General features: G+C 34.0%; 4 protein-coding genes, 1 long non-coding RNA gene and 1 other non-coding gene across 10 annotated transcripts; all 6 read left to right on the top strand.

Moving 5' to 3' along the window:
* Positions 1–74,062: 74,062 nt before the first annotated feature.
* LOC114175194 (uncharacterized) lies at positions 74,063–77,170 on the top strand. Its single transcript, XM_028059957.2, has 3 exons — positions 74,063–74,185; positions 75,226–75,296; positions 76,858–77,170. Exons 1-3 carry the CDS (start codon positions 74,063–74,065, stop codon positions 77,168–77,170), a joined length of 507 nt encoding a protein of 168 aa, XP_027915758.1.
* A 3,828-nt stretch (positions 77,171–80,998) lies between these two features.
* Positions 80,999–86,083, top strand: LOC114175320 (uncharacterized). 2 transcript variants are annotated; one of them, XM_028060101.2, is made up of 6 exons: positions 80,999–81,327; positions 81,648–81,883; positions 81,981–82,239; positions 85,067–85,234; positions 85,400–85,555; positions 85,651–86,083. In XM_028060101.2, exons 1-6 carry the CDS (start codon positions 81,298–81,300, stop codon positions 85,822–85,824), a joined length of 1,023 nt encoding a protein of 340 aa, XP_027915902.1. In that variant the 5' UTR covers positions 80,999–81,297; the 3' UTR covers positions 85,825–86,083. The 2 variants fall into 2 exon arrangements, with proteins under 2 accessions (XP_027915902.1, XP_027915901.1); XM_028060100.2 differs by having other exon boundaries at positions 85,055–85,234.
* A 2,558-nt stretch (positions 86,084–88,641) lies between these two features.
* RBP47B (RNA-binding protein 47B) lies at positions 88,642–93,354 on the top strand. Its single transcript, XM_028063289.2, has 6 exons — positions 88,642–89,173; positions 89,805–90,288; positions 91,939–92,021; positions 92,101–92,231; positions 92,750–92,846; positions 92,961–93,354. The coding sequence occupies exons 1-6, from the start codon at positions 88,817–88,819 to the stop codon at positions 93,084–93,086; spliced, it is 1,278 nt and encodes a 425-aa protein (XP_027919090.1). The 5' UTR covers positions 88,642–88,816; the 3' UTR covers positions 93,087–93,354.
* A 13,182-nt stretch (positions 93,355–106,536) lies between these two features.
* On the top strand, positions 106,537–122,220 carry LOC114175896 (uncharacterized). Of its 4 annotated transcripts, none has more exons than XR_014993972.1 (4): positions 106,537–106,746; positions 107,446–107,602; positions 121,574–121,667; positions 121,847–122,220. It is a non-coding gene; the product is annotated as an uncharacterized LOC114175896 (long non-coding RNA). The 4 variants fall into 4 exon arrangements; XR_014993971.1 differs by having other exon boundaries at positions 107,446–107,616; XR_003602939.2 differs by lacking the exon at positions 121,574–121,667.
* Positions 110,669–110,770, top strand: LOC114180008 (small nucleolar RNA snoR127). The gene has a single exon (XR_003603586.1). It is a non-coding gene; the product is annotated as a small nucleolar RNA snoR127 (small nucleolar RNA).
* A 19,626-nt stretch (positions 122,221–141,846) lies between the features above and the next one.
* Positions 141,847–143,122, top strand: LOC114175635 (uncharacterized). Its single transcript, XM_028060403.2, has one exon. The coding sequence runs from the start codon at positions 142,067–142,069 to the stop codon at positions 142,988–142,990; it is 924 nt and encodes a 307-aa protein (XP_027916204.1). The 5' UTR covers positions 141,847–142,066; the 3' UTR covers positions 142,991–143,122.
* The last annotated feature ends 1,057 nt before the right edge of the window (positions 143,123–144,179 follow it).

Below are 144,179 nucleotides of genomic sequence, written 5' to 3'. Positions count from 1 at the left end.
ACTTCAACTTAAAGAACTTGTCTTTGAAGTTCTTGAAGGACTAGGAATACATGGTGAACAAAGAACCGTGTGTGACGCCATTCAACAAAATCCAGTCGATCTTAGCCTTGTGTTTCATCAGATAGAAATACATGAACATATTGGGTGTGAGGATCAGGTAGAGATGCTCACAAACGATCTCAAAAGCCTTTACAAAACTCCAACCGTTAGGATGAAGTTGACTCTGCGTAACAGACATAATTGATAAAAGATCACTTTCAAACTCAGACAGAGAAAAAGAAATATCGAAATCACGGAAATACTCATATACATATGTCAAAACCTTGTCCTCCTCGGCAGAACGAGGGAATACCCTATCACCTAGGGAACAAGGAAGGCCGATAAGCCCTCGGGTAGAAGGTGAAGGTAGACATCAACTCGAACAATTTTACCTCAATAAGGTACTCAAGGATGAAGAAGGCCACCTTGTCCAGAATCAAATATACCTAGGGTTCCTAATAAGAGGAGATTGCTCATTCCCCCGAGCCGTAGGAACAGATGACTTAGCCTGAGTCATGGGAAGAACAATCTTCTTACCCTTTGCTAGTTTCTTCTTCTTTTTTGGAGCCGTGATGGCAGCCTAAAGAAGGCCACCACAGAAGGTGCGACGGAGAGGGGCTCTATGAAGACCCTCTCCTCATAAACAAGATAGTTATCTAGGGAGGAATCCTCACTCATAGGGGTGACCTCCCACACCATCATCGGTCATTGAAAGAGGCGCCTAAAGACAAGGCCAAAAGATGAACATGAAGATGAAGACATACCTATGAGTGACAAATGTAGAAGTAAGTGTAAAACCCGTAGAATTTAATTAATTAAATAATTAATTAATTAATAAATGTGGGTAGTAGAAGTCTTTATGACATTAAACTCTAAATTTCATGATATGGAAAAGTTCTAGCTCAAGTAGTTGAGAGTACTTAAATGTGTGAGAGGACTTGAGTTTGAGTCCTATGTATGCCATTTATGTGTTATTTATTTATTATTGTTTTGTTATATATGTTATCATGTTGTGGAAGGATATAATACTTGAATTATATTAGTTATCACGAAACATGAATTGACATGATGGTTTGGCATTGACTTGACATTGGCATGATTATAGGTTCAAGCCTTGGAAAATCCAAATTAAACTTTATTTTTGCTATTGTTAGTTTTGGCTTGAATATGAAAGGGTAGATGAAATCCTAGCAGCCAAGGGGGCTGGGAAAACAGTCACTTAAGGGTGCTTGAATGACAATTAACACCATCAATAGGAAAATTTTCGTTTTGGGATTTTAATGCACTTTTAAGACACCATTAAAAAGAAAATTGAGAGAGAGAAGAAAGGTTTTCTGCATTTGACATTCAGCCTAGAGAGAGAAGTGTGAAAATTGAGTGTTGTGAGGATTGAGAGTGTTAAGGGGAGTTTTGGGGCTGAATTGAGAAGAACCAAGGAGGGCCATTGGTGATCAAGGGAGAATTTTCAAAGTTCTAAGCAAAAGAGATCAGGTTAAGGGAGCTAGACTCTGATTTCTTTATTTGTCTCAATAATTACATGAAAAGTATGATAACTTGAATGCATGATCCCTATTATATATGTGAATTTCTGATTTCTGAAAATTTTCCAGAAATAGCCTGGCGGGCTATACATAGCCGCCAGGCGGCTCATACCCTTTTGTGTGTTTTCTGAGTTTCCTGGAGGCATCGCCTAGTGATGAAGCCCTGTACCGTCAGGCGACGCAAGCTTGTAACCCATTTCTGGGTTTCTCTGATGAACTGTTTGGCGGTGATGAATTTCCGCTAGGCGACGCGAGTCTGTTAGGCTCGATTTTGTGATTTTGTGCGTTCTGGAATGAGTTTGATCGGGGAAAAGCCAAGTGGTAGTTAAGGGATGATATAACGTGTATTTCATTGATTTTTAGTGTAATTGATGGTGTAATATGATGGAACAATATAATTGAAGTCTTAGGGTTTTTATATTAGAGGTTTGGTAGAATTAAGCTCGATAGTGTTAATTATACTAAAACAACTTCTGTTGGAATTAGGCAAAGTGATTATTGGTGTCACTAGTATCATGTTCTTGGAAGGAATCGATTGAGATAGAAATAGGAGAGCATCCAAATGGTGTGGGAGATTCTTCGCGGGTGCTGTAAAGTCTGGGAAATTGCCCAGAAACACATGCGCCGCCTGGCGGCACGGGGCTTGCCGCTAAGCGTCATCGCAACAACATTGATTCTGCATGGCTACAAGAGACAGTGTTGATGTTGGGTAATTTTGGTGTTCAGATAGGGAAACGAATGGACTTGGGAAATGTAATTTGGGAATTAGGCATATGTGAAACGAGGGATTGAGTTGAGATAGGAAGAATTTGGGAATTTAGCACATTACAAAGTTCTGCCTAAACCAGTACTAATAAGTGAGTTTGGGGGGGGGGGGGGGGCAGAAAAGGAAGAGATTGAGGCATTGGAAGTGATATTAGGCGCCAAATCCACCCAGAACGTAAACAACATTTCTAGGAGTTGAGTAATGAGTTGGGAGTGATAACTGAGTAGTAGCAAAGACCCAAGTGTGTTAAGAGTTAGGAATGGTATGAAAAATGCATAGTGAAAAGTGACAAACCTGAGGGAATATATTGGAATACATGGAGGAAATTCCATACTATGGACATGTTAGTGATTCAATTGATAGGGAGTAAATTAACTTGGGGATATAATGAGAATAGGGTGTCGTAGAGGATAGATAGTGGCATTAATACAACTACTAAGAGCAATTGACTTTTTGGAAGTGTGCAAGGACTCGATGGAGGGCTAGCATTTGAATAATAGTGCAAAAAAACCAGAATAGGGGCTGTTCTGGTATAGCGCTTGACGACGTAGTTCAAACCGCCAGGCGAGAATTACAATTCCAGAGAGACAATTGACGCGTGGCGCCTGACGGATAGGAGGGTTCCACCAGGCAGTATATGGAACCAATGAGTGTTCTAAGGCGCTTGGCGCCTAGCGGTACGTGTCTCCCGCCAAGTGATTTTGATGCTGCAGCCTTGAGTTGTTGGGTTTTAGATGTGTGATCTATAAGGCTTTTGGTGATGCTTCAAAGGTGGGATTGCTGGTGTTCCTTGAGTTGAGCTCGAAACGTATCCCTTAAGTTGAGCTCAGGATAGGAGTTAAGCACGTTGCATTCCTCGAGTTGAGCTCGGGTTAGTGAGTGTTGTCGGTGTGAGTGTGCTGATTGTGGCTAGTACGAATGGGTCCAGATAGATTGCCTTCCTTAGTAAATAGCTGATGAGTTTGGTAGTCTTGGGATGTTGCGAACTATGTTCATATTTGGGAACTCCACCTAGCGTTACGGTGTATGATTCGTAGCAATGGTTTCCCATACGTGTTCTATCGGTTGTGGCCAATATGTATGGCAGTAGGTCATCTTGAAGTACTCACTAGGAGATGTAGAACGCGAATATCATGATTATGGCCATGCGAGATGGAATCAAATGAGGGAATTTCTAGGCTGTGATTGGGTGATATATATATATATATATATATATATATATATATATATATATATATGAGTATATATGTGATTAATATATGTACATGTGTTTTATATGATAATCTGTTAAGCTCACCCTATCTGCTTGTGTTTGGCGATGATCGTGTACGCGGTACACGTGAGCAGATGATGTCGATGTGGGTGGTTCTGGTGGAGCTTAGCCATAGAGAGGGGATAGCTCGAGAGTTTTATGTTTTTATTATTTTATGGTTTTGGAAATACATTGTAAAGCTTATCGCATGTTTGTTAAAACTCTAGTTTTGTAATTATGGATTTCAGAGTACTTTATTTATGTAATAAAATTTTAAATTTCCCACGTTTTGGGAAATGAGGTATTATTAAATGCAGCATGTTTATTTATTTTCTTTATTTTATTAAAAAATCTATAATATCCGGTCTGGATGTTACAGCAAGGAAACGAAAGATGAGAGGCAAAGCGAACAATAAACAAAGAGATCGAGACAAGAGTAGAGCAAGTGCGAAAATGGACAAAGTGAATAAGGAACTAAAACGCCAATGCCAACGTATATGTGCAATTTCAAAATAGCGATACGACTTCATCAAATGTCGTTTCGGGCCTAGAACAATGTCAACCCATGACGCTTTGTTCCCCGAATCCAAAACGCTATGATGTTGCCATGTGACACACAATTAAAAGTGCATAAACAATCTAATCATTATGGAGCTTCAAAAGAAAACCCCCCATTAATGCTCCACAATTCCCAATAAAGCCAGCCTAATATGACAACACCTTAACAAGCTTGTCCAGCACGACAACACCTCATCAAGCTTGCTAATAATTGGCATTATCATGTTTTTATTTTATTTATTTTTACATTTAATTATTATTTTATTTTTGGATTTTATTTGACATTTCAGGTTTTATTCAATAAAAGTAGAAAAGAAAAATGATAGGGATATATTTTACAAATAAGTGGAAATCACAGAGATTTGGGAAGATCATCAACAAAATAAGGGGAATATTGATTAATCAAGAATTATCAACAATATCAATTATTTACAAAGTTGGTTACTCAATAATTGAAGAATAATTCAACGATATGGAATCTCCAAAGATTAAAATATATATCAAGGATTATCTCTTACAATTTATTCAAGTACCAAATCAAGTCCAAATTCAATTATAAAAGTCTATAAATTGAGGGCCTGACGTAGGTCAAAAGCACACACTTGGAGAAAAAGAAACTTGATATCTCTACACTTGAAGGTAGAAAGATATTCCGAAGGTTAGAGACATTCAATTTCAACATCAGTCTTATGTTCAATATGTCTAGGAGTAGCTCACTCCCCCATTCACGAGGTTTTGTTGTAATGTATTCTTAATTCCTTGTGAATTCTTCATTCAATATATTCCTTTTCCATAATCTCTCATGTTTTATTCTTGTTTTAACTGCATAGTTTATGAATTTTGCACATGCAGGAGTCCATACTAATCCGAAAGATAGTTTGGAAACCCAGATTATGATTTTTAATTACATGTTCTAGATATGGTGCATATTTGGGAGCATCGACTGATCTGAAAGATAGTTTAGGAAACCTAAGTAGAATAAAACAACTATGAATTTCACATGCTAGATATAGATGTGATTAGTAGTCATTGTTAAGCATCATCATATTGACCATTAATGCAAACATAATAGTAAAAATTGCTAGACATAGTTTTTATTATTTTAGTTTAAGCTTTTCTACGACGAAATTGAGGCATGTTACAAATGATGTGAGTGTGAGAGACAAAAATATGAATATATTGTTTGTTTTTTATTACTTTGAATGGAATCGTGAAACCCAATCCCGGTGAAGATTTTATCTTATATTTTCTCAATCAAGTTATTTGTTTCCATTATGCCAATATATGTTATTCGTTACATTTAAATTCTAAATCTATTTTTAATCTCAAACGAAAATGTTTTGTTCTTTATACCTTTATTAGTAAACAACCCATTAAATTTAAATCTCATTAGTGCTTGTGGGAGACGATATCTGGACTTGTCCACTATATTACTTGTACTATTTGGTATATTTGCCAACATGTAACACCTACCGAACACAACAATACCTCATAAAGCCTGCCAAACTCAGAAGCACTTAACAAAGCCTAGTCAATCCAACAATGCATATTGTGCGCACCAAGCTCACCTAGAGAAGTCGGGCTCCATAAAAACATCATAACTCTAGGACATCAAGACAATGTCTCAAGTCTTGCCCACCATTGGCAAGACAAACCGGCTCACCCGCCTACAAGGTCAAAGATGACCCACACATTTTGGCCAAATGGCCTATCCACCTACAACATTATGAAGTCGGCCACAGCTAGGCCACGTGGTCGAATATCATCACGATAAGCACGCCTTACACGTTAATCATACTCTTGATACTAATGGGGCTTACGTGCCTACCCGGCCTAATATATGATTGATGAATGGATATTTTTGCCTTCATTTAATGTTTAATTCTGAATTTTTAATTGAATTTGGCTCTAAAAAGATTGATTTAATTGAGATTTCTTATAAATGGGTTTATTGAGCATGAGATACAAAAATTTGTTTAAAATAGTTTTTTAGTTGCATAAATATTCTACAACTAAGTTGAGCTCATGGAGGTGTGAAAAAAATGGATTAAAGCTTCATAACACCTTAAAGATAAATCCATAAAAGAAAATTATCAAAATCACAAAAATTCAAGCCAAGCATTGTATGAAGAAGACAAGAAAATCTTGAAAAAGTGAAGAAGTTTGACTCAGCCAAAAAGAAAGAACGGGCAAAAAAAATTGGACCTCACGATTTTCTCTATCTTTTCTCTAGAAAAGGGCTACTAGTTCATGCTAACACTTAGATAATTTCAAATATTGTTTAGAAATCGTAAAGGGTTCTACTAATCAAGTGATGATTACAAGTATTCTTTATGCATCTTTTGACTTATATTTGGTGCACGAAGTCACTCTTCGATATTTCCTTTATGTTTTCTTGAGATAAAGAACATAAGTATTCTTTTTCACTAAGTCACTTTTGATTTTTCTGTGTATTCTAATATGTCACTCCTAGCTACAACAAATAAGTTCTTTTAGGTACAATGGTTAATAGAAAGGAAAGTCGAGTTCAAGACTCCAATTTAATTGACCTACCACTGATTAAAAAGCACTTATAGAATGAAAACTTCATTAGACTAACTAGTGAAATTAAGATATTCTATCGTTTAATCTTTTCAAATAATACATTGATGAAGTTTAAGCACAAGACAAGAAAGATAAAGATAAACAATGATGTGTAAAAATAATTAATTTAAGCTAAGAAAAGATTAAAATGAATTGTACCAAAGATTTTATACTGATTTTTCTCAGAGTTACATTTAATTGTCAAGTCACACTAGTCAAGCTTCCATTATATATATATATATATATATATATATATATATATATATATAACCACACAACATTTACAAATTGTCCAAGAACACAAATGTTGCACCCTACAAGATGAATTTTGACACCAATAACACCTTGTTAGTAAATTATTTGTAAAACTTTATCTAGAAACAAGATAACCGAAAAAGAAAATTACAAAGGATTTGGTTATCTAGGTATCTTAAATATTGATGGTGCTTCATTTTCTTACAGAGGATTTGGGTGGAGATTATAAGGCTTCATTTTCTTAAATCCAAGTATCTTAAACATGTATCCTACAACTCGTTTTCCATTTTGCATGGTGTTAAAGATGCATATGATATTGTTTTGGAAAATACTTTTTGGACTCTAGGTAAGGGTGACAATATTAATTTTTTGAATGATTAATGGTTTCAGATGTTTGTATTCCTAAATTAGTTAAGGTACCTCATCTTGAAAGGATCATTTTACTATATGTTGTTAATTTTGCTTGGACAGGTACAAGTTAGAATTTTTCCTTCCTTTGTTACTCATTTATGTGATTTTTCTTCCTTGATTGTTAATGATGATGATGTACCCAATTGTGTTAGTTTGAAATGGTGATTTAAGCCAAGAATCGGGGGTTGAATTGGTTGTTTAGAAATTTTTTGAAAGCTTAAGACCCATCTTGATTGAATAAAATAGACTGTGAAATTCGAATTCAATAGTTGTAGAACAATACACTTTCAATTAGTCAAAAAATAAAACAACAGACTAATTTGTTCCTGAGCCTATGAAATAGTTTATTAAAATTTCAAATCAATCGGCTAAAATCCCGGGAATTTATTCAAAATGCAGAACTCGCAAATTTAACTCAAACAACAAACTTTTACACAAAAGACTTGTTCCAATCAATATTTCTAACAGGTATGCAACATCAGATTACACATGAATGCATTAAACACAACAAATAATGAATTACTTGGTTTTCTTGAGTTTTAAAGTGATTTAAAGTGAGAGAGATGAAGAGAAGAGAATGGCACAATTATTTTTATACTGGTTCACTCAATCACAAAGCTACATCAAGTTTCCACTATATTCAAAAATTTTACAAATAACACACCAAGTTTACACTTTTGAACAAAGAAACACACAAGATTTTTGACTGACATAAAAATCTAGCCTAACACCCTGTAGGAATCACACGCACAGACTTGAAATCACATCAGGTAAACAAACAGAGGCATAAGAACTACAAAACCTGATGTTGGCTCTCCCTAGCCAACTACACATGAGTTCTTCAAGCTAATCCCAAGCCAAAATGCCTCCAAGATTAACCAAGATCTTCAATCAACACGTTAAACTATGTAATGTAGAGAGAGAAAGAGTTTTTCCAATGATGAATGACATGTTTTTGCGCTCAAAAACTCAAAAATGTATATTTGCTCTAAAAAACACAACGTATATAGTCTGGTTTAAGTGAAATCAGTCGGTTAAATTTTCCTTACAATCTGTTGATTTCACTTGACTTAAGTGAAATTAGTCGATTGAAAAATAATTCAACTGATTGAATACATTCATACCAGAAACTATAAATAGCAAGCTTTTTAACCTGTTAAAACCCATTTTAACATATTAAAAAGGACACACTAAGACAAACAAGACATCTAACCTATATCATATAGCCTACCAACATGATATAACATGTAATCATTACTTTTAACACCTCAATTACAAATTATACTATTGAAACTTAATCTTCAAGTGGATCTTCATAAGTCTTCATCAAACACATGTGATCTTCATGCATTTGGCTTTATCAAATCTTTGCATCAATCTTGGTTATGCCAACAAATTGGGCTTTGGATGCTTTAGGTGTGCTTTCTCTAAAGGTTGTCAAACAATTTTATTCTTCTAATATGGAATCTTTTGGTTTGGGAAAAGTTATTTGGTTGGATCTACTATCACCATAAAAAACTTTGAGTTTTTGGAAGCCTTTATATGGTTGATTATCTATTGATTTTGAGGTGAAAAAAAAAGGAGTTTCTCTATGTTTTATGTTTTCTTTATGTGGACATGATGTTGAATCTCTTTCTCATTTACTCTTTAGCTGTTATACTATTGCGCGAGCTTTTTTAGGACCTAAGTTTTTAATCTCTTGATTTAATTGTTCAAGTTTTTAGGACTCTTTTTGGTCCTTTAGCTATTATGTAAAGGGCTGCAATTATGACAATTATCTAGAGGATTTCGAGGATGTATAATTATAGTCGCTTTGAGGTCCCCATTTCATTTACCTAAACCATTTTTTAGATGAAGGATTTGGTGTGCATGGTTGGGAATAAATCAAAGAAGCATGAGTAACTCTGCTTGTGATATTTTGGTATTGAATTTTATTGATATTTATACTCGGGAGAGTAAAGTGATTTCCTATAGGGAAATCATCTGTTGAATACTAATGGTGTAGCTCATGGTTGTCCTAGTTTGACTTCATGTGCTAAAATCTTTAGAGGACATCAAGGAGTAGCCTTTTTTTTTTTTTGCCTTTTTAAGGGTGCATTTGTCTCTTTAGGTTGAGTTTATGAGAGTTATTAATAATGCCTTAGAGAATGCCTAAATTGAGGACTTTAGGCATCTTTGTTGGAGGTTGACCCTCCTTTGGTTTGTCAAGATTTTATGGATCACAAATTGTTACCTTGGGCTCTTAAAGGAAGATGGCACATGTGTTTTTAATTCATTTAGTATATGAAGTTTTTAAGGTTTCTCATGTTTTTCGTGAGGGTAATCATTGTGCTGATAAGTTAGCTCTTTAGGCTTTTATACACAGGGAGATGTATAAGTGGCTTAGTATCTTGCAATCATTTATTTCTTTAGATTTATTTTTCATAATAATTATAGTTTTTCTATGTTTTGTGCAATCTAATTTCTTATAATGGGTTTGATTCGATCCCCCCATGTTTTTTTTTTAATTATATTTTTTATGTGATGGCAAATGATATGTCGACTTTGGAGGTGTCAAAATAATTGAGATGTCAAAGTTCATAGCAATGCCTAACATGAAAAAATCAATTGATCAGTGAATACAAACACAATCATCATATAGGTAAACATAACTTGAGTTAGCTTTTTCATATCTAAGTGCTTTTCAAAATGTCACAAAGATTTCTCCAAGAACTTTATTTCTACTCAAGTATATCTCTCTCAAAAGTGAAAAATGACTTTTAAAAATACACTAAAAAATTATGTTGATAGTATGAGAATGAGAGTTATATAGATTTTAAATTATTTATTTTAATATATTAAAAATTCATTTTAATATATTAATCTCATTTACTCGCAAAATTAATGGATTAAAACTAATTTTTAACAAATTCAGGTAACTTCAAAGATTATAAAAGAATAGAAAAGTTTAATCTATTAAAAACTTATTTTAATAGTTTAAAAAATTTTCTCAAAACTAATCATGATTTCATGTAATCCTAATCAATTAAAATGAATAGCTAATCGTTTAAAATGTTCTTTGTAAACATATTTGAACATTTTAACATAAATCACTTTTAGTTAATTAAAATCATTTTAATTGATTTTAACAAATTAAAACATCTCTAGGTACACGAGTACAAACCTCTCTAGGCTATAATGAGTACATATTTTTCTGAATCTCCCTTAACATAAAAAACTCTCGATTACAATGAATAATTAAAAATCACTCTCACAATAGGAGTGCACAATTAAGCTCACAGGTTAGAACTTCACTCAATGAAGGGTATAAAATATGTAAGATCTCAACTCAACTCATTAATCATTGATCATTCAGCACTTTGATCTTTTGTAATTCTTTCATTCTTTCGATTTTGTTCTCATATGACCTTGCATCCTTTATATAGTTGTTGCACTTGATAGTCATTCAAAATTCAAATTATAGTTCTTCATCATAATCTTCTTGATATGGAATGACTTGATCAATTCTTTAATTTAATTCTTCATTTTGAATCTTTAATGTTATCCTTCAAGACTTCAATTTTAAATCTGAAAATTGGCATTAACTTATTTTTTTATGTTTATTTTTATATTTTATTAGTATTTTTATTATTATCTTTTTAAATAATTAAGAGTTATCCACTTTATTACTTGTACGATTTGGTACATTTGGTAATATCTTAACAAAATCTTTCGATGTTATTCAAGGTATCTTCTTTCCTTCTATGAATGAGCTCATACTTCATTTGAATTTTGCTTCTTCTTCAGTACTCCCAATTGTCCTATTAAGGAAACTTTGTGCAATATGCTTTTGTATTTGAATTGTTAGAGCAATAATATTTGACATTCAATCAAACAGTTTATTCGTCAATCATTTCCTAATATTCATTTGATTTGAATGTTTGATTTAAATACTTTCTTCTTCCATAATGTAATTATCAAAAGTTAATTTTCTTTAAACGTTATAGGTCATGTCATTAATTCTCTATTTCAAATACTTAGATTAATATATCAATTCTCATGATCAATCATAGATTAAAACAGTCAGTAGAACATCAAAGTGTGTTGTAATTCATTCTACTATTTAGGTCGTCTAATGCCCTAGTCCTATAATGCTTTGTATTACTTAACTCATCTAACACCTCATATTATCCAAAAACTGATGGGTCGTTTAATGACTTAGGTCGTCTAATGCTTTAAACCTATTGATTATTATTCATATACTCGTCTAACTCATTGACTTGTTTGTTGCTTAGACTCATCTAATGCTAAGACTAGGCCCTTGAATTTTTCATGCTTCCTATTTATATACTAACATTCATGACATTTGAATATGAACCATTAAGCATATGAAACCATAAGTATAAATTGTTTATTTTGATCTTCAAACCACATTGATCAATTACTCAATCTCATTATATCTATTAGATGTTCTCTCTTGATGGTCTAACACAAATTCACTTCTAACCAAAGACTTACTCGTATGGTAAAATGACTGTTTTGTTATCATAAAAAATCTTATTAGTTAACGAACTTTATCTACTTCAACAACATAGTTCAAAAGCAACACAAATGTAAACAAAAAAAAAAAAAGCTTGGGAATTCTCCTAGTTTTCTTCTCCCTCATACTACAAATCAACCATTTTTATCAATTGCTACATAGATCCCATGTGTAAGACCCGAGAAATTTAAATAATTAAATAAATAATTATTTAATAAATATGGGTAGTGGAAGCCTTTATGGCATTAAATGCTAACTTACATGACGTGGAGAAATACTAGCTCAAATGGTTAAGAGTACTTTGATTGTGTGAGAGGACTTGGGGACTTGGGTTTAAGTCCTATGTATGGCATGAATAGTTTTTTTTTTGAGTAAAATTGATTTATGGCATGAATGTGAAGAGCCTGAAAACCATAGTTAATTAGAAGGCAGATAGGAAAGCTGGAAACCATGAGTTAATGGTGAATCAATAGCCTTAAACCTCTTTTAAATGAATTTTCGTTTTGCTACCATTAACCCTAATTAAGGCATGATTAAGAGACCAAATAAGGAGAGAGAGGGGGCTTGGAGAGTCTAGGGTTGATACTGTGAGGAGAGGAAAATTTAGGCTAAACAACTGAGGGATGAGTGAGAGGAGGAGTGAAATTGGAGAAGATTAACAAAGGCTAGTGGTGATCAAGTAGTAACTAGAAGAACTATCAAACTAAGAAAGGAATCCAGGTTAGGTGAGTTCCATCTTGTGATTTAATTGTAATTGCATGTATTCGCAATATGCCTAATGATGTTAGAATGCATCTCTTTCCTTTTCCTCTGCATTTCGTTAGGGTTTTTGGAATTTTCCAGAAACCACCTGCCGGTCATGCGCAAAATAGTTTTCTTTTTGAGAAAAATTGATTTATGGCATGAATGTGAAGAGTCTGAAAACCCTAGTTAATTAGGAGGCAGATAGGAAGGCTAGAAACCATGAGTCAATGGTGAATCAATAGCCTTAAACCTCTTTTAAATGAATTTTCGTTTTGCTACCATTAACCCTAATTAAGGCATGATTAAGAGACCAAATAAGGAGAGAGAAAGGGCTTGGAGAGTCTAGTGTTGATACTGTGAGGAGAGGAAAATTTAGGCTAAACAAATGAGGGGTGAGTGAGAGGAGGAGTGGAATTGGAGAAGATTAACGAAGACTAGTGGTGATCAAGTAGTAACTAGAAGAACTATCAAACTAAGAAAGGAATCCAGGTTAGGGGAGTTCCATCTTGTGCTTTAATTGTAATTGCATGTATTTGTGATATGCCTAATGATGTTAGAATCCATCTCTTTCCTTTGCCCCTGCATTTCGTTTGGCTTTCTGGAATTTTCCAGAAATCGCCTAGCGGTCATGCGCAAAATAGTTTTCTTTTTGAGAAAAAATGATTTATGGCATGAATGTGAAGAGCCTGAAAACCATAGTTAATTAGGAGGAAGATAGGAAGGCTGGAAACCATGACTTAATGGTGAATCAATAGCCTTAAACCTCTTTTAAATGAAATTTCATTTTTCTACCATTAACCGTAATTAAGGCATGATTAAGAGACCAAATAAGGAGAGTGGATGGGCTTGGAGAGTCTAAGGTTGATTCGCCAGACGACATGAATTGTGGTGTCCAATTTTGGTTGCTCTGGAATTTTTTGTGTGTTATTAGTGATGTTGCAATGATGTTTCATATGCGTAAATGCAAATTTTGATGAGTTTAATTGACTATAGATAATATGTTTATGTTGAATGTATGAATACTGCATGAAATATGGATTGGGGGTTCGTAAGGAAGAAGGGTAAGGAAGTAATGCGATGTTCTGGTATGATTCAAGGTATACTACAGCAAATAAATGTTATAATTGAACATAAAAGATCGTTGTATGTAATTGGACCCTAAATTCATGTTAAAATGTGTGCTAGTTTGAGCATGTTAAAGTTTGGGGTGCGTACAGATATGGGGAAATCTGCGCAGAACCCAGTTTTGGATGCAACGCCTGGTGGCGTAGCATCTGCCGCCAGGCGACAACTCAGCACAGGGCCGAATTGATGTTTTGTTCTGTAATTACGCATTTGGGATGTTTTTGAATAATTTCCTATGAAAACGAAATTAGAATGTAGAAAGAATTGACAATTAAACATGTGTGTAATATGGATAAAGTTTAGGTATAACCTTGTAATGATTAGGATTGCATGTACATAAAAGCAGTAGGCTGGACTAATTTAGGTAGTTTCTGTACCTAATTGGAATTTGTACTTGAGCTTAGATTAGAGTGGTTTAAATTTCAATTGATATGTGGTATTTTTCCAACTGTTTGAAGAAAGATATGTGTTTAATAGGGAAAGTATGTTAACTAAAGTGTGTGAGAGTGCAATTCAGCTCTATAACTATGCCTAAATGTATGACATTTATTGGATGTGTTGTGGGCTAGATTGTATGCGTCATTTATCATTGGCAGGTATGGTGATGGTGTTGTTTCAAAGTGTATGGGAGATATTGACAATTTTGGTGGCATGATTACATGTGTGTATTGTAATTTAGTTATAATATTATAATTGGATCGTTGTAATTGTACTAAGATTTCTGTGTATGGTGCGATTGAGGTCCCTTAGGACTTGCTTAATGTGCAAAAGCCAGTAGCATTGCGCTACTGGTATGGCGCCTGGTGGTGCGTAGCGATAGAGTTCCAAAATAGTGGTAGTGGCCATTGTCTATGCGAGGCGCGTGGCGACAGGGTTGGGTCCGCTAGGCGGTGACGGTGTAACTGGACTACTAGAAGGCGCGTGGTGGTTGGTGGTGTGAGATTCCCACCAGGCGGTCTGGAACCAAGTTCCGCCTTGCGACATGAGAGGCGCACCAAGCGATTTTGGGTGCAGAGATGATTCGTGAGGAGGATTTCTACACTGCTTTGGATGAGTTTCATTATGCGATTCTTTGCCTGGGGGCCCAATTATGAGTGTAACTTGTATTGGGGTAACACGTGGCCACTCTAGGTTGTAACCTGGTGGTTTAGGAAGTACAGTGGAGTGTACGAGATCGTGGCTCATACGACGATGTTTTGGATGATTGCCCTCTTCAGCGCATCTGATTGATTTGGTAGTCTGGGGACAACTACGGACTTTGGTTCGTTTTGGGGAACTCCACTTGGTGTCGCGAGTTGTGGCCTTGGCATTTTATTCCTGCGTGTGGACTATTGGGTGGTGGCCTGTAGTTGGAGGGGCGAGTAGACACTCATGCAGCAAAGATCGATCAATGTACTTACCAAAGGGTGTAGAATCAAGAGGAGTCTAACGTAAGGGTGGAAAGGCGAGGAATCGAGTGTTGTGAAATGCTAACATGAATTATATATTGCGATGTTTTAATTATGTCATGTTGTATCTGTTTATTTTTTATTTTGAGCTCACCCTATCTGTGTGTGTGTGGCGATGATCATGTAATTTGTTACATGGGAGCAGATGGTGATACAGGTTAGCATATGGACGCCTAGTGTCGGAGTGGGGATCAACGATGAGAGTTTTTATTGTAGTTTTCTTAATGGAAGTTTATGGACTATTTTGTAATGATTTTATAAATCGTTTATATTTGTAATAATTGAACGTCGTGGACTTTTGTTATATTTGGCGCGTTGAACTAAATGTTTTAAATTTTTCCTGCGTTTTAAGAAAAAGAAATTATTAATAATGAAGTTATTCATATATTATCTAAATTTTTGTTTTAAATAAGTAATTTTCGGCTAGGACGTTACACCATGCTCTATGATCAATGGTAAATGTATCAATTTGGTAAGCATAATTTGTTCAAACTATGAAAGAGGAACTCAATGATCCAAAAGAGGAATGTGTGGTCTTATGACAATGATCATTGGAACCTCAACAATGGCATTGCTTGGTCTACCTTCATCGGATGCAATGGGAGAAACTTCATTATCATCAAGATCCAATTTTCATTTGCCTTAGCAAGTCCCATCTTCTAAAGAGTAAAATTTGTAATTTCATTACTACTTTTTATCACCTCTTTTAGTTCACCTTCAAGGCTAACTACATAATGTTGTAAAAATTTAGAAATTAAATCAACATAAAGGAAACAATAATTTGATAGACATTTAAACTTCAACATGTGATTCGTGATCACATAAATCAGTTAACTTTGATCTTGTTTTGAATGCAATACACCATAACCATATTTTCTTCATTTAGTAGAGATTAACTGTTTCGCCTAAGTGTGATATACCATGCAACAATGAAGGCAAGAAGACCTTCCTCTAGCATGAGGTCACCAATATCAAATCCTTTAACAACTACTCCAAATATTTCTTTAGACAATTAATAACAACATGCCAACTCGCTGGCAATGGCACCATTTTGTTAAACTCACCTCTAGTCGTATTAAAGGCCAACAAAAACCAAGTTTCCCTCTAATGTAGTATAAGAAGGAAGACTCAAGTCAAATCCAAGGAAATGGAACTTATTAGTTTATATAATTTAATCTTGCTAAAGATAAAATATAAAAATTGTAAAGGGGTCAATGAAATAAAAGAGAAAAAAACATGTGTAATTGTCTAAACAAAAACTACTCTAAATGCATGACATAAACTGAACTTTAATTATGAATAAATGCAATGTAAACTACCTTTATGGACACCCTATCCAAAGCAAAAATGACTTATGAAATTGGAATATGAAGCTCAATTATAAAAGAGAAGTGCAAAATTCAAAATTAGATTTGATAACACAAGGTATTGTTTTTACTGCACCTATTTCAATTTTATACAATGCATGATAGGAAATTCACTATGTTGTTCAATGTAACGAATTGCACTTAAAATTGGCAGCAATCAAAAGAGTATGCATAATCACCTAAGTCTAAATGTGCAAATCAAATTTCATGTATTGCAGTAAAAATGTATAGAGGCAATGTCTCTTCTCAATGTGAACAAGTGTTAAATGATGCATTTGAGTAATATATGCAGGTTGAATATGAATGCTTTGCACATAATTATGATTCATATTATAAGAAAAACCTAACCAAGACAACAATAATATAATAAGATTATGATTTATGGGTTAAAAGCAGCTTTAATACAGATGTGAAAATCTCTCCTGAATGTTGTCTAGATCATCATGCAAGATAGAGAGCAATATGACATGAATGGAGATGCACAATTCCAACAAGTCTAAGATGATATGAAAGAATGAACAATGTCCTCTAACCATGCAAGAGAAGGATAAAACCTAAAATTACAGTTTGCTCCTCATAATGTGACGACAATAAATTTAATAGCAAACCAGATTGTGAGGATAACTATATGTATGCATGTAAGTCAGATTTAGTGAAGCTAAAGTGAGGTGCAATTAAAATGCATTGAAGATTATCTATGCAAACTATGTGCAGAATTAAAACACTACAAAGAAAGCCCTAAAGACTATAAGATATGCATTTTTTTAAAAGAATTTCTAACTTCCAAATATTAAGATGAAAGCAAAAAAAAAAACAGTTATGTACAAAATTAGGAAATTCAACTTCAACAACATAAATGAATTAACTAACTGATAATGGAGAGAATAGACTAAGCAAGAATCAACACATTTCGAAAACTGATTCAATTATTGAACAAGGATTATTTGGCACTCGAGAGGACATTTCGTGAAGTTGTGCCAACTTTAGGGTCACATGGTGTTCAAAAGGAACCAAAGTTGTGTGCAAATTATGAACCATGCTCAAAACATCATCAAAACTCACATTACTATACCACAAACATAAAAAATAATATCACATAAACATAATTGAATCAAAAACCTGAAAGTAGTAAATGAAATTTAAAGGAAGTATAATGTAAAGGGTGAAAAACATAAAATGCAATCAAAACTTAAACAAGCAAAATTTAGAAGTTGGAAATCAAACATGAAATTGAACTTCAAAGTGTCTTTCATTATGAATCAAACAAATACACGAGACAAAGTGAATTCTAAAATTAAAAATGGTGCAACGAATTTCACTCAGCATGCCAACCACTTTGTGCTCGTGGTTGGACCAAGTATAGCTTCCAATCCCGCTGGCCACTTTGTGCTCGTCGAACGTTACAAATGACTCTTTCTTTCGTGCACTAGAACTCTCAAAAATCTCAGCATCCCCCTTTTGAAAACCCTAATTTTAGCCTTATATAGAAAGGGAAAACCTAGAATAGCTATTTGACCTAACCCCTTTTCCTTTTCAACCCAAATCTAAACATGAAGCCACACATCCATATGCCCTTTGTCTAGCTAGATCTTCTCCTTTGTTTGTCGATCATGTCGCGCCTCAATATGATGACTACACTCTCCAAATGGTCCTCTTCCATCACGCATCATGTAAGACCCGAGAAAATTATATAATTAAATAAATAATTATTTAATAAATGCAGGTAATGGGAACCTTTATGGCATTTAATGCGGGAAATTTTGACAAGGAATCGTACTAGCTCAACTGGTCATGAGGATTTAGGTTCAAATCCTGCGTATGCCATTTGTGTGTTATTTTAATTGTGGGATTATTTTTAATAATATGCTTGATTAAGGTGCATGATAATATAATTCTAGATGTGTAGGAATTATTATAAAACATGAATTGGTTGGTTGGTTATGCATATGCTTGGTAATTGTGTTGTTGATGGTTCGAACCTTGGCTAGCGCAAAATAGTACTTTGTTTTACATTGGATTATTTTGGCCAAGAGGGTTTGAACCAATTTTGTTTTCTCTCATAAGTGCAGCTTTAATATCACGTTCAATGTTTCGTAGTTACGCGACGACGAACTAAAACTAAAATTTGTAAAAAAATAGTTTTGGAGTCGCCACCATAGTTTATTCTAGAAAACTACGGAAAAATCAAAATGATAAGACAAAGTCTGCAAAAAAAGACAAGGTATTAGCACCCTACAACACCCATCCTAAGACGGTACCTATCATTAAATGTGCAAAAATTATGTGGTTTTTTCAAAATATTTGTTTTCCCAAAAATAATAATAAATGAATTTACAGAAGAAACAAAAATATTTTTTTTTGGTTTTTTGGGTCCGACAAATATTAATCCTCGCTCCTATGTATCTTCATTAATAACAAAATGGGTTCTTCCTTCTTTTCCTTTTTTTTCTTTTGTCCATCTCACTTTTTTTTTTCTAAAATTAAAGTTTGAAAAATCTTTGAAGAAAATTTTGTTTCACATTATTTTTATTTTTATTTTTATTTTTTTGAAAATAAATTTATTAACCTGGACGAAATTAGGTGTTGACAGTTGCCCCTCTTTCCTTAGCTTTTACTAGATAATATGAAAATTTGACTTTTTCATATTATCGTAATAAAAGATAAGTAAAGATAATAACAGTAATTTCATTCGGGTTTCAAAAGAAGACAAACTTGACCATTCCAGAGGAGATGGTCTGTATCTGAAAGAAGAGAACTAGGTGACCATTATCAAGTAAAGGGTCCCAATTCGACACAACATTTTGTTTTACTTTTTTGAGAAAAAAATAGACCAATCCTGAGGAAAGGGTCTATATGTAAAGGATTCAACGACCATTACCATATATAGGGTTCCGATTTGAAAAACCATATTCATTTTATAGTTTGACTTTTTGAAAAATAGATTAAACCAATCCTGAGGAAAGGGTCTATATCTAAAGGATTCAATGACCATTACCATGTAGAGGGTCCCAATCCGAAAAACCATATTCTTTTTGTTTTTTTGACTTTTTGAAAAAGAGATTAGACCATTCCTAAGGAAAGGGTCTATATCTAAAGGATTCAATGACCATTACCATGTAGAGGGTCTCAATCCGAAAAACCATATTCTTTTTGTACTTTGAATTTTTGAAAAAGAGATTAGACCAATCCCAAGGAGAATGTCTATATTTGAAACATTCAGTGACTATTACCATGTAAAGGGTCTCGATCTGACAAAGAAATCAATGACCATTGTCTTGCAGAGGGACTTGATGTAAAGAAATCAATGTATAAACGGAGAACCTGGATCTTGCTCTTGAAGTGTCGACAAACACCGCGTGAATGTCTAACATTTGTGAGACTTACACAAAAAAATTATCATTGCTGACTTTCGTTTTTGGAAATGATTTTCAATGATTTTTGTGGAGTATGATGGATGACATGATTGCTAGTTTTGAAATGGTGAGTTTAGCCAAGAAGGGGGGTTGAATTGGCTTTATAAAAGTTTTTCGAAAGCTTAAAACCTTTTTCAATTGAATCTAATAGACTGGAATGTTTGGATGTAAATGCAGCAGACCAGTACACTTTCAGTCGATTAAAATATAAAAACAGCAGACTAAATTGTTCTTGATGTTATGAAATAGTCGATTAAAAAGACAAATCAGTCGGCTAAAATACTGGAGAATTATGCAGAATGCAGAATTCGCAAATCCAACTCAAACAACAATCTTTTACATACAAGACATGTTCCAATCAGTATTTATAACAAGTACAAAGCCTCATATTACACAAGCACACATTAAATCACACCAAAGATCAAATTACTTGGTTTTCTTGAGTTTTTAAAGAGTTTAAAAGAGAGGGAGATGAGGGAAAGAAGAATGCACAGCTGATTTTATATTGGTTTACTCAATCACAGAGCTACATCTAGTTTTCCAGGACAACCTAAGCCTGGTTTCCACTATATTCTAAAGTTTGACAAATCAAACACCAAGATTTCACTTTTGAACACAAAGCACATAAGATTTTTGACTCACACAAAAATTTAGAACCACAACCTACAAGAATCACACTTGCAGACCTGAAATCACATTAGGCAAACCATCAAAAGGCACAAGAATGTCCAAACTTGATGGTGGTTGTCCCTAGCACACCATACATGTGTTCTTCAAGCTATTCACAAGACAAAATGCCTCTAAGATCAACCAAGATCTTCAAACACGAGTTGCAGCTGTGTATTGGAGAGAGAGAACGCTTCCCAGAGTGAATGACACGATTTCATTCAGAAAAACTCATATTTTCACCTCTGCTCGCGAAAACACAGCTTATATAGTCTGGTTTAAGTGAAAACAGTCGATTGAATTTTCCGTACAGTCAGCTGATTTCACCTGACTTAAGTGAAATCAATCGATTGAAAAATAATTCAACTTACTGAATGCATTCATACCAGAAACTATATGCCGCAAGCCTTTTAACCATTTAAAACACATTTTAACAGATTAAAAGAGGCACATTAAGGCATACAAGACATCTAACCTATGTCATATAGCCTATTAACAATGTATAACACTAACACATTACATTTAACATGTTATATACAGATTTAACACACTAAAACTAAATCTTCAAGTGGATCTTCATCAATCTTCATCAAAACCATAAGATCTTCATACACATGGCTTTATCAATTCTTTGTTTCAAGCTTGCTTGTGCCAACAATCTCCCCCTGAATTGATGAAGCCAACACCCTCGAGTTGAATTGATGAGCTAAGATCCATGGAGAAACCTGAAAGAGCTTTTCCATACAAGATACAAATATTCCAAATATACAACCAAGCAAAAGCACACAAGCATACATACATATCACATATGCATATGCGCCCCCTATCATTAATAATATGATTTAACAACATATTTTAGATTAAGTTTGCAGGATTATATGATTCCAACAGATTTATTTCAGATTTTCCAATTTTAACACAAATTTACTCATTTTAACTCATTTTTCTCCCCCTTTGGATTCATCAAATGAAAGTAAATGCATAGATCAATTTGGAAAGATGAAAATTTTCATTAAAGCATTAACATAGGGGTGTACTAGGGCACCTGGCACGAATACAAACACAACAAACTAGAAACAGAAATGCAGATACATCATGAAGCTAAAAACTGATATGATTAGTCGACTAAAATGAGAAAATAGCCAATTAAAATACTGGAACAAACAGTAGACACACAAAATGCAGCACGAAAATGCAATGCATGACCTATGAGCCATCCCCTTCACTCATTCCTAGGGTTGTCTCTGTTGTAGACATTGGAGAGGAGGTCATGAACGTTATGGAGTTGGTCATCCAAGTCTTGGAACCTTGTTGTGCAATATGCATGATGTGCATTTTGAGCCATGTTGAGGTCTTGAAGCTGGTTGAGAACCATTCTCTCAAATTGGGAGTATGCAGGTCCAGTATTCTTAGGAGGGTTGTACAACTCAATTGCCATTGGTTGAGGTTCATCTTCCTCTTGGTTTCCTCCACTAGTTCCTGTTTCATGATCATTTGCTCCAACTTCAATGTTTGCACCTTGATCTCCTACAACTAGCCAAGTGTTGCCTACCTTAGTGAATCCCATCTTGTGCATATTCAATGTTAAAACATGATTGAGAAGGCCAATAGACTCCTCAAGCTCTCCTTCCATATCCACACCAAAATGCTCAATGAACTTAGAGATGAGAACCACATATGGAAGCTTGAAATTTGTGAGCCTCTTTGCTTTCATCATATGGTCACGAATTGTGTATGTCCAGTCCATCATCACCCCATTTTGAATGCAGTACATCACCACTAGATCACCTTCATTCAAGGTAGCATGGTTGCTCCCCCTAGGCATGATGATTTTGGTCACCACCATGGCTAGCAACCTTTCCTCCACACGAAGCCTTCCCACATGGAAATTTCTAGCTTGCTCACCTTGATTTCTTACATATTGGTTGAAGTATTGCACCTTGTAGAACTCATCCACTGCACTAGTTTCACCTTTGCAGACTTGCACACCTCTTTGCCTTAGGCCAGCCACATCCTTCCATGTTTGCCTAGTGATTTCCATTTCCACACCTTTGACACTTGATTTCAGAATGTCATTGCTGAACTTGAGGTTGCCATAGAACACCTTCACCAAATCCGGATACACCTTACCCGAAAGCTCAAGGAAAGTCTTCAATTTTTGAGCTTTGAGATGTTGCTCAAGGTTGCCAAAGTTTTCTACCCTTAGCCATGACATATGAATCACCTTAGGAAGAATGATTTACATCCTATTGATCTCAATCAAGAAGGTTTGAATTCTGTCCTCATGACTTTCAAACCATATCTCAAGTCTTCCTTGATTCATAGCATTTGGAAAGGATGGAGTAGGTGGAATGGAGCTTTCATCATCTGAGGGGGCAGCTCGTGATCTTCTAGACATGGTGAAAAGTAGGTTTGGCTCTTACTAGCAAATGAGAATGCCAATGCATGATGCTTATGCAAGTATTTATAGAATTAGCAAGTTGATTTTCAAAATCAGTCAATTAAATCATGCAGATTTTCTGGTTTCAATGCAGTACAGGAAATCACAGCAATTAAATGTGAGGGAAATCTGAATTAAAGATGCAATGATGTGTTTCCCATGCGTTTTATGATCCATACACTTACAAACAGTTCACATCTAATGCATGCACATTGTAAATCATGTAATTAAAGCACTTTATGGTCAATGCAATCTGAAAAGTTCATTTTAGCTTATGTAATAGTTGTTACAGCTGCTACTACAGTCCAAAAACAATCATGTGATGCATACTTTGACTGGGTCAATCAATTAAAATCAATTCAAGCAATTCCACATTAGCATAAGTGATTTTAACACATAAAAATACAAAGTTAGTTGACTAAAACTATACCAGTAAACTGATTTTTGGTGCAGTGGCAGTTTTAAGTGAAATCTATGTGTTAAATTTGCAGTTTTAGATGACTAAAAATTTCAGATTTCACGAAATTCACACCAGACCAATTTGAATCAAATATTTGTGATATTTTGTGAGATTTAGCATATTGAAACAGTTCTAGAACACAAATTATGCAGATTTTGACATTTTAAATGAAATCTATGTGTTGAAATTACAGATTTAGCTGACTGAAATTCTGGCAGTTTTCAAATTATGCAAATTTTTGCATTTTAAATGCAGCACACACATGATCTAATAAGATTAACAAGCCAAACATATATCAACATACATTCTTCATGTCAAGAATACCTAATTCAGTTCTAAGCTTATTAAATCTATCACATGCAATTGGTTTAGTGAATAAATCCGCCAATTGATTTTTAGTTTTCACAAACATGATTTCAATATCACTTTTTTGAAATGATCTCTTATGAAATGATGCCTGATTTCAATGTGTTTAGTTTTAGAATGTTGAATTGGATTCTTGGTTAGGTTGATTGCACTTGTATTATCGCAATAAAGAGGTACCTTCTCTAGCTTTACACCATAATCCATAAATTGATGCTTCAACCATATGCTTTAAGCACATGCATGTCCAACTGCTATGTACTCAGCCTTAGCTGTAGAGAGTGCTACACAAGCTTGCTTCGTGCTATTCCATGAGATTAGGCTTGATCCAAGTAGATGGCATGTACCACTTGTGCTTTTCCTATCCAATTTGCACCCTGCATAGTCAAAATCTGAAAAACCACTAAGAACAATGTTAGATTCATTAGGATACCATAATCCAACATTAGTTGTCCCTTTCAGACACTTGAGAATCCGTTTTGCAGCTTTAAAGTGTGATTCCTTTGGATTAGATTGAAACCTAGCACGCAAGAAAACACCAAATTGTATATTCGGCCTACTAGCAGTTAGATATAGCAAGGAACCAATTAACCCTCTATATTTGGTTGAATCAACTTGGTTTCCAGCCTCATCTGCATCTATAAGGCAGTTTGTAGCAATTGGAGTAGCAGCCTCTTTGCAATCCTCCATTTTGAACTTTTTTAGTAAATTAAAACAGTATTTTGACTAGCTTAAAAATGTTTCATGCTTTAGTTGCTTCACTTGCAGCCCTAGGAAGTAGGTTAGCTCAACCATCATAGACATCTCAAATTCTCCCTGCATAGCTGCAACAAACTCTTCACGCATGGAGTTATTATTTGATCCAAAGATTATATCATCTACATATACTTGAACAAGTATTACATCACTTGCATGCTTTCTAATGAAAAGTGTTTTATCAACAACACCTCTAGCATATCCTTTAGATAAAAGAAAGTTGCTTAACCTCTCATACCACTGTCGTGGTGCTTGCTTCAAACCATATAAAGCCTTTTTCAATTTGAAAACATGATTAGGATAGAGGTGATCTTCAAAACCAGGAGGTTGTGATACATACACTTCTTCATTAAAGAAACCATTCAAGAATGCACTTTTCACATCCATTTGAGAAAGTTTGAAATTACACATGCATGCATATGCTAACAATAACCTCACAGCTTCTAGCCTAGCCACAAGTGCATATGTTTTATCAAAATCAATGCCTTCCTCTTGATTATAACCTTTAGCAACTAGCCTAGCCTTATTTGTAACTATATTACCATTTTCATCCATTTTATTCCTAAACACCCATTTTGTACCAATCACATTCATTGCATTAGTTTTAGGAACAAGAGACCACACATCATTCCTAGTGAATTGATTAAGTTCATCTTGCATAGCAACAACCCAATTACTATCACACAATGCATCATTCAATTTCTTAGGTTCAATTTGAGAAACAAATGCAACATGTTGAAAGAATGCAAGCTTGCGTCTAATGGATACTCCCTGTTCTATATCATCAATTATGTTGCCCTTTGATAATCCCATGGGTTCAATCCACTCCTTGGGTAAGTTGTTGTCTGCAACTTTTTCAGTCGACTGAATTTCCTTTTCAGTTGATTGATTTCCTGCAGTAGATTCCAATTCTGCAGCAGAATTCTTTTCCAGTGCTGTTTCATCTTCATATGCAATCTTAGGCACATGATCTTGCAATTTTGGGTTAGTTTCATCAAATACAACATGCATAGACTCTTCCACAGTCATCAATCTCTTATTATAGGCTCTATATGCATGACTTTGTGTAGCATAGCCTAGAAAAACACCTTCATCCGCTTTTGCATCAAACTTGACAAGACTTTCTTTGCCATTGTTTAAAATGAAACACTTACATCCAAATACTTTTAGGTGACTTAAAACAGGCCTCATCCCTTTGAAAAGTTCATAGGGTGATTTCTTCAAAATTGGCCTAATCAACACTCTATTTAAAACATAGCAAGCAGTGTTGACTGCATCAGCCCAAAAGTACTTAGGTAGTGAATTCTCATTTAACATAGTTCTAGCTAGTTCCTCAAGTGATCTGTTTTTCCTTTCAACAACACCATTTTGTTGTGGGGTTCTTGCTGCAGAAAAATTATGTTTAATGTCATGCTTTTCACAAAAGTGTTCAAACCTTTCATTTTGAAATTCCCCACCATGATCACTTCGAATAGACACTATCTTAGAACTCTTTTCATTTTCTAGCATCTTGGCAAGTCTTTTAAAACATGAAAAAAATGTCATTTTTGGCAGCTAAGAACAAAGTCCATGTGTACCTAGAGAAGTCATCAACTATGACTAATGCATAAAGATTGCCACCAAGGCTCATGGTTCGAGATAGACCAAATAGATCCATGTGAAGCATCTCTAAAGGTCTTTCAGTTGAAACAACATGTTTGGGTTTGAAAGAGACCTTGGTCTATTTTCCTTTTTGACATGCTTCACACACTTTATCCTTTTCAAACTTGAGTTTTGGTAGTCCTTCAACCAACTGTTTTCTGTTTAGCCGATTAAAATGCTGCATGTGTATGTGACAAAGTCTCATATACCATAACCAAGTGTCATCCTCTTTTGTAAGCAAACAATGGATGCTAAATGATACATGATGCAGATCAAGTAGATATATATTGTTGACTCTCTTTCCTTTCATAACAATACTACCATGTGCATCATATATCAAGCAATTGTTTGGTTCAAACATCACTTTAAAGCCTTTGTCACATAATTGACTTATACTTATCAAATTATGTTTGAGCCCTTCTACCAGCAGCACATTCTTGATGTTGAAAAAGGATTCATTGCCTATGATTCCATTTCCAAGGATTCTTCCTTTGTTGTTGTCTCCATAGGTTACAAATCATTCTTCTTTCAATTCCAACTTTGCAAATTTGGTCTTATCTCCTGTCATATGCCTTGAGCAGCCACTATCTAGGTACCATAGATCCTTCTTTTCCTGTTTTATGACCTGCAAAACAACATAGTATTACATGGTACCCTTTGATAGTTTGGGTCCAACATGGTTATGCCTTTCTAGATCCTTTTAGGATCCATTTCATAATTCCCTTAAGTACATCATACTTTCTAACATGACAATTCTTAAGAATATGACCTTTCTTCATACAGTAGTTGCAAGAAATGAAGGGCATAACATTTGCCTCACTCTTGGAAAAGAAACTAGAGAACTTCTTGGCTTTCTTTTCATGAATAGGTGTATAACCAAGTCCAACCTTTCCAAAAACACAATTTTGAGAGCCAGGAACAGCTTCCAAGTTTGCTTTTCCTCTTGTGAACTTTGCACATGTTTTCAGAAGATATTTCACTTTATTTTTCAAAGTAGTGTAGTTTTCACAAGGTTTTATAGCCAGCTATTTTTCAGAACAATCGACTGAATTACTGTAAATTATTTTCAAATGTTCGAAATCAGTTTTTAAGTCGACTATTTCTGATTCTAGTTAGCCTCACTATGCAACTCTTCAAAGTCATGCAACAATTGGTAATAGTCATTCTTATCTTTGGATGACAAGGAACTTACATGGCTTGATGAAGATGATTCATATCCGGCCATGAGGCATAGGTTTGCTTCCTCACTTCCTTCTTAAGATGAAGTACTTGTTGAATAATCATTGTCCTCCCAAGTTATGTAGGCATGTCTTTCCTTGCCCTTTTTCTCCTTTTTCCTATCATCAACCTTCTCCTTCTCTTTGTTAACATTAGGACATTCAATCTTGATATGTCCTTGCTTTCCACAATTATAACATGAGAATTTAGAAGAATTACTTGAATCATTTTGTTTAGAATTGTACCTCCTTTGATTACCTTTGTTGCCTTTCCTCTTGAGATACTTCCCAAACTTCTTGACTAGTAGATTCAAGTTCTCATTGTCACTAGATTCAGTAACATCTTCCTCGGTTTCATCACTCTTCTTAGAACTAGCCTTCAAGGCTATGGGTTTTACCTTTTTCTCACTTGTTTCAAGCTCACTTAGCCTTTACATTTCAATCTCATACTCTCTAAGCTTACCAAATAGTGCAGCTGTTGTGATGATGGATAAATCCTTGGATTCAGATATGGCAGTCACCTTTGGTTGCCAATTTCTATCAAGACACTTAAGCACTTTGATGTTTAGCTCCTCTTTGTCAAATTCTTTGCCTAGACCCATGAGATGGTTGACTATGTGAGTGAACCTTTTTTGCACTTCAGCTATGGACTCTTCTTTTTGCATCTTGAAAAGCTCATACTCTTGAATCAAGGCATGCTTCCTTGTTGTGATGCTTCTAATCTCTAGGACATCCCACATTTCCATACTTTAGGATTATATATATATATATATATATATATATATATATTACAAGGTAGTGTACAATTTAAGTTTTATATTTTAAAGCTACCAATATTTTGCTTTGGTGATTATGTAGTGGTTTTATGTCAGAGGGAATTGTAGCATATATAGTTTAAATTTTATATATAAAATCTAACGATATTTTATTTTTGTGATTGTAGTTGTGTTAGTGTCAGAGGGAATTGTAGCATATTGTTTTATGAGTGAAATTGGTTTTAGCTTTTAATGTTAGAAATAAAGAAGGGTGTTAAGTGTTGAATTATTATGTTTGGAACAAGGATTGAAGTTACGGTGATTGGCACAAGCTGCATGAATTTATTTTGGTGTAGTGGAAAAGTTTATGCAAAAATTTTGTATTCAGTTCGTGTGTGGATGTAAATGTCGGGGAGATGTAGTTGAGTAAAGTAGATTTATTTTTGGCATTACGATATTGATGGTTCTTGTTTCCAATTTATATTGTTGTTACGGGTTAAAAATTAAATTATTGGTACTGTTTTGGAGGTATGTTGAAATGTAAAAATACGTATTTGGTGTTATGGATGTGTGCCTCTGATGACTTGGTGTGTTAGAATTAGGTCTGCAACACCATTTCACATGGCGTCGCTTAGGTTGCGTCAAGCGATAGTGCAAGGGTCGGGGGCTTTTGTGGTGTGTTTTGCATGTTTGGTGGTATGGCCTTAGTTTGGGGTATGCTAGGATCCTTTTACGAGCAAGAGGTTCATAATCACAGACGGAAGGTCTGTGATGATGGGATCTTGTTTGAGAATACGAGCGGGAGGTTTGTATTGAATGACTCCACTTGATTGTTACGAGCGGAAGGTTCATAACGGAATGGTTCCACATGTGTTGGACCACGAACGACAGGTTTGTGGAAGCATTGGAATCCCCAAGACCAAGGTTGAGTGTGTGCTCGTCTCATATAGGTTATGAGACCGCGGTAGCATGGTATAGAGGTTTTGTTTTAAGTGATAAAATGATTAAGTTATTTTGGGTGATGGGTGCTTACCGTCTTGTATGCATGTTTAATTTCATTGAACTCGCCCTTTTTGTTTGTGTTTAGCGATGATCGTGTGACCTGTCACACGGGAGCAAATGTTGTTTCAGGTGATGCAGGTGACGCATAGATCCGGAGTGGGGGCTCGGTCGGGATTTATTTTTAAGAATTTTTTAAATACCTTGTATTTCATTTAAATATGGTCTAGACTTTGGAACTTGTAATAGTTTAAGTTTTGAATTATGCATTTTTGGTTTAACTGCGTTTAATAAATTTTAATTTTTCTGTGCTTTTGGGAATAATTATTAACTGTTGAGTAATTTCAAGTATTATTTTATATTATTAAGTAATATCCACCTAGGATGTTACACATCAACCTCTGCTTGTCATCCTTAGATCAGTTCACGTGTATTAGGTATCCGCTTTCCTCTTCGTGATGATCAGAAACTGGATCAATCATGTTTTAGTTAAACGTTCGTTTTAAGGAAGGTTAGGTCAAAGCCTTCCATTGAACAACCAAGGACTGATCTACAATAAGAAATAAGTGGATTCAATGTCAAAAATGCAATTCTGCAAAATAGGAAGGGCTTGTTTTATTAAAAAGGGGAGTTTTAAAGAGAACAAATCTAATGGTGACAAAAGACTACTAAAAACAACCTTTTTATCGTTTTTTTAAAAAACTATATTTTCCTAAACAACCAACAACAACTAATTAATTAAGGATAAACACAAATTTATTTAAACTAAAAAGACATTTTTATAAAATAAAAACTAGCAAAGATAAGAGGTTATCATACCCCCACACTTAGAAGACTTCCCTCCTAGGAAGGGGAAAACAAAACAATACAAAACAAAAATAATAATTTAAATCAAAAAGCTAAACACACTAAAAATGTTTACGATAAAGTTGAGACTGTCAAATCTGAAAAACTGCTAACGCACACAAGGGTGACTCAAAACCTTGCTAAGAGTTGCTAAAGAATGGGATATACAAAAGAGAATGAATGAATGAACCCACCTAGACTCAATCGTGTCCTCAGAGGTAACTTTTTTCACTCCAACCCTTATGTGTTTAGGCAAAATTTTCTCTCTCAACATCCTAAGACAAATAACATTATCATAGGCTTGTGCAAAATCTAATGTCAACCACTGAGCAACAAGAACGCTTAAGATAATCAGGACTTTTCAAGGTTAAAATGGGGATAGGGTGACGATAGGCTAAATGAGTGGAAAGCAAGGCTAAAATTAGAGAAATGTGAGAAAATTTATGGGAAACAATTATATGAATAGAAGTGCAAGGTGCAAGGCATTTTAAAACCAAACTGTATGTTTCTTGATTTTTCCAAACTTTCACATTTTTCTTTCTTTTTCAGATTTTCATCTTCCAACCTCAAACCAAGAATTTCTTTTTTTTTCTATTTCAGACTTTCTTTTCATTTTTCTAACTATTTTCAAACTAAGCCACTAATATAGCCACCCTTCCCCCACACTTAAGTTCCAAAACAACTTTTCCAATCCTTTCACAACCCCTCACAAGTCTCTAATTAGGTATTTCCTTTTTTCTTAGGATTTTATGGCTTGTAATGGGCTGAAAAACAAGAAAAGGCTTAAGGCTCAAAACAAAAGTCAAATGGGAGATGTATGGTTCAATAGGCTATTTTGCTGGGAGGTTGTAAAAGAAGGAGGCTTGAATCATATCAAAATGTATCCAAATGTTCCGCTTTGTTAAAAAGAAAATGCACAAGTTCTGAAATGTCATTAGCTTAGGTGAAATCACACAACAAAGAATTGAAAGCTCAAGACTCATTATGCTAAAATTTGACATGAATGATTCTAGTATTAATTCATAAAAAATCTAAGCCTACAAGAATATTTGCAGTTCATTTGGATGAATTATGGTGTGGTTATGGTAAAATTCAAAAACTACACTTACCATGCTCATATATGCTTGTTGCATGCAAATATGCACAACACGATCGTCAAAGGTACACCACACCTATGTAAAGATTGGACCAAGTCTATCAAGTATATTAAAGCCTATCTGGTGAACTCAGGAATGAAGATTATTGACCTCCTTACACTGGCCAAATACTATACCCAAACCCATAAATGAAAAGAACATCAAAGGGCATGCTTAAGTCAAGTTAGATAAGGACAAAGATGGACTTAAGGGAACAATATGATCGATCCATAAAATGTTCCTATTGTCAAACACTAAGACACACCAAAAGAACATGTCCAAGCATTGTCGGGGCATCTACTTCTCCCCATTGATTATTTTTTATTTAATAAAGTGTATTTCACATGCCATTAGTTTATGTATTCAATTCATGCATTTTTTTTTGTATTCTTCTTAAACGTATAGTTTATCATTTTTGTTATTAACAATAACTTTAGACTAATAAATAACAAACCTCTAAAAACAATCAATAATGGCCTAAATCATGTACAAACTATACATATCTCCATACTTTTCACATCAATCAAATCCAAACACTATAAGAAAATCTCTTATAAGTGACAAATTTTAGAGATAAAAATAATTAGTCACTATAGTGAACAATTTAAATAATAATTTATAAACTAAAAGTTATTGGTAACTAAAATAGTTTTTAAATTGGTCTATAAATTGGTCACTAACATTAGTTACCAAAGGTTTGAGCTACCAAGAAAATAGTTTCTAAATTTGCCCCATTAGTGACCAATTTAGATACAAATTTAGAGACCAATTGTTTTGGTAGCTTATGTTAGTGACCAATTTAGAGACTAATTCACTATAGTAACCATTTTAGATACCAATTTAGAAACTATTTTAATTACCAATAATTTTTCGTTTATAAATTGGTATATAAATTTGTCACTATATTGACTAATTATTTTTTGTCACTAAAGTTAATCAGTAATAAAAAAAATTTATGGTAGTGAATTATCAATAATTTCTTAGTTTAAGTTTTATAATTTATAATCTATACATGTCAATTTTAGTTTAAGCATCCATTATTTAAAAATAAATATATTTTTTTAGTAATCATTAGCAAACATAACAACCGCAATATGTTCATAATGATTTTTCTAAAATCTCAACAATAATTTTATTTCAATTTTCTCTTATTCATTTTGTTATTTTTAAATAAATTACAAGAATTTATTTCCATTTAATAATCAACAATACATATTTTTAAATTAATTTTTTCGTTCAATTAAAAAATAATTTATTCTTCACACGTTCAAATAGTTTTTAATTGTATTCTTAAAAAGAAATATTTTATTTTATTTTATTATATTTTATTTTATTTTATTTTATTGACTTCAATTTAAGTGAAAATATAACGATATTCATTTCAAATATGTTATCCGAAGAGGAGGAAAACAAATATATTCCCAACTACTTTTTCTTACGAAATTGAATTTGTAAGTATATTTTTTCTATTAATATTTTCAAAATTCGGTTAACAGGATATAAAAATTGGTCCAAAGTTTATAAAAAGACTAATTTCAATTTTTATTTAAAATTAATGTATCAAAAACATATTTAACCTTTGTTTTAAAATATATCACTAATGTATTTATATTGTCATTAGTTGAGTCTAAAAATATAGCAACAAAATAGATAAGGTTAACAATATACATTTTAGACAAGTTTGTACATACATTGGTTAGACGAGTACAACAAAAATCATTAGACAAGTCTAGCAATATACAATAAACGAGTTTGTCTATACATTAATTAGATAAGTATAACAAAAAACATTAGATGAATCATTTCGTACATTGATTAGACTTGTCTAATAATACTCTAATTATACGAGTATAACAAAAAATATTAAACAAGTTTGTCGATGCACTAATTACACAAGTTCAACAATATACATTGGATGAGTTTGACCATACAATTACTAGACAAATATATCAAAAAAAATAGACGAATCATTCCATACATTGATTAAACAAGCGTAGGAATGCTCATTAGATAAGTTTATCGATACACTAATTAGAAAAGTCTAGCAACAAACACTAGACGGGTATGTCCATACACTCATAAGAAAAGCATGACAATACATTGCACAAGTTTATCCATATGCAAATTATACAAGTCTATTAATACACATTAGACAAGTTTGTTCATTCATTAATTAAATGAGTCTTACAATACACATTAAATGGGTCTGCACATAACGAGTTAAGCAATGACACTAGACGAGTATGTATATACACTAATTAAACAAGTCTAACAATATACATTAGTCTAGCAATATATATTTTAGACGAGTTTGTACATACATTAATTAGACAAGTATAACAAAAATCATTAGACGAGTCTAGTAATATACAATAAACGAGTTTGTTCATTCATTAATTAGATGAGTATAAAAAAAACATTAGATGAGTCATTCTATACATTGATTAGACGAGTCTAAGAATACACTGATTAGATGAATATAACAAAAAATATTAAATGAGTTTGTCTATGCATTGATTAGACAAGTTCTACAATACACAAGGGATGAGTTTGATCATACAATCATATACAAGTATAGCAAAAACCATTAGAAAAATAATTCCACATATTGATTAGACGAGTATAAGAATACTCATTAGATGAGTCTATCCATACACTAATTTAACAAATCTACAACAAACACTAGATGAGTATGTCCATACACTGATAAGACAGGCCTAACAATAAACATTGCATAAGTCTATCCATACACAAATGATGCCAGTCTATTAATACACATTAGACAAATTTGTTCATTCACTCATTAAATGTGTCTTACAATACACATTAAACGGGCCTACGCATACATTGATTAGATGACTATGTTTATGTACTAATTAAACGAGTATAGCAACAAACACTAGACGAGTATGTATATACACTGATCAGACAACTCTAACAATATACATTAGACAACTCTATCTATACACAAATTAGACAAGTCCATTAATACACATTAGACAAGTTTGTCCACTCACTAACTAGATAAGTCTTTCGATACGCATTACATAAGACTGAATATACATTGATTAGACGAGCCTAGCAATACACATTATACGAGTGTATCTTTTACTAATTAGACAAGTTTAGCAATGCATATTAAATGAGTTTGTCGATGTATTGATTAGATGACTCTAGCAATACACATTAGACAAGTCTTTTCATACACTAATTAGAAGAATATAACATAAAAATTACATAAGTTTAACAATACACACTAGACGAGACTATCCATACAATAGTTAGACAAATATAACAAAATATATTAGACTAGTCATTTCATATGTTGATTAGATGAGTATAACAAAATTTAATAGACAAACCAAGGAATATATTGATTGTATTAGTAAAGCCAAAAAAAGATATGGATGTATGATGATGTATTGATTAGACAAGTCTAACAATAAATATTAGATGAGTCATTCATATATTCATTAGATGACTCTAGCAATATACATTAGACAAGTCTTTCCAAACACAAATTAGATGAGTTTATTAATACACATTAGACAAGTTTATTCATTCACTAATTAGATGAATCTTGCAATACACATTATACAAGTATGTTCAGACATTGATTTGATGAGTATAATTGTGCTTGCCCAGCTCAACAGATAATATAGCTCACTAGGGCCCCGTATCACAGGATATCTCTGTTGGGTGAAATATTTGCGTAGTGGCAAGTCTTGGCAACATGATCGCGTTTGAAATGCTAAATACTCGCGGGATATTTAGTGTATCTGGTAAGATATCACATTATAACGGTAAGTAACTACCAAAGTTGGTTAGTATCTTCTTATTTGAGTTATCGTTAAGGTCCAAGGCCCGAAGGGTATTATAAATAAAGCCATAACATACATGCATTTGGATACTGACATATTTTCTCTTAAAAAAATGATCTTAATTCTCTTACTAACTTGAGCATCATAGAGAATTTTGCAGGTGGATCTCCCTATTCCCCCTTCTAAGCCACAAGAGATTCAATCGCCCATCAAAAGCAACCAAATTCCTTAACTAGATCTCGCATTCACAAAAAGGCCCACGCTCCCAATTTTTGTAAGAACATTTGACTCCTACCGCGGGGCTCGGTAAAACTTTGCCCTAACCTAACACACCCATGGTCACTACTAGAAACCGGGCTAAACCCTCGTATGAGATTGAATCCAATCCAGACAACAACCTTGTTGCAACTCTACAAGGACAACTCTAACACCTAATCCCAAAAAATGAACAACAGTGCAACAAGATTGTCGCCCTACACACCCAGCCTCCATATAGTGAACCAAAAGTTGGCCGACTAGGAAAAAGGAAAGGTTCCTCCCAAACCCCAAAGGTAACTTTCGCCTGTCGTACACTCTTGGATTTCTATCAATGAGTCCCCTCCTCGTCGGCAATCTAGGAGAGGCTACTCCCGATCCCTTTGGAGCCCTCAGGCCGACAACCTAGGCTGGTCCCAAGCTACTAGAAGCCTGAAACCCAGGAACAGGTCCACCAGGACTAGAAGTGGATCCTCTAGCGCCGAAGTAGGACAAGCCAATCCTTTGGACAATTGACTCGGGGAAATAGTAGGGCCACCAACCACAAGGAGGAAGGTTATTGAGGCTAGCCTCATCGATCCCAAAGAGATCGCAATCTGGTAGGTCACGTAGCCCACACGAGGGAGAGGCATCGGCTTAGTCCCAAAACTTCATTGGCCACACCACCATCGTTACGTTGATAAAGGATTGATCCTTACCAAGGATGATGGCCCATGGCACATACTTAGAAGAAAATGAGTTCATTGATCCCTTCCTTTGCTTTTATTTTCTTTAGTTTAAAATTCCATTAAGTTGGCTTGGTTGACTATTTTTAAATTGACTTGTTGACCTTGACTTTGGGTTGACTTGTTGACTCAAAGAATTAGCTTAACCTAAACCCAACATGCTAAATCAAAATTAACCTCTTTTGTAGGTTTATTAAGAGGTGGGACAAGGAAGGACAAGTGGCCCATTTATATGGCTTTTGGAGAGCACATGTGGAGGAAAGAGAATGAGCAAAGCTTTCTAGAAACATCTAGAAAGGATGACCACATCCCTTGGCAAATGATGTAGGATTGTCTTGTTCCTTTTAGAAGATTAATGATAGATTAAGAAAACCAAGGAAATCCTCACTGGACATTAAGATAGCAAGCTATCTAGAGATGAAGGTTCCTTTCCAAGGTTCTTGAGAAGAGAATAATAGATTGATTCAAAACAAATAAGAGTGGACAACACAAAAAAAGAGAGTAAAACCCAAGTCACACAAACAAAGGAAGAAGAAAGCATAAAATGGAAAGGAAAGGAATGATAAAAATGTGAAAAGCACGCCATTACAAGGTTAGGCTAGAAGAAGTCATGGCAACCTTGAAGTTGAGTAGATGTGTGTCGCCACTTGAATCAAGATTCAAGATAAGGCTTAAAAGAACTCCATTCCTTGAGGAGGAAGACTATCACAATGGTTGATACACAAAGGTGTTTAATTTCTCCTAAATGTTCAACCCTTGTACAAGTGTTAGAGGTCCCCTTAAATAGAAGTGTCTAGGGACCTCTTAGCAAAAACAAATAAGCTAAAAAGGATTACAATGAAAATAACAAAACCTAGAGTCTAGAAAGTAGGCCAACAAAGGAGCACATGGACACATTCTAGAAGCCTTCTTGGCCAAGGCAACGTGGATGCTCCTTCTAGATGTTTCTAGACTTCTTGGAGGCTAAAGCATGTGGTCATCCTTTCTAGATGTTTTTGAGAAAGTTTTGCTCCTTCTCTTTCCTCCACATGTGCTCTCCAAAAGTAATCTAAATGGGCCACTTGTTCTTCCTTGTCCCACCTCTTAATGAACCTACAAAACAAGTTAATTTTGAATTAGCATGTTGGCTTTAGGTTAAACTAATCTTGTGAGTCAACAAGTCAACCCAAAGTCAAGTCAACAAGTCAACTTTAAAATAGTCAACCAAGCCAACTTAATTGAATATTAAACTAAAGAAAATAAAAGCAAAGGAAGGGATCAAGGAACTCCCTTTCTTCTAAGCATGTGCCATGGGCCATCATCCTTGGTAGGGATCAATCATTTATCAAACGTGGATAGGGATAACTTCTTGTACCACCGAAAGTGGAGAAATTCCACTCATTCATTGAAAAGGTAGCACGAGCCAGTATTTCGTATGGAGTCACCATCAACATCTGCAAGTACGATAGGACTACAAACCCAATTTTTCAGACCCAGCCCAACCTAGCTCAGGCCAGTGGTAGCGTCCACACCATATTAGGAGGTTTCGCAGGTGGTGGCCATTTGTGAGCTACTTAGAAACGTTACTTACGAAGCATAAACTCAGTCGGCTAGTACCCCTCCCTCCCCTAGTGTATGCCTCTCATCACTTTTTCGGATGATGACTTTTGTGTCAATGACCCAAATAGATGACTATGTCATCATAATCGCAACCATAGCCAATTGAAGGGTCCACAAGATTCTCATCAACCAAGGAAGTTCCACCGATGTCCTATTTTGGCACTCTTTCAAGAAGCTTGACATCCCGGCTAACCTCATCCAGTCGTACCTAGAGTCTTTGCTCGGTTCACAAGTGAAAGAGTCCATACCAAAGGCTATATGGACCTACTGACAACTTTCAGAACCCTAGAGGCACACCGCACCATCACGATTTGGTATCTCATTGTTGAAGACGGGAGGTCTTATAACATTTTGATTGGACGAAAAGCTCTCAACGTACTCGGAGTTGTAGTGTCCACACCCCACACCCATATGTACCTCCCACGAGCCAAGAAGATACCAGCGCCACCCAGATAATAGTTACTGAATAAAAATCTCTCTTGGAACCATCCACGCAGAAACTAGATCAAGGCATCAAGTAGTGCTTCCACATCTCGAAAACAATCCCCAAGGACAACACTATAGACCTTGACCTAAGGGTCGAGTTCCTAGGGGATGCCAAGCTCTCCTTTAATGAACCTATATAAGATTGCCCCTTGAAACCCCTTCTAGAGCAAGTCACAAAGGTTAGCAACAACACGAACAAGCACACTCGGGCCCAGATTACCTGGGTGCTGACAATTAACGTTGATCTCTTTGCATGGTGCCCGACCGACATGCCTGGCATCGACCCTGGTTTCCTGTGCCACCATTTGACCATCTTTCCACAAGCAAAACCCGTTGCAAAGCCAAAGAGGAAACTCGAAGATAAATGGCGCGCCGTCGTACATAAGGAGGTTATAACCCTCTTTGATTCCAAGTTCATCAAGGAGATTATGTATACCACTTGGTTGGCTAACTTAGTCATGGTCAAGAAAGCCAACGGAAAGTGGCATGTGTGTCAATTACACTAACCTAAACAAAGTCTGCCATAAGGAAACCTACCCACTCCCCAACATAGTTTAGTTGGTGGACAACACATCAGGTTACGAGTTATTGAGCTTCTTAGACACCTATTCTGGATACATTCAGATTCGGATGTATCCACCTAATGAAGAAAAGATGTCTTTCATGACCGAAAGATCAAACTTTTGCTTCAAAGTCATGGCTTTGGGCCTCAAGAACACAGGGTCAATCTATCAACAACGGATGAAAAAGTTCTTTTTTGACCTCATTGGTGGTATCATGGAGGTCTTTGTGGACGACATGGTAATCAAATACCCTAAGGCCGAAGACCACCTAACACACCTCCAAGTCATCTTTGATAAAGTCCCAATAAGATGCACCTCAGTCCCAATAATTGCTTCTTTGGCATAAAGGGAGGCAAATTTCTAGATTCATGATAACCCGACGCGACATTAAGGCCAACCCAGACAAATGCGAGGCCATCCTTCCAAAGTAAGTCGCCAAGATTGACAACAACACGGACAAGCACACTCGCGTGTTGATTACCCGGGTGCTGGCAAGTAATGTCGATCTCTTTGCTTGGTGCTCGACCAACATGCCCAATGTCGGTTTCTTGTGCCACCATTTGGTCATCTTACCACAAGTGAAACTCATTGCAAATTGAAAGAGGAAACTCGGAGATGAACGTCGAGCCGCCATCCATAAGGAGGTTACAACCCTCCTTGGTGCCAAGTTCATCAGGGAGATCACGTACACCACTTGGCTGGTTAACGTAGTCATGGTAAAGAAAGCCAACGGAAAGTGGCGTATGTGTTTCAATTACATTGACTTCAAAAAATTCTGCCCCAAGGACACTTACCCACTCCCCAACATAGATCATCTCGTAAACAACACATCAAGTTACGAGTTGTTGAGTTTCCTGGACTCCAATTCCAGGTATAATTAGATCCGGATCCATCTGATGAAGAAAAGACAAATTTATTGACTGAATGATCCAACTTTTGCTTCAAAGTCATGCGTTTCGGCCTCAAGAACGCAGAAGCAACTTATCCACGATCGATGGACAAGGTCTTTTCCGACCTCATTGGTGGTATCATGGAGGTCTATGTGGAAAAGTATGTTCATACATTGATTTGATGAATATAAATGTGCTTGCCCGGCCCAACAGACAATATGATCCACTAGGGCCAGTATCCTAAGATGCCTCTGTTGGGTGAAATATCCACGTCGTGGCAAGTCTTGGCAACATGATCGCGCTCTAAACGCTAAATACTCACGAGATATTTAGTGTATCTAGTAAGATATCACATTATAATTGTAAGGTATCCACCAGAGTTGGTTAATATCTTCTTATCTAATTTATCGTTGAGGTCCAAGGCCCGAAAGGTATTATAAATAAGCCATATCATACGTGTATTAGGATACTTGTGGCATATTTACTCTTAAGTAAAAAGATCATAATTCTCTTACTCACTTGAGTGTTGGAAGGTCTTTTGCACGTGGATCTCCCCTCCTTCTAAGCCACAAGAGATTCAATCCGGCCATCAAGAGCGGCCAAATCCCTCAATTGGATCTCGCCATTTACAAAAAGTCTCACACTCCCAATTTCGGTAAGAACAATAACGAAAATATTATATTGATCTAGCAATACACATTAGACGAGTCTGTCGATATACTGATTAGATGACTATAGCAAAAAACATTAGATGAGTCATTGCATACATTGATTAGATGAGTCTAAGAATACACATTACACAAGTATGTTCATACACTGATCAGACGAGTCTTACAACACATGTTAGACGAGTTTGTCTATACTATGATTAGTCGGGTCTAGCAATATACATTAGACGAGTATGTGCATCCACATATTAAATGAGTTTATTAATACACATTAGACAATATACATTAGACAAATTTGTTCATATATTGATTATACAAGTCTAACAATACACATTATTACATATCTTTTATATTTTAAGATCTCTATTTTTGCATATATTTTACCCTTCATATTTTTACAAAGTCTATTATTAATATTTTTATAGACACATGAACTTCCTAAGCCTATAAATCATTTTCATGTTGATTATATTCAAAATTTAATTATAAACTTAAAAATATTTATTATTTCTTTACTTAATTTCTAAGTGTCTTTTAATAATCACAGAAATAAACAATCAACCCATAGACACGAGTTTAAAAGTGATTCGTAAAAAAACAATTATAGATATTCGTGTTTAAGAATTTTCCTCTTCCAAATTGAAAAAAAAAAATTATACTCTCTGGTACAAGAAAACATTCTCACAACTTACTCACAAAGCAAGTAATTCGCGAGTTAAGTATTACACTTATAAATAAAAATAAATTATATTATGTATAATTTTATTTTTATTGATGTAATTTACTTTTTAGTAATTATTTTATGTCTTATTATTAAAATTAATTATGGAATTAATATTATACTTTAAATATTAAATAAATTTCATTGTATGGATAATTTTTCCATAATATTTCCTACTTCTTTACTCTCTTTTTTCGTTTCTCTTATATTCGACTATTTCAAAACAAATAATTTTATCTTCATTTTAAGTCTATGAATCCAAACTATATAAAATTGCATACAAAAGTCACTTTCTTCCTAAAGTGGTCCTATGATAATTAATTTTAAATAATGTTTTGAAACGTAAAATATTTGTCGAAAGACATAAATAATGTTTTAAATATTTTTATTATTAACTTTTAAAGTTCATCTTAAAGCTGTATTTGATCCATTAAGGATAATTAATATTAAATGTTTAAAACTAGGTAGGCTTTCAAAGAATCTTTAAAATTTTCATAAATGATTTGTTTTTACAGAGTAAATTAATTTAAATAACTTTCGATATAAGTTTGAAGTGATAGTTACAAAAATTTACAACCTAATAAGATGTTATAATCTATAATTGAGTAATAATGTCAATACATTTTAAATAAATTTATGAGAGTACAAAAATAATATATATATATATATATATATATATATATATATATATATATATATATAATGAATATTAACCATGAGATAATAATTAGGGATAATAATGAGATTGGGTGAGGGGAGTTTTATTATCTTATAGTAAAAATTTATTTCTATCATTATTCCCATATTTAACTAGTATAAAACTTTTATCTTATTTTTATCTCTATAAATAATGGATATACCAATCCTCATGTCTTGATATTTTTTTTACTGTTTTAATAATTTTAGTATTAACTAATTAATTTTTATAAAATAAATAAAATTAGAAAAAAAATATTCTATAATAAAATGATGTATTCTAGGTTTTTCGGTCCAAATATTTATAAATAGATTACAATTATATAAATTTTAAATCAAGAGTTCTAAATAACAATTGTATAAAAGTTAAAGAATTATATAAAAGTACACATAAATAAAATTTCATAAAATTTCATGACAACAAAAATATTTATTAATTTTGGGAGTTGATAATGAAACAAAATTGGTAATATTAAAATATATTTTTAAAAAATATAAAAAGAAAACAAATATTTAAGTTTAACAATATTTCAAATATTTTTTTACTTTCTTTAACTAAATTATAATGAAATAGTTTGTTGTATAAACTAATAGAGATTATAATAATACACTCGTCAAATGAAATCGTATAAAAATAATAATAATTCAAAATTTAGACATAAATTTTTAATCTTTTGAACTTTAATTATATTGAATGGTGATAAACAAGATTAATGACAACGATATTAAATTATCATATTATAATAAATAAAATGTCGTTATGTAATTTTTATAGTAAAATTACACTTATGAAAATGAGTTGAAAAATATAAATAATTAGGTAAAATATAAACAAATAAAAGTAACATTAAAAAGAAGTAATGATTAAATGTGTATCCTAAAAATAATTTGATAAATCATGACCGAAATCGTACAAAGGTGTATAGTTAAGAGTATGATAAAATGGAAAGTACCTTAGATATCTAAGAAAACTTTCTAAAGATCAAAGAGAATAAAGAAGATAATGTTTTATATTGCTTGGTGTTTCTGCTAAAGCTAGAAGACTAAAGCTTGGGAACACTTGAGTATTTTCTCTCGTTTATTTGTCTCTTGTTGTCTTTGATCGATAGAAAGTCCCCTATCTCCTTCAGGCATAACTCTTATATTTATCCTATTGGCTCCTTATCATAATTGTCTAAATTTTCTAGGACATCGGGACTTTATCTACAAGGTTGTAATTGTGCCCCCTATTTTCCTTGATAGTTGAGTGGGTGTGATTTTCGCGACAATAATTTACGAAGAAATTATTGAAACTACGGGCATAACGATATAGGTAGGTTAAAACTTACTAGTCCCCAACCGAGATAGATTGTACGATCTTGTCCATAGCCCTTGGGCTCTAGCTATAGAAAGTGTAGAGCCTAAAAGATATTCCTTGTAGAAGTATACAAACACCTAGTTTTGATATCGACACCTATAGTGTTCAGTCCCTAGCCGAGATTGATTTTAGGAGATAGTCCACATCCCATCAAGCTCTAGTTGTAGGAAGTGTAGAGCCTAAAAGATATTCATTGTATAATTATGAAAACCCCTAGTTTTGACATTGATATGTAAATTATTTTGTATTTTCTATGCAATAATACTTCATATAAAAAACTACTATAGGATCTTAAGATTTATGATTCTCACATGTTCACGTAGATAATCACACATTCATGCTCATAAATCATAATAGAATACTAATCTTTATCCATGAGAGATCCGATAATAATGTATTATTTAATCTATGTTCTTCAATCTCCTTTTCCCATTCTATCTCTTTGCCTTCGTTACTCCTCTCACACTCTCTTTCTTGATGGCTTATTATGAAAGAATCTTATGACTAGAGACAAAACCCTAATATCCTTTTATAAGCCAACATCCATCAAGTTGGGTTGAGCTTTATTTTATTTTATTACGACTTCCCAAATAACCAATAGGTTCTTATATTTCATTAAATCACAATTGGACCCATCATAATATTTCAAATGAGTCACATAATAGAATTAATTCGTCAATTAATTCTAACATTCTCCCACTTGACTCATATGATGTCATAACATTATGTGATTTAATACATAAACATGATGTGCATTAAAGGACCTTACATGAATTGGTTCAATCATTATTCATGATCAAAGATACATAAATAATAAGAGTCATGGCGGTCACACATCATTCACTCGACATGATTCCTTCCATGTACTATTGTATCATCCCTTTCTCCTTAATATGACTTTAGGGTGAGAAATCCTTAACGAGTTCAAACATAATGTCATTTTTTTTCAAATAATAATAACATTAGATAATTTGTTTTCTTCATCATAATTTGCATGCATAAACATAAAGAAGAAAACACAACTTTCAGAAACTTATACATTAAAGAGCTCAGAGTGTCACATAAACATTAATAACTTTAACATTCAACATTTAACATTCATTAGTACACATAATGCCCATATTCTTTACATGGCCAGCATACAATTTGGGTGAGCATACAATTTGGGTGGTAACCCTTTTGTCAAAGGGTCAGTAATCATAAGATTTGTGCTAATATGTTCTATTGACACTCTACGTTTCTGAACTTCTTTTTCAACGACAAAGTATTTCAATTCCATAAGCTTAGCACCTTTGGAATACCTGTCATTCTTATAAAAGAAGACTGTTGCGGAATTCTCACAATAAATTTTCAATGACTTGGCAATATTGTCGACTACTCCAAGTCCTAAAATAAAGTTCTGCAACCAATAAGCCTGAATTGTGACCTTAAAGCATGCACAAATTCAGCTTCCATGGTGGATGCAGCAATGACAGACTACTTCACACTTTCCATGAAATCGTTCCCCCGGCTAAAAGATACACACAACCAAATGTAGACTTTTTGTATCCATACAACCGACAAAGTCTGAATCTGTATAACCTATTACCTCAAGATGATCGTATTTTCTATAAGTAAGCATGTGATTCTTAGTTCCTTGTAGGTATATTAAAACTTTCTTTGTAGCTTTCCAATGCTCCAGTTCTGGATTACTCTAGTATCTACCAAGCATACCAATTGCAACACTAATATCTGGCCTCGTACATGTTTGAGCATACATCAAACTCCCAACAACAGATGCATAAGGGATATCTTCCATTTGTTTTCGTTCCAAATCATTCTTTGCACATTGCATGAGACTAAACTGGTCTCCTTTCTGTATTGGAACGGGAGATGCTGAACTTTTATCCATTCTGAATCTCTCTAAAACTTTATTAATATATACATTTTGAGACAAACCTAACAGTCCTTGTGATCTATCACGAAATATTTATATTCCTATCACATAGTATGTCTCACCCATATCTTTCATTTCAAGGTTATTAGAGAGAAACCTCTTAGTGTCACTTAATAGACCAAGATCATTAGTCGCAAGCAATATATCATCAACATACAGAATCAAAAATATAAACTTGCTCCCTTTAACCTTCAGATATATATACACCAATCAATAGTGTTTTCCTTAAATCCAAAAGACACAATAGTACCATTGAACTTAAGATACCATTGTCGAGAAACTTACTTAAGTCCGTATATTGAACTCTTAAGTTTACATATCAAGTTTCCTTTCCTTCTCTAGTGAACCCCACTAGTTGGCCCATATAAACATCCTCTTCTAAATCCTCATTCAGAAAGACAATTTTAACATTTATTTGATGCAACTCAAGATCATAATGAGCTACTAATACCATGATAATTCTAAAAGAATATTTCCTAGAAATAGGAGAAAATGTTTCCTTATAATCAATGTCATCTTTTTGAGTAAAACCTTTGGGACCAAGTCAGGCCTTGTAATGTTCGATATTACCTTGAGAGTCATACTTAGTCTTACACCCAACTCTCTTGCATCCTTCAAGCACCACAAGGTCATATACGTCATTATGTGGCATTGATTTAACCTCATCTTTCATGGCATCTAACCACTTATCAGAATTATCACCATTAATGGCTTCTGAAAATGCAACTGGATCATTATCAATACTTCATTTTCGAACTCTTATAGATAAACCACATAATCATTCGAAATAACAGATTTTCTATCTCTGTGAGATCTTCTTAATACTACATCTTGTGGTTGTTCTATTACTAGCTCATTGTTAACATCAGGATCATTAATTTGTTGTTCATCTTGATTGTTGTAAGTTTCTACAACATAGGGAACAATAGTTACAAGAACTTGTACTCTAACTTCCTTAATCTTCACACTTTGTGAAGCTTCACTCCCATTGGTTTCACCATTCTCAATGAACCAAACATTTTCAGTTTCAACGATTCTTGTATTATGGGTAGGACAATAAAACATATATCTTTTTTTATTTTTTTGGATAACTAATGAAATATCCATTGATTGTTCTTTCATCCAGTTTCTTTTCTTGCAGATTGTATATTCTTACTTCTGCCTAACAACCCCAAACATGCAGGTGTCTCAAACTAGGTTTCCTACTTTCATCATATCTTCCATAATACTCACCACCTCTATCTGACTTTATGATTTTCACCTTTCTGTTTAATTGCCTTTCCACTTCATTTATATAAACTTCCAAGGCATTCACTAATTGAGATTTCTCATGCAGTAGATAGACGTGTCCATAACGCGAAAAATCATAAATAAAGGTGATGAAATACTTCTCTTTATTGAAGGAATTTACATCAAACCGACCACATATATTAGTGTGTATGATTTTAAGAAGCTAAGTGCTTCTTGTGGCTTCTTTCTTTGTGTGTTTTGTTTGTTTGCCTTTAATACAATCCACACACACATTCAGATCAGTAAAATCTAAATCTGGAAGAATTTCATTCTTTAATAATCTTTGCATTCTTTCTTTGGAAATAGGTCCCAAACGCTTATGCCACAAGTAAGTAGATCGTCCATCCATTAAACTACGTTTAGTGCCAACATTGTGATGTAATGTCATAAGAGTTTCAGCATATAAATTATTCAAATTCAATTTATATAAACCATCATAAAGTGTACTAGATCCAATCACACAAGTACACTTATACAAACTAAAACAACCATTCCCAAACATAAAATAGTATCCAGCAACATCAAGCTTAGACAAAGAAATTAAATTTCTAATGATACTAGGTACAAAAAAGGTATCCATAAGGTCTAAGTGATATCCAGTGTCGAGAATTAGACGATAAGTCCTGACAGCTTCCACTGAAACTTTCTCTTTATTGTCCATGAAGATGAACTTCTCATTTGGGTTTATGGTTCGGGTTGAAAGAAATACCTACATCACATTACAAACATGAATTGTACATCCAGAATTAATCCCCTAAGCATTATGGGGAACTTCAATTAAGTTTGATTCAAAACATACGTGAGCATTATGCTCACCTTTCTTTTCGAACCAAGCTCTACGCTTTATGCAATTCATCTGGAAATGTCCAGGCTTTTCTTAGAAATGAAATTTGTCATTTTTCTTCTAGATTTTGGTTGAGGACTCGTCAATCTTTAGTGGTCCTTTACCATTTCCATGTTTCTTTACAACTTTCTCTTAAGCTCCTTGATTCTTCACATAATGAATAGCCGAGAAAATTTTCATCCACTTCTATTCTTAGAGACTTAAGTCTTGCTGCGATACATGTCATCTCGATCACATGCTCGTGCATAGTACGCGAATCGTCAAACTTCATGGTGGTCAATGTACTCATCAATGTCCCAGCAAGGGACTTATCAGCAGTTTGGGAGCGCTCTTCCACATATTTCTTATCAATTTTGGGAAGAGCAACCGTAATGTGCTTACTATGCTCATTCGCATAAACATTTACATAAAATCTAGTCAGGAAAATTCGACTCATTGAAGACTAGAACAAACATATAAAGATACCGGAACAGAGACTTCAATTATCACATGCCTAACATTAATGCTTTGAGTCATAAAACTAAACTAAATACAGATTCATACATAAATAACCATTCTATGCATACTAATATTCTCTTTTGGGAGATCCACTAATACACAAACATAAACATAATGATGTTGGTCATATTATATAACATTCTTGATAATTAAAATATGCATCAACTAGAATCACCTACTACCTTTGGGTATATAAATAAAACTAGTGACGCATACAAAATTATCTACCATCATGCTCATTAATTATAAGAACAATTAATCAACCTTTGGACGATCCTGAAATGCCTTATAATAATGAATCTTCAATTAACCCATAAATCAATTATCCATAATTTAGCATCCATATTACGTGTAATTGAAATAAAAATCATTAATAATTTGAAACCAAAAACTTTAAAATTTTGGCCACTTTGGTGACTAACAAAATTGATCATGCTTGATTTCAAATAGATAAATTACATTTAATGGCTATAAACCATACATAGAATTCTCATTAATTTTAATTTAACAATAACAAAACATACACATTATTGTAGATTAAAATTACATTATTCATATATTAAAATATTGTCATTAATTGGTGACGCAATTCAATAATATCACCACACTTATCCATGAAAAATAAAACAATTAATTCAACAATAATTGATTCATGGAATTTGCAATTCAAACATTCAATTTCTTTAATTCAAGATTTTCTCATAATAATTCAAGAATTTTATTTTTTTCAATTAAAGCACAGCGAAAACAAACAATACAATTGCACATTAAATATTTGCTTGATTCATCATTAGACTTGATGCCCATGGACGACACGTAACCAACAAAAACTTTCATCATCAGGCCATTGAATTCAATTAAAGCATAAAAGAAAAAACATTATACAAACATAACAGTGCAATTCTTCAATTAACAATATATCCTTAAAACTTATAATTAGGGTTTATAACATTAGGAAAGAAAATATAAATTTCAAAATCCCTTAATCCATAATTAGGGCTTATCTTAATTTCAAAAATTCCTAAAAATATAATTAGGGTTTATAATATCATAAAATCCCTAAATCATAATTAGGATTTATTATAGCATAAAATTCCTAAATTCATAATTAGGATTAATACTTTCATAAAATCCCTAAATTCATAATTAGTGTATAATAATTTTAGGAGAACACAATTTGGGAAAAAACATCATAACTTGATAATCATAAATCTAATAACACTTGCTCTAATACCACATGTAAATTATTTTATAGTTTCTTCATCATAAAAAAACTACTATAGGATCTTAAGATTCATGATTCTCACATGTTCACGCAGATAATCACACATTCATGCTCATAAATCATAATAGAATACTAACCTTGATCCATGAGAGATCCGATAATAATATGTTCTTCAATCTTTGTTCTTCAACCTCATTTTCCCAATCTATATCTTTGCCTTCGTTACGCCTCTCACACTCTCTTTCTTGATGGCTTATTGTGAGAAAACCTTATGACTAGAGACAGAACCCTAATATCCTTTTATAAGTCAATGTCCATCAAGTGGGGCTGAGCTTTATTTTATTTTGTTACGACTTCCCATAATAACCAATAGGTTCTTATATTTCATTGAATCGAATCATAATATTTCAAATGAGTCACATAATAGAATTAATTCGTCAATTAATTCTAACATGATACCTATAGTCTTTGGTTCCCAACTAAAACCAATTATATGAGACAATCCACTTAGTAAATGAAAGGTTTGCTCAATTGAACACTTGAAATTGAGAATCAAACATTCTCATGGGAAAAAAATAAAAAATATTAAAAACGAGTCAAAATATTTAAATGTAAGACCTAGAAACTTATTGAATCATTGAAATTAATAATACACAATTTGAACATAACCACACAAAGGAAAAAATGTGTAATCAAGGTTATGATCAGAGAGAGAATACCTTAGAGATGTGAGTTAATTTTGTGAGTATAGAACAAGTCAAACAATTATAAGAGAGTGGCAAAAAAATGTTCCTCATTGTAAGTGTGTTCACTTTAGAAATTTAAATGCTAATAGAAATGAAGGCGATGATGGATATTGCAACGGGTATGAAGACTGGATGTGACGAAGATGTACATGCACATCCTTATCCCCATACCCTATTTACAAATTTAGGTGTTATCCATATCCATATTCGTATCCAATCAATATAGAGATTCTCTATCAAAACAAAAATATATTCGAACAATATCTACGAAAATAAATATATTTGTGATCCCTAATCATAATTTATATTTTAAAAAAGAGAAAGAAAATCAAATTCAAGTATATCTTAAATAAATGAGAATACAATTTAGTGTGAATATTTATTTTTATCAAACTTTTAGTGGGTGTCTTAAGACATTGGTTAATCATACCGAAATTTGATTATCTCATTTTTTTTGTTTTTCTACAGCTTGTATTTTAAATGTTTGAGTGAACAGATCAAAGTTGGAAGGCTTAACCTCCACTTTTAATACAAACTTCACTGAGTCCAATTATAATTAACGAGTTTCTAAATTCAATACCGTGACTATAAGAATCGAACAAATTGAAACTCGTGTGAACACAAATCCTGAAATCTGAGAGAGGGAAAAAGGTAACCTAAAGAAAATTTGGCATGCAAAGAAAGTGAGAGTGAAAAGAAAAGAAAATGCATATCGAACATAATGAATTGTCATCATCAAAAACTGATAAAGCAATTAATGGCATGAAAAAGCAGCTAAAGCATATAGTTGGTTGGTTTGATTGAATACAAGAGACTTCACTTCTATCTCACTCATAAAAAAGTGCCCACAAGTCAATAAATCATGACAATAATAATTCATCTTCAGCTTTCTTGCTTACATTCATATCGATGATAGACAATGGGATAAGCTTTACTTATACTTTCCATTTAACATTTAGAATATCTAACTATGATGATTTTGAAAGGACAAATATTCCTTTATCTTCTATTTTTATTCACTTTACATAGGTGAAAGTAATAAAGAGTGTAAGAGATCGTAAATAATTTAAAATTTTTTAATCAGTCAAAAATCATAAAGTTAGTATAAATTTTATTATTTTATTACATAAATATTTTACATTAGCTTGGCTGACATTATTTCTTAAAAAAAAAAAAAAAACCTTTTAGTGGGTTTAGTCAAATCTTAGCACTAAAAGAACGTGAAAATTTAACTACTAAGTAGTAGTATTTTGTTCTAGGTTAAACACTAATAAGTAAAATATTTATTAGAAGAATTGACATTATAATTTTAAAAAAAAATTTGATTTATATAAACAAATTATAATAGATGTTATATTTTAAAACATTTTTTGTAAATATAAAAATATTAGTGTAAATTAACATTAGTTATACTAAAATAAATATTAAAATGAATAAAAATAATAATGGTTAAGATGATACTAATTATATTAATTAATCCACTGTACATGACCGAATGAGCCTCGGCCATGTCAATATACAACCTATATTTTTGTCTGAATACATCTTAGCCATGTCAGTATACATCTTATATTTGTCCGAGTACATCTTGACCATCTGAACCAGCATGTATTTGACCCAAATGTATATGTCCATATTGTTGATATGGGAAAATCGTGATTAAGTTAAAGAAGAAAATGTTAAAACAAAATTAACGAGGTAATTAGGCCACGTGCTTCAGGCTCATCCAAGTAAGGGTCCACAAACAATAATATAAAAAAGCATAGTCTATGACCTACATTAATGATGCTCATTAATTACAGTATTCATTACCTTCTGATGCACTTGGGTGACTTGAGTGTCTTCTACGAGCACAACCCTTATTCAACTTTGATAGCAAACACCTAGTCAAGGGACCAATCATAAGAAGCATGGTCAAGCACATTCAATAAGAGCTAGAGTCATCCATGAAAGTTAAAGTCAAGCTCTTATTCTCTTGGGTCATCTTGGAGCACATCTAGTAGAGTATAAATAGTTTGGAACTTGTATTATGGGTCAAGTAGTATAGGATTTCCTTTTTGCACCTTGTATCATGGGCCAAGTAGTGTAGGGTGTTGGTAAACATGGGTAAACATAAGTCAACTCCCTGAGTTGACATATAGGTTGCACCTTTTGTGGTTGACTTTGGTCAGCACTCACCTATACCACCTTGGGAAGCAAGGCAAGGGCGTGATTGGCTCTCCTTTGTTGGAGAGTAATGGCCAAGTGTCCTCCTCCTAATGGAGATGATTCCTTGCTAGTAGTGGTCATGTGTCCTTTAACTAATGGAGACGATTTTCCCATAGTAGTGGCCACATATCCTCCTTCTAATTGAGAGAATTTTTAGCCTTGTTACCCGGTTAGCAAAGTTGAGGTTTTAGGGTTTTGCTTCTACTTTTGTGAGACACCTCTAGGGTTATTCGATTATAAATAGAGGTGATCACCTAATTTAAAAACTACTTTGAGAGCCAAAATATTGTGCCATACTTGTCTCCAAAGTCAAGGCTAAAGTATCTCATGTAGTCTTCTCTAGCTACTTTCCTCTAGAGTTTGCCTAACATATCTTGAGAGCACCCAAACACCATCATATCACCATCCAAACACCCAACCTTGGACTCATCCTTATGTTTGGAAAGGATGAATACCCATAGAGAGGATGAGTACCTTTATTTTGGAGCTAGGATTGCTTGTAGATATTGAAGTTAAAGTCTTTGCAAGATATATTTGGCTGTCTAAGAAAAATTGGTGCCCACCATGGGGCCGACTTATATTCTATGAAGAAAAAAGTTATGGTGTCTACAAGAAGCAAGATTGTTGGATCGAAAGAAGCAAGACCTGATGACAATAACACTGATCTTGATGACCATGTTGTCATGTATATCACCAAGTTTGTCTTTACTCGACTAACGATGTTTTCATGTGCAAGGCCTTTCCTACGACCTTGAAAGGACCCACTCTAGAGTAGTTCACACTTAGCTCTATACTCCGTCAACTACTTTGATACCTTGACTTCGTCTTTTATGACGTAGTTTGCCACTACCCGACACCACCATCTCACTTCCCTAACACTTCTTAATGTTAGGCAGGAGAAAGGGGAATCTCTACGCACCTTTATCAATAGGTTCGACAAGGTTTCTATAAAGATCAAGAACCAAAATCCTAAGGTTGTTTTACACTATATGATCACGATACTAAGGCCAAGACCCTTCACGAATGATGTAAGACCCTGAAAAATTATTTCATTTGAGAAATTAAATAAAATGGATGAGGATATGTATTTAATTATTATTTTGATAAAAATCACAAGGAGATGATATAGATCAATGGGTTCGAGTTAGTAAAAGGAGTTAGGAGTTTGACTCTCTTTCTAATACACTTATTAGAATTATTTTAATAATGATAGAATAATGTTAAAGAGTAGACTTATATTTATATTATTAAGCTAGACTTATGATTAATTGATGTTGTAGTTTAGTTGGTCAAAGTGCTTGTTTTAGAGATAAAGATCACTAGTTCAATTCCCCCCTACACCATTATTTTATTTTTTTTGTAATTAAAAACGTGAATTGGGAGGATGAATCATAGTCGGCTTTATGTTGGCAAAGGAGATTAAAAGTATAATAATATGTGTTTCATATGAAAGGAGATTATTAAGTAAAGGACGCACTACTACTTTAGTACTACCACCTGGTCCAGAACATGATCGACAACTTTGCCGAGGTGAAGCTTGAGCATATCTATAGAGGAGATAATATAGGGGCCATAGTGAAGCAACCTAGATGATACGATTTACTCGATATCTCAAGATTGGAAACATCTTAGAGGGTGAAGACATAGGATATATATAAAAAAATTTGCCTAATACATGCTAGTAGGTGATGAGCTATTTAGAAGAGGCTATAGTCGACCTTTACTGAATTGTATTAACTTACACCAAGTGGACTACATAATACGCAACTTGCACGAAGGTATTTGCGAGTATCATTCTGAATCAAGCACCATTATAGCACGAGTACTGAGAGTCTATTACTTTTGGCCGACTATAGAAGCAAACTGCACCAAGTACATTAAAAAATGTGTTCCTTGTCAAAAACACGACAACATGATCCACAAAAAGTAAGAGGAACTACACCATGTCTTCTTCTTGTGGCCCTTTGCCAAGTAGGGGATGAACTTCCTTAGCCCTTTTTCCCTAGGCAAAGGCCAAGTCAAATTCTTGTTAGTCGCATTAACTATTTCACCAAATGCAACGAGGTGAAGCCCCTAACGACAATAAATCTACAGTAGATGCATAAGTTTCTTTGGAAGAATATAGTACCCCAGTATGGGGTGCCGCATATCATAATCACCAAGAATATAGAAGGCAGTTCATATATAAAATCTTTATCGAGTTCTATGTCAACCTCAACATCAAACACATTACAAGCTTAGTGGAGCATTCCCAAATCTAATGGGCAAGTTGAGGCTACCAACAAGGTCATACTATTGTAGCTGAAGAAGAGACTTAACTAGACAAAAGACAGGTGGCTAAAGGACTTGTTGGAATTTTTGTGGGCTTATAGGTACACTCCTCAGTCTTCCACCAAGGAAACACCTTTCAGCTTGACATACGACACTAACATCATTATTTATGTAAAATCGAACAATCATCTCCTAGCATATCATAATTCGATGAGGAGCACAACGAAAATTGTCTCAATATTGGCTTGGACTTGTTGGTCGAAAAGTAATAGAAAACCCATCTCTATGAGACGACTACCAAGCAGAGAGCGACCATGAAGTATAACTCCAAATTGTAGCCAAAAGCCTTCAGAAGGGCAAGTTAATGTGGTGTATGGCTAGCAATGCCCCATATCCGTGCGGATATCCGTTATGCAAGTCCTCCAATATTTTTTTTAATATCCAAGGATATCCACGGGTATCTACGGATATTTTTAAAATTTATTTTATAATATATAACAAGATATTTTAATCATAAATTAAAGTAAATACAATGCATAACATTCACAAATTTCAAACAAAGTCAAAATAATACATTTAAATGGTGTTTACAAAGAAAGAGAGATTGTATTTTAAAACAAATTAATAAAAAATATTCCATTCAAAATCAATGTGTTAATATTTTAATAATGTTTTTATTTTGTTTATTGAAATCAAAGTATAGTGGGTACGGGTATCCACGGGTATAGATACTATGATACCCGTACCAGTCTCGTTAACATGCGGCTATAAAAAACACCCATACCTATTACCCGCAGGTATCCATTTATAATATCAATTTTCTACTTGTTACAGGTTTTATCTGCGGGTACCCGCAGGTACTAATTTTTTTGACATCTTTATCTTCAAGCATTGCGGCTTATCTATAAATCTTTAGGACTACATCCAACATCACATTGTTTTTTATATTTTTATAGTACTCACCCTCAACATTCAGTTACCTAACTCTCTTTGGTCAGTCAGACGAAGACATGTCTACTGGGTTCTTGTTCTTAGTCCTTCAAAAAATTTAAGAATAGGTTTTTTAGGGTAGTGGCAACTAACAAGGGGCATTCTTATTTTTATGATAAGATTGACAGCCCTAAGTTCCCTCTCTATTGGATAGATAACCTAAGTAGGTATCAAGATTAGTCGAAGGATAACATGACTGATAAGGATAAGAGAATATTAAATATCCCGGAGCAACTTCCATGTCATCTGCCAACTAGGGAACTTGTTAAGATATACCTATCTCTCCTACCCCTTGAGTGACATGAATGGTGAGTATGTTACATGAAGTTGATTATGAATCAACTTCTAGCTAATCTGAATATGTTTTGATTCTTGTAGGTGTGATGGCACATCATACTAAGAAGACATTTACAAAAGACGTATTTGAAGCTTAAGGAATAAATTATTGACAATTGTGAAGCAAGGGGAGAGGATATGGGCTCCAACCATGAAAGGGTCGATAATAGACAAGAAGAAGGGAAATGACGAGGTTGGGGTTGTTGAATGCTTTATTGGCCCTGGAGAAAAGCGTTAAAGAAAGCACCGAGGCAAGTCCCTGAAATATCAAAGACTCATGCTAGTTAAGCATAATAATGGTTTCTTGAAAGCTCTAAGGTTGGTTGAGTTCCTCTTTCAATTATTGGCGAATGATGAGAGGTTTTACATGAACAAGGATGTCTTCATAGGTGCTTTGATGGAGTGGGATGAAATTACTGAAGCAAGAGCTAACGATACCCCCAAGGATATTGAAAACGATACTAATGAGGATAACCTAGTGCCTTCTCCTACCACTATTGAGGTTCAAGAACCTTCTCCCCATGTCGAGCACCAAGCTACTGACCATGAAGTTGTCGTCCATGAGGAAGAAGATACAAAGATAATAGGATATAAGTGTTTTCATTGTCATTTTTTTTGTGAGCAGAATATATTAAGGCCAAGGCTTGTACCAGTTTGTCCATCATGGACCAACTTTAATGAAAATCACTTTCTTCTGGTAATTGCTTCTTTTTACTTATCTTACGTAACTTGCAATTTCCTCTCAATTGTGAATATGTAGGACGATGTGCATTAAGTTGAGTATGGTATATCTTGTTCTTACAAAATTATCACTTCGAATGAGATAGATAATTAGTATAGAATGACAAGGTAAGCAACTGGTAACTTTGTAGTGAGTTCAACTAAGAGCGGCTAGATAGCTCTAAAGGAACTTTATTGATAGGTTTAACCAGAACCAACTAGGCAGCTGACAAGGAACTGCTTGACTGATTCAACCAGGGCCAACCAAATAGCCGACATCAAACTGCTTAACACAATCAACCAAGACCAACTAGGTAACAAGCAGGAAACTGCTTGATAAGTTCAACCATGACCGACTAGGCAGCCAACAAGGAAATGCTTGATAAGTTAAACTATGACAAAATAGGTAGCCAGCATAGAACCACTTGATAAGTTCAACCAAGATCAGCTAGGTAGCCGATAGAGAACTGCTTGCCAAGTTCAACCAGGGCCGAATAGGCCGCCGATAGTTGATAAGGTCAACCAGGATCGGCTAGGCAGCCGATATGGAAATCGTTAAGTTGCTACAAAATTTTATAGATTAAGGAAATATAAAATATCTTATGCACATAGGAGAAACCCCTCGTTTGATTGATCAAGTGCCACGTTAAAACCTTCTTGGCCAAAAATCGTCCATAGAGAAAAAAGACCAAGTAAGGAAAGAATACATTATAGATTACAAGCGTTCAGCAGTTTATAAGCATTTAGCTGAAATAAAATTTTAAATGGGTCACATTCCAAATTGACTATGGCTTGCCCTGACAAATACTTTAGCCGGTAAGTTTAACATTGGTGCAGACTATGTCATATTTTTCTTTTCTCTTTTTGGCTTAGTTTTCACGTGAATGAAGGGTATATAATCCTTAGTCTTCCTTTTATTTTCATGCGTAAAAGAAATTGGGACAGCGGGTTAAATGGCATGTATTTTCACGTGAATGAAGGGTATATAATCCTTAGACTTTGTTTTTTTTAATTATTATTATTTCAAATTAACATTTGGATTACTTATTTACATTTAAATTTTAAATTTTATTATTATTATTAAGTGTCTTTTCGTGATACAATCATTTTACTTTTAATTAAATGAACCATAACATCTTCTCGTGACATCCTAAATTTGGAGTGTTACAGTAAGCTCCCTTGCCAACATCTTCAAATACTCAAAAAGGTCTTTTCCAATTGGCATTGAACTTGTCATCACTTTTCTTGACTCAGACTTGAATTCCCAACACATTGAGCTACTAACACGTGTATCTGTTACCTATTAATAGATTTGAAGTTATATATATAAACTTTACTGATGTGATAAACATACTTATCTTTAACATTTAATTAATAGTTTAATTTTCTATTATAATGATGTAAGTATATTTTTAACGATAAATATTAGGAAAGCTCGATATCTTGTCCTACAAAATAATTATATATATATATATATATATATATATATATATATATATATATATATATATATATATATATATATTAGAAGTCATTTATATTTTTATATCAAACTAAGTGCAAGATTGAACCAAGGCTAGAAGACTTGAACTATGCAACCTATTCATTCACGTGTTGTTTCAGGTCACATGCCAATAAATCATTCACGTTCACGTTCTACCTATTGGGTGCACTTACAGTAATTGAAAGGAACACTTGCAGTTTTATTTACATAGGTACTTACATACAAGAGGAATAGTGGTGAGAAGATACTCCTTAATTGCATGGTTTGTCAAAAGAATGGCACATGGGAACAATGTATAAGTATGACTTGAGAGAACAATATTAGTGAGATCGTTGCAACATTCCACCCCTATCATCACATGCCAGTAGTTTGACAGGTCAGAAATTGAGTTAATAAAGTTATGATTTGAAACACTACTCTCTTTTTTTTTAATTTATTCTAAATAGTAAAAGTTGATTCTAATGAGTATTTACATTGCATGTGTAACAAACTCTAAATCTATGAATTTCAATTTACTTGCATCAACTTATGATTTTTACTTAGAGTAGTTTAGCATCATTTAAGCCAATATTCATATCTTTTTTATTTTAAAATTTATTTAATTTTTTTTATATGGTTGACACTAATGATAATAATTCTTTTAAAAATATTATTTCTTATAAGTGTCTTATAATGTTAATCAAAAATAAACATTCAAATAAAGTAGACGAAATAAAATAAATATATGGATTGGAAGAGTTTCATGTAGAAAGGATGGTGAGACCAAATTTCTTTCATGGTGATAAACACTTTCTTTGTCTGGATTTATATTGTAGTAGACATTGAGTGCTTAGTGATTAGGAATCGAGAGAAGAGATAGTAGATTAATAGAAAGAAGAATTTTGTATGGACGAAGAATATATGAGTGTAAAAATATTTATATAAAAAAGTGAGATATGCAAATTTTATTGTTTACTTTGTTAAAATGAAGGTCACGTACAATAGTTATGTTCTCGTTAAATATGGACTTTTTGAATTAAGAATGTCTTTCTTATCTTATTATTATATATTAAGACTGACTCTCTTATCTTATTATTATATAAAACAAAGACAATCAAATTTATAACATAAATAAAATTAAAATTATTTTATACAAATTTTTAAATAAGAATTAAAAATATATTATGTTAACGTGAAACTAATGTATATTAATTTAAAAAATTATTAAAATTGTTCTTACAGGACCAAATATATTATACAAAGAATTTAACTCCAATGTCTACAACTCATAGCTCCAAACTCAAGATACTCATCATCTCCAAGGGTACTTGTCCTCTTCAAGCCAAACCAGGGTTCTGCCTATAGAAGATACTTTGACACTCAAGTGAGTCAGGTGCTCCAGAAGGTAATGGATATTGTAATTAATGAACATCATTAATGTACCTTATAAAATGTGCTATTTATACTATTGTTTATGGGCTCTTACTTGGATGGGCGTGGGCCATAATTACCTGCTTAAATTGGTTTTAAGATTTCCTTCTTTAATTTAATCATGATTTTCCAATATCAGTGGTCTGGCTGTATATGTTTTAGCCAAATACATGTTGGTTCAGATCGTTGAGATGTATTCGAACATATATAAGGTGTATACTGACATGGTCGAGGTGTATACAGACAAACATAGGGTGTATACTAACATGGTCGAGGTGTATGCAGACAAACATAGGGTGTATACTGACATGGTTGAGGTATATTCGATCATGTACAGTACACTAGTCCCCCAAACTTAACATGTTCGATGTTGAAGTCTTGTAGAATGTCGTCATGATGTCAACCTTCGATCTTCGTCTTGGTGGTCATGTGTAAAGAAAATTTGTGTTTCTTTGGTTACGTAAGCCTATAGGTATAGTAGCCTTTGAGCCTCGAGAAGTGTAACGATAAAGAGGGTTGATTTGATGGATGTCAAACCTAGAAGAATCCAATAGTCGTGACCCTTGGCCATTAGATTTGAGGGGATGCAATAATTGAGTTTAAAGAGGTGGGAGATGAATAGTCGCAAAGAAAATCTATAAATAAAAGATGTCTTTGTCTAATTTGATGATTTATAGCATTACTGCCTCAGTTGCCGATATCAAGTATGTCTTTTAATCGTTTTGATACATTTGTTAGGGTTTATCTAGATCTGAGTAGTAGCAGGTCATCATGTGGTCCTTCTCGACTATTTTCCTCTGTAACCATGGAGATGTTTAGAGAAACAAGAGAACAGTTGGACACATCCAAGTTTAGGTGGTACTCCATGTTGAGGTAATGCCTGAATAGTATATACACGATTGAGGGTGTCGAGGTCAAAGACATTGTAACCTATGAAAGGGTAGGCACTATAGATAATATTTGCTATGGCTGAGAGGGTTACCCTAAGGAGTTCTTTTATGTGTACATGGTCTTCTTTATTCAACTACACATTTGGTTACCTTCCGATGAGTTTACAAGGTATGCCAAAAATTTTGAACGTGACACCTACTCAATTGGATAATAATTTTTCTGAGCCTATTCTGGTTTGTTAGTGCAGTAGATAATAGTGCAGGATACTACAGTGCAGCATTTTTATAATGGATGTAAAATGAATTTCCAATTAGAAGAAACAAAGTGATGGTGGCCTTCATGAAACTGGCAGCATTGGCAGATTCAAACTGCTGCAGTACCTCACTTGGTGCCTTTAGTGTAAAAAATGTGTTTTGAAGTGTGAGCAAGGTGGTTAAATATAGCACATAAAGTGGTCATGTTTTTCTAGAAATTGTAGTGGCAACCCCCAAAATTCCACGTTGTAGTAACCATTTGGTGCAGCAACAACACAGTTTTATCTTGGGTCAGTGGTTTTTGTTGGTTGCAGTCAATTAGCATGCTATTTTAGTGCCAAACGTTGTTGCGTAACAGGATTTGGCCTCAGGCAATGGCAGCTCATCGTTTGTGCTTCATTTAGTGCACACAAACTACAATTGTTAATTGGTCAAATACCACTGAATAACATCAACTTTGTTTGGGGAAATTAGCATTAGCCAATTTGGTTCTAGCAGTACCAATCATTGCTACTTTCTGGTGTTAATTGGATCAAAAATCTTATTGTGGTGCAGAATTTGGTTGAACCAAATTGGTTTATTCAATAGTGGACCACCCAAGACACTTAAAATTGGTTTCTTGGTGCAAAATTTGTTGTAGAAAATTGGAAGCTTGCGGTGTGGTCCTTTCTAGCATGTTCCAACAGTCAAGATTGAGTTTTGCAATTTGAAAGCAAGCTACTTCTGATTTGGTTATTGGTTCACTCGTGTTGCCATTTGGTGTAGCGTATAGATTTACTGTAGTAGCTACTTTTTGCGGTGCAGGCGTGACCTTTCATATGTTGGCAGTGGTGACTTTGATTGGCTCGTTGCTTACTTAATCAGTGCAAGTTAGAAAGAGTCCAAATGGTGCAAGTGGCAGCCTTCTCGTTAATTAATTGGTGATGTCTTGGGAGATATTAAAGGTGGTTTGATGATTGTTTTTGGGTCGCGATTTTGGTTTTCTGGGCATAATTTTTTGGATTGTTTTGGATGTTGTTATGATTTTATATACATGGTGCCTATTGTGCGTATTTCTGAGTCAATATTCTTGTCAGTATAAGTCTATTTTCTTGAATTTCTAGCTTTGATTGAGTCCATTTTCTATCACTTTTATTTTTGAATTTGATATTCCTTGGATTCTTGTGTTGTGGGACAATGTACCTTGAGTTAAATTGTTGGAAGTATTGCTTGTGGGAGTTTGAATTAATCATCATAGTTTAGCTTAAGTATTTTGTTTCACATTTCCAGTAGTAATTCTAAATACTTTTTTTAGATTACTCTTGTCTTTTAAAATGCTTTTCTCGTTGTTATAGTCTTATTTTTGTCACCTATTTTACTCTCTTTGGTTTGACCATTTCTTAATTTTGGTGCTTTTTAGTTTGTGTTCAAATTTTCTTCGTTTTGTCTTGGAGTTTTCCTTTCCTTGGCCTCCTAATTTGAGCTTGGATTCGTTACATCTTTCACTTTGATGTTGCATTCTTGATGGGTTGATTGGAAGTTCTTTAAAGAACTGAACAGGAACTTGAGAGCAAGTGAATATACTTTAAGAGTGAAACACGAGTGGAATTGAGTGTAAACATGTAAGGAGTGGTGAGGCCTATTTTCTAATTTTATCCACATTACTTGTGCTAACCACTTACTATATTTTATGTTAGTTCTTGTTTCCTCTCTTTCATTGTAGAAATTAACAATTTTGAACACTCCACAATGTTCTATACACGTTCAACCTTGATAGAGGATATCAACTTCATCGTGTCAAGAATTATCAGGTTGAATAGCAAACTTGGGGAACTTAGAAGAGAGCACAAACATGATAGAAGATCATTGCCAAACGACAAAATAAGTGCTATTAGGTGCACCAAGTGTGAAGGATATGGATACAAAAATTATCAATGTCCTAATTGGAACACAAAGTACATGACTCTTCAAGAACTCCAAGATTACATTGTATACTTGAAAGAGGTGAAGAGGAGTGTTGAGCAAAAGCTCGAAGTCAGACGAGAGCAACAAGAAAAAAGGGAGCGTGAAAAGGTGAAAAGAACACTAAAGGAAATATGGGAGAAAACAAGACAAGAGAGAGAGAGAAAATGCGGAAAGAGCACTAAAGGAAATGTGGGAGAAAGCAAGACAAGAGATAGAGCTAAAAGAGAGAAAAGAGCAAGACCTAAGAGAGTAAGAGAAGAAGAAGCAAAGAGAAAGAAAAGAGCTAGAGATGAGAGAAAGAGAACAAAAGAAGAAAGAGCTTAGAGAAATAATAGAGATAGAGCAAAAAGGGCGAGAAGAGAAAGAGTGGCGAGAAAATGAAGAAGAAGAACAAAGAGAGAAACACGAGAAGGAGTCTCTCCTCACACCCGTGACTTGCATTGTTGAGATGGAATCCTTAAAAGGGGATAATGATGCGTTAAATTATTGTTCCCATTCACATCATGATTTTGCATTTACATTGGGAACACTTACTAACCCATCTATTTTTGTCTTAGTGCCTAGGGAAGACTTATACATTAAGGAGCAATGACATAAGCAATGGGGTGAAGAAAAGCTGATAGAGAAAGAGGAAACAAAATTGGAAACACATGAACATATTTTTGATACTGGTCTTGTTTGTTTGTCATGCAATGAACCTAAGCAGAGACTCTCTTTTTCTTCTGTGATTTATATGAGTATTCTTCTTTGTTGTTTCAATGTTCAAAAAACAAATGTGTTGAAACTATTTTATGTGTTTTGCAGGCTGGTCTTTAACCCTGGAGAACAATCTCCAAGCACATTGATAATAAGATATTGGCCTCTCCCAAGATTCGTATCTCATTTTAGATAGAATTTTATTTCTATCCTTAGACTATTTAGGTTTTGTGTGCTTTCAACACTTATATTTGTGTGTTTGTTTGTAGGTAATAAAGCGCTAAAATTTGAGGTCGAATTTTCTCCAACTTGGAGGCATGGTTAGGGCTGTCACAAGAATTTCAGAACAGTTCATGGAATCATGCTTAGGACCTTCAAAAAGATCTCGGATTAGCTTTGGATCATAGAATAGCAAATCTTTTTGTAATTTTTGTAATGTTTTTGTTTGGGCCTTATCAGACCTTTTAGTCGTGTTGGATTTTTTGGTGTTTTGGCCCATAGTATATAAGCCCTTATGAAACACTTTGCATTCAGATTTGAGTTTTATGAAACATTAAGTTTTCTCTCAAGTCTCGAGGTTCTCCTTAGAACCAGGATCCTTATCTTTGAATGTCTGATTCAAAGTGGCAGGTCTTCCTAACTTATCTTGGAAGCTCCTCCAAGTGGCGTGCATTCCTCTCGTTCCGCAAACCCCCAATTCGATGTCCTCCAATTTTCTCCCATTCGTTCTAGGGTTCATACCCATTTTTGTTCGAGGCAAAATTCGCCCCGAAAACTGAGACGACCCTTCATCAGTTGTTGATCTAGCTTGAGGTCTGTTGAATATGGAATTAACATGAATATCACAAAGATTGAAGATTGGATTCATTATGTTATCCTCTCTCCCTTATCTTGTTCCTCTTATAAATCTCAAGAAAACTCATTAAATCAATCTTGGTAAGGTTTATGTGTGCTTTTATATAATATGGTGATATAACTAAGTTTGGTATATCAATTGAAATCAATCTTGTATGATAAAGCATGTTGTTTAAGTGAGTTTGGTGTTTTTCGTGTTTCTATAGAATTTCCCAGAATATTAGTTGATTTATTTTATATTTCAATCTATTGAATCATACTACATGAACAAAGTATGTTTTTCCTATTTTTCAATTGACTGAAATGTATGGTCCTGCAACTATAAACCTTTGATTTTTTTTGTCAATTGAATTCAAACAGAAAGGGTTTTTACAAATTTAATTGAGCATATTTTTAAGTACTTAGCCAATTTAACCCCCTTCTTGGATAAGAAAGGCATTTTAAATCTACAAAAGCCTTGTAAATGCAAAAGGCTAAGTCTTAGCATTAGATGAGTCTAAGCAAAAGATAAGTCAGTGCATTAGATAAGTACAACCAAGGATAATCACTAGGTATATGTGTTAGACAACCTAAGTCATTGGATGACTCAAGGCATTAGATGACCCAAGGCAACTTAAGACATTAGACTAGTAAGCCGTTAGACGATAAGGTGTTAGACAATCTAAATAGTAGAACCCAATTTTACATTAAACGAGTCAGAATACGCTTTGACATTTGACTAGGTGTTTTATTTCTTTAATTGTTGGATGATCATTTGAATTGATATTAATATGATAAATTGAAATAGAGAATTAAATAAGAGCTACAATGTTCAAGAGAATCTTTATATATAATTACATTCTGAAAGAAAAAAGTTTTCAAAATCAAGCATTCAAATAATATGAGCATGTGGAAATGATTGATGAATAAGCATTTTGATTGATTGAAAAGTATTACTACTCTAACAAGTCAAATGAAGAAATATATTGCACAAAGATTCCTTAAACAGGAGAAATGTGAACGTTGAAGGAAGAGTAGAAATCAAGCGTGAGCTCATTCAAGAAAGGAAATAAGATATTTCAAAGAGTATCAACAAATTTACAATTAAAGTATTGAAGAATGACATTGAAGATGTCATCTGAAGAATGACATTGAAGATGTCATCTGAAGAGTCAAAATAAAGAATTAATCAAGTCATTCTATATCAAGAGAAATCATGAAGATCATGATGAAGCACTACATTTCAAATTCTGAACAACCATCAAATGCAACGACTAAATAAAGGATGTAAACCATACGAGAATACCAACCAAGGTATCTCTGAAATACAAAAGTGTTGTGAAATTGTCACATCAATAGTGTTTAGTGAGATATTGGGCTGAGCACACACATATTGTAAATAGTTCACCAAGGGAAGTTGTAACATGTGAGATGTATTGCACACTCCTACTGCAAGGGTGTTTTTTAATTGTTTATTGTAATCAAGAGTTTTTTTTATCTCAATGCGAGATTGAGAAACATGGTTGGAGACGTTGAATACTTGATGTAGCCTAGAGAGGTTTGTACTTATGATACTTAGAGAGGTTGAAACTATTATAATCTAGAGAGGATGATACTCGGTACTAATCAAAGGTGTTGATTAGTGAAATTTTAAAAGTCTCAACATAGTCTTAGTGGAGAGGTGAACCAGTATAACTCTTTTGTGTGCTTTACTCCATCCCTACTCTTCACTTTGCATATTTGTCTTGCGAGAGAATTATTTGAATTTGTTTATAGTCTCTTTTAATCACCCCCTTCTAAAACTACATTACACCAAGAATTCATTCTCAAATGTCATCAGTATACTTTTCTCTAATAGAAACATAATACTTTGATCAGAGGTCCTCCTTTTATTGGTTTTCCATTCTAAAATTAGAATTCTAAAATTACAATCCATGTAAACATTATATATCGATGATTAATATCAAATGATGTGTTTCAAAGACAACTTATGAAAATTATTCCTAAAATTTTTTTATGGATAAAACAATAATATATTTAAGATCAGTCCAAATATATTTATTATCATTGTTTTTCTCATTTTTTTTCTGGACCACTTTTTTTTTATTTCTCATTTTCTCTTTCCTTTTTTATTTTTTCATGAAATTTCTTTTTCCTCAACTCCATCTCCTTTATTTTCCTTCTCAAGTTCTTCTTTAACTCTTTCTCTCAACTCTTTATTCATATCTTTTTGTAAGGCCCAGTTTTCTGCCCTAATGTTTTAAGGGCTGCCTTTAATCTAATGGGCCTAAGGGTTGATCCAAAGAGGAAAACCAGACCCTAATCTGTCCTAACGTTTCCATTTCCCTCACTTTCAGAAACAGTCTCTCCTTGCCTCCTTGAGTAGCTACAACTCTCTGCTAGGGTTTAGCCGTCAACCTTCTTCAAGCTAGCTCAAGCCAAGTTTCCACACCACGTAAGTCATTCCTCAGCTCATGCTTCCCCTTTCTTGGCTTATTACCGCTTTTACCGTTAGGGTTTTGTAGTAACTCGTTCCTATTCTGTTTTATCGATTATTTTCAGCTCTTTGGCCCATCCTTAGGACAGTTGTGCTCACTGTGTGCGTATCGGAGTATTCCGCTAGCTTATTTCAAGGTAAGGAAAGCTAGACCCTACTATGTTTTTCGTGAACTCTGCTTATTTTATGAGTATTTGATGATTGAATGGACTGTGTGGATATATGTGTGGATGAAAACGCCTGTTTGATTTGTTTAGGGGTGTGGGGGTGGCTGTTACTCGAGAGAACAGTGGTGAGCATTGGTTTTCTCGCCCAAGCGAGCCTGCCTCGCCAAGGCGAGATTAACATAGGCTCGCGCAGGTTATTCCATGCGAATGGTCGCTCAGGCGACTAGCTCTGTTTTTGAGCGAGCGAGCGTCTCGCTCAGGCGAGGAGGGTCTCGCCTAAGCGAGAATGCGTAGAAGCCACTATACATGTATGTTGAGCCCTCGCCTAGGCGAAGGGAGCTCGCCTGAGCGAGACCCTTCAGCCTGAGCGAAGTGTTGGGCGAGAGTGCGTTCTGGTTTGGTGTTTTCCCTGTTCTCGGATGTTTGGCTTGTATTTCATTGGATTATTATATAATCGCATGAGGGCAACGAATATGCATGAATGGGAGGGTGTATGAGTTGTGAATGACGAAGTTGAATAATTCTTGGCATGTAATGAACATGAAATGATTGGTTATGAAAGTGGCATGGTAATGAGATGAGTTGAATTTCTATATTCAAGGATGGAGTATGATGAGTTGGTTTGGGTTTGTGCTGGAATATGAAAGAGGTTGGTTATAAAGGTTGAGATAATATATATACATGCATGATAAATATTACCTGGTTGTTTAAATATGTTTGGTCTGTGTTCAGTGCGTAATTCCTTGAAATCTCTAGGTGAGATTTCAGAGTTGTGCTTTAGTTATCGGGACGTAATTCGATGGCCCCTGTTAGTGGGTGTCCATGGTGGTGCCCCATCTATATAGTTTGGTAAGGATTCAAGGTACGGTTGCATCCTGACACTCTAAGGAGTTAGTTAGTCTCACTTAGAGCGGACTGACTCTTGTGGTGAGAGTAGCAGGAGGCCTGAAACTCATTAACGGCTAACCTTGTGCGTGTGAGATTGAAATATTGGAACACTTGTAACAGTTAGCTCGGGGGTGAGCAGCTTGGGGGTGAGCAGAGATATCCACCACAAGTGCAAGCATCCACTGAATCTGACCAGATTATATGTATCCGGATCAATCGAGTCAAGTCTTAGTGTATGGATTGGAAGGTCATAACATGCTTTGATGATGTATGTATATTTGACTATGAAAGTATACCTCATTGCATGATAAAACTACTTTTGGCTCTAGCTTACCCTTCTGTTTATTTGTTATGTGATCTATATGTGCAGTTCTTCTCTTTTTGCAATGATCATCAACTTATTGATGTGAGCAGATTCGAGAATTAACCGCGGTCATCAGGGTGATGGAGGTTTCGCTGCTTAGTCGACTGGACTTGGGCTTTACTCTTTATGTCTTTTGCTAGGGCTATAGCCCATGTATTATATTGATTAGTATTGTGTTTCTGGTTACATTAGACCTGGTACCTTGTCTTGTTTTGGCATCGTGGTGTGCCTCAAGATTTCCTTTTATAACTCTTGGATATCTTTGAGGAGTGAGTCTTTACTCCGTGTCTTTGCTCGTATTATTATATTGTGTGACGTGTCATTTAAGTAAGTTTATTTATTAAATGGGACGTTACATTTATGGTATTAGAGTGGTCATTCCTTAGGTTTGTGGATTTGGATATCTGCTTAGCTTTCTCTGTGTCTTTTTGTGTTCTAGTTAAATTGTTGTCTTATCAAGCCTAACCAAGTGATTTTCTGTGTGCTAGTGAACTATGATAGCTCCTCGTAGGACTCAGCAACCCTCATAGGGCAATGTACCCGATATCGCCAGAGCAATAGAACCGATGGTAGCTGCTATGACACAGCAAAGCACAACGATGATTCAGCATCACGAGGCATTGATGCAGCGACAAGCAGCATCTCTTGAGCGGCAGCAACTAGTGATATAACAGATGGAGGCTTCAAGGGTGGTTGTGGAGGATGCCCACAGGCAACATATGGAAGCCCTCCGGCAGCTAGAAGAGAACAGGACAGCTGCACCCTCTTTCGGTCCCGAGCCACGACCTACCGTCATGGAGTAGAGCCTAGAAGACTTCCTGAAACATCATCCGGTGAAATTTGACGGTAGAGTTAGCCCAGATGCAGCAGACCAGTGGTTGAAGGATAGAGAGAGGATCTTCGATGTGAAGATGGGCCCGATAGAGAATCGGTTGGCGTTTGCGGTATACATGCTCACCGATGAGGTGGAGCATTAGAGGATTTGCATGAAGTCCATCATGGAGGAGAGGGATAAATCGGTCACGTCGGAGGCCTTCAGGGGGAAGTTCCTCTCGGAGTATTTCCCCGACAGGGTGAGGTATACCAAAGAGGTGGAATTCCTCCAATTGACCCAGGGAGGGAAATCTGTGACTTAGTATGCTGAGAAGTTCAAGCACCTAAGCTGCTTCTACACTCTACCGCTCAACGAAGAATGGAGATGCCGCAAGTTCAAGAATGGACTCCGCGGTGATCTCCGCTTGATGGTGGCTCCCTTGTCCATCAAGGACTTTGTTGCTCTGGTGGAGAAGGCCATAGTGATGGAGAAGATGAAGCGTGAAGTAGAAGCGGAGGAACGGTGGAGCATCTAGGTCTAAGCCGAGACATGAGGAGCGGAGGAGACCGTATGATAGACCCCACCATCAGCCCCAGGGGTCTAGGAGTTTTCCTCCCCAGCAGGGTCGAGTACAGTGTTACATATGCGGAGGCCCTCATTTGAGGAGCGCCTGCCCGTGCATAGAGGACTATCGCCGGTGCAACAACTGTGGCAAGGAATGCCACTTTGGGAAAGATTGCCCCACCCTTGCTAGAGCAGTGGTGCGACCTCCAGTACAAACTCCTACTTAGCATCAGTAGAGGAATAGAGGCAACAGGCCTCAAGCGACGGGCAGAGTCTACGCTATGACAAGAGTAGAGGTTGCAGGCTCAGGTAACCTTGTTATAGGTTATTGTGTGATTGTTGGGATTTGATGTTGTGTATTGTATGATTCTGGAGCGACACACTCCTTTGTGTCAGATGCTTGTGTGAAACGTCTGGGTCTGCCGGTGTGTGAGCTATAGTGTGAGCTTGCGGTATCTACTCCGGCATCGGATTTGGTCAGGACATCATCCTTGTGTGTAGATGTCTGGTGGAGGTAGAAAGGTGCAGATATAAGGTAAATCTGATATGCCTACCTCTACAAGAGTTAGAGGTAATCTTAGGGATGGATTGGCTCTCTGTCAATCACATTCTTATAGACTAACGAGAGAAGAGCCTATTATTTCCCGACTCAAAGGAACCTGAATTGATATCTCCTCAGAGAGTTGTGAACGAGGTTCAGAATGGCGCGCAGTGCTTCATAATCTTCACTCGTATGGAGGTAGAGGAGAAGGAAGGAACGTCGGTCATACCTGTGGTGCATGAGTTTGAAGACGTATTCCCAGATGAAGTACCAGGGTTGCCTCCAAATAGAAAGGTAGAGTTTTCTATTGACCTAGTGCCCAGAACTAGTCTAGTATCGATGGTCCCGTATCGTATGGCTTTGATAAAGTTAGTGGAACTCAAGAAGCAGATAGAGGACTTGTTGGGAAAGCAATTCATATGACCTAGCACTTTGCCTTGGGGAGCACTAGTGTTGTTGGTGAAAAAGAAGGATGGGAGTTCACGTTTGTGTGCGGACTACCGACAGCTGAACAAGATGACCATCAAGAACAAGTATCTCCTCCCGAGAATAGATGACTTGATTGATCAGTTGCATGGATCATCGGTGTTCTTAAAGATTGATCTACAGTCAGGATACCACCAGATATTGGTGAAGGCTGATGATGTATAGAAGACGGCCTTTAGCTCCCGATATGGACACTACGAGTATGTGATTATGCCTTTTGGTGTGACCAATGTTCTAGTGGTGTTCATGGACTACATGAACAGGATATTCAAATCATTCCTAGACAAGTTTGTGGTAGTCTTCATAGACGACATCCTCATCTATTCCAGGACTCAGGAGAAGCATGCCGAGCACCTGAGACTAGTGTTGGGCGTCTTGAGAGAGAAACAGTTGTATGCCAAATTGTCCAAGTGCGAGTTCTGGATGGATGAAGTCCAATTTTTGGGGCACGTGATATCTGCACAGGGCATTATAGTGGACCCAGCAAAGGTAGAAGCAGTGGTAAAGTGGGAAAGTCCCAAGTCAGCAACGGAGATCAGAAGCTTTTGGCCCTAGTTGGCTATTACAAGAGATTCATTGAGGGATTTTCTAAAATAGTGGCACCTCTGACACAGCTTACCCGGAAGGACCAACCTTTCACTTGGACAGATAAGTGTGAGGAAAGCTTCCAGGAGCTGAAGCGAAGGTTGACTAGTGCTCTCATATTGGTAATTTCGGATGTTGGGAAACCTTTTGAGGTCTATTGTGATGCCTCTCACTTAGGACTGGGTTGTGTGTTAATGCAAGAAAAGAAGGCGGTGGCCTATGCTTCAAGGCAACTTAAGGTGCACGAGAGAAACTACCTCACCCATGACCTGGAGTTGGCGGCTATAGTATTTGCTTTGAAGATCTGGAGACACTATCTTTATGGTGCCCAGTTTCGTGTGTTCAACGATCATAAAAGTCTCAAGTATTTGTTTGATCACAAGGAGCTGAACATGAGGCAGAGAAGATGGACGAAATTTCGAAAGGATTATGATTTCGAGCTCCTATACCACCCAGGGAAGGCAAATGTAGCGATTGATGCCTTGAGTAGAAAGACTGTACATATTGCACACCTTATGATCAAGAAGGTGGAACTACTGGAGAAGTTCAGAGATATGAAGTTATAGTTGGAGTTAGGGTCTGAGTTCATTAGATGTAGTACGCTAACTATATCTAGTGATTTCTTGGGCTCGGTTAGGGAGAGGCAGTTGTTGGATGCCAGTTTGAATCGAGTTAGAGAACAGCTTGGGTCAGAGGAGGCTAGAGGTTTTGCCTTGGGTGATGATGGGATATTGAGAATTCAAGGCAGGGTGTGTGTACTAGATGACGCATAGGTGAAAAGATTAATCCTTGAGGATCTCAAGGAAAACTTCTGGTGGCAGGAGATGAAGAAAGATGTGGCCTAGTTTGTATCAACCTGTTTGACCTGTCAGAAGGCAAAGGTGGAGCACCAAAGACTAGGGATGGCAACGGGGCGGGGCGAGTACGGGTATCATGATCCCATCCCCATCCCCATAATAAAAATTCATCCCCATCCCCATCCCCAAACCCAACGCGTATACAACTTTTGACCCATCCCCATCCCCACCGGGTAACGGGTATTTTCTTATACCCATACCCATACCCATTTTTTTATTGTTCCATATATCAATTAAATATTTTTTATAAAAAAAATTTAAAAATCACACCAACGGAATCATGATACTATCAAAATATTCAATATTAAAATAACATACTCTTTTTGATTTTCATGATGTCAAATATTAAGAAAAATATTATAATAGTATAAATCTCAAATTAAAGTATCAAATAACAACTAAATAAAATTCAAATAATTATATAAAAGCTAAAAAATTACACATTACTAAAATTTTATAATAACCAAAATATTTATTAATTTTACAAATGATCAGTGGTTTCATTTGCATTCGATCCACCTACACATAGAAAAAAAATGAAAAATTAGATATGATATAATAATTGAAATTGAAAATTTTAATTACTAGAATATAATGTACCTTCTTCATCAGATTCATTTTCACTCATGAGAACATCTTTTCCTTTTAATTTTTTAACACCTACAAACACCAAATGTAGAATATTAGATGAGAATTCACAAAAAATACTAACAAAAAATATTAATAAATTTGAGTAACTTACCTAGATGGTTTGAGTTCCATATCCAACTTCTTGTACACATCAAAGCCTCTATAGTAATATGATGAAGTCGACTACAGTGAGAAGTTAATATCTGACCACCAGTACTAAAAGCAGATTCAGAAGCTACAGTTGTTATTGGAATAGCTAAAACATCCCTTGCAATTGCTTGAAGGGTTGGAAACTTTAACCCATTTGTTTTCCACCATGATAGGATATCAAATTCTTGTGTAACCGGCAAATTATCTTCTTCCAAGTAATAATCCAACTCTGTTTTCATAACTGTAGTTCTAGATTTTTTCTTTTTTGCCATAAACTCTAAAAATTCATTCGCATCATTATCAACATCCTTTCCCAACTCCAATGATGTAGCTCTATAAGAAGAAGTTTCATTCTTTTTTGATTGATATTCCAAAACCAAATCATAGCACATTTGACGAATCCTACTAAGTTTCAGATCAAAATCATTACCATACAATTTATAAAAATAATATTCTAACATGTCCATCTTGTACCTTGGATCTAAAACTGAAACAATTGCCAATATGTTATATAACAAAAAACAAAGAGAATGAGAAATATGTTATATATATATATATATATATATATATATATATATATATATATATATATATATATATATATATATATATATATATTATATTATATTATATTATATATTATATTACTATGTATATATATATTATATGTGTGGATATCTTATGTTTATATATATATATATAATTATTTATATATATTATATTATATTATATATTATATTATTATGTATATATATTATATGTATATGCGTAGATATTTTATGCTTATATATATATATATATATATATATATATATATATTTCTTTTAAATTTTTATAAATTTGTAATGTTATAAATTTGTTTATAAAAGATCTCACTAGTTAAATGATTAATTTGTTTTATACATATATATTATATATATTATATTATATTATTATGTATATATATTATATGTATATTATATTATATTATATTATATTATATTACATGTATATGTGTAAATATATATATATATATATATATATATATATATATATATATAAGTATATTTTATTTATATGTATATATACTATATTATATTATATTATATTATATTATATTATATTTTATGTGTAAATATATTATTTATTTATATATATTTTTTAGATTATTTAATAAATTATAAATAGTTTAGTAATTTAAGCGGGGACGGGTATTTGGGCGGGTATATATATATCCTCATCCCCATCCCCATCCCCAGTTGAAAATTTTGGGTATTACCCATACCCATACCCATACCCAGTCAAAGCGGGGATTCCCCGTCAAAACGGGGACGGGTTCGGGTGATACCCACGGGCACGGGTTTATTTGCCATCTCTACCAAAGACCCAGTGGAATCCTATAGCCTCTGGAGATACCGATGTGGAAATGGGATAGCATCTTCATGGATTTTGTGACCCATTTGCCATGAACTTTTAAGGGGCATGACACCATTTGGGTTATAGTGGATCGACTGACCAAGAGTGCTCATTTATTGGCGATGAACTTGAGAATGTCCAAGGTCAAGTTGGTCCAGTTGTACATTAAGGAGATAATGAGGTTGCACAAAGTACCTTCGAGTATAGTCTCCAATAGAGATCCATGGTTCACTTCACGGTTTTGGCAGACGTTGTAGAGTGCTTTGGGTAGCAAGCTCACCATGAGTTCAGCTTATCATCCTTAGACCGATGGCCAATCTGAGAGGACGATTCAGTCACTTGAGGATTTGTTGAAAACATGCATACTAGATTATTTGGTTGCTTGGGATGATGTACTACCTTTGATAGAATTCGCCTACAACAACAGTTTTCACGCGAGCATTGGCATGGCGCCATATGAGGCTCTTTATGGTAGGAAGTTTAGGACCATTCAATGTTGGTATCAAGATGGAGAAGCAATGCTTGTCGGACCTGAGTTGTTGGAACAAACTACTAAGAAAGTGAGGATGGTGAGAGATAGGATGTAGGCCTCTCAGAGTAGGCTCAAGGCATATGTTGACCGCAGGAGGAGTGTAAGACCCGTGAAAATTAGTTAATTAAATAATTAATTAAGTAATAAATGTGGTGTTGGGAACTTTGAAGACATTAAATGTTAGTTGTATGACGTGGAAAAGTGCTAGCTCAAATGGTTGAGAGTACTTTGATTATGTGAGAGAACTTGGGTTCAAGTCCTATGTATGACATTTAGTGTGTTATTTAATTATTCTTATTTTGTTTTGGTAATGTAATTGTGACTGGTGAGTGATATTATAGTCATAAGATTATAATGGTTATCACAAAATGTGAATTGGCATAGTGGTGGTACTTTGTCCTTATGAGTGGAAGGTCACGGGTTCAAATCTTGTTAAAGGTGAAATAGAGTTTATTTTTGCTAAATGAAGTTGTAGAATTGAATGTAAAAGGGAAAAGGTAAAATCAACAGAAGGGGCAGCCAAGAGGGGCTAGAAACCATTATATAATGACCCTTTTAATAGAAATGAAACCACCATAAAGCCTATTTTCGTTTTACTTTTAAAACCCTTAATTGAGAGACATATAAAAGGTCAATTTTGAGGGAAAAAGAGGGTTTTGGCAGTGTTGATAGTTGACCCTTGAAAGGAGCACAAATTTGAGAGTGAGAGGTGAGTCTTTGGGTGTGCAAGGGCTGAATTTGGGGAGAGGCTGAAGCAAAGCGTTGGTGAACCAAGGAACCTCCATTTTCTTCCCAATTTTAATCAAGAATTCAGGTTAGAGGAGTTAACTTTTTTGCGTGTGGATTATATGATATGTGTATGGTTCTGTGCCATGATTGCTTTTCTCAATTGATTCTTGTATGCTTTGGAAATTGTAATATATTTGATGTGTATGAAATTTTTGGCTATTGGTTTACGGTGCTATGCTTATTTTTCTGTTTTTGGGATGAAAGGAGTAAGGGTTTTGGTTCAGAATGAAGGATCATAGATGAGTCTCAACATTTTGGTTCAAATGTGAATATAATATGTCTATTTAGGTTGCTGGTGCTTATATGGTTATGCAGTACGAATTACCCTGTGTTGGTGTGGTTTTGTGGGTTGATTTCACGTATGAACAGGGGGGGATACTGCAATTCTCGCCCAAGCGAGTCACTCTCGCCTAAGCGAGAGTTGCAGAAATTCGTTACTGGTGTGAGGGTCGAGCATCTCGCCCAGGCAACCTAAGTCAGTGTTGAGCGACAGATACGCTCGCTTAGGCGAGAATGGCTCGCCTAAGCGAGGTCGTGATGAGACGAAATACTTTTCACGTCGAATCCTTGTGCAGGCGAGGGTTGTGTGGTTTGAGCGAACTAGGGTCTCGCTCAAGCGAGAAGGTCTCGCCTAAGCGAGAAATCATGTTAAATATTGGTGTGTTGCTTGCATTTTAGCTCAGGCGAGAAAGAATGGTGAACTTGGGCGAGATATGACCTCGCCTAGGCGAGCAAACCTCGCCTAAGCGAGATATCGTGGTGAGGCCATTGTTTCACACTCACTCAGGCGAGGTGATTCAGCTTGGGCGAGACAAATGCACTCGTTTGGGCGAAAAAGTGTGGCTTAAGTGAGAATAGCGAGGAGCCAGGTTTTTATGTGTTGTTGTACTGAATTGCTTGGGGTTTCCTAGACTAAGGAAATTATGTGCATGTGTTTGTGGTGTTGGACTTGAAGGACTAAGTCCAATAGGGGTCTAAGATGTGCTTGATGGTGGGACGCATGATGGGCATGGAATTGTGTAGTTCCCGTCGGCTGCTAAGTGGTGAAGAGTCCTTAGTATGGTGATTACATGCATCGGGCACACGATGGGCAAGGAACTGTTATGTTCCCGTCGGCTGCTATTGGGCGAGGAGTCCATAGTATGGTGATTGCATGCGTGCCATGGTCCGAGCGAGAGAGGCTTGGATGTTTTACTACAGACGAGGAATATGTAGGGCAGGACTATGAGCAGGATAGGCTCGTAGAGTTGGACCACGAATGGGTTAGTTTCGTGGGAGCACAGCGAAGTCCCAAGACTTAGTTCATGCATATGACTCATGAAGGACTATGAGATCAGGAATGGGTAATTTGGAAACCATGAAATACTTTAGTGATGTTATTTTCTTTAGGGTGGTTGACATATTTATTTTATGTATATATATATATATATATATATATATATATATATATATATATATATATATATATGTGTGTGTGTGTGTGTGTGTGCATAGCTCACCCTATCTGTATGTGTGTGGCGATGATCGGGTAACTTTTATCCGGGAGCAGATGATGTTCCAGGTGAGCAAGGAGATGCCTAAGAGCGGAGAGTGGGAACAAAGATTATGGGATTGTTTATAAAGCCTTTTCAAATAATTTTCTATAATTTCATTATGGTGGAAATTAAATTTAAAGGTTTTGAATTTTCCTGTGTTTTTTTGGGAAATGCTTTATTCAATAAATGATGTATTTATTTCTGTCGGTTTATTTTATTTCTTTTTATTTTAAGTAATATCCTACTGGGATGTTACAAGGAGACCCTTGGAGTTCGCAGCCGGTGACCATATGTTCTTGAGGGTGACCCGAACCACTGGTGTGGGAAGGGCTCTCCGCTCAAGGAAGCTCTCTCCTAAGTTTCTTGGCCTTTACTAGATCTCAAGGAGGATTGGACCAGTGGCTTATGAGATAGCTTTGCCCCCTCAGTTGGCAAATCTTTATCCGGTGTTCCACGTGTCACAGTTGAGGAAGTATGTCTTTGATCCCTCTCATGTGTTAGAAGCCGAGGATGTGCAGATCAGGGAAGATCTTACCATAGAAGTACCGCCAGTGGCTTTAGAGGATAGCAAAGTTGAGGAGCGCCGAAGAAAATTCATCTGTCTAGTCAAAGTCATCTGGGATCGGAGGACAAGTGACTCTACGTGGGAGTTAGAGGAGGATATGAGGAAATCACACTCGCATCTCTTCACCTGGTAAGTTTTCATTTTCGAGGTCGAAAATTTTTGTTGTTGGGGAGAATGTAAGGCCCAGTTTTCTGCCCTAATGTTTTAAGGGCTGCCTTTAATCTAATGGGCCTAAGGGCTGGCCCAAAGAGGAAAATCAGACCCTAATTTGCCCTAACGTTTCCATTTCCCTCACTTTCAGAAACAGTCTATCCTTGCCTCTTTGAGTAGCTACAACTCTCTGCTAGGGTTTAGCCGTCAACCTTCTTCAAGCTAGCTCAAGCCAGGTTTCCACTCCACGTAAGTCATTCCTCAGCTCATGCTTCCCCTTTCTTGGCTTATTACCATTTTTACTGTTAGGGTTTCGTAGTAACTCGTTTCTATTCTGTTTTATCGATTATTTTCAGCTTTTTGGCCCATCCTTAAGACAGTTGTGCTCACTGTGTGCGTATCGGAGTATTCCGCTAGCTTATTTCCAGGTAAGGGAAGCTAGACCCTACTGTGTTTTTCGTGAACTCTGCTTATTTTATGAGTATTTGATGATTGAATGGACTGTGTGGATATATGAGCGGATGAAAACGCCTGTTTGATTTGTTTGGGGGTGTGGGGGTGGCTATTACTCGAGAGAACAGTGGTGAGCACTGATTTTCTCGCCCAAGCGAGCCTGCCTCACCTAGGTGAGATTAATAGAGGCTCGCCCAGGTTATTCCACGTGAATGGTCGCTCAGGCGACTAGCTTTGTTTTTGAGCGAGCGAGCGTCTCGCCTAAGCGAGAATGCGCAGAAGCCACTATACCTGTATGTCGAGCCCTCACCTAGGCGAAGGGAGCTCGCCTGAGCGAGAGTCCCTCTCGCCTGAGTGAGACCCTTCAGCTTGAGCGAAGAGCTGGGCGAGAGTAGGTTCTGGTTTGGTGTTTTCTCTGTTCTTGGATGTGATGGATTGTATTTGATTGGATTATTATATAATGGCATGAGGGCAACGAATATGCATGAGTGGGAGGGTGTATGAGTTGTAAATGACGAACTTGAATAATTCTTGGCATGTAATGAACATGAAATGGTTGGTTATGAAAGTGGCATGGTAATGAGATGAGTTGAAATTCTATATTCATGGATGGAGTATGATGAGTTGGTATGGGTTTGACCTGGAATATGAAAGAGGTTGGTTATAAAGGTTGACATAATATATATATATATATATATATATATATATATATATATATATATATATATATATATATATATATATATATATATACATGCATGATAAATATTACCTGGTTGTTTAAATATGTTTGGTCTGTGGTCAGTGCGTAATTCCTTGAAATCTTTAGGTGAGATTTCAGGGTCGTGTTTCAGTGGTCGGGACGTAATTCCATGACCCTTGTTAGTGGGTGTCCATGGTGGTGTCCCATCTATATAGTCTGGTAAGAATTGAAGGTAAGGTTGCATCCTGACACTCTAAGGAGTTAGTTAGTCTCACTTAGAACGAACTGACTCTTGTGGTGAGAGTAGCAGGAGGTGTGAAACTCATTAAGGGCTAACCTTGTGCGTGGGGGATTGAAACATTGTAACACTTGTAACACTTAGCTCAGGGGTGAGCAGCTCGAAGGTGAGCAGAGATTATATGTATCCGGATGAGTCGAGTCGAATCTTAGTGTATTGATTGGAAGGTCATAACATGTTTGGATGATGTATGTATATTTGACTGTGAAAGTATACTTGATTGCATGATAAAACTACTTTTGCCTCTAGCTTACACTTCTCTTTGTTTGTTGTGTGATCTATATGTGCGGTCTTCTCTTTTTGCAATAATCATTAACTTGTTGATGTGAGGAGATGCGAGAACTACCCGCGGTCATCAGGGTGATGGAGGTTCCGCTGTTTAGTCGACTGGACTTGGGCTCTACTCTTTATGTCTTTTGCTAGGGCTATGGCCCATGTATTATATTGATTAGTATTGTGTTTCTGGTTACATTAGACCTGGTACCTTGTCTTGTTTTGGCATCGTGGTGTGCCTCAGAATTTCCTTTTATAACTCTTGGATATCTTTGAGGAGTGAGTTTTTACTCCGTATCTTTGCTAGTATTATTATATTGTGTGACGTATCATTTAAATACGTTTATTTATTAAATGGGACGTTACACTTTTTCCGTAAACTACTTCTCTCTCATTTTTTCATTCACTAAACTAAAAGAATAATAAAAAAAAGTTGCGACATCGTTCCGAAAAGATAGAGTATAGTCGTGCTTAGAAATTTGATTTTTTAGTAATTTATTAAACAATTTTCTCATTTTAATAAAATTGAAAAAACAAATTATAGCAATTTGGTGAAGAAATCAAAACCAAAAATAATATTGATTCATGTTTATTTTCAATTTTTAAGTATGTTTGATGAGTCAATCTTAGTCTCTTTCTTGTTTGATGATGGTGGTGGAATATTCAAATATATTCAATTGTCGTTATTTACATAATAACTGTTATCCCTGTTTTCGTTTTGGCACCACTGTTTTTGTTTTGACATGCTTATAAATATGAAAGTAATAAATGAATTGTAGAATGGAGTAAACAATTTATGAAGTGTTAAAAAATCACAGTCCCTTATAAAAGTCTGTGTGCAATTATAACGCTTACTAAGTATCTTTATCCCTTTTATGAATTCTAATAAAAAAAAGTCATGAGATGTCAGTAAGAGACATCTCATCAATATTACAAGAATTACTTATATTTAAAGTTTCATTGACTATATCTTAGAATCGTTGATTTTTTTTAATATTTTTTCTGTTATAATTTATTATTAAAATTTTAAAGATGATAAATAATTACATTTGTATTAAAAAATAATTTACTAGTATTTTTATATTATTTAACTATAATTTATTTAAAAATAATATTTTAGCTTTTTGTTAATAAAACAAATTTATAACCATTTTATCTGAAATCGAATTTGACATGAATTTGAGATAAACAAGAAATATTCTTTCATTTTACTATCATTCTTCTTTCTTTAATTTTCTGTTCATAGTATAAAAAAAAATATCATTCTTCTCTTTTTATTTGACAATTTGAAAACATTATCTTATTAACCACTGTAGTTGTAAAAGATTATTAAAAAAACATGATTCATTTCAATCTAGCAAATTTTTGTAACAAACTATTGTTTTTATTTTTATCACTCTTAATTGTAAATTCATGAAGATCATTAATGAAACATGGAAATACTAACTTGATAATTGTAAAACTTGGGTATTGAGACCAGATTGAGATACCAAAAAAAAAGTTATCCTCAATTGTTAATATATACAACTTGCAATAGTCCAAAATAATGCCATAAGTAACAACATGGTTAGGAACTCCCTAGGAACTCCCTAGAAAATTTATCTAATATTTAATTGCTCTTGTGTCCTAATTGTTATGATAGCTTATTTGAAAAACGAAAACACATGGATAATTTAATAATAATAATAATTATTATTATTATTATTTCCTAAAGACATGAAACAAATGTCAATGGTTATAAAGTTTCAAACATGTTTATCATTGACCGTACTCTCTCACGTAATTGAAATGTTTAAGACTGTACCTGACACGTGGGTGTGAAATGTTTAAAATTGTCAACTTTCTGAATTTAATTTCTCCATAATTTTGTTTTGGTACAGACATGTGGTGGATCTCATGGATTGCAAACGAAGTCACGATGATGTCGTTTAAGAGGCGATGGATCGCACTCATGATGTCGTTTTTCTTTGGTCGTACTCAACCGTCCTCACTCCGAACGATACTCGAAGCACTTCCGAACACAAAGCTAAGTGCAGATTACCGAAAATATGTGTGTAGTCTATATCCGAAATCCAAGATTAGAAGCCTAGAATTATTTCATTTTTCACGAGACCAAAAAAATAATACAAAATAAAAAGAAGGCACAAAAAAGAAGAACAAATAATAAAAAGAAAAAAGAAAAGAAAAAGCTCAGTGTCTCGCACGCACCTCATCTCATCGAGGAACCCCTTTTGCTTTTCCTCCAATTTTTTTGGCCTGTGCGGTTGCTGGTTGCAGCAATGAGAGCTGAAACAAAAGCTTTAGAATAAAAAGCGAAGAAAGAAATTCAGAAAGGTACCCGAAAAATGCCTTTTCATCTGCATTCTTTTTGAGCTCGTCAACAATGGCCGATGATCTCTCTTCCTTCGCCAAGGTAACTGTAATTTTTCACATTTCAACGTGCCATGTTATCCTATTCTTCAAATCTCCCAAAATTTGAAGTAAAAGATTTCATTTTTAATTTTTTTTTACATGGGGTGGCACGTGAAATTGTCCGATCTGGTTCCTTAAAATAACCCTGAATATGTGTGTTTTTAAGGTCATGGGTATTGGGCGTTTGATTGGGTAGTTTCCTTAAGATGTAGATTCTGTGGGGTTTGAATCTATTTCAGGTGCGGGATTAACCATGCTTATGCCTTTATGGTATATGTTTTGATATAAATAAATCGATTTAAATGTGGTTCCTGGTTACAGGATGTTTTGCTTGTGAAGAGTTGGAAGAGTTCTACGTTTGTGTGGAGGCTAGTTGTGTTGACCCTTGCAATGGTCAGTGGCGTGTATATATGTTCAATTTGTCTGAAGCAGATAGGCACTGGCACTAAGATTCGTTTTCTAGAGATCAAGGTTGAACAAAAGCCGTGCCCAGAACCTAACATTGAACCTTGGGAGATTCCTTATGTGCACTACCCTAAACCCAAAACTTACAGCAGGTGCAAGCAATTATTAATATAATGCCTAAATCCAAGGTTTTATTGCAAAATATGTCTGAATTTTGCTGATATGTTTTGCTTGGTGTTTCTATGTTAGGGAGGAATGCGCTTGCCACCCTGTGCGCTATTTTGCTATTCTGTCGATGCAAAGATCTGGGAGTGGATGGTTTGAGACGTTTTTAAACAGTCATGATAACATAAGCTCAAATGGGGAAATTTTTTCGGTTAAGGTGAGAAGGAGCAACATGTCAACAATAACAGAGACGCTGGATACAATTTATAATCTAGACTGGTTAAGTAGTGCTTCAAAAAATGAGTGCACCACTGCTGTTGGCTTGAAGTGGATGCTGAATCAGGTAAAGATTGTTTTATTGGTGGATGACCTTTTATTTTAAGAAATACTTGTCTTGTTTGAAGCATTTTTTGTATCTTTTGGCAACAGTCAATGATTTTTCTCTCTTTTATTTTATCTGAATAGCTTATATGCACATCGTTAAGATGGATTTAATGTACACTTTGATCCTTTAAGGTTACAATTTTTGCGTTGCTTGAGAGTCCCAGAATATCCACATCTATATATAGGTCTCCAACAGTGTTACACTTTACCCTATAAAGTAGTTAACTTTGTTAATAATTTGTACACACACAACACACATGTATATATGAAAATATGTAAAAATCAAAGAAGCTCAGGTTGCCATTTTCAAAGACCAAATTATATATTAACTCCAGTTTGTTGTTAGTTCTTAAGATGACTAGTGTGCAATATGCAGGTTTATTGTGTCACTCTCCCAGTTATATATATATATATATATATTCAGGCCCAATTTAAAGTCACTCTCCCAGTTAAAAAGAGAAACACACTCTGGTGAACTGAAAATATAAAAGTAATGGAAGAAACAACAAAATGATGAGGATAACTAAGAAATGAAATAAGTTTACTGCTACTCCTTGCCCAACCAAAAGGCTGGACAATAAATCTGAGTATTTTTCTCAATTCCACCTTCAATTCACGATCCTCCTCTTTTCATAACCTTTTCCCCCTTTTCTTGCTACTGGGTCAGGTTCCTTAATCACCCAACATAACTGTCTGTCCCTTAATATGTTCCATGTGCTCCTCTTTCCCTTCTCCTACCTTCCATATATTATGGCCATGGCTTAGCTGCTGCTCTGTTTGACCCTTACATCTATCATAGTATCAGGCTCAATAGCCTAATCACAATCTTTGACAGAATTGAATTCTATCTTATTTATAATAAGTTACTTGGAATAAGTCTAATGAAATATGGAAACTTTAATTTAGAGAATTGTTCGTGTTATCATCTATGGATGAGATTCAAGACATGGGAGGGCTAATTTATGTTGACTTGCCCACGATGTGTTTTTGCCTCAACTTCCATCACTACAAGAAAATCTTTGAATAATGACAAATTTTAGTGATAAAAAATAATTAGTCACTATAGTGACCAATTTAGATTTCAATTTATAAACTAGAAGTTATTAGTAACTTTAGTAGTTTTAAAAAGTTACAATTTGTCTCTAAATTGGTAACTAAAATAGTTTATATTATGAATTGGTCTCTAAATTGGTCATCAACATTAAGCACCAAGGTTTTGGCTACCAAAGGTATTGGTCTCTCAATTAGTCTCTAATTTGGAAATTGGTTTCTAAACATATTTTTGGTTATCAAAATTAGTCATTATTTAAGAGTTTTCTTGTAGTGCATAAAGAAAACTTGTCAAAATTGTAAATGGTGTATATGAAGAATAATACGAAGTTCTAGAATGCAACTCATTATTCTTTTGAACTAGTAGTTGAACGATGTATCTGTCGACTGATTTGGAATTCAGAGGGAGGTAAAGCTTTTGTATGAGGTCTAAACTGTTTATGAGAGATATAGGCACACGTTCCCAGTTTTTCTAAAGAATCACAGAACTGTGATACTTGGGAGAATTAGAAATAACTCTCTTTCTGTTACACGCAAGCACTGACACAAACTATGTTGTACACTATGCAAGCATGACCTTGTTATTTTTTTGTGTTATTTACATTTTGACATTCTTCTAATTGTTCTTTTCACGCTGTAGCTGTTATAAAGCTTCAGCGCAGGTTGTCTAGCTGAGTGTTTTAGTACTATTTTATTTTTGGTATTTGCCATGTATTTTTCTCCTTCCTAGACGATTTGTGTAAGTTAAGAAATGTTTACATAACATATGCTGATGAAGGTTCAATGAAGATCGGTGTTCTTTTTTATGTTTGAATGGTTTTGCATATGATGGATGGTTCTTGGAGTTTCTCTGAATGTTACTTAGTAGAATGCTCGAGTGTATGAGCCAACTCTACAACCTCATTAGATTTAGAAGAAAGTATAATAACAAAAACTGGTTGAGAATGAACTACGACTTGTCTCTTGTCTAATTGTTTTTATCTTCCTAAAAATATAGAAGTTGCTAACTGCATGTCTATTTTCAAATAAGCTCAAATATTTGAAAAGATAATTTAAGCATGACCATATTTCTTACTACAGGCCAGTGGACACAATTTCTGATGCTACAACAATCTCTACTGATAATATTTCTCAACATGTTCACTGAACTATTGTATATAAGTTGCCCATTCTTTGGCAAGGACACTTGATGATGCTAAATTAAATTCTTATGAATGAGGCTAATTCATTTGATTCCCTATATTTGAATTTCCTTTCTTGCAACGGTTAGGAACATTTTGGTGTCTAAAAGGAGCGAATGCCTTCAAAAAAAAAAAAAGAAAGACAATTTAGAAACAAGCCTATCAAAAGCAACACCAGTAATATAGTACTTCTTTCTTTGCATTTGCATTTGCTTATTTTGTACATACTCAGTATCTATCTAACATGCTAGCCTTGACTTTTGTTATATAAATTATTGCCTTGGATCTGTTTGCATAAACTTCTCAACAAAGACTTTTAGGAGAGAGAAATAAAAAAAATGAACTTTTTTATAAGTTAAAATTAATATAGGCATAACTATTTTTTTTTTTTTTTACAGAAGTTATAAAATTTTTACAAATTAACTTTTGAATAAACTATTTTTGACTTTTGGAGAAGCTAAACATCTGTTATTTTTCCTAATTTTTTCTTCTAAACATGTGAGATTTGAGTATATCATAATATCTGTTACTTACTTAATACAGGGATTGATGCAGCATCATGAACAGATTGCCGAGTACTTCAGAATACATGGTGTTTCGCTCATATTTCTCTTCAGAAGGAATCTTTTGCGCCGGATGGTTTCTGTACTTGCAAATGAATATGATAAGAATGCCAAGCTATTAAACGGGACTCACAAATCTCATGTTCATTCACCCAAGGAGGTCTCTATATTTTTCTTTGTGCATGTGTACCTGTTTGAGTTTGAATGTTCGTGGTTGAACCTTTGCATCAATGCTTCTATTTGGTTCAAGATGTTCAAATTAGTCAATGTATTACAGAAACAGTTAAAAGCTATTCATGTTACTTGGTTCTGATTACATTTTCAGGCGGAAGTACTTGCAAAATACAAGCCTATAATCAATTCAACATTACTGATTGCACAACTTAGACAAGTGAATGACACCACCACCAAAGCCTTGGAGTATTTCAAGAGCACCAGGCATATTATCCTGTACTACGAAGACGTGGTAAAAAACCGCACCGTAAGTCACAGTACCTGGTGCATGATGTCTGCAACAACTTGTTTATATGTTTGTAAAAGGGGTGTTGACATTTGAATTGTGTCTCTTGTCTCCAGAAACTAAGGGATGTTCAGGATTTCCTAAAGGTTCCTCAAATGGATTTGAAGACCCGTCAGGTGAAGATACACAAAGGGTCCTTATCTAGCCAAATTGGAAACTGGAACGATGTAAGCAAGGTACTAACAGGAACACCATTCGAGAGTTTCATCCGTCAAGATTTTCGCAGGTAAAATGGTGGGTATGTACATACCACGTTTTGCCTTTTCCTTTTCCTTTTCTCCCTTCTTCTCGCGCTGTTAACATTCCTCTGATCCTTTCTTCACAAGTTGCTTCAAGAACCAACAGGAGAACAACCACCCTGTTGAAATTTTGGCCATGGCCCTCTCTCATTTTTGTATTGTTGTTGTTTTTGTCTTCATATTTAATTCATTCTTTGTACTCGTGCAACATTAAGGGAATTCGCAATTTCAACTTGAAATGTGTTCTTCAGACCTGATTGTTCCCTGTGATTGACGGACATGTGCATTTAAAACATTAGTTGAAAAAAGTGAGTCCCCCTCCAAATATCGTACAAATTGTCAAAGGAAAGCACAAATGTGTTTTAAAGTAATTGAAGAGCATGTACTTAAAGTTTAAACCAAGTTGTTGTTCAACGTTTTATCACTGTTCTTATAGTTAGGCTGATGATAGTAGCATGATGTTTTGCTGCCAACAGCTGGACCAGGAATCATTTTGGTGTCCACACGCTACCACATGTTCATTACACGCAATCGTTAACCAAACCAAATTCCAAACACCTTCTCGCTAATCATAGATTTTATGTGTGACTGAGTTGTATGATTTGTGAATCTAACAAATCGCTCTATTATATAGTCTTAATAGCATATTTTGCATCATATTGATGGTCAAATAACCATAATTATAGAATAATAATCGCATTTTAGTTGCTATTTTGTGTGCTAATTAGAAATTACGTTGATGTAATGGAAGTTGGTCAAAGTTGCGGGCGAGGGGGTGCACCTACTAAAAGTCTAAAATTTGATTTGAGAAGTACGAAGTTGACTGGGAATTTGTGACACGTTGGCTTCATGGTCTCATAGGTTTTGACCTGGTCGCGTTCTTAAACAACATGCGATGCAAGTATGCAAATGCAACGTTCCAAGCCACCACCAAACGCAACGCAACAACTGTTTTTTAAAACAACAATCATTGCACCAAGATTTTGAACCATGCCCATCCTTCTATTAAAAGATTTAAAGATGCAAATTGAATCCCAAAAACATAGCTATTTTTTTAAAAGTTCTTGGTGAAGGCAAGTGGTATTTGTCCCTCTTCATTCATCAATAAAGATTAAAGCCATTAATATATTCCCTCTCGAATAATAATAATAATGCTATTCTAACAAGCTAAATAGCCTTTATACATAATGATTTAGCATATTTATATTCAGCTATTGTACTTCTTTTAGATTAAATTTACTAACTGCCACTGCCACTGTTTTTATTTCCATTTTTTTTATTCTAACATTTGACAAGGGGATCAAAATCTGTATATGAATAGACATGTGTTTTGTTAAGATAAATAATTTCCAATTGGGTTTAGAACTTAACTTTAAATCTAATCTGTAACTATATATTAGTTTAAGTATTTTATAATGTCCACTAAATAATTATCACAAAAGTAAATAATCTTATTAGTTATGGCAACTTATAATTGAATGGTGATAAAATACTTTTATAGATGACTGCATTGTAATTAAATTATTGTAATAATTTATAAACTTGTAATTTTGTTTTCATATTATAGCTGATAGCTTATAAGCTTTTGAGCAGCTTACGAATTACTTTATTGATACACCCATAATATATAATTAGATGATAGTGTTAAAAACATGTAATAAGTGTATTTTAATTAGTATTTTACTTAAAATTCATGATTAATAATATCGTAATAGACACCGATATAAAAAATATATATAAAAGTCGATCCTTAAATTAAAATTCTTTCGAGAAAAGAGGGTAGAGCTTAGTGTTAACTTCATTGCAACTGGTTTGTTAGAATAAATAAATGTTCAACAGCATAAAAGTACTTATTTTTCATCACGTTTTGACCTTACCTAGAAGAAATCGCGTTCGGACTTCAATAGTGGTGTGAGGTAAAAGAAAACAAAAGATATAATTACAAATTAGAAGTCTAAATATATGTTACACGACAGACTAATTAGTTGGTAATTTATTATAACTTATTTATTTAATTAAACCTCAGTTGGAATTAAACAAAAATTACGTTATGATACATATATTTACATTATTAGAGTACAAATCCACTTCCTCCGTGGTTGACCCCCGTTGAGATCAACCAATTCTCAAAAAAGAATTATTTTTTTTTTAAGAAAAGAAAAGAGATAAGAATGAATAACTTCTGAATGAAAAATGAATAATTTAATAATTTTTTCCGGCATCCTTTACTTTTATTAAAAAATAAAAAACAACTATGTTGAAAAAGAAACCGACTTGACAGTCTTAAATGTATACACGCACATGGGGTGATAAGCTCGAACAATTACTTAAAATTCAATTTAAACTAGGAAATTACATAATTCGATAATTAAATTGTTACTTGAATAAATAAATAGGATTTAGAGACTTAGGTAATTCATTAATAGCTTATTTAAAGAATAAAGAATTTCAAAACATTTTTATTCATCTCCACAGGTCAATTTTTTTTAAAAAAATAATACAAAAAAAAAAATAATGTGCAGTGGAAGGGTGAGGCAAGTGGGAGAGAATAAGGGTTAAGGAGAGCCGTTGATGCAGAGGAGTGGGACCCAGAACATGAGAGAAAATCACGGACGGCTAAGGAGGGGGTGCATTTGCGAAGCTGGAAGCGGGTTTGGTTTTTACGGTTTGAGTGAGTGAGATCCGATCCGAACCGAGCCGAATCAAACCCAACCCATTTGTGTTGTTATGTCGACCCACACTTGGGTTGCAGTGGTGGCGTTAAGTGTGTGTGTGGGTGTGGTGTTCCTTTATAAAAGAGCAACCCTACAAATTGCGCCCTTCTCTTTCTCTTTCTCTTTCTCTCTTTGTGTGTCGCCTGGTCTTGGCATCTCCGCACCCGCTTGGACCAGGTCGTATCGTTCTCTTCTCTTCTCGAGCGAGGTGGGAAGAAAAAGAGAGAAAGGGAAAAGAAGTTAACATAGTTAGGTGGTAGCACGTAGTGATGGCTCAACCCAGCACCAACGGCGATCTGAGTCAGCAGCAGGGGCAGCAACAGGGGCAGCAGCAGCAGTGGCCGCAGCCGCATCAGTACCAGCACCAATGGATGGCCATGCAGTATCCGGCCACCGCCATGGCCATGATGCAGCAGCAGATGATGATGTACCCCCAGCATTACATGCCCTATGTCCACCCTCATTACCCCCCGCCGCCGCCCCCTCCCTCCCACCACCACCATCACAAACAGCCCGCCGCATCTCCCGCCGCCTCCTCCGACGAGATCAGGACCATCTGGCTCGGCGACCTCCACCATTGGATGGACGAGAACTACCTCCACAACTGCTTTGCTCACACTGGCGAGGTACCATCCAATTCATTCACTTCTTCTTTTCGATAACGTGATTCTTTTGCAGTTCTTTGTTTCTCATACGTGAGAGGAAGCTTGATTTGTAGCTGGAAGTTACTTCGGAAACTTCCGCTTCTTCTTCTGATTATTGAATCATTCTTGAACTTCTTTCTGAGCAGGTTGTTTTAGTTGCCTGCGTTGCCAGTTTTACTTTGAGTTTCTTGATCTTGTTTTTTGGTGCGTGATTCCGGTTGTTTGTTAAAGAATTATTGTATGACATGATTTATTCTTCAGTTTCAATCCTTGGGATTGCGAATCCATGGGAGTTGTACTGTTTGAAGCCTAAGTGGTCCCCTAACTGTGGGTTTTGCTCTGTTGACCTAAGTTTTCGTCGAATAAATACATTCAAGATCTCTTAATTCTAACTGGAAAAAGTGGCTAATAAAACTCGTACTTTAGTGTTTTTTAAGTCTTTTTCTCTAAATATCCGCATCTTGAAGATCCCTAGTTGACAATCAGCCATTGCAATTTATTTGTGAAGTGTGAATCTTTTTGCCCGTGAGCTACCCTGTTAATGTCAACATGGGTGTAAGTTAGTGCTTTGCGTAGCAAGGCTCTTTTCTTGATTTTGTTGTCATATGTGCAGGTTGTGTCGGCCAAGGTCATTCGGAATAAGCAAACTGGTCAGTCTGAGGGATATGGATTCGTTGAGTTCTATTCACGTGCGACGGCTGAGAAAGTCTTGCAGAACTATAACGGCACCATGATGCCAAACACAGATCAGGCATTTCGTCTGAATTGGGCCACATTCAGTGCTGGGGATAGGCGATCTTCTGATGCTACTTCTGATCTCTCAATATTTGTGGGGGACTTGGCCATTGATGTTACTGATGCTATGCTGCAAGAGACTTTTGCGAGCAGATTTTCGTCTATTAAGGGAGCAAAAGTTGTCATTGATTCTAATACTGGTCGTTCAAAAGGTTATGGTTTTGTTAGGTTTGGCGATGAAAATGAGAGAACGAGGGCAATGACTGAAATGAATGGTGTTTATTGTTCTAGTAGACCCATGAGAATAGGTGTTGCAACTCCCAAGAAAACTTATGGCTATCAACAACAATATTCTTCTCAAGGTTTGTTATTTATAATTCTTATTCTGCATTCTTGTGACGCAGTTTTAACTTACACCTTACAGTAAATGACATTAATGACAGTTGAAATTTTTGTGAGAATTTAACCTTCAGTAATTGTTTGAAAAACATTACACCCTCCGGGTGATAAGTGTAATTCACTCTTTAACTTATCATGATATTTTAATGTTCAGTTAGTAATTCATTCAGTGTCACTTTCTTTTCTTCAGCATATACCTTCATCAACTTGGCAATAAAAATCTGGGATTGTATTGACTGTGTTTGAATTGCACTTGAATTGTGTGAATCCCAAATGAATCGCATCTTGCGCACCAATATTTTTATTCTTTGGCAGCAAGGAGCAGGTGCGATGCCTTGCTGTCCAAAGGCAATTGCATTGCACCTGGCCATAGGCCAATGCGTTGCTGTCCAAACATCATTGCATTGCACCAGGTCGTAGGTCATTTTCTCAGATAAAAATTGCAAAAGAATTGCCCTCTAGAGAGGGCAAATCATATGGCACTGCAGATCTGCAGCCCCTTGTTTCATTCAATCTCCATTTGCTGCTAGTAGGTGAAGAAGGGAAATGACCAAAACCTTAAGTTGAACGGTAGAAGTCATTTTTTATTTTAGGAATTTTATGTTTTAGGTCCAAGAAAAACACCATCCAGTCTCATTTTTTTTAATTCAGTTTAGGCCATAAGTTATCTACTGGACTTTCTGATCTCTTTTAAATAAAAAAATAAATTAAAAAAATAAAATTTAGATTCATTATAATGAAGTTTTATTTTTTAATTTAAACAAAGATTTTCTGATGATGATATTCTGGAAAATAAAGTAAAAACTATTTTGAAACTATATATCACTTTGTTAGTTGACTATTTAACTTCACTGTGTATATATGTTTCTTTATGTTAAATTGCTTTTGGAATTATGTTTTATTATTGGTCATGAATTTACTGTACGTGATGTGATTCAATTCTTGGTTCGGAAAATGGGTTTTCCCATTTTCTATTTTCATCTCAATTCAACTACTATGTTGTTTTATATTGTCAGAAGGGGAACCCCAAAATTTAATTTCCTTGTTTAATTTTAGAAGTTAGGCCTTTTTTCTCTAGCCTTTGCATTCTTGGGGTTTCATCATCTTTGGTTATTATTTGTTTCGTACACTTCCGTCCTTAACTGGTTAATAATTGTAAATTGACAAAGAATAAGTTGCAAGTAATGTGCTTAATTGTATCAGTAATCATATGTTGTATATGTGTTTTGGTGCTACCACCAGTAATCATAACTTCTAACAGTTGTAGCTGACAGTTGCATATTTCAAATTTGTTTATTCTTTGGTTCTCTGTTTATATTTCCCTTACCCATTTCATTTTAATATTAGTTAATTCTAAATCACGAGTCTGTTGTTTCTCTCACACTTCAATTTATCTTTGAATTTCAATGTGTAGATATATTTTCACAATTTAGAAACTTGAATCCATATTCGAGCAGTAATATTCATTGTTCATTGTTTTAAAATGTATATATTGCCAAGGCTTGCTGTTTATGTTTATAAAACCAGAAGAAGGTTCTCACTGAATGAAGTATATCATTTATGGCGCTTATGATTAGAAACTTCAAACTCTGATATTTTATTTCTTTAACTAGCTGTGGTATTGGCTGGTGGACACTCGGCTAATGGTGCTGTGGCCCAAGGTTCCCAATCTGAAGGAGATTCGAACAACACTACTGTGAGTCTGATTTTGTAATTTTTTTGTACAGGTTAATCACCTTGCTTTTTCATATCTTAGTAACTGGTCTCTGTTGTAGATATTTGTCGGTGGGCTTGATTCTGATATCAGTGATGAGGATCTCAGACAACCATTTTTGCAATTTGGTGAGGTTGTCTCTGTGAAAATTCCAGTGGGAAAAGGGTGTGGATTTGTTCAATTTGCTGACAGGTACTTTATTTTATTCTTGTTGTATCTCTTGACATGATGACATAGATTATAACTTCCATGTTAGTTAAACCCCTGCCCCTCCAGGGAAGTGGGTATTTTCACGTGAAATGGGAAGTGGCTTGTATTCTTGTGATGGGTAAGAAATCCTCGAATATGCTAGTTTCTAATGCTTTTGAAGTCATCTAAGGATATATCTAATCAAATTTCTGAGGACAAGTGCATGTAATATTTGATTCTGACTGCTCTTGCCAGCATAATTAGTGCTGTGTTATCTTTGCCTTAGGGCATCTCCAAGATGAGTTTATTGTGTTGTTTAACCCTAAGAAGCATTGTTTAACAATTTCTTAACTATAAATAACTCAGATTATTAAATAAACAACGGAAGTTATTATCTATGTCATCATGTACGTAAAGGTGACAGAAAGGACCTACAAAATTTCAAATAAGCAACCCTTAGAGTTGTAGCATTGTGGATGTTCTTGGTGAGTTAACTATGCTTTATGCTGGGTCTGTAACAGAAAGAATGCTGAGGATGCAATTCAGGCATTGAATGGGACAGTAATTGGGAAGCAGACAGTGCGCCTTTCTTGGGGTCGCAGTCCAGGAAATAAGCATGTAAGTTTGTGTCCATTAAATGAATTCTTGCATTATTCAAGCGAGAAATACTATTTCTAATATTGAACTTTCATTATTGAAATCCATCTCTAATTTAATTCCTTGGGCTGACAGTGGAGAAGTGATTCCAATGGAGGCCATTATGGTGGTCAGGGTTATGGAGGCCATGGATTTGCTGTGAGACAGAATCAGGATCTAGCCATGCAACCTGCTGCTGCTGCAATTCAAGGGGCTTCCTAACGGGGTTAGCTGAATTGTGTGCTGAAGTAGGATGGATTTTATTGATCGCCATTAAACTGTAGTATTATTTTTAAATTTGTAGCTGGGTTATACGGTATGCGAGGTTCTTAATTAAGATTGTATTAAAAAGTCTGAAATTTTGGATTGAACCCGAACATATATAATGTGGCTCGGGTATTTTTGTTTTTTAAATCCTTAAAAACATATTGGTAGCAGACAGCTAAGATTATTTTAAATACTTCACAGTAAACTGTTACTGCTTGCAAAATCTTCGTGCACAGACTGAATCTGAAACAGGTTATTTGCGAGTTTCTCGCTGACTCTAATAATGCGAACAATATACAATTATGAAATTATTTATACCATGATTTGAAATGAAAGACAATAAATTTAAAAACTGTTGTTCCATAACATTTGTGTATATATGCAGCCTTGCGTTGGAAAAAAACGGTAATATCTTTCCACTCAATCAAAGCGATGGAATTCTTGAGGGAAGTTCGGTCTTCAATTCCTATGGATGAAGAAAATATTGGGCATTGTAGAAGATGACCAGGAAAAGACTAAACACCCCCAAGTTGGGTGGAGACAATAGGATCGCTTACACCAGGTTCTAGAGCACCCCATTTACTGTTGCATAAATTTCGAATGGGCTTGGGCATCAGTGTCAAGAATTTTTGCGGTCTTGAAGTTTTAAATAGCTAGAACTAGACTGGGAATGGAGCAAAGTTCTTCAAACAGAAGAAAGTGTAAGAAACCTGAAGCCGAAGTATTCGTTCAACTATGAAATCAAATTCACAAGTGTAGAGTGTAGAGAATCGAAGAAAAATGGCGATTGGAGACATGATTGCGATAGCAAGATGGTCTCGAATCTAGATTGCGATTTAAACTAGTGGAGGAGTAGAAGTTTAACGGCGAGAAAAACTTTGTCATGAATGTGTTATCTATTATCGGCCATGGCGATGGAAATTGGTGTCGGATTTGTCGGCAACTGACAGCAAGACGGTGGTGCAATTTCATAGATCATTGTGCTTATCTTCTTCCATCTTCTTCCTCCCACCAATACATCCTTCTTTCTCCACCTTCACATAGGCTCGCGTCTTCTTCATCTACCTTCATTCCTTGCCCCACTTTTTTATCGGCGCTCCTTCTTCCTCCATCCCCACTTCCATCAACATTCCTTTTTCTTCCTCTACTTCCATCACGTTCTTCTTCCTCCACCTCCACTGGCGCAGTCCAAGCCCTAATACTCCAAAACTCATTCAGAACGCTAGCGAATTTCTTCCTATACCCCATAAGTAACATGAAAAGTCAAAAGTTGCCTTTCTATTTTCCTCCTCCTTTTCCATACTAACCATATGTAAATAAATAAATCACACTAAAATATATATATAATATAATATAATAATTATTAATTCTTGATACAATAAATAAATTCAAAGTATTTTTACAAAAAATAAAACTTATATAAAAATCACATAATTCAAACATTGTAGAACCCATGAATAGAATAAGTTTTCTTTCAAAATTATTCCATTAATATCCTTCATAAACAATATTAGTACCACAAATAAAATAAAAAACTAAAATTTTAATTAGTCTTTCTAGAATTTTTATTTATTTTTAAATTTGTGATATATTTTTAATTAAATAATTTTATCCAATACGCAACAATAAAATTAATTTATCTTTAAATGTTTTTTTTTAAATTAAACTACTATTTCACATAATAAATAATTATTAACTCTTGAAATATTTTTTTAATAAATTAAGTTATATAAAAAATAAACACAATAAAATAAATATTAAAATTATTATAGTAATTAAATGTGTTTTTGATGTTGAAATAAACAATAATAAATAAAACACAACTATGAAATTTGTTTTTTTTAAATGATTTCTTAAATTAAACTACTATATTTTATTAAATTATTTTATAGTAACTTTTTGGATATGTAGTCATAAAATATTTATTAATTATTGAAATTAAATTTTACATAAATTAAACTATAAAAATAAGCATAATCTATTAAATATTAAAAGATATTATAGTAATAATATGTGTTTTTAATATAAAAAAATAATAATAAATAATGATTTTTAGGAAGGAATCAGAAAATTATAGAGGAGCAGTTTTAAAATAATGAAATTTTTTATAACAATTTTATTTATAATTAAATCTTTTAATATTAAAAATAATCGAGTCTTATTATTTTTAAATCGCTACCTGTCTTAAAATATATTTTTTAGGATTTTATAATTATAATGTGTTTTAATATTGAAATAAATAATAATAAATAAAATAAAACTAAAATTAATCATTAACATAAAAGATTTTAATAAAATTTTAAATATATTGTGAATATTATTTAATTATTGAAATTAAACTTTTTATAAATTAAACCATATAAAAATTAATCATAATTCAATAAAACTACAATAATTAAAATATATAAAAATAAAAAATAAAAAAGCACTTACAATTAAAATATTAAACAGAAATAAATTAGCTTATAAAATATATTTTACAACATATATTTAAAAATAATCTAAAGATAAAAATTATAATTACAAAACAGTAATAAAAAACTCATAACTAAAATATTAAAGGGTTTTAAATTTTTTGCAAAATAAACTTTACAACATATATTTAAAAATAATTAAATAATTATTGATTAAATATAATAATTGTAACGTTCCATTAAATAAAGGTTAAAATACTTCCTTGGTTCATGCTTTTGTTGAAAAATTTAAAATAGGTCCTAAGATTTTTTTTAGTCTCAATTAAGTTCATATTTTTTAAAATGTGTAACAATTAGGCCCATTCCGTTAGTATAGAGTTAACGGTGTTAAAGATGTGTCACGTGTCAGCTCTACATTTTTTTGAATTTCTTTAAAAAAATTTTAATTTTTTTAATTTTTTTTTTAATTTTTTAATTTTTTTTTTTGAAAATTATTCATGCCACGTGTCACGTCAGTATTGTGCCACATGTCAAGTCAGTAAGGTGACACGTGTCAAATCATTGTCTGAATCTCAATTTAGTACATATATTTGTTATTTTTATTACATTTCAGTCCATTTTTTTAAAATTTTTTAAATATATTTATTTTAACTTTTTACAAAATTGTTTTAAAATTTTATATTTAAATTTATAAAATTGTTAATTTTAAACCAACTCTAACATTTGTATATAAATTATTTAAAACAATTTTGTAACAAGTTAAAATAAATATTTTAAAATTTTAAAACAAAATATAAAATAAACTTAATATTATTAAAATGTTTAATAAAAATATCATCATAAAATTTATATAAAAGTTAAATTTGATCTCAATTTGGAAATGATGAAATTGAAAATTAAAAAAAAAAGGACTGAAATATAATTAAAATAACAAATATATGGACCAAATTGAGATTCAAATAATGACTTGACACGTGTTACCTTACTGACTTGACACGTGACACGTAACATGAATAATTTTAAAAAAAAGTTAAAAAAATTCAAAAAAAATTCAAAAAAATTCAAAAATTCAAAAAAATGAGAAGTTGACACGTGGTATATCCTTAATACCGTTAACACCATACTAACGGAATGGGCCTAATTGTTACACATTTTCAAAAATATGGACCTAATTGAGACTAAAAAAATCTTAAGACCTATTTGAGATTTTTCAACAAAAACAGGGACCAAGAGAGTATTTTAACCTTAAATAAATAACTTATTTAAACGACACGTCACACAATATAATATGAAGATAAAGTTCAGAGTATAAAACTACTCCTTAAAGAGATCCGAGGTATAAAGAGGAAAATCCTGAGGGACACCATGATGCCAATACAAAACACAATACAAGAAATCAACAGTAGTTAACATAGCTAAAAGTCAAAACAGTACATGGGCCAAAGCCCTATAAGAAAGTCCAAAGTAGCAGAATCCAGTCTAGGTATGCTATGCAGCGGAACCACCATCGCCCTGTTGACCACGAGTATTTCTCGTATCTGCTCACATCAATAAATTGATGATCATTGCAAAGAGAAAGAACCACACCATAAAACATACAACAAACAAAAGGGTAAGCTAGAGCGAACAATAATTTATCATGCAATTATGTACACTTTCAGAGTCAAATATACATACATCATCCAATCATGTTATGACTTTCCAAACAATACACTAAGACTCATACGCGACTCATCCGGATACATATAATTAGTCGGATTCAGTGGATGCTTGCACTTATGGTGGACTTTCCTGCTCTACCGAGCTAAATGTTACAATGTCTCATCCCCCACACACAAGGTTAGCCCTTTAATGAGTTTCAAGCCTCCTGCTACTCTCACCACTAGAGTCAGTACGCTCTATGTGAGACTAACTGACACTTTAGAATGTCAGGATGCAACCTTACCTTGCATCCTTACTAAATTATATAAATGGGGCACCACCATGGACTCCCACTAACATGGATCATGAAATTACGTCCCAACCAACTGAGACACCACCATGAGATCTCACTTAAAGGTCCATGGAATTACGTCCTAACCACATACAAATCATGTTTCACCAACCAAGAGTGTACTTGTCATGCGTGCCAATCTCATGCCCACATTCATAACCAATCTTCATTTATATTCCATACCATAATCATACCAAACTCATCATCATATTCGGTCCATGAACCATTCCATACATGCAACATCACTCAGGACTTGCTTTAACACAGTAATCCAACTAAACATGTGACATTCATCCAAGAATAGAGAGAGAACGCATTCTTGCCCAACTCTCGCTCAGGTTGAAGGTTCTCGCTCAGGCGAGCTCCCTTCGCTTAGGCGAGAGCTCAAGGAGTGGAAACAGTGGCTTCCTGCGAGATCTCGCTTAGGCGAGCCCTCCTCGCCTAAGCGAGACTACATCTCGCTCAAAACGAGGACTCGTCGCTTAAGCAACCTCTCGAGTAGGAAACTTGGGCGAATCTCTGTTAGTCTCGCCTAGGCGAGACAAGCTCACTTGGACAAGATTATCAATTCTCACCACTGTCTATACTTGCATCAGCCATACTTGCACATCCAAAATACAGAACAAAGCATTTTATTTAACCACAGCAACATACACTTCACACAAGCTCGAGGCAAATCAAAAATAGGCAACAATTAAAAATGTGAGAACCCTAGCTTCCCTTACCTGAAAAATGCTAGCCAATAACTTGGACACCCGAACTGTGGAGCACATGTAACTCTAAGAATAGATTCAGAGTTGGAAAAAATAACAGAATGAGTTCATAACGAGTTCATCCTAACAAACCCTAGTTGGAACCACGAAGAATAAACTCAATGGAGAAGAACATGAACTGACAACTGACTTACGTGGAGTAAAAGACTGGTTTGAGCTAGTTTGAAGATGACGAAACTCTAAACCCTAGCAGAGCTTCTGTTTTGGAAAAGGAATCAAACACTGTTGTTGGCAAAGTGAGTGCAGAATGAGACCATTGACTGCTTTAGGGGTCTTGGCACCCCATGAATCAGCCTTTAGGCCTAAAAGTTGAGTAGCCCCTTAGATTTAGGGCAGAATAATAATAAGAAATTAGCAGACCTTACAATAATTCTACCATTATATTTTTTTATGAAGAAAATCTCATAAATATATTTTTTATGAATATTTTAAATAGTTTTTTAGATATGTAATTTTTATATAATAAAATAGTTATTAATTATTAAAATTAAATATTTTTATATAATTTAGGAAATAAAGGAGTGTTTCTGTTACATAAAAAAAATAATTATGAAGAAAATAGTTATCAGAAGAAAAAATGAAATAAATAAAAATTAAAAAAAAATTAATAAAATTTAGTTATTTTATTTTAAAAAAGTAAATAATACAGAAATGATCAAATGATTATAATTTTTCATATATGTCAATAAAAAAAGGTAAATAGAATAATTTTGTTAATATTTTTTTAATATATAATAGACTATAATTGATTTTCTGTTGTTGAATCCATAAAGTTGGTTCAAATGGTTGAAAGACTTATGAAGGTGATGATGACTCTGATACATTTGTCACACTATGACCGAAGAATACTCGTTGGCGTCATGCATCTTCACTTGCCAATTACTTTGCAATGAAAATTGAAAATTTAACTGTAATAAAATTCTAAAATTTTAGTTTCTCTTAAATTTTTTTATCTACATTCCCTAATAAAACATCTAAACTTATTTTGAAATACCTATAAAAATCCTTCACTAATAAACATAACCAAAACTAGAGCTTGGAAGAAAAGTTTCAATTTGTTTAATATTCTAATTATCAACCATTGTCTAAAATAAATTTGCTAGTTTTTTATAATAATTTCTTAAAATCTATATTATCGGTCTGAAAAAGCCAAGGCGACGAAAATAAACACCAGAGGTAAAGAAGCAGAAAATAAAGACATGTAGTGGATAAGAGGTTGGTGATCCTCATTCAACAAACTCAGGTCATCAAGATTTTGTACCTCTTCATTACGAAACTCATAAAGTAATCTTAAAACACAATCCATCACATTCTCCTAAATTCCCTTCCCCTTTCTTCATTCTTCAAATTCTCGGACTCACTCAAACTATCGTTCCCAACCACACTCTCTACAACTTTAGCAGAACCGTCTGAAGCTTTTTCTGTTTCAGAAACCCTCTGCGATTGAACTTCCACAGAACCCTCTGATGAAAGTTTTGATTTTTTCGCCGGTGGCTTCCCCGTCCTATCGGAAAGCACAAACTCATCAAACCGGCCCTCACGGAACTCGCTCAAAACATCCCTTGCTCTTCCGTCTGACCATTTAAAGATGCCCATTTCCTGCATCCACTTAACTAGCTGAAACCCTAACCCCGACTCCTCACCCGAATCAACAACCTCCGATCTCTCAGATAAATCAGCGTCATCATCGGAAAACTCCGATCCCTCAGATGAATCACCGTCAACATCGGCGCGTGATTAACATCATTAGGGTCATCGTCGTCGGTGGCGGCCTCCTGGGGGACGGGGTCTTGGGACTCGGGCAGCGACGCCATGACGATGGAGTTGAAGTGCGGCGGGGAGTCGGCGGGAGCGGGTGAGGGGGAGTGGTCGTGTGATTCGCTCATGATTTTTTGGTGGGACAAGGAAACGTCGGAAGAATCTAGAAGGGGTAAAGATTAATGTTTATTGTGAACTTCGTGAATGTCTTCATGTAGAAGTTAAATCGTAAATCCTGAAATAAATAATAAATTTTATATTTTACAATAAAAAGTTAAATTATTAAAACTTAATTTCCTGTTCATATTTTTGTCAAATTTAATAATAAACTTCTTATAATTTTAATCACAAGAGTTTTAATTAGATTTAAATTTTATTTTAATTAAAATCTCATTTATTAGTTTTAATTGAATTTTAACATGAATCACGGTAAAAATGTAAATTATTTCTTCAGAGACATATGGTAACAAAAAAAAAGAAAAGAAAATATCAAAAGACTAAAATGTTGATAAATCGTACATCGTCAACAAGCTAAACATAAGATAATAACTTCTCCCATATATTATTTTTTAGAAAAATTATTTTTTAACCATTTTTATTTATAATTTGAGATGATATTATTTTAAGTGATTTTTTATTTTTATTTTTTTATATTTAAAAATTACTTAAAATTTGTTATTTCATATGATAAAAAAATTGTTAAAATTTAGTTTTTAAAATATAATTGTCCTATTTTCTGTATTATATATTATAATAGATTACCTCTCTAGAGACATGTCACATATGACAGCCCAAAAAAGAAAAAAAAAACAAGATAAATGATCAAAAGTATAACAATTGGGACAATCGTCATCAAAATAATGATAGGTAAGAAGATAACTTTCTTAGTATATTTTCATTTTTTTTTATATTATAATAGTTAATAAATAATAAATAATATAATACCAAATGATAGTTTTCTCCTCAAAGGAGCATCCAAGCATGAAGGTGAGATCATGATGGTGAGGATGGCACGCAAAAGCAAGGAAAATGAAGAAGAAGTGTCTCGGCTTGGTAGTATTTGTGATAGGATGGAGGTGTTTGATGGTTCTCTTCAGAAGTTGGATAACTTTAAAGAAAGGTGTCTAGAGGGAGACAATATGGGATGGTTTAACCTTAACTTTAGAGATAAGTATGATGACACAAATAATGTTAAAATAACATTATTAATCTCAAAGTAGACTTACATAGGAGGAGATACATTTATTTATAAGTTAAGGTGTCTCCAAAATTTGTAGACACAAAATCCTACAAACCAAAACTTTGTAAACTAGGGTAAAAGGCTACAAATACTGTAACGTCCCAAAATCTGAATAACCTCGATAAATAAAACTTCATTAGGGTATGAAAGTATACAATACATTGGACATGCCCAGATTACAAGAAAAGGGGTCCCACATGGCCCAATCAGAAATATATTGAAAGAAACAAATAAAAGCACTAGGCCTTGTTCGGACAAGAAAAGCATAAATAATATAAAATCCTCCAATAATGAGCCCCACAGTGGGCCTAACACCTGTCCCATCCATCAAGCTGCAGCATTCCTATTACCACCACCACTGCCAGGGGTTCTCACATCTGCTCACATCAATAGAATTGATGATCATTGCAAGGGAGGAAAACCATGCACACAACCATACAGACAAGCGAAAGGGTAAACTAGTGTACATAATTCACACATTATAATAATCATCATTCAATCACATAATCAAGCACAATTGACGGAAACGCTCACATAATACACCAAACCTCTTTCAAGACTACAAGACTTGACTATCCGGATATGCACAATGAGGCACCACCACGAGACAGTGGAATTAAGTCCTAGCAGTGAGGCATCACCACGAGGCCTTCACAGAATTACACCCTTACAAGAGGCACCATTACGTGGCTTACGTGGAATTGCGTCCTGACCTTGAGGCACCACCACAATACTCGCGTGGAATTACGTCCTTAACTCGAGGCACCATCGTGAACTCCTCCTTAGAAGGGTTCACGGAATTATGTCCAATAGATGAGGCATCAGCATGAGCTCTCACTACAAGAGTCATGGAATTACGCCCTACTCACACATTGACCATGTTTCACTAACCAATCAGAAGTTCCCATAATACTAACATCATATATAACAACCCCATCATGCAACTCATGCTTTCCAATTCATATAACATACAAGAACATACCATTCCCACTGCAACCTCATATATCAATCATAGCATCATCCCTCAACCCACCAAGTAAAGCATTTAGATCAAACAAGCAATCACACATCAGTGCACCATCCAACAATAACATCCAAACCTACCCACTGCCTCGCTCAGGCGAGGGGGTCCTCTCGCTCAGGCGAGGGGGTCTTCTCGCTCAGGCGAAACCCTTCTCGTCTAGGCGAGATCGCGAAAGGAAAAGAGCGGACTCTGCGAGGTCTCGCTCAGGTGAGTCCCTTCTCGCCTAGGCGAGACCACTCCTCGCTCAAAAATAAAAACCTCTCGTCTAAGCGAGAGATCGAGCAGCAGGTCCTAGGCGAGCCTCTACTAATCTTGCCTGGACGAGAAAACCAGTGCTCGCCACTGTTCCTTCGAGTGACAGCCACCCACATGCATCCACACAGTCCAACAGGCATTTTCAACCGATTAAATTCACACACAGACCGTTCAATCATCACATACCCATCAAACAAGCAGATTCTACCGAAAACAATGGTAAGGTCTAGCTTCCCTTACCTGGAAAAGCTAACAGAAACTTCGATATGTAGTCGTGAACACCACAACTATACAAGCAGACCCAAGAATGGAACACAATGGAACAGAGAAACAAAGCAAGGTTACTACAAAGCCCTAACTGGAACAATAGAACCGCAACCAGGAAGGATTAGTCACTAGCTAACAGAATACTTACTTGGAATATAGAAACGAAGTCGAGCTTGGTTTGATCGAGATTGCTTAAACCCTAGCAGAACTCTCTTGGGCAGCAGAATATTCTCTTCTCACTTGTTCCCCCTCTCCCTCTCCTTAGGGCAATAATTCAATTGCCAAACAATTAAGTCGATTCATGAGAATCTTATACAAAAGTCCGAGTAAAAAAAATTAATATTTAAAAAAAAAATATTTTTCAGAAAATAAAACTTAGTTAAAATAATTTTCTTTATAAACTAACTTGTTAAATGATAAAATAATTGGACGTGATGTTTTTGAAAACCACTACTACCATCTACTATACTACCATTTATTATTTTATATAGAACTTAATTAAATGACAATGATATAATAATTACCAGAAGAATGTTAATGAAGCTAAATATTAGAATAACTAAATTAAAATTAAAATTAAAATTAAAATTATAATAATTATTTTTAATTAGTTAAATTAACAATTGTACTGATACTTTATGAGATAAAAACATATGAGTCAGTATTTTCGAGATTACCGTATAGACCTTACGGAAAAAGAAACCCTCTTTTCTTAAGCTCAATCATGTTTTTTAAAACCCACATGAAACTTAGTGTCAAGAAATTTGAGCTAGCACATGAACTTGAAAATCCAACTGTTTAGCAAAAAAAATCAACTAAAAAACATTTTTCATTTTATTTAGTATAATTTCATTTTATTGATTTAATCTAGTATTTTTCGTATTAAATAATATTTTTATACAACTTTATTTTCAAATAATAATTAGAAAATGTTAAACAATAAACTACTATATGTATTTTTTTAATCAATTTTACAAATACTTTATGTTTTTATATTTGAAAATTTAATTTCTCGAAATATTTTCTAAAACTCAACTATAAATATATATATATATATATATATATATATATTATTCTCTTCTTCGTCTCTTATAATTATTTATTGGTTTAATTATGCCTTTGTTCCCCATTTTGGAGTCAAAATCTCAAACTGATACCCAAATTTTTAGAAGTCTCAAAATAGTCCCATTTTTTGTTGAAACGTCTCACGTTTGCCCTTTCCGTTAAGTCAAGGTTGACGTCGTTAGAGGGAGTGCCACGTATCAGTTCCTCGATTTTTTGAATTTTTTTTTGAATTTTTTTTTTGAATTTAAAAAAAAAAAATCAAAAAATTGCCACGTGTCAAGATGTCATCATGCCACATGGCAATGACAATGACACGTGTCAGTATTATGCCATGTGTCATTTTCTTAGTCTCAATTTGGTCCCTTTATTTTAATTTGTCTCAACTTAGTCCCAATTTTTGTAAAAATGAGCAATTTTGTCCCTCTTCAAATTGAAACAAAATTTAATTTTATATAAATGTTATACAAATATTTTTATTAAATTTGATATTTTTATTCAAATTGATATTTTTATTATATATTTTTAACATAGCTAAGTTTATTTAAAATTATGTTTCATATTCAACTTTACTTAAAATTGTTTCCAAATTTTAAATTTATATGTGTTTTATTGTAACATGAACTAGTTAATTTATGAATTTTTTTCTATTAACATTATTTTCTATTAACAACTTTTAAACCATTTTAAATAAAGTTCAATGTAAAATATGAATTAAATGAACTTAATTTGGTTAAAAATATTTACTTGAAATATCAATTTTGATGGAAATATTTGTGTACATTTATATAGAAATTAAATTTGATTTCAATTTGGAGAGGGACAAAATTGCTAATTTTTACAAAAATTGGGACTAAATTGAGACAAATTAAAATAAAGGGACCAAATTGAGACTAAAAAAATGACACGTGACGTAATACTGACACGTGTCACTGTCACTGTCACATTACTCTGTCACTGCCATGTGGCATGATGACAGCTTGACACGTGGCAATTTTTTGAATTTTTTAAAAAAATTGAAAAAAAAATTCAAAATAAAAAAAAAATTAATAAAAAAATTCAAAAAAACGAGGAACTCACACGTGGCACTCCCTCTAACAGCGTAAACCTTGACTTAACGGAAAAGGCAAACGTGAGACGTTTCAACAAAAAAAAGGACCATTTTGAGACTTTTAAAAATTTGGGTACCATTTTGAGATTTTGACTCCAAAATGGGGACCAAAAACATAATTAAACCTTATTTATTTTGTTTACAAAATCCACTCATATCTCTTGGATATTTTGAATATGGTTATATTCAAATGATGTATTATCAATTTCAATGTCACATTTGATTATTTTTACTCCTTAATTTATTTATTATTTATTCTTTTTTAGATAAAAACATTTGACTCTTAATTTCAAGTATTAATCGTGTAATGCCCTCATTTAAGTAATATGAAAACTTATATTCTTTATTTTCTTTGATTCTTAATTTTTATTTTATTTGAAAAACTTTTGTTTTCCTAAAACAAAATCATTATCTCTCAAAAGTTTTGTTCTGATATCTGCAAAGTTTTTTCATATTTTTAAGGTATTTTTCATCTTATCATATTCTTGACTATATACTTTTTTTCTTGTGCAATCTTATTCAATGATATCAATTTGTTTGATATTTTTACTTTTTCTTTATATTTATTCCTGGTATGTAAAATATTGTTTAAATTATGTTTTATATAATTATTTTTATTTTCTAATTCTTTACCGTAATTGTAATTTTATCATTGCAAATTGCATAAAAATGTTTAATTTTACTATAATAATTTAATATTATTTTCACAAATCTTGGGTATTCCATCCGAGATAGATTAAGTTCAAAATATTCATATCTAAATTAAAATTATTATTAGTTTAATAATTTTCTCTATGTGATTTCATTCAATATAATTTTTATCGGTCTATACAAAAAATATTTTATTATAATCTATAATAATATATGAAGAGGATTCCCTCTTTTGTGTTCACATTTTAAAATTTCAATTTTACTTTTTAAAATATAATTATTTATTAAATTTTTAAAAATTGACCGTTACTTTTACCAGCTTTCTATACACCGTCTATCTCTACTTTTTTTTAATTATCAACAGTTTTTCTCTAATATTTTCTGATATATTTCATTTTATTAAAGAAAATAAAAAGATACTTAAAATATTTGTAAACTTGAATATTTATTTTTATTATAATATTTTAAAATTATTTTTAACTTTATCAACTTTGTTTTATATTCACAAAATTAATAGATATTTTGGTTGTTATGTGTAGTTGTGAAATATTTTATATAATTTATGAACTCTTATTCAATTTTATTTGATATTCATATTTAAAATTTATATTATTATTGATTTTTTTAAATATTTAACATATTAATCAAATATTCTTTATAATATTTGATGATTTTATGTTTTATTATTATGAATTTTATTTTTTTTATTTTTTAAAAGTTAATTAATTAGTATTAAAATATTGAAATATCTAACTTCCTTAAATATGACATGAGATGCAACAATAATCTTTTACCAGTTAGTTGCGTATAAAAATAAGAATGATGATGAATATTCACTAAAAGAAAAAAGATAAATATGGAATAATAAATCTAGATACTTATAATTCCAACCTCCATATTCCTAAGTCTTGATTTTATATCCCTGCAATTTCCAAATCCTCAAATCTTAATCCATTCTAAATCCCTAATGATTTTGGAAACCTCCAAATGTCGATTAATTTGATAATCCTAATTTCGTTGTTGACGTCTTTCATCTTCTTGATGTCCCACCGAAGCATTGTTTTCAGGTACTCTCTTTGTCTTTGTCTTCCTCTTTCTCGTCTCAATCGTGAAACTTCTTTTTCTTTCTAGCATTCTCTCTATAGTTTTTTTATTTCCGCTATTGAAATTAATGGGTTAAGCATGTGGTGATTTGGTGCGTCCCACATTTGGCTTTGATACCGTCAAGAAAAGTGACAGTTGGGTAAACCTCAAGTCAGTAGAAGTGATTTTAAACTGTAGCTATGTACGCATGAGACGCAGTATCCTACTTGTTTCCTTGTGTGCAACGCTGAAACAGCTTTTGTGTTATATTATAATCAAATTAAAATTTGTTTAGCCCTTTCAGAAAACTAACTTTACTTTTACTCTTGGTATAATTAATAGTTTTCAAGTTAATTACTGCAATGTTCATCATGTTGCTAGCCTGAATTAATATCAGCTATATACTTAGTAAAGAAGAAACATATTGATGTGGATGATTGTCCACACAAGTTGTTGTTTCTATAGAATCTATGCTAAGATAAAAAAATTCCCTTAATCAGTTTATTCAATATTTGATTTCTTCAATCACGCCATATTTTATCATGGTTCCTGAGTCAATATTGTTTTCTCCAATGCTTGATGGTTAGATGACAGTATATAAGAATGTATGTATTACTTTTTTAACAGTCCAAATTCTCCTGAGTTTTTTTTTTTTTATTCATTGCTAACTTTTGTGGTTTTAGAAATTCAAGTCTTAAGGAGTGATATCGGTCAAGGAAGAAGCATTGAATAACTTGAAAGCCTTGGGGTCAGCTTCTGTAGGGGCTAAGCGTCCAATTTCACCTGTTCAGACATTGGTTGGGGGATATCTGCAGGAGTTGTTACGCCACTTTCCTAGTGGTAGGTGTAAACCGGTAAAATTTTCATATAACTACTCTGTATATCTCTTGTCCCTAAATCTCTTTTTTTTTTTTTTTTCTTCCTTTTGTGCAACATGATAGCTGAAAATTTGGAATTAGATACAAACCGGCTCATTTCACTAACATCAGCAACATAAAAAGTAGGAAGCATATACAAAATCTTGTTCCCTATGAGTCATTCTGCTTACATTATTAGTACTGTCACATTTATCCATTTGAATCTTCAGCAGTTCTATCATACTTTCATTGTTCTGATAAACATTCAATTACATTTTCAGTTATGATGAGTTTGGCAGTTTTGTAGCTTTTAACAAACTGCAATAAATATGCATTTTTAATTGATGGGGATAGTTATTGCGCTACTCCTTTCTAAGGTTTGCTGCAATTTAAGTTGTTGCTTCAGGTTGAGGTAACTATAACACTATATTCCTAGGATATGCTGGAGTTTTGTCAATCACATAAAATATACACTAATGTCGCTAGCTTTTGACATAGTAAAGGACATAGAGTAACCAAAAACAGGTACTCATGAGATTTGAAATCAATGTAGGGTTGAAAGGAACGGAAAACAAGCACAACCAAAGGTTTTGAGGAAGATATAGCATGATGTTTGGTTAAACAGGATAGTGTAAGGGGCCACAAAAATTGAAGGAGTAGTGGGGAGTCTTTGATTAGATACACTCTAGTGTGATTATTATGTTCGTATAACAGTCCTTTTCCAAGAGAAGCTTTAATATACTTTAATATACAAATGACAACATTTTAATGATATGCACATGGAGAATTAAGAAATTGACATACCACACAAATTGCCAGAGAAATGTCAAAGCGAGTGACTGTAAAATAGTTCAATTTCCCAATTATTCTTTTATTCTTCTCAAGATATGAGATTGAATCCCTCTCATTAGATAGGAGTTTGACATTGGAATCCATGGGTTAACTGACTTTGAATTCATTAACTCAATTTTCTCTGAAATACCTAATGCATACTTCCTTTGAGAAATAACAATTCCATTTTTGGATTATGCTACCTCAATCCCCCAAAAATATCTAAGTTTGCCAAGGTCTTTGATCTAAAAGTGGTTACAAAGGTGTTACTTTAACTATGAGATGTCACCATGATCATTGCCTATAAGTTCAATATCATCAACACATACTACTAGATAGATACTAAATGATCCACCTCACCCCGAGTCATACTAAATAGTTGAATAATAGTGCTAAAATTATCAAACCAAACCCTAGCTCTAGATACTATGTTGAAACAAAAGAGAAAGAGGCATAGGTTGAATTCCTAATGTATATATCACACATAGGTTTATTGATTTATAAATAGGAAAATACAATAGATGGACCTAAGCCCGTTACATCTACCATACACAAGTAAACACATTTTCCAAGAAAAGTATGACAATAAAAAATTGAATGATATATCCTACTGTGTTTCATTCTAGAAGTTTGAACAATGTGACTGAATTTTCCAAACCAAGCATGAGGAGATTGCTTGAGACCATATAGATATTCAAAAATTAAAACTGATCTTTGATTAATTAAACCCAAATACAACGAGAATATTCATCAATAAAAGTGATAAAATAACAAAACCCAAAGAATGATACTCGGCTTGGACCACTAATGTTGAAATGAATTATAGAAAAAAATAGAGTTGCGTTTTGATTCAGTTTTGTTTGGAAAAGAAGACTGAATATGGTTTCCTAACTAACATGACCTATATACCAAGACTTGGAATTTGCTAAGTTTGGGAATCATCCTTTTTAATTTTGATAAATGTGGATGACCCAAACAATCATATAGAAGTTTAGGAGATGGGGATGCTTAACAAGGCATTGACGGTCAAGTGCATACATAGTAAAGTCCCCTATATTCATGTCCTTCAGCAGTTAGTCGACTTGTACTATGCTTTTGAGAGAGGCAAGCTTTTGACAAACTAGTGAAACATTGTGCTTAGTTGTTGGACTTAAAAATGAGATATTTTGGATACTCTTCATTAGAAAAATGTGGTTCAACCTTATTAGATCGGAAGATTTTTGTTGTCTTGATAGGAAAATCATGTATGAATAAACATTTATTTTAAGTGTAGTCAATTCTCTTAAAAAAGGAACATTGGAGACATTTGTATGCACTTGAGTAAAGGAGGGCATATTGAAAGAAGAATTCACCAATAATTAGAATTACAACAACAATCTACACTCCACAACCAATACTTATTGTAAAAGACAACAACTATAGTGGAAGAAGAGAATGAGAGAGAGAGAGGAGATAAGAGTCTGTCAACCAAAGCTGAAACTGGAGAAACGAGGGTCAAAGCAGGATCAAGGAGGTCTGATGAGCCTTGAGGAGAAGAAATACAGTTGCTTCGGTGAGGGAAAGATGGTGTGGGACCTTCATGCACCGAGCTGTAGTGGATGGAGATGACACACGTGGCAAAGAATAAAGGGATGTGTCTAGGTGGGTGGAACGTTGCATGGTGAGACACATCAGAGTAAGGGAAAAGATAGTAGAAAGCATGAACGGTGGTGGATGCCGTTGACAGCAGCAGAGGACAAATATGGATGGTGGTGGTGGCCAACCACAAAACTAACAGTATCAACCTGTTTAGATACTAACTTAAGACTGAAAATATAATAGCTTGAGTGATCGATTATCTCTGAGCTGACTTTTGTTATTTATAGAAGAAAATTACATCAGGAACACAAAAGCTACTAGAAAAGGGCTATATCTAGGTAATTAATGCTAGTAAGTAAACAGCTCACAAGTACAACATATAGTAGTTTTCCGATACAACTACTAATTATCTATATTGAATACCTATTGTAACACTTGCATTAAAACTTGAAACAACCCATAGATTTAATCTCTCTTTTTTGTTTTTGTTTGATTCAGCTTGCATTCCATAGACGTAGTTGCTTTTACAAAGGTTAAAATTGAAATGGATGGTGAATGACAATTTATTTCATATCTTTAACTATATGTGATCAGTTAGTACATAATAATTAAATCTATGGGCTGCCTTTCCTCTCTGGCTCTTGAATGATGTGAATTAGCCAAATCATACATTCATGTGCTCCATGTGGTAACAAACATTGTTTCTAAAGCTAGCTTTCGTTGTAAAACTAAGCATGCAAGCAAGCTTTGTTTGATGTTGATGGACCTCATGTTGAAGTGCATTTCCCTGATGATAAACCAGGATAGGTGCATATGCTTGGGAGTCCTTTGATAGCAATGTATATGAACTCTGGAGTTTAAAACAATATTGTATTGCTGAAAAAAACTAGTGTAATGACTAGATTTACATTACAAGTTCTCCTTACATAAGGATTTCTTCTTGTATGGACTTTACCCCTCCAAAACAAAGTAAACAACAAATTGAGAATTTAACATCCCACTACAAGTCAGCAAAACCATATATATGGCTCTGTAATTGTCACATTCTAAAACATAACTGCCTAATAAAGAATTAACGCAACATAACTAGGATGCAGAACTGTAGCCGCCTACTGCAGAACGTGTCTTGTAAGAATGGAATTGCATATAGCTAGTGAATGGAATACTGTGGCAAGCCATGTCACTCCACTTCTTTCTGATCAAATCCATCTTGTTAGTGAATATCCTTATTGTGTTATGGGCCAGGAAATGGTTGTAGGTGAAGCTGACATGAAATTTCCCTCTTCCTAGAGCCTTTTTTACTTACCAACGTCTTCCAACACCAAATCCACACAATGTGCCGTAGTGTCCAAGAGAAAATTTTCCTGTTGTTCTGTAAATATTTACTTGAAACTAACTTAAATTAACTGAATGAGTAATAAAGTGTTAACAAATTTAACAATTTCTTATTCTTGCCATCTTGTCAGTGGCAAGCCTTGTCACTCCACCTCTTTGTGACCAATTCCATCTTGTTAGTGAATTTCCTGATTTTGTTATGGGCCAGTAAATGGTTGAAGGTGAAGCCCATGTGAAATTTCCCTCTTCTTAGGTCCTTTTGACACTTGGAATTTTACCAATATATTCTAATATCAAATCCACACAATGTGTGGTAGTGCCGAATAGAAAGTTTTCCTCTTGTTCTTTAAATATATACCTAAAACTAACTTAAATTAACTGAATGGGTAATAAAGTAATAAAAAATTTAACAGTTATACTTCTTTACCTGCCAAAACATAGTTGCTACTGTTGTGGTTCCCAAGTTCAACAAGATTTTGTTTTCTAATCTCTTAAACTGAAGAGTCCAAGAGTTCAAACATCTTCAACCATGTCTTCTAGTACCCAAAACCATCAACAAGAAAAAGGAACGTGATCTCCACATTCTTGTAGAAAAGAGGGAATGAAGCAGGAAGAAAGAGGCATTACTATGAAGTTTTGTAAAACCCTTATCAATCGAAAAGGCGTAAAGATAACAAAGTTTAAAAAATGATAGAACAAACTTGACTGATTCTTACGGGAGGACCTTTATTAGGTGGTCCACCATGCACCACAATTAAGAATCTTTACATGCATCTATGGTGCACAAAGTTTTTATATACCCTCCCCATCAAAACACCCTTGCTACCTCATCTGTGTTGTTCTCTACCCTGGATCATCACTGGGCATTATTTTTTATGGAAAGTCATTTTTTACCAAATCTCCCTCTTTGTTCTCTTCACAACTCTTTAATCTCTCCCTCTTTGCAAAAGTAACCAAGGGAGGTTGTTACCCTCTTTTCCATCCCACATTCCTAGCCAAACTAGTAACCACCTTTTATACAATCCTACACTATGAAGCAAACATGGACAAAGACACGAGTATATGATTAAATTGTAAAAATATAGGACATGGACACAATGATATATATATATATATATATATATATATATATATATATATATATATATATATATATATATATGGGTTAATTATGTTTTTCGTCCCTCAAGTATTGTGCGATTTTGTTTTTAGTCCCCCAACTAATGTTTGCTCCAATTTGGTCCCTCATGTTTTGAAACTATCGGAAATGGTCCTCATTTTTGGACGCCGTTAATTGTGTTTGTCACCTGGCAAACGGACTGTCATATCTGGATCCCGTTTTAAGTTGTGTAATAAATTTTATGTTTTGTGCACGTGTTAATTAAAGATGAAGAGAATGAAATAAAAGAGGGGTTGGGAGAAGTTTGAAACCCTAAAATTTAAAATTTAGAATTGGGGTTTCGTGGTGGTAAGTTGAAACACAATCTTCTTCTTATCAATCAACTCGAAGCGACAAACATCTCAGGCTTCAATTCGCCTCCTCTGATAAAAACACACCAACCACATGAGAATCTACAATGAGAATCTATTTTCACCTTCCATGTTCTCTCCCCAACTTGCAGGGTCACTTCATTTGAATGAAGAATATCATGGTGTTTGAAGAAAATCCTTGGAAGATTCTATATAATGCACAAAAAAAGTTTGCATTTCTAAAATTCGATTCTAATTAATCCTACCACAGTATGTAAATCCATAGGTTTGATGCAGACACCGAAGTAATTCTCTAACTCCCTCTCATTGCATTCAGGAATTGAATGATCTAAAACAACAACAAAAAACATATCAAAAGGGGAAGTAATATGAAGAAACATAGCATGTTACAGTTGTAACTAGTAAGCACTATTTCAGAAATGTCAATAACCTGAAAACTTAGGAGAACTTGATTCTTATGTGTCTCTAAAAATTATAACTTTGAATGAAAGTCTTGGTTTCTTGATTTTCTCAAAAACACATACATCCCGTAGTTCCAAGTTATGATCTTCTACAAAACTCTTCCACCCAGTAGTAAGATTTATTTGGTTACTGCTTTTATTCCAAGAAAAATGAACACACCAAGATCCGCTTTTAGAAGTTCGAAGAGTAACACAGGCTTTCAAATTGGGACACTTCCTCACCACCACGAAGCCCCAATTCTGAATTTTAAATTTTAGGGTTTCAAACTTCTCCCAACCCCTCTTTTATTTCGTTCTCTTCATCTTTAATTAACACGTGCACAAAACATAAAATTTATTACACAGTTTAAAATGGGATTCAGATGTGGCAGTCCATTTGCCAAGTGTCAAACACAACTAACGGCGTCCAAAAATAAGGACCATTTCCGATCATTTCAAAATATAAGGGACCAAATTGGAGCAAACGTTAGTTGGGGGCCTAAAAACAAAATCGCACGATACTTGAGGGACGAAAAACATAATTAACCTTATATATATATATATATATATATATTAAAATGTACTTATTATATTTCAGAATCTAAAAAAAAACAAAGAGAAACACTTACAAAAAAAGTGTAACAATAGAAAAATTAATTTAAATCATAATGTTTGACTCTCATATTTGTTCATCCTCATTGAAAAGTACAATTTCTAATTCTAAATCATCAAGAGATAAGATAGCAATCTCAAGAATTCCATTGTCATCCAATGAAAAATCATCTTTTGCAATATCCTACAATTTAGTTTCTTTTTCTTTGTATTTTGAGGAGTTTCTTGAGAGAAGACCAAGATTACTATGGAAAAATACTAAATCCTGCACCCTTTTAGGTGTCAACTTATTTCTTTTCAAAGAATATACTGAAATTCCTTTCACAGCAAGATGAAGAACATGAATGTCCAAGTAGTTTAAGAGCTATATTTTGGAGTGTTGGTGCATGAGATCCATGAACAATCTCCACCATGATTTTTGCATCCATTTTACCTCTATCTTGTAAAGAGTCAACATTTGCAAAATCTTTCCTTCCATTTGTAAAGTTTGCACACTCTATATTTACTTGTCTCCTTAGACCTGCATCATCAAAGTACTTCTTAAAACATTTCTTCCTTTCATTAGTAAGTTTCACATCTTGATGTGGGGCATGTCTTTTTGAATCCTCATTTAACATTTATAACTATAATATCTACAATATTAAAAGTACATAAATGTAAATTAACATAATATTATAAATTTAAGATATTAAAAATAAAATGTATACGATAAAATATAATAATAAAATAATTTAACGATAAATTACCTTGGATTTAAAGAATGAGCAAGACAATGAAGAGAAGTGCTACTCTTAGGCCAACGATCAATTAATATTAAGTTTATTGCCCCATAAAAGGATGAATGTTCAACTTCTGTCTTTCTTTCATGTTGGTATATGATCTTTCTCTCATTTTGAATCATTGAAACTCACATTTCACATACTAAGTGAAGAGTAGCCATATCCATATTTGTTTTCTTGAGAACATCATAAATAGGGTTAGTAAAAGAAAGTATATAATCAACCTTCATCCACTAATTATCGGTCAATATAGTTTCTCTCACAAATTGTGCACATTCCACATTATCCGATTTGTGTGAAGACCATTCATCACTAATAACCATATCTTGGAGTTTCTTTTTTTTTTTTCAAACTTCTAAACCTTTTTAGCATGACAATGGTTGAAGCAAATTTTATGGAAGCAACAGAAAGCAACTTCAATGAGTTGAAGTTATTGAACATTGATAATTTCATAGAGTGCCCCACAATAAAGTTTTTAATAAATGTAGCATCATCAATAATTTTTGCGATCCAAGAACATTCTTACTAAGTATCACTATTTTTTTCAGTACTTTTTGCTACACAAATATTTTTCAATGCAAGAGTCAAGGTATTCAATACATAAGGAATTTAGTGGATTGAAGGAAATTTTAATCCTATGATCATACCTGCAACCTTACATACAACTGCAATATCAATTATAATTTGTAACACATATTTCGGTCCAACTTTCATAATTTCATCTCTCATGTGTTTAGCAATAAAGTCTTTATCCTTTATCCTACTAGATCCATATATTGACCTAAAAAACATTGGTCTACTCCGTGATGGCCATAAAATTTATAAGTTGCCTTCTTTGAGGATGACTCCACCCATCACTAATATTTGTCATGTCTTTCTGATTCCATGAGTTTCATATAGGTTACAAAAGATTTTGTACATGACTTCTTTCTTTTGAAAGTAAATGACCTTTAAATTTATTATATGTTGGTGGTACATATCGACTATGATTAGAAGTATTGGTAGCGTAAGAAAATACACTCTTATAATAAGGACTTGCTAGATGAAATGGTAGTCTTGAAGAATAAACTATCCTTGTAGTTTCACAATCTAGAGTATCTCTAGCTTGAATATTGAAAGAAGATTCTAAAGGATCTTTGAGTTTTGGGTTAACACCACTGTTTGTGTGTTTTCCTTCTTCAGATACAAGTGGTAGAGGGACATTTTTTTCCTTTGCATTTTCTATTTTCAATGTTGCTTCATTGTCTAATCTTTTAAGCTCAACAAGTTTTGAAGGGGCCATGTTTGAATAAATTATAAATCCTCTTTTGTAATTTTTAACATATGAGCTCTCACTCAAGTGTAAGATCTATTAAATGAAAAATCACACCCGACTGGATTTGATCATATTATTTCATTAATGGAAATAATATGATCAAGTGCAATTTATGTGATTTTTCTTTTAATGGATCTTACAATCGAGTGAAAGCTCATTTGTTAAAAATTACAGGAAGAGTTAGAATTCGTTGAGTTTAAAATATTAGACAATAAAGCAACATTGAAAATAAAAAATTTAAAGTGTTAGTAGTGAACTTTAAGCCTAATTCCACCTCACAAAACCGGCTTGTAAGGTGAGGTGTGCATCCCACTTATATATCATGCCCTAGGTATATACATCTCGTGCGTAAGACTAGACATTAATGGGTGAGACTTTTTAACCGAGCTCTGATACCATGTTAGAAGCGGAGTTTAAATCTAACTCAACCCCAAAAAACCGGTTTGTAAGGTGAGGTTTACATCCCACTTATATACTATGAAATTGTCTTATCTCTAGTCAATGTGAGACTTTCAACACAAAGGAAATAAAAGGTCCCTTCACCACATGTATATGTTGTTAACCCAAAACTCAAAGGTCCTTTAGAAGTTTCTTTCAAAAAAGCTAGAGATATTTTTGATTGTGAGACTGTGATGATGTTTTATTATTCAGGACTACCATTTCATTTGGCAAGAAGTCCTTATTATTGAAGTGCATTCTCTTACCCTGGCAATACTTCTAATCTTAGTGGATATGTACCACCAAGATATAATAAATTGAGAGGCCATTTACTTTTAAAAGAAAGAAGTGACGTTGATAATCTTTTGCAAAATATATGAAACTCATGGAATCAAAAAGACATGACAATAATTGTAATGAGTGAAGTGATCTTCAAAGAAGACCTCTTATAAATTTTATGGTTATCATGTAGAGTGGACTAATGTTTTAGAGGTCAATAGATGGATATGTTGGGATAAAAGACAAAGATTTCATTACTAAACACATGAGAGATTTAATTGTGGAGGTTAGACTGAAAAATGTGGTTTAAATTATAATTGATAATGCAGTTGTAAGGCAACATGTATGACCATAGAACTAAAATTTCCTTCCATCTAATGGACTCCTTCTGTAGTGCATACCTTGAATCTTGTATTGAAAAATATTTGTGAAGCAAAAAATAGTGATACTTATGAAGAATGTTCTTGGATCACACAAATTGATGATGATGCTACATTTATTAAAAACTTTATTGTGAGACACTCTATGAGATTATAATGGTCAATAACTTCAACTCATTGAAGTTGCTTTATGTTGCTCTAACAAAATTTGCTTCAACCATTGTCATGTTGAAAAGGTTTAGAAGTTTGAAAAAAAAGAAAAAAGACTCCAAGATATGGTTATTAGTGATGAATGGTCTTCATACAAAGAGGATAATGCGGTATGTGCACAATTTGTGAGAGAAACTTTATTGACTAATAATTAGTGGATGAAGGTTGATTATATATTTGCTTTTACTGCCCCTATTTATGATGTTCTCAAGAAAAAATATATCGATATGGCTACTCTTCACTTAGTATATGAAATGTAGGGTTCAATGATTCAAAATGTGAGAAAAATCATATACCAACATGAAAGAAAGACAAAAATTGAACATTCATCCCTTTTCTGGGCAATAAACTTAATATTAATTGATTGTTGGTCTAAGTGTAGCACATCTCTTCATTGTCTTGCTCATTCTTTAAATATAAGGTAATGATATTGTTAAATTATTTTATGATTATATTTTATTGTACACATTTTATTTATAATATCTTGTTAGTTTATGTATTTTTAATATTGTAGATATTATAGTCATGAATGTTAAGAGGTACTTTGATGATGTGGATATTAAGAGACAAGTAAATATAGAGTATGCAAACTTTTCAAATGGAAGGAAAGATTTTGTAGATGTTGACTCTTAACGAGATAGACGTAAAATAGATGCAAAAATCATGGTGGAGATTGTTCATGGATCTCATGTACTAACACTCCAAAAGATAGCTCTTAAACTACTTGGACAACCATGTTCTTCATCTTGTTGTGAAAAGAATTTGAGTATATTCTTTGAAAAGAAATAAGTTGACACCTAACATGGTGGGATGATTTAGTATTTTTCTGGAGTAATCTTGGTCTTCTCTCAAGAAACATCCTCAAAATACAAAGAGGAAACTAAAATGTGGGATATTGCAGTAGATGATTTTTCATTGGATGACAATGGAATTCTTGCAAGCTTATCTCATAATGGACCAGAATTAGAAGTTGTATTTTTCAACGAAGATGAAGAAATATGAAAGTCAAACATTATGATTCACATAAGATTTTCTTTTGTAGGACTTCTTTTATAAAGGTTTCTCTTTATTATTTTTAAATTATGAAGTATGATTAGTATATATATCGCCGTGTCCATATACTATATTTTTGCAATTTGGTTGTATCCCGTGTCCTTATCGTTTCAGTGTCTGTGCTTCAGGTGTGATTCTTCTGAAGATGCTTATGTAAATTTGTAGAGTAATTTCTTATAACAGAGTCATATAGGATGTCTGTGCTTCGTAGGGTGTGATTCTTCTGAAGATGCTTATGTAAATTTATAGAGTAATTTCTTATAAAACAGAGTCGAAGACCTATACGAGGATTCACAAAGATTTTGTTTCCTTGTTTTATTTATTTTCTTTTAATTAAAATATATTCAAGGTTTTTGATTTTGTTATTTTTTTAATCAAATTTGATTCGTGTGTCCTAGTTTGTCTTCTCTGGCATGTCCCAGCGTGTCAAGGAGCAGGGTCGCATCATCTTCGGCGTGTCCAAGAGCACAGCTGTGTCTTGGCCAAAAAAATGTGTCCGACGTGGTGTCGTGCACACCTTCGTCGCACATCCGTATTTGCGATGCGCTTCCAATGCGGAGACGCCTCTTTTGAGCCGTGTCGGAGCTACACAAATCCCACATCCTGAATAAAGTAACAACTTTGTTGTTGTTGTTCGGTAATTTCCACACCATAACGCATAAAGTTAATTGGAACAAAGTGTCAAAAACATCATGGCAGTGACACCATGACTTGATTCTGTTATGGTTACTGCTACTTGCACAATTGCGGAATGGGTCATGTTGCTGTATCTTTTCATTCAAGTTAGAGATGCAAGGGTCCTTCCGAAAACTATTTTCCTTTTAGCAATTGTTAGTGACCCAACCGTGGAGAGGGAGTGAGATTCAGGGGTGAAGAAGGGGAATGAGAGGGAGATATATAGCGGGAAAATGGTATCAATCGTTGAAAATTGCCTTTGGTGATGGTGCATGGTGCCAATTAAGAAAGGGAAACAAGTCGAATGTGATGCTAAACAATAACAGGAGATTGCTCAACACTGAAAAGCTAATTTTTAAGAACAACAATTGTAACGTCCCATTTAATTTAATACGTAAAATTAAAGGACACGTCACACATAGATAAATCGACAATGCAGTCCTGGGGTTCATAACGTCACCCCTACAAAATCAGGCACACCACGATGCCAACAAAAGCAGGATAAGCAGTTTGACTAAGAGTTTACAAATCCGGTAACAACAAATACAGGGGCCATAGCCCTAAAGAAACATGAAAGAAAGACGTTCGAATTCTAGCCCGGATGGCTAAGCTGCTGGATCACCACTCCCTTGCTGACCACGAGGACCTCGCCCATCTGCTCCCATCAACCAAGTTGATGATCATCGCAAGAAGAACAGCCACATACATCACAAACATGCAACAAAACGGGTAAGCTAGAGCCAGTCAACATATTCAACATGCAATCAAATGTATTTTTACTATCTCATCCACATAGCAACCAAACAGGTTATGACTCTTCATTCAATACACTACGACTCGACTCGACTCATCCGGATACGTATAACTGGGTCGGATTCAGCGGATGCTTGCACTTGTGTGGGTACCCCTGCTCGAACCTGAGTTGCTCGATCCTGAGCCATGTATTACCAGTGTTGCAATGAAACAAATCTCTCCCACCACAAGGTTAGCCCTTAGTGAGTTTCAGGCCTCCTGCTACTCCCACCACAAGAGTCAGTCCGCTCTAAGTGAGACTAACTGACTCCTCGGAGCGTCAGGATGCAACCTTACCTTGAATCCTTACCTAGTTATACAGATGGGGCACCACCATGAACACCCACTAGCAGGGGCCATGGAATTACGTCCCGACCACTGAAGCGCGACCCCGGAGGTCTCACCTAGAGACCCCCAAGGAATTACACGCTGACACGGACCAACATTCATAATTCATCGATAAGAGAATATTAAATCATGTTTTTCAATCCCATATCCACCCTTGGAATTAACATCCTCATATGCATCACCTCTCAAGTCCATACCTCTGATCATCACCACCCCAATGAGTCTGGGGTCTCATCTCATATTAATCATGTATCCCTTTAGTTCCAACGCATTCATTCATTTCACACGTTAAGTCTCATACCAACCCATTCATTCACAATTCATGAATCATGCCAGAAATATATCTCATACTCCATTATATACACGTCCATCATCACACAATCATACCCAATCAAAACAGATCACTCGGGAAACATCAAACGTCCAAATTATAGCACAGTCTCGCCCAACATCTCACTCAGGCTGAGGGGTCTCGCTCAGGCGAGACGTGCTCGCTCAGGCGAGACGTGCTCGCTCAGGCGAGCCTCCCCCTCGCCTAGGCGAGAGCGCCAAAAACAAGGGCATGGGCAACACGGGATCTCGTTTAAGCGAGATCCCTCTCGCTTGGGCGAGTTGCCTGCTCGCTCAAAAGTTGAGCGAGCCGCCCGGGCGACGTTTCGCGCAAAAAACTTAGGCGAGCTCCCTGTTTCATCTCGCCTAGGCGAGATTGACTCGCTTGGGCGAGATTTACAGGTCTCGTCACTGTTCTTCACTGTAACAGTCATGCATATCCAATCAACCAGGCATAACAAGCATTTAATCACACCAAAACGAAGGATTCATTCATGAAATCATTAACTCACTCAAGAACAGCCAAGACAACACCTAAAATACTGGAACCCTAACTTCCCGTACCTGGAAAAGGGTTCGCACAGACCTCGACATTGGGCCCCGAAGCACAGCAGTTCGGGAGACGGATCAGGAACTGGTGGAACAGTGGCACAAAAGGAAGAACAGAGTCATCAACCAACATTAAACAGTGGAATACGAAGAAGGGAGGCGAAGACGGTATGTTTTAGGGTCACTTAGTCGTGCAGGAAGTAGGACTTGAGCTTTGAGCTAGCTCGAGGAGGACCTCAGGGCAACCCTAGCAGAGCTCTAGCGGTACGAAGGGGCGGAGCGACGGCTGGTTCAGAAAGGGAAAACACAGACCTCCCATTAGGGCAACGTAGCAGGGTTTATATACACTGGGCCAACCCTTAGGCCCACTTAGGGGCAGCCCACTAACTTTAGGGCAGGAATAAAATGGGGCCTTACAACAATCAGGTCCAATATTAGTATGAAGCCTTTTACTCCAAGGTTTCTGAAAAGTTTGTATGTGCTCTTGTTACATGTGCTTACGTTACTGACTTTATTCAGGAGAAATTCCAGTTAGTATTAGTAACTTTTGAGCCAGAAGGGTTTCCTGCCAAACAGCATGTGCCAGAGAGACAATTTATTATCTTCAATATAGGTAACTTTTTTGCTTAGAATATTAATAATTGATCTGATTGTGACGTCCTAAGCTTCATTACAAGTTTTAACCCTTCAGTTTATGATATTTTTTAGATTATTGGAACCGATTTCACTCCAGTATTAGGATTATTTCCATTATTTGCTAATATTCTGTATTCTCTTCTGTTGATGCGGCAGTATGTGATGAACTATTATTTGGCTTACCCCACGAAGCTTGGTGGGTGGTGGCATTGGCAGTACTTGGTCTTGGAATTGCATTCATCTTGCCTTCTTTTCTTCCATCGTCTTTGCTACCAAAGAACCATGTCCCAATGACAGATCATCATGTCTCCAAAACTTCTTGATAAGCCTGCATATGGTGTGGTGTTGTTTGCTTTGATGATAGAATTTTGAAAGCCCCCTTTGGCTTCAAATTTTCCATGTTTTCTAAATTATGATCCATCAGCCATTTTTGTGTCTAAATGCAAGAGAACTTTAGAATTTATATATTGTCACACATTTATATATTGTCCCACAGAAAATAAGTGATTTTGTTAGTTACTTACGTGTAACTACATGACCTCTTTTCATATATGATAAAATGTGATGATGAATTTTAAATGATCCTTATACTATTAATAAGGATCATTTAATCTGATGATGAATTTTAAAATATTATTATCTAATAAAGGGATATTGTATAGTATTACTTTTGTTTGGTGTAACTTATACTGTTGTAATTTGACCTCTCTGCCCCTCTCTATATAATAAAATAAGAATAATAATAAAATGTTTTTGACTTCATAACAAATTTAGAACATATTTTTGGTTCATAGTCTTTTAATTAAATTGAATTTATTGAACAATGATATCTTATCCATTTTAGTGCTTTATTTAAATGGTTATAATTTATGACTAATCTTACCGTCCATCCCTCTTAATCAAAGAGATTCATAACATAAAATCCATAACAACTAAACAAGCTTGGAAGGTCTAATTAATATTCTCGTCAATAATCTTTAAACAAGTTGAGAAGGATAATATATATATATATATATATATATATATATATATATATATATATATATATATATATATATATATAACATGTAAATCTAAATCGAGTCAACTGGTTTTCAATTTGACCGTGCAAATACAACTAAATCAACCTAAATTAAATGTATTTCTGATTTAATAATCTTTTGAATATGATTCACATATTCCAAATTCCAATCAATCGGTCTAACAGACCGCTGTTGAAGAATGATAATAAGGGGTTACATATTAATTTACTCAAATTTAACAAATTTTGAATGTAATTTAGTTATTTTTATTAAAATTGTAACTCTTGTAAACTAAACTAAACTCAAACTCATTCCACGTTTAAGGATGTTCAAGTGGTTAAGTTTCATACAAAACTAATTTGAGAGAAAGTGTGTTGGTGTTGGCCACCCACAATTAACCCACCATTAATATTATGTTAATTGTTTAACAGTTTGACATTATAAAATTTCAAACAAAAAAAGCATCGAAATTCAAACAAATACTATTTAATTACTCCCAAGACCATGATTAGGATGAAAATATTTATAGATTTCATCCAAGATTTTAAATGAAAGGGGCATTGTCATCTTATTGCACATAAATTAAGAATATTGCATATCCAATAGTCAAAAAAGAACAAATGATGTTTCCATGCATTTTATTATATATTCATGCACTTGCTTAATTTGAATTTTCTATTGTTGAAGTGAGTAACTTCACATTATATTCCTTTCACTAAAGACAATGTGGCCTTGACATGCACTGAGTCGATTTTTGGATGGTTTAAAAGTTTTGGAGACGGAAAACAAATTTAAGAATGAAATTTTTTTATTTGTTATAAAATTATTTGTTAAAATATATTATAAATATTTAAAATTTAATTTGGAAAAAATTTTCTTGAGTTTTTATCAGTTTGGGTCTTAATACTGTCCTGGGTCAATCATCCGGTTAACGTTGGAGTGAAAGATTATAATGTGTAGCAAGATAAATATAAAGGCTAATTTTTTGTCTAAAATATCTCTAGAATTGAAACAATGGTGATTAAATAGTGAATGAAAAGTAATTCCTTTGTTCAACACAATAAATACTATAAATAAGAGTTTCTGGCTTATTGTCCAACAAAAGATGATACTTACATGCAAACAATATAAAAAATTGAAAGCTATGAGGTAGATACAATTGCTTATGTAAAATTTGAAATATAGATATAGTAGAATCGTTTTTTCTCATATAAGTTGTAAGTGAAAAGATTCTCTAATGCTCTTCTATGAACTTACATCATGAACTTACATTTCTTTTGCTAGGTTTGCATCATTGTCGACTAATTGTTTAAAATTTGACTTCGTATATTTTTATTTTTTTGTTTAGACCTATAAAATTGAAGTTACTTTTAAAAAGTTAATTTTTAAAATTTATATTTTGGTATAACTCTTTTGAATTCATTTTTTGAAAAAAACCAACTTTATTTGCATTAATATTTTAGTGAGTAATTTAATTTGAATTGTAATTCAAAATTATTATTTTTGTCTAACTTTATATTTAAAGATTTGTTTTTGAAAAATTTTATTTAAATATTTTAAAAATAAAATATAAATATATTTGCAAGTATCCATTAGTATCCATGGGTATAAAAGAACTTGTAGGTAATCTTTTTATGGATACCAAACAAGAAATGAGATGGTTGACAAAAAAACATTTCTTAAGGGATATCCGTATCTGACTCGACTGGTTGTCATCCCTAATTGCCACTGCGTGAGAAAAAGATGATGAGTAAGAATCTTTTTTCCGTTTACCCTATATATGTTATATACTCTTCATTTAACATAATAAATTATGCATGCAACATAATCTGTTATGTTGAGATGCAAGATAATACACATAATCAATTATATAATTGATTATGTGCCTCAGCATAATAGGTTATGCATGCGACCATAATGTGTTATGTTGGACTAATATGCATTAATTTTTTGTGAAAACTTCGTGCACCTGATTTCACAATTTTATTTATGGAATTTTTTTAAAATTTGTTGATGTGTTGTAAATTGTAGGGTGTTTTAGTAGTGTTTCTAGGTTGATTATTATAGAGTTGATAAGGTAGACATCTTCTTGGATAATTAAAGAGTGGATAAGGCCAAAATTCCTTTGAATTGAGTCAAAAGTGGATAGGAAAAAGATCCTCTTCGATATCCAGTATAAGATTGAGGCCAATATCCTCTAAGTCTTGTAATTGTTTTGTTTTTTGGATATAGGATGATGATCTGAACCAGTATAAATTTGTATTTTTCCTTTATCTGTATCATATATTGCGATTTTAATTATTGTACCAATCAGAATTCAAGAAAGGTACATTGTACTTTTTATAGTTTTAAACTTTTGAAGCAGTGAACCTTATTTTGTAAAAGTTTTAAAACCAATTTACCTCCTTCATGGTTTAACAAACCCTTCCTCTTTTTCTATCCATTAGTATTAGAACTGGTTTTTGAAAGTTATGCAAAACAAAGATCCTATTTTACAACTAAATCTACTTTTTAGGAGGTTGAAAAAATAAAACAACCTTTGGGGATAACTTCTTAGGTTGGAAGGATAGAATGAATTATTTTCCTGTATCTATTGCTTATAAGGATTAGAATAGTATTGTGTCTAACAATTTGTATGATGAAGAAAAAGCTGAAATGGAAGCAACGACAAAAGATAACGTCTTTTCTACATTAACTATGGATATATGCATGAAAAGTATATCTTGTAGAAGTGCTAAGGAGATGTAGGCGAATTTGAAAAATATATATTGAGATAAAAAAAATTGATGCTGCAAAAAACACCATACAATAATTGCAACTATGGAGGAAACCTACTACAAAGTGAAAGATATCACAAAAAATTTATCACTTAAAACTAACTATTTAGTGTGGCTTGATAGTAGTGGCTCAAGCAATATGACTAGAGTTGAGTCTATAACTTATAATGATAACAAAAAATATAAGAGTCTTGAATCCATAAGCATAAGGATTATTGACTGAGTTTCAATCAAGGATGAACAACCAATTGAAGGATTGATATAAAATCAATAAATTGACAAAGGTTCAAAGGTAACATTTGAATGACAATACTGCAAAATTTTTCAATTTGCTTCTAATAAAGATGCTTTATTTAGAAAGAATGTTGTGTGATGTGGCTCTATAAGAAGTGGGGATGAGTAGCCTGTATAAAAATTAAAACAATTTCCATGCACACAAAAGTATGAAAGTAAAAGTGTAGGGAGAGAAAAACACACAAATGGTTTATACTAGTTCACCTCACCATTGAGGCTACATCTAGTCTCTTAAGCAACCTACTTAAGATATTGAAGAAATGGGCCAATTGTTGATATTGATGAAAAGCCCCAAAATTTCTAAATAAGTTCATGTTAGGTATCATTACCATTACATGAAAATTTTATTAAAAAAGAAAAAAAGGAAAAGGAAAGAGAAACATGGGAGGACCACACCAAAACTATGATAAAATTACATTACACATATAGCCAAAAATACCTATTATGAAAAAAAAAAGTCATGATTTCCCTCACAAAAAATTCTATACTTTTAACTCCATATACCATGAAAGAGCCAAATTCCTCAGAATATTAAAAAAATTATTATTAGTCAATCTTCTCACACTCTAAAAATTGTCTTTAATTTTTAGAGGTTTTTTTGCTTTGGAAGATTTAATATAACTTTCTTTGGCCTACCCCTATAAGGTTTCTTTATAGTTTGAACTTGCTTATCAACTTCTTTAGTATTAGAATCTTCTTCCTTATCAAGCATATTAGCTCATTTAAAAGCTATTTTCCATGCCTCTAAAAAATGAGTCTCCTTAGATGTCAAAGGATTAGGATATGTCATTGAACTACTATGAGTTTAATCTAATTGTTTTAAACTATGCAAATTATTCACAACGGGAGTGACATCCTCCAAAGCAGGCATATTAGCCAAAGAATTAGATTCCACTCGCACACCACCATATAGATTCTTATCAAGAGAACATTCATTCACAACAAAAATATAACAAGTTGCACCTCCACCACAGGCTTTACTACAGGTTCCACCATAGGCTCATCATAGGCTCTATCAGAGACTCAGTTACTATAAGATCCGCTAAATTGAATTAATTAAATAAATAATTAATAAATGCGGGTAATGGGAGCCTTTATGTCATTTAATTCTGACAAGTATAATGTGGAAAAGTACTAGCTCAAATGGTTGAGAGTACTTAATTGTATGAGAGGACTTGAGTTTGAGTCCTATGTATGCCTTTTATATGCTATTTAATCTATAATTATTTTAATTATGTAATTGTTTTATATAATATGTTGGTTGTGGAGCGTGGTATTATATTCTTAAATGAGTAAGAATTATCATGAAACATTAATTGGTTGAATGGTTATGTATTGGTTTGACATTATGGTTATGGGTTCGAACCTTGGTAAATCTAAATTAAACTTCCTTTTTGCTAAAATTAGTTTTGACATGAAGGTGAAAGGGTAGAGAAAATCCTAGCTGAATGAGCAGCCAAGGGAGGATGGAAAAACAGTCCATAATGAGGTTTTCTGTGCTGCCATTGTTGAGCATTGTGAGAGGTGCGAATTCAGAGAGTGTACTGTGATAATTGAGTGAAAAGGATAGCTAAAGTGGGAAAGCAACGGGCGTCCAATCTTTGAACAAAGAAGAAGCCAAGAACCTTCAACTTTAGCTAAGGAATCCAGGTTAGGGTAGCTTTACGTGTTAATTTTATGTTCAAGTCTGATTGGCATGCTAAATATAGTATGATTATGCTGGAAATTATTTTATTCCGTTTAAGTTAGTGTTTCTGGAAATTTCCAGAAACTGTCTAGTCGGCGACGAACTGCCGCCAGACGACTCTTCCTTTTTCTAGGCCATTTTGGGTTCCTACAGAGGAACCGCTTGCCAAATATAGTGTCAAATAGTCTGTTTAACCAACTTTGACCCGTCCTTACCCAGTGTTGACTGATTGACCATTTTTGACTCTTTGACTGTCCATTGAGAAACAGACATGTGGCAGTGCACTTTCTCTCTCCAGAATTAGGGTTTCCCAGGTATTTCTTCCATGGTTGACGACTGCTGTGATGGTGGTTGATTGGACTGTCGCAGGTGGTTTACGATGACTCCAAATGCACTTCCGATTAGGCTCACGGCGAACAACGTGGTGGTGGTTTAGTCTGGATCAAATGGTGCAGATGCGCAAAAATGATGCCAGCCCCATGGTTGGTAGCGGCTGTTGGAGGTTTCACATTTTTCTCTCGCTGCGCGTGGTCACACTGCTGCGTTTTAGGTGCACGAACGCAGGTTCGAATTGGTGCAGATCTGTGAAGGTTGAGACTCGCGTGCAGATTCATGATCTTGCTTCGTCTCCTCGTACGCATGATAGCAACGTGAGCATAGGGAGAAAAATGGAGGTGACGGTGGCGTTGCCGTAAAGGTGTCAAGTGTAAGACCCATTAAATTTAAATAATTAAATAAATAATTATTTAATAAATGCGGGTAGGAGAAGCCTTTATGACATTAAATGCTAACCTTCATGATGTGGAAAAGTACTAGCTCAAGTGGTTGAGAGTACTTAAATGTGTGAGAGGAGATTGATATCAAGTTGGGAAGGAGATTGGAAGAAGTCAAGGAGAGACTCATTGCTAAGGATTTGGAAGTGTAGGAATTCTCAAAATTTGGCAAGAAAATCCAAGTTAGGGGAGTTCTATTGCATGTTTTAATTCTGCTATCATATGAAGATGTGTTTTGGGTCATGCTCTAAGTGTAGAACCTTTCAATTCTCGTTTTGTTCGCGTTTCCTGGATTTTTTCAGAAACCGCTTGGCGACACATGAACTGCCGCCAGGCGGCACATGTGTTTGCACCCAGTTTCTTGGGTTTTCAAACGATCCGCCTGGCGGCTGAAAGTGACCCGCTAGGCGATGTATTCATTGTTGCTGTTTTTCTTGTTCTGGTTGATTTGTCGGTGGCGTGGTGATGTTTGAAATGAATTGTTATTGTATGTGTATATTTGGTCTGATGAGATTGATCCTTAATCATTCAAATGAGTGGAATTTCATGGATTATTGTATGAAATCAGGATTAGGGTTCACGTTGGGAAACTGGGAAATAAATAGGTTGTATCATACCTATGATTAGTGAATTGTTTTATAGAATTTATGTCAATATGAATACAGTATGAATTCTGCCATATACGAGCCTGTGAAATCGTGTTTCTATGAAGGTGGGTACTGGAATTGGGAATGTTTGGGGTGCGTTTTAGTGCAGGAAAAATTTGGACAGAACCAGATATGCATGCACCGCCTGGCGGTGCATGAACTACCGCCAGGCAGCTTGTTAGTACAGTCTGTTTTGGTGGTTTTGTATGGGTTTTGTGTCATTAGGAATTTAATTAGCGAATTATTATGTGTATGACTAAAATTAAGCAGGTAAGGAGAATCTAATATAAAAGAGACTAGGGGAGTTTAAAATGAATGAAAGTGGTGAAGTGTGATATAGGATAGTGGCTGTCTCTGAATGTTTGGTTGCAGGGGATAAGTTAAATTCAGAATGTATGCTAATTTGGTAAGAGTGATATGGATTGGTGTGTTAGGATATGGATAGTGCAATTTTTCCCTAGACATGGGTTTTGTGTGGTTATGGTTCATTATTAAATGTGTAATATTGACCAAATTATGGTGACATGAGTCCATATAAATATTAGATTTTGTGATCATAAGACTGAGAGTAATTGGAGTGCTTGTGACATGTTTAAAGTGGCAAATGAAGGAGAGTATGTGTGCATGATAATAAATGATTTGATGGTATGCCTAAATGGGTGTGATGTAATCTAGTTATAGATTTATGACTGGAAAACTATACTGGTGCCATGATTTTAAGTGTTGTATGTTTGGGGTCCTTTGGGATCTGTTTAAAGTGCCTAAAACCAGTAGCATTGCGCTACTGGTATGGCGTCAAGCGGCGTGGAGCGAGCCACCATGCAGTAGGGTCTCAAAACAATGGAAGTGGCCACTGTCATCACGAGGCACCTGGTGGCAGGGAGGCGTCCGCTAGGCGGTGACGGAGCAGTGAGGCTCCTGTATTGCGCTTGGCGCCTGGCGGTGTGAGATGCCCGCCAAGCGATCTGGAGCCAGATTTCGCCTAGCCGCGCGAGAGGCGCGCCAGGCGGTTTTGGTGCAGTGTTGATGCGCAAGGAGGATTTTTACACGACTTTAGGTGATCTTCATGATGCGATACTTTGGTTGGGGGCCCAGTTACGAGTGCATCTTGTATTGGGGTAACACGTGGCCACTCTAGGTTGTAGCCTGGTGGTTTAGGAAGTCCAATGGAGTGTGCGAGTTGTGGCTCGTACGATGAGATTTCAGATGATTTCCCTCTTCAGTGCATTTGATAGAGTTTTGGTAGTCTGGGAACAACTACGAACTTAGGTTCGTTTTGGGGAGGTCCACTTGGTGTCGCGGTGAGATGACGTGGCAAAGTTATTCCCACGTATGGACTATCAGGTGGTGGTCTGTAGTCGGAGGGGCGAGTAGACACTCGTGCAGCAAAGATTGATCATTGATCTCACCTAAAGGGTATAGAAACGATAGACGACTAATGCAAGTGTTAGAAGTGAGGAACTAAGGAAAAAGGGAAAAATACTAACTTGGGTTATAATATTTGGGTAATATATTCATTATGTTATTTGTTTGGTTTATTTAAATGAGCTCATCCTATCTGTGTGTGTTTGGCGATGATCATGTAACTTATTACATGGGAGCAGATGTTGATGCAAGTGAGCAAACAGATGCATAGAGATGGAGTGGGGGATTACTATGGGACAATTTACTAAGTTTTTATGGAATTTCTTTTGTAACGATTTGTTTGGATGTTTTGGATTTGTAAAGATTGAACACTATGGTTTTAATTACTATTGAAGCGACTTTTGAAGTTTTAATTTCTCGCGTTTTGGTAAAGTGTTGATAATAAATGAGGTAGTTTTTATTGAAATTTATTTATTTTATTTTAATAAGTAATTTTCGGATAGGACGTTACATCAAGCATGGTGCAACGGCGATGGCATGACAGGAAGAGGCGAGTTGCAGCAGCATTTGCGTTGGCTGCTGCAGGTCTCACGAGCAGTCTTGGTGCAGTAGTGGTGGTTCCGACGTGAGCGCGACGATGGTGGCAACTTGATGAACGGAGTGGACGAGGCAAAGTACAGGTGTGGATGTGGTGGTTTCGTGTGGTGGACGGCGTCGAGCATAACAGTTTCGTGCGAGAAGATGGTGGCAACATTGGTGCAGGTGCTACCGAAGGTGCTGGACTGTTCCGACGAGTTACAGGCACAAAATATGCAGGTCTCGCGAGCTCGAGTGGTGTGGCAATGGAGGTTCCGACAACGTGATGATTGGAGAAGATGGAGGCGTGAAGAAGAAGAAAAGAGGTTCGTTTTGAGCTGCAGTAGATGACATAGATGATGACGCAACGAAAAAGGGGTGAGTTGCAATGGTGGTCGGACGTTGTGGTGGCTGTCGTGGAGGGTGGCGGCTGCGACATGGTAATGGTGAGAGAGAAGGAAGATTAGGGTTAGGGTTTTTGATTGTGTGAAGAAGAGAAGGTGATGAGGTGTCAAGTTTTAATTGGTTATTTTAGTGAGTGGAGGAATGCCACGTGGCATGATCTGATTGAGTGCAGTTTAAGTGGTAGGAGGGGTTCAAATTAATAAAAAGTAGGGGTAGAACATATTTAGATGACAAGAGGGGTGTGTAAAATAAAAACTGGAGGTGCAATTAGCTCCTGAAATATTCCTTCCAGAATTAGAGGGCCCAATGGCAGGAGGGGTGTGTAAAAATGAAAATTAGGGGTGCATTTAGCTCCTGAATTATTCCTCTCCAGAAATTCTAATTTTGGACCTATTTTGTAACTTGAAATATTCCAAATTCACACTCTTAAGAACCTAAATTAGATTCAAGTTGCATTATTAAACGTTAGAATATCCAATAATATATTATACAACTAAAATCAATTCTTAAGTGCAAAAATGATATTAAATCCCCAAAAGTTAAACACTTAATGAGGGCAAAAGTTCGAACTCATCACACCCTCTAGGCGGCTTGGAAGTGGAACGTGTCTGGCGTCTCGTGAGTAGCGCCAGGCGATATTGCTGCAGCAGAATCATGTTTTGCTCGTTTTGATGTACGTGGTCTACAAGGCTTCTAGGATATCTTAAAGGTCGGCTTGTTGGTGTTCCTTAAGTGGTGGCTCGGAACATATCCCTTGAGTTGTGGCTCGGGATGGCGGATTACGAGGATCTCTTGAGTTATGGCTTAGGTTGGCGAGTGTTGCCGATGTGAGTGTCCACGTAGCGACGTGTACGAATGGGTCCAGTTAGATAATCCTCCTCAATAATTAACTGATGAGTTTGGTAGTCTTGGGACGTTACAAATGTTATTTGTATTGGAAACTCCACCTAACGAGTTTGAGTTACATTATATCGTAATAAAGTTTTAATTTTCCTCTGTTTTTGGGAATATAAGTTATAATAAATGAAGTTTTATTATTTATTTCTTTATTCTATTATTTAAATCCGTAATATCCGGTCGAGATGTTACAGTTACAGGCTCCACCAGAGGCATTACCACTTGAGCTAAGGAGTCCTTAGTCTTATCTTATGCACCAATCACCTTTGGAAAATAATGTTGTTGTATTTTTGTGCCAATTGTTTTCTCCCCAACAAAAATAACATTGACATCCTATTGTAATCATTTATAATTAGACATGATGTTTTGATGATCAAATGTTATCAAACAGTCTGATAAATGACAAAGCTACATTTTGTGAGATTCATAAAATCACTCAGCTATAATAACAACACATGTTTAAAGGTTCATATAATATATTCACATAGCACTTAGAGTGTTTGTTATCATTAAAATTGTTAAATGGTTTACATGGATTGGACCATCTGATAGGGTTCTCAAAATTAGATGTATCGTCTTAAGAATAAATGTTTTTAACTAGTTATTTTTGTCCATCCAAAGTTTGTAAAAGATTTTTTTTTCTAATTACTCTTCTTGATACCCTATTAACGATATATAGTGTAATTTTGAGGGTTTCTACCTAGAGTGGCTAATTATACCCCTAATGTGTCTTCAAGTGTTTTATTTCATCCATCAACTACACAATTCATAGTGGACGTACTTGACCTAGTCTATTATGGGACGATATCACCTATCTTTTTAGGAATTTAACAATTGCTCTTAGTCATTTTCACTTGAATCATCAAATACCAAAGTATTTACCATCATGTGATTGTAAAATTTTAATTCTTATGAAAAACATATCAAAATACACGAAAAAACGATTGTGTTAGTTTTTAAATGGTTGAAATGCCAAGAAGAAGGGGGGTTTGAATTGGCTAGGTAAAAATTTAGGCTATATTTAAAGGCTAAAAACCACCTTTGATTGAATCAATTCGATCACCAAGTTAGAATGCAAAAGCTATTGGACAATATACTTTCAATCGGTCAAAACACAGAGTTAATCGATTGATTTTACTAGACAAATTTTGTACTGGTATAATCAACCGATTAAAATAGAAAAACAGTCGACTGAAATATTGGGAAAAATGCAAAAATGCAGATTTGAGTTTTAAACCAGGAACAATGCACAAGAATGATCAAGACAAGTTCTAATTGATTATGCAAACATGCTCAATGATGCATATGTCATGAAAACACACAAGAACATGAAAAAGATGATTTAAACTCAAGTTCTTTAAATTTTAAATGATTATGCAAGAGAGAAAAGTTATAGAAAAGCTTGGTTCACAAGATTTTTATACTGGTTCATTCAAACCTGAGCTATATCCAGTTTGTCAAGGCAACCCAAGCCTGACTTGCACTATTTCAAGAGATTTACAAATTTTTACACTCTTACACTTTCAAAATAAGCAAAAACCACACACAAGACTCTTGAATCACACAAGAACCACACCAACACAGCAAGAACCCTCTTGCAGACCTGAAAAACCACTAGGCACACACATAAAGCTTGAGAAAGATCAAACCTTAGTGGTAGCACAACCCAACCTACCACAAACCACCTTCTCCAAGCTTCAAACACAAGCCAAAAGCACCAAGAATTGATCCAAGATCAATCTTCAACAGTTGCAGTCTGAATGATCACGAAAGAGAGAGTTTTTCCAAGTTTCCAGAACAATTTCACGCTAAAAAATGATCAAGTTGTCTCTCTTTTGATAATAACAAATCTTATAGTTAAACTGTTACGAATCTCAACAGGTTGATTTCCAAATCAATCGGTTGATTTCACTTGACTTAAGTGAAATCAGTCGATTAAAAAATAAATCAACTGATTGAATAAGTCACAGTTTAAGACTACTGCAGCCAACCTTTTAACCTGTTGAAAAACCATTCAACAGATTAAAAGAGATATTTTAAATTGTTGAAAAACCATTCAACAGATTAAAAAACACAAGACCAAATACATCAAATTAATGCTACAAGGTCTACAATATGAATTACAAACATCAAATACACTTTCTTAATGATTTATCTATGTGGAGAACACACGTTCTAGCCTTGATCAACATGAATACCATCAAATCTCCTTATCTTCATCAATGTAGGCTTGATTCCAATGGTAATGGCTTCTAAGTAGTTCAAATTGAAGTATACTTTAAAATTTGTTGAGATTCTCACAATGTATCATCTAATATCAAGTAGTTAGACAATAGTTTTAACTCGATAGAGTCACTATAAAAAATCTCTTGTAAAAATTAATTTATTGTCATAAAATAAAGTTGATAATAGAGAGAAGAAGAATGAGGAAGAAGAGAGCATAAAAGAGAATGCAAACTAATTTATGTGTGTATTATTACTAATAGAAAAGTCTTATTTATAGAAAGGTTAAAATACTTCGTTGGTCCTCATTTTTGTACCAAAATCTCAATTTGGTCCTCGTATTTTTATTAGTCTCAATTAGGTCCTCATTTTTGTAAATTAGTATTAATTAGGTCCTTTCCGTTAGTATAAAACTAACACTGTTAAGTAGGTGCCACGTGTCAGCTCCTCATTTTTTTGATTTTTTTAAAAAAATATTTATGTCACGTGTCACGTCTGTAGTGTGCCACATGTCAATCTAATATGGTGACACGTGTCAAATTATTGTATGAATCTCAATTTGGTCCTCATATTTGTTAATTTGATTTGACTTCAGTCCCAAATTTAAAAAAAAAAATTTAATTTCATGTGCTCCAAATTTAGACCAAATTTAATTTTTATATAAATGTAATGATGATACTTTTATTACAAGTGATATTTCTATTACATATTTTTAAAAATATTTAATTTATTTAAATTTATATTTTACATTAAACTTTATTTAAATTTTATTTTAAAATTATAAATATATAGATTAATAAATTTATATTTGAAATATTTGTATAACATTCTATATCAACAATATTTTAGAGTTGGCTTAAAAATAAAAATTTTATAAATTCAAATCTAAAATTTTAATATTAAATACAATTAATATTATTAAAATATTTAATAAAAATATCAATTTTAATAAAAATAATCATAACATTATATAAAAGTAAAATTTGGTCTAAATTTGGAGCGCCTAAAATTGAAAATTTTTAAAAAAAATTGGGACTCAAATCAAATCAAATTAACAAATGTGAGGACCAAATTGAGATTCATACAATAATTTGACACGTGTCATCATATTAGATTGACACGTGGCATGCTATAGATGTGACACTTGGCGTAAATATATTTAAAAAAAATTAAAAATAAAAAAAAAAGAAATTCAAAAATTCAAAAAATTCAAAAAAATTCAAAATAAGGAGGAGCTGACACGTGGCACCTACTTAACGGTGTTAGTTTTATACTAACGGTAAGGACCTAATTGATACTAATTTACAAAAATGAGGACCTAATTGAGACTAACAAAAATACGAGGACCAAATTGAGATTGTAGTACAAAAATGAGGACCAACGGAGTATTTTAACCTTATACAAATGTAACCCAAAAAGGATAAGATAAATCATTGAGCCACCACTTGTGAACAAATATCGAGTTTGTGATTAACCATTATGAGGATATGATAAATAACTTACATCTACATAACTCATTAGATATGATTTTGAATCATTTGGATAAAATAAGCTCATGTTTTACTCTAGGTTAATATCTTCTTGTAAGTGAAGAACTATATCTTATTTAACAAGTTTATAGCAAATACTATATAAGGTCAAGTATAATTAGCAAGATACATTATTACTCCTATAGCATTAAGATATGATAGTTTTGGACAAAGAAGTTCTTCATCCTTTTCTTAAGGGTCTAAAAGAGCCTTCATCAACATCTAACGACCTCACAACCATTGGAGTCATAAAGGATGTGACTTGTCTATATAGAACCTTTTAAGTACCTTCATTATATAAGTCTCTTTATGTACAAAAACCACTTTGTTTAAATACTCAATTTATAATCCCAAACAAAACTTTGTCCTTCCAAAAACCTTCATCTCAAATTCTTTCTTTAAGCAATCAAATTTCTTTGCCTTTGTGAGCTTATTAGGACTTCTAACAATGTCTATATCATTTACATAAACAATAATTATGCAAATTCCTTTTGTGATCTTTTCATGTAAATACAAGGAAAAATAAGATAATTTCTAATACCTTTCTTTTAACAAATACTCACTAAGATGGTTATACCACATACGTCCTGATTACTTTAATCTATAAAGGGATTTGTTCAATTTTATTGAATAATCCTCTTTAGAATTTTCTTTATTGGTCAAATGAAATCCTTCAGGGAGTTTCATATGAATATCATTCTAAAGAGAATCCTACAAATAGGTTGTAACAACATCCATTAGATTAGGGGTGTCAAATTGAGCTAACTCGACTCACATGGGTTGGCTCATCACGAGCTGAGCTAAAGAAAGGTCAGCTCAACCCGACTCACTTTTTGGTGAGCCAGAAATTTTGTAACCCTGCCCGACCCACCATGGCTCACTTACGAATGTTTTTTTTTTCAATTTATTTTATATATTTATTGTATTATTACAATCGGAGTAAATTGACTTAATTTATTTTTTATAGTAGTAAAATCAAATTGTTCACTTAATTCACAAAATATTATTATAAAGATAATAGTTAAAGATTAAAGTATAAAGATATATAACTTGAGAAACAAATTAATTAAACATTCAAACTATTCAAATATTGTTCAGCAACATTCTAACATTTAAAAATATGAAATTGTGAACTTATATAATTAGAAATAGTAAATAACTATAACAAAAAAATTGTAAAAAAATGTTGGTGGATTAAATGGGTCAACCCACCCTCAATTCGGCTTGAACCCATTTAACCAGTGGGATAAGTGAGTCGGGTTCAGTTCAACCCATTTTTGCAAAAACTGAATTTTTCTCAACCCAACCCAACTCGAACCCGTGGTGAGCCAGGTTGGCTCAGATGTTAGAACTCATTTTTACATCTCTACATTAGATGTATATGCAGACCTTCTTATGCAGCTAGGCTAATCAAATACCGAAATGTTGTTGCATCAAATACTAGTAAATATGTTTCTTAAAAAATTAATACCAGATTTTTGTGAAAAACCTTGAGCAACTAACCATGTTTTGTATCTAACAATTTTACCTTTCTCATTTTACTTTTGCGCAAAAATATAATTGTAGCCAACGTGGTTTACACCCTTTGATGTGCGAACTACAAGTCTAAAAACCTTTCATTTAGCAAACAAATCTAATTATGCTTCTATTGCATCTTTCAATTTTGGCCAATCATTTCTTTGTCGACAATATTCAATGGTCATTAGTTATTGATTCTTGTTGTCACTCATAACATTCATCATTATATTATATGTAAAAGTCTCGTCAAAACCACAAATCCATATCAAAACCCCTATTTCACATTCTTACACATAATATGTATATTTTAATATATCATTAACTTAAAAGATATCCATTTGTAATATATGTATAATATGTATAATATTGATATTTGAATATCTCCATTCACATTTCTATAACAATTACTACAGAGGATCTTTATAATAATAAATGCTCTCATCATACATTCATTTCACATATACATTCTATAATACAAAAGAAAAATTGATTCTTATACTTATACATAATATCAACATTAGACATGCATATTTTATACAAATATATATATATATATATATATATATATATATATATATAGTAAAAATACCATAGAAAATTCATCTTAAAAATTAAACTATAATAAAATTAAATTAAAAAAATTATCACTTAGAGACTTCTTCTACCATTTTATGAAAAGAAAAGAATTTATCTCTTAACACTCCCATCATCAATTGAGGTAATCAACGTTTTCATCTGGTTTAGCAAAGAAAATAACAATATAAAGTGGCACCCATATGGCTCTAATAAAAATCAACATCTTCATAAGCAATGTGTGTTTCTTTGTTCTTTTCCTTCTTTTTTGTTTAAGATGCTTTGGTATACTACGTGTACAACTAAAGTGACATTTACCACCATAATGATAACTTCTATTTTCATCTTATTTGTTATTATTTTCACCTTTTTCACATTATTGTTCCACTTCTGATGATGAAATGTCTATTTTAAATTCCTTTATGACAATGTCCACAACTATGATCCTTGCACGGCCATAACCACAACCAAGGCTAAGACTATGACAATGAAAATATGAATCGTAGATGTTATTGCATTCACTTTTGAGAATGGAATAGAACTAGTTGGACGAGTCGTATGATTTTTCATCAAAAACTCATTATTTCGTTTGACCATTAGAAGGCATAAAATAAATTCAAAATATTTTTCAAATCCTTTTCCATGATATTATGTTGCAGGAAAAAATTAGTTTCTCAATTTCTTTATTTATTTCTTTATTGGTATCACCAAGACCCATTGCATGTAAATGTATTTCAACATCTAATATCCAATATAAGTAATTCTTCATCGTAATATCAAGGGCCACAAATTCAAATTTTTCAAAGTTTGACATGTGTAGAACTAGCACATAAAATAATAATAATAATATATAATAATAATAATAATAATAATAATAATAATAAGACATAAATGAAAATTCATAAAGTCAAACAATTCTTATTAAAAAAATATAAGATAAAATTCTTAATGAAGAAGGGATTAAAAAAAAGTCTAGATTGAGACACGCAAAACATTGTCTTTAGAGAGAAAACACTCCTACTAACGCTCAATTGATTAAAGTATCGTGTTGATAACGTGTTAAAAAATAAAATTAATAATAGAGAGAAGAATCAATAAACAAATATTTATTCAAAACATTTATAAATTTTTCATTTCTTTATTAAGATGTAATAAGATATAGTGTATTAAATGACATTATAAATATTCATTTATTTATTAAAATGGCTTGTAGATGATCACAGAGAAAATATCTATAAATAAATAACGAACTTTAGAAAAAATAAAAATTTAAATATTTGATTTGATAAAAAAAATAACTAAAATTGTGTTTTTTTTAAATACAATAGTAACTACAACAGTAAATTTTGTAAAGAAAAAAGAAAAAAATTATATTAAACTAAGCCAAATAATCAAGAGTATGTATACGTACAGAGCAATCACAAAATCTATAACAATATATAAAGGAATTTCTCTTTTTTGTCCACATTTCAAAATATCAATTTTACCCTTTAAATATAATAATTTATTAAATTTTTAAAATTTGACCGTTACTTTTATAAGTTTTTTATAAAATCGGCTATCTCTCCTTCTTCTCTTTTTTTCTTTATTTATCAATGATTATTCTGTCATCTGTTCTGATATATTTCACTTTAATTTTAGTTTATATATTAACTTAATAACATTACAATATTATCACATACTAATATAATATCATGTATATTTAAAAAATGCATACAGCACTATCTGCTAGTATATTAAATTCAAATTGATATGCACAATAAAATAAATTGTTACAAGTAATGGTTTTTACCATTGACGCGATAACACAATGGGAATAACAATGCCGACAGTGTTTGTATTTTTTGTCAACAACAGCAATGTAAAGTAAAATAGGACTACAACAAAAATTTATAGTTTCTTTTTCTTTGTGGATTTATATGATCAAAACTTTTGTTTCTATTTTGTATATTGAGATTACTACCTTCGGTATATATCTTTTATATATATATATATATATATATATATATATATATATATATGATGTTTTTATTTTATTCTAAAAAATAATTACATAGTACAATCGTCTGATAGATAAAGCTTCCCACTTTAAAATGTAGCAAACATTTAGTATTCTCTTACTTCAGTTCCTAATTCATTTAAATTCTGTAAGTTTTGATTTTTATTCTTGTATTTTTTTATTTCATAAAATTTGAAATTATTTTTTTAATCTTTGTAGAATATATGAATTTAGATTTTAGATTCTATAAAAAATTTTATTTTTAAATTTCATTTCTTTAAAATTTTAAATAATTATTTTTATTTCTAATGTTTATTTTAAAATAGATAAATAATATTGATTTTACAAATTTAAAATATATTTTAAATAATATATACTAACATTATATCACAAAACTAATATATACTATTTGAAATTATAATTTGACTTTTTTAATTCAATGCATAAGTAACTAATTAATATCATATAATGATTGAAAGAGATAATAGTTGATTTTCAAAAATGTAAGAACAAAAAGGAATCTCCATAGATCAAAATCAAAAGCTACCTCAACCTCATTTTATAAAAATAAAAATATATTTTAATTCAAAATTAAAGTAACAAAAAGTGAAAGAAACAGAGACAAAACGGTAATCTAACTTCTATCATATCAACAGATTCAGATAGACAAGCAAGAGCACTATCTTTGTCTTTCTCTTGCTTCTTTCTTCTTTTTTTCATTTGTCAACATGCACTTCTTTAATTCTAACGGTAGTTTTTTTTTTTCTTTTAAATTTGGATGATTTCATTGTCTAAAACCTTTGGCTTTGTATGGTGTCACCCACTTGAGTGAAAATAAAGAGACTAAAGGTCAATCGACCATAGAGAAGCAATCCCATGAGCACACATCATAAATTGTTGAATGGAGTATTAATCGGGATTTTCAAATAAAATCAAAAGTATTCAAATTTATAGATATTGATCCAAATTAATAAGTAAAATGATTTTTTATGTTTTTTCATAAGAACTTATGCAGACAATTTATTTTGGGCTATATCTTCTAAACTTGTATTTTCTTTTAAGGAATAAAAGGTGTTGTCTTATAACTGAAAATACGATGTCGTACTACCAACAAAAATAAGTATTTTTTCATTCAATAAATCAAGTCATAAATCTATTAAATTTGAAGCCCAGATGAATGGCATGATTAACACCACTTTAGTGAGATTGCCTCATCTTTTTTCCAATCTATCATTCTCATTTGTAACAACACTATTTTTAACCTAATGTATTGCATTAAATAAGCTATAATCATTCTTGTAATTCTGCTAGCAATACAAACAAAATATGGTTATCATGTCTTTTAGAGTATTGTGCATAAGAAGTTTCTTGGCAACATTTTTATACATATTTACGATAGGATCTTATTAACACTTTTCTAGCGCTCTGTCTTCTATTGGTTTAAATTTAATGAAATTTACCAAAACTAAGATAGAGTGAAAGTTGTGAAGCTTAACGAATCAATTTTAGTTACTATGAAAGGAGTGTATAAGAATGTTAAAAAAAAAAAAAAACAATGGTAACATTTATCTTCAAGGTGCTGCAAACGAAGAACAAAACGTCATTATCATCTCCTTACCAAAACAATTAAAGCAGTGAAAAATACGAAACAACCCTGCAAATTCAGACCTCCACAATGAAAATAAGCCAAAAGTTCATACCGCTGCAAATTCTCTTCCCCTTGACTCAACCCCTCAGTTCCCAAATTAAAAGAAAAAAAAACAAAGCACGAGCCTCAAAAACGACATAGTCGAGTGGGCCACGGCGTAGGAGAGAATGTAAAACACGGAAAAACAATAATAAATGTCAGAAAGAACAGTGGGTACTCTTACAAATGCAAACCAAAGACGGCTTCTTTCAAACGACTCTCACTGTTTTTTCACAAAGTCAATATTTCCCACCGCTTCCTCTTTCCTTCCTCTCTCTCACTCAAAGTCACAATCTTGTACCTTTCTTTTCGCTATAAATTCAATGATCCCATCAGAACAGACACTGATTTTCCACACTCGCGGATCGGTTTCACATTAGCAGAAAGAAAGAGAGAGAGAAAAGATGGAAGTGGAAGTGGTGGTTCCGGTGGACTTCAACTTCGACAGCAACTGCTCCTCCCCATTCATCACCGCTCCTTCCAGCCCCCAACGCTTTGGTAACAACGCCAACTTCTTCTTCAGCGCCCCCACCAGCCCCACGCGTCCTACTCCCTTCTTCTTCCACGACTCTCATTCCTCCTCTGTTCCCTTCCTCCGGGAACAACAACAGCAACAACCCCAACCTAATGCCAACCACGATGATTTCGAGTTCAATTTCACCGGACACGTCGACAGACCTTCTCTCTCCGCCGACGAACTCTTCCACGCCGGAAAGATCCGTCCCCTCACGCCGCCCCTTCCCTCCCCTTCTCCCGTGACATCTCCGGGCAAGAACAAGAACAGGGAAGAAGAAGAAGAAGAAGAAGAAGAAGAAGAGAAGAAGAAGAAGAAAGTGCGAGGGAGGGAAAGAGTTTCGGTGTCTGGTCGCAGAGGAAGTAGTAGGTCCTTGTCTCCGCTGAGAATCTCCGACATTATGAGCGACTCCGAGGAGAAAACCGTTCCTTCCCCTACAAGCAACTCTAAATTGTCATTCTTGTCTTCCATTCCCTTCACCAGAAAATGGAGGATTAGAGATTTTCTCCTCTTCCGAAGTGCCTCTGAGGGAAGAGCCACGGACAAAAACCCGCTCAGGAAATACGTGATTCTCTCCAAAAGCGAAGATGTTCGAAACTCCAGCTTCCGGTCCGCCGAGAGTTCCGGTTCGGTCTCCAAACGCCGCGGCCCGGTTTCGGCCCACGAGTTGCATTACACGGTGAACCGGGCTGCGTCCGAGGAGATGAAAAAGAAGACGTTTTTGCCTTACAAGCAGGGTTTGTTGGGCTGCTTGGGCTTTAACCCTGGTATGCATCACATTTCTAAGGGTATGGGGTCTTTGACGCGTTCCTAATCAATTCAAATATATCTCCTTTGGATTTTCTTTGCTCCATTTTCATATTGTTCTCCTCTTGTCCGCAAAAACACTCAAATTTGTACCAAAATAATTTTGCCATTCACACCAACATATCATACCTTACTCTCACTTCTCTAATTTCTCACTCTTAAATCATTCAAACAAACCAAAATAAAATTATACTATAGAACAAATTAAAACGCATTTTATCATATTTAGTGAGACTATATATTTTTTATTTAACCGGGATTGTTTTTATTATTAAGTTTAAAAAAGTTAAGAGTATCGAGGTTTGCGAAGAAGACATTGAATATGATGGGATGGTGTTGGTTGCATTGATGGTGATTGGTATAAACTGAGAATGGTATATGGAATATGGTTAGCGAAAAGAAAGAAGATAAAGCATGGACGTGGAAAGAATAGAAGCATGATATAAGAAAAGGAGGAAGCTTTTGGTGTGATAAGAATGATTAGCGTTTGGAAGAATGATGGAAACGGTGTTGTACAGTGTAAAGCGTGTGGTTGAAATGGGCACCCACAGTGAAACAAAAGTAGCAGTGAAGGGCCAGATACCGAACTTGAGAGTATTTTTGTCCATCTCAATCATCCACACCTCAAATTGGAATCACAAAGCCTAATTATGTGCCGGGTTTTTGAATAAACACAAAACCAAATGCTACATCTATTTTCGGTTAGTTTTAGCGTTATTTGTAGTTATTCATTAAAATCATCACTAGATGTATGACAAATTTAGTTCAGTGATTTCAGTGGAGCCTAATTCAGCGCAAACTAATATTCCAATCCGAGTTTCGTTACTAGTACTCACTGGACAATTTAATAATTTTCAGCCTTCTCATCATCGCTTCTCTTCTTCTATATGCTTTAAAGAGGAAAATATATGTAAGAAATAAAATAAGAACAATAATTTCTTGCTCGAAGAAAAAAGAAATAAAATTATTTGATTTAAAAAACACTTTTCTGGTTTACAAAATTCCAAATATTTTATTATTTATTATTTTCATGCTTAGTTATTGATATTATTATGGTCATTTACTTTTATAAAACGCTCTAGTATTGAGAAAAGCGTTTGGAATTTTGAGAGCATGGGATTGAAACACGTGGCATTATGGGTTATAACCTGCAGACAACTGATCGCCGTAAAAATTTTGTGTATATTTGTATTTGT

This window comes from Vigna unguiculata, chromosome 3 (genome assembly GCF_037176805.1).
Source record: "Vigna unguiculata cultivar grain cowpea cultivar isolate G323 ecotype 2 chromosome 3, ASM3717680v1, whole genome shotgun sequence".
NCBI classification, from domain to species: Eukaryota; Viridiplantae; Streptophyta; class Magnoliopsida; order Fabales; family Fabaceae; genus Vigna; species Vigna unguiculata.
This window is presented reverse-complemented; position numbering and strand designations above follow the sequence as displayed.

What these genes read in the sequence shown, in the direction of transcription:
- LOC114175194 (XM_028059957.2), top strand. Translation starts at nt 74,063, where the DNA reads ATGGCGCCATATGAGGCTCTTTATGGTAGGAAGTTTAGGACCATTCAA. An exon ending in CTACTAAGAAAGTGAGGATG is followed by an intron (nt 74,186 to 75,225) that starts GTGAGAGATAGG and finishes ATGTCTATTTAG; the next exon opens with GTTGCTGGTGCTTATATGGT. An exon ending in GTTTTGTGGGTTGATTTCAC is followed by an intron (nt 75,297 to 76,857) that starts GTATGAACAGGG and finishes CTAGATCTCAAG; the next exon opens with GAGGATTGGACCAGTGGCTT.
- LOC114175320 (XM_028060100.2), top strand. Translation starts at nt 81,298, where the DNA reads ATGGCCGATGATCTCTCTTCCTTCGCCAAG. An exon ending in ATCTCTCTTCCTTCGCCAAG is followed by an intron (nt 81,328 to 81,647) that starts GTAACTGTAATT and finishes TCCTGGTTACAG; the next exon opens with GATGTTTTGCTTGTGAAGAG. An exon ending in AAACCCAAAACTTACAGCAG is followed by an intron (nt 81,884 to 81,980) that starts GTGCAAGCAATT and finishes TTTCTATGTTAG; the next exon opens with GGAGGAATGCGCTTGCCACC.
- RBP47B (XM_028063289.2), top strand. Translation starts at nt 88,817, where the DNA reads ATGGCTCAACCCAGCACCAACGGCGATCTGAGTCAGCAGCAGGGGCAG. An exon ending in GCTTTGCTCACACTGGCGAG is followed by an intron (nt 89,174 to 89,804) that starts GTACCATCCAAT and finishes TCATATGTGCAG; the next exon opens with GTTGTGTCGGCCAAGGTCAT. An exon ending in GCAGTCCAGGAAATAAGCAT is followed by an intron (nt 92,847 to 92,960) that starts GTAAGTTTGTGT and finishes TTGGGCTGACAG; the next exon opens with TGGAGAAGTGATTCCAATGG.
- LOC114175635 (XM_028060403.2), top strand. Translation starts at nt 142,067, where the DNA reads ATGGAAGTGGAAGTGGTGGTTCCGGTGGACTTCAACTTCGACAGCAAC.